Raw genomic sequence first — 144,179 nt, 5'->3', positions numbered from 1 at the left:
CAAGAGCACCATAAGCTCCACCAGAGCCGTACTTCAGCTCTCGCACGTGACTGCCGTTCTCAGGGGCCACGTTCTCCTTTCACAACAAAGGGAGGCTCTAGCTCCCTGAGCACCGCTCACTGGCCCAGCCTTCCCAGGCTCTCTTCCATGACCTGCCCTGCAGCTCACATACACCCGTCCATTTTACCTTCTCTCCCAGTTCACTGATGGTTCGCTCAATATCGGCATAATTCATTGTTTCCACATTCCTGATGACGGGAACAACCAGACCCTGATGAGAGTAAAAAGTTCTTTTCAGGTGTAAATTAACAGTACCCATTATAGTTACAACTCTCTTGATTCAAGCCAAAGGTCTCCCCGCCCCAGAGTATCTTACTCAATGTGATTAACGTAGTCTAAAATATTTAGACTTGCAAAAGATAGAAGAATGTGGTATGGTCAAAAACAGATTTATTCTTCAAACAACTCCCTTCTAGAAAAACGAAAGTACAGAAAAAAGTCTCTCAAGAGGTCTGCTTCTTCAAATGGGTAAGAGTCAAAGACCAGAGCTCCCCACTTCTTGCTCCAACATACCCGAGGGGTGGCCACCGCAACGCTGATGTCAATATAATCCCTATACACCACCTCTTTGGTTGCATCGTCAATCACTATGAGAGAGAAGACACACGTTACATACAACTCCCCAGGCCGAGGCTAGCGAGGCAACATTTGCATTAATAGAGTAAAAGTCCGAGAGGCTTCGTACGGTGTGGACTGACCAGCCAGCACAAAAACCGCCGCATTACAAGTAGCAGCCAGCACCCCTCTTACTCCCGCGCCAACCAAGCCTAACTTCTCCCAAGTGTCCTGACTAAGCACAGGAGCATCCGTCTCCTCGGCAGCCCTGAGAAGGATCGGTACACGGGCTAACACAGGGTAAGTATGTGCCCAAGTTCTCGTTCACCAGCTCTACTCCAGCCCTCCCTCAGCTAATGGCAGGTTTAAAAGTGCCCCCCAGAAAGAGCAAGTTAGTAAAGGAAGTGGAAGTGGGGGGATGTCACCCATTCTGCTGCTCAGTCGCAACAAGGAGCGAGGGAAGCCTCTTTCCAGAAGACTCAGTAGGAAGTGGTGTAGTCTGTCTTTAATATGCTAGCCTGAGAGAGCAAATCAATAGCTAAGAATTTAGGTCTGATGCTCATGAGAAAATACAGGCTTGAGAATCTTTTCCATAGGAATTCTATGTTGTTTTGTAGATAAGACATCCCGGAAAAGCAAATAAAGTGAGAAAGAGGCCAAGGGAACTCTAAGAAACGCCTACATGTATGGGCAGGCAGAAGAGATGGAGAGAGTCATCAGGACGCCTAAGAATGGAAGAAGTGCAGAGGTTTCACATTTGGATGAAACGAAGCCTTCCCCTACCTGAGGGTGCGCCACTTGGCGGAAGGGGTTAGGACTTCTATTTCTAGACCTTTCGGGACCCTGCACGCTGACGGCTGCAAAAGTACCCATGTCCTCTAATCTTCTAAGGACACAGAGAATTGTCTCAGTGGAGAAGAGAACTGCTTGTTAAGTCAACATTTCAACGATGTAGGTGAGGAAAAAGGAAGGAAAATGAGCATCAAGCCCACAAAAGAGGGGCCAAGCCCAAGGCCTTCCAATGAAGTCCACTGACCAGAAATCAAAGGTCACCCTGGAGCTATGCCAAATATAGAAGTCAGGTCCCATTGTGGGAGGGTGGGCACCAGCCACAACATGAAGTTTCCACACTGACATGAGAAACTTGGAGAAATGGACTGGCTCAGAACTGCCTGTCGCCAGAGCAGCTGCCAAGCTCTGCACTGGGAAGGGAACCTGTTCTGTCCAGCTGGTGGGGAGGAAGCACTCTTGATGCCCATTCAGGAAGGTCAGTCCAGAAATCCCTAAGAAAGGTACTCAAGTTCTCACACATCTGAAATAAGAAGCCTCAGTTGGAGGACCATCGTCTTTGTGTCTTGAGCGTGGGGGAGAATTTCTGTATTTATACACATACCTCCAGGACCTCTGTTGATTCTGGCCACCACAAACTCACCTGCATTTACCACAGGCTGCTCCTGCAAGGCAAAGGCTGAGGCCTTCACAAATGCTGACATGAAGCCTAGTTTGAGGTTATGTTTCTTCAGAAAAGCATCTTTGTGCCGAGCCCGCATCTCCTGGATATTACTGCAAGAACACATTACAAAACAAACTGACCACAAAAGACACCTCAATTCTGACTTTCACACTGGTTTCTAACTCCAGGCATACAACTGGGTAACGTTTTCCCTTATTCTGGACCATCTAAGTTCAAGTTTTGAAATAGTCCACTAGAGGTTAACACAATTACTTCATTCCTTTAAAAACCTAGATCCAAGGGAATCAGATCCACTCTATGTAAGGACATTTTAATGCTCCAGAAGTCAGAGATTATGTGACAGACAAAATGAATGAGTTCATACAGCACATCAACAGCTTCACCCTGGACAAGAAAGTGACTTCTAGCTACACTGAATTCATGAGCTATCTACTCTGAAAATAGTTTTGGTGTTTTTTTTCTTAAAAGCATAAAGTCCACAAAATAAGCACCATTCTTTTTATTAAACAGGCTTCCCTGGTGGTTCAGATGGTAAAGAATCCGCCTGCAATTCAGGATACCCAAGTTCAATCCTCTGGTTGAGAAGATCCCCTGGATAAGGGCATGGCAACCCACTTCAGTATTCTTGCCTGGAGAAGTCCATGGACTGAGGAGATTGGCAAGCTACAGTCCTTGGGGTCACAACGAGTTGGACATGACTGAGCGACGAACTTTTTCATTAAATATTTCTTGTTTATTTTCAAAATACCACCAAACCTAATTATGACTTCCTTGTGACATTCCTAACAAATGAAAACAAATAAAACCCCAAACCACACAGGTGCACAGGTTTCATGTGAGCAAAAGCAGTCTTGACTACCTATGGATGGATACAATCCAGTGTTGTGTTAAGCTCATGAGGAAGTCAGTATATTCATGGATCTCCCCAGAGTGAGCAGTTCCATCTGCTTGGTTCCTTCAAATGGGCACTAATACCCACCACACATGGTGGTCAATGCAAGACACCAAGACATAGCTAATACACAGTTCTTGCCCTTAAAATTAATTTAATGGACATAGTTTCCTTGGTAATTAGAAACATGTGTGGACCTAAGCTTTTTAAAGTATAAGCAGCAAGGCTACTGGGAAACCTCTGCAGTGTGACCAGTCTTTGTTCTTTTGGGGCTGGTTTTTCACGAACATACAACACATATACTGGAGTTAGTGGGAAATGGCTTTCCCATCATTTTGCTGCAGAAATCTCCGTATTTATGGGAAGACAGTTGCATGATGGAAATTGAATTTAACTTTATCTCAGGCCCAAATGCTCAGTTTTCTCTTTCTCCCTATAATGGCTTAATCTGACATTAGCACGAAAGATAAGATGGTATAACTTTAACTCCCCTCTTTAGACCTCTTGTTTTTTAAAACGGAAGTTTTCCTAGGGGGACTGATTGGGTTTAAAATGTTTGTTTTCCTGAGTCTAACTACATTTAGTGCTAGGATTACCACCCTAAAGACATTACTGGTTCCCAAGACACAAGAGCTGCAGAAGACGGAAAGAGAAGCGATAAACATCTCTGCTCTCAAAACTGCCCAAATGCTATTGTCTGGTCATTAAGTAGTTTCTATTTCAGAGTTCTGTCCTTGGAGGCAGAGGCTGGGACAACAGGGGAGAGGAGGAGGTCTCAGAAAGGCCCCTTATGGGTTAGCTGATCAGCACAAGACCCAAAGGGCACTCAATCTAAACCAGATTACTGACTGCAGAGGGACCCCAGGCCATCAGTAAGTGACACCTCGATTAGCTGCTGAAAGGAGATCCAACTACTGTACTTACTTTCCAATCAAAGCTGTTGGGCCAACTGCATCTTTCAAGGCCACAAATATTTACATGTTTTGTCTTAAGGAATTGGGTAGAATTTCAAAATCCAATTCAATTTGTGTACAATTTGGCCCTAATGCACTGAAACATAAGCTGCAGCCTTTGTGACTCATTAGTCAAGGTCCTTCCCTGCATCCTATGGATACAAGAGAAATCTTTGGCTTGGATGACATCTAGTCTTTTGGGGAAGCTTCACAATAGAATGGATGACATCCAGTGAAATGGACCACAGAACCCTGCTCTGTGAACAATGCTACAGCATGCTGTCACTAAACCATCTCCCTCTCTACATTTTTCAGACCCTTTCCAAAGGAAACCATTTACCCTAGTGAAATGCAGATTAGCAGACTAAGCACTTGGGATAAAAAGAAGCAAAGAGATGACCTAAAGACTTGATGACTTTACTTCCTGTATTAGATATGAACTCTTAACCTGGCCCTTAAAACATTCTGAAATATGGATGCAACTTTCTTTACCATTCTTTCCTACACATCTTCCTCACAGTGATTGTTTCTCAGATGTGTCCTGTACTTTCCTATCTGTGCCAGGTCCATACTGTTAACATCTTCTGGAATGACCTTCCTCCATTACATCAAAATGTGAATCGTTAAGGCCCCTTAAAGATCTTTTTCTCCAGGAATCCTTTTCTGACTCCTACCTCCACCTCAAAAACAAACAATCTCATTCTCTCCTCCACCTCACACTTTTTGTATTTTTCTGATACTTGTTTTTCTAGATTTTACTTTGCATTTATCGAACAAGATGGTAGCTCCAGGCTAAGCGTTCTTTATCACTCATCTTTGCATTCCACCAAAATATAGTGTAATATATTGTGCACAGTAAGCACTCAAAAACCGTCTGTTGACTTTAACTACAATCTCTTCCCTATACCTGTAAACAAAGTCTTGCAGAAGAAAAGTGAGTCAACAATTATCTTACTATAGAAATGGGCTTACTGAATCAGCACCTTTGGTTAATATTCTGAGGTTTCTGTCTTTAAAAGCAAAACTTGCTTCCCATTTCATTATCGAAGTTGGAAAAGGTGAAAGATATGAAAAGCCTGTGCCTTTCTACCCACTCAATCCTGAGTCGCTTAGGAACACACATAAGGAGCAGTCACAGTGAGAAGGAAGCAGGATATGGCCCCCTGACTCTGGGCATGCTGTCAAATGATTCTCCATCCTGAATGGGAGCCTTGTTGGCCTGACTCCCCTCTCTCTACTTGTTAACAGTGATCATTAGAGTTTAAGACTATTACCAGCCTCGTTTATCAGAAATCACAAGATTCAGGTATAAATCTACAAGGCTAAGTTTTTTAAGTCACAGAGGAGGCAGGCATAGTATTAGGAAAGTCAATCAGAGAATGAAACCAGTGGGTCACTCTGTGTAAGTCAAGAAACAGTGCAAAGAAGTACTTCTTTCCTGTTAAGTTAGTTTTGGGCAAGTTCAAGTATTTTACAAGAAAAAGAGCACAGGGAGGAGGAGGACTAGAGCTCTCACCTCATGTCAATCTCATTGAAAGTGGTGAGCATCGCGCAGGTGTTCTGAGCCTCCTTCAGACGCTGGGCGATGCGTTGCCGCATCCTGTTCATCTTCTCCTGAAAGGGAGAGTGCGACAAGTATTGCCAACCTGGTGTCTTTGGGCCTAGCCCTCCCACTTAGTCTGCAGGAGCACTGGGCTTGCTGGGAGGGGATAATTAAGGACTGTAGTATCTAAATACAGAAAGAGATCCAGGCTTCCTCTTTCCTGTGGTGGCTTGCTCCTCTGAGCAAAAACAAGGAAATACAGATTAAAAACTACTCACTCTGATGTGCCCTGAAGTCTGATGAAGAATAGAGGCCCAGGAAATGGTTTGGTTTATAAACCAAAACCAATTTATGGAAAGGAAGAGTGTGTGGTGTAGGGCTAGCCAGCCCAAGAGTCATTATAGACAAGGCAATTTCTGGTGATAAAGACTTGCATGAGAATAGCTACTTGTGGAATGGAAACTCAGAAGCAACACATTTTTCAGGCTATCGTATTTTTATGAGGTATTCTCAGGCAGAGGAACCCACACTCTTGACCATACTTCCTTGAGGTTTTATGTCTGCCCCTGACTGCCACTGGGCAGCCCTCAGCTAAGCATCCCGGAAGAACAGGAATAGAGCTCGCTAAACCACCTCTCTGAAGTGTGGGAGGGAGGAGACGCGTTACCAGGCTACCATCCCCTGTATGCACCTTTCTCACCCACAGCACTTCAGTGGTAGCACGAGAGAGGGAAAAAACCAGTGGACAAGTGTTCAGAAGACCTCCAGTTCCAGTCTTTTCATTTGACGGTCACGTGAATGAACAAGTCATTTCCTAAAATGAATTTCCTTGCCAGGCCAAGGGAATCAGCTGCCGGCCACTCAAAGGCAGGCAGAGCATACCCATATTTTATTAATCTCAACACTGCTCCTCGGCTTCTTTCTTGGAAGTGGTCCTTAGAGGCTTACCCGATGTTCTGAACGCAGACCTACACCAGCTCCTGCCTCAGCTCTTGGAGGGGCAGCGGTGGGTTTTACAGCAGACACTGTAAATGAGAGCAGGTGCACTGCATCAGACAATGAGAAACATTTACTCGAGTATATGCCCATGCTTTCACACTGCACTTGTCACTTACGTGTCAAGGTATGCTGAGATACATCAGTATCACTCCTACTTCACAAATAAACAATCTGGTCAGAGAAGTTAAATAACTAGTCTAAGGTCACACAGCTATACACAGAAAGCTGAGATGCAAACTCAGGTCTTCTGATACAAAGTCTAAAGTTTCTTTTACAATGCAGCCAATGAAACCTGTCCAGAGCCATAATTAGTCTGACTTTGCCCTCTGAGGGAATGTGGCATTAGATGAGATGGTCTCCCGTAGAAAGACACATGGGAGGCAGAGGCTTACCTGGTTTGCTAGTGAGCGGCTGTGAGGGCGAGGGCACAGGTGGCATCTGGGTGGGTATAGGTGCTGCAGGGGGAGGAGGAACAGCAGACACTGTGGGTTCTGCTTTTGGGGCTGCGGCAGCAGGGGCTGCAGCTGGCTTGGCCTTAGCAGGAGCAGCTGGAAAACAAGAAAAATAGATGCCATTGGCACTATGTGGAATGGAAAGCAACCAAACTGCAGATACTAAGTAGAATTTAGCAGCAAAAGCTCTCTTTCTCATCAGTTAACAAATGCTTCCTGAGTACCTTCTATACGCGTAAGGCTATGAGATACACAGAGTGACTTAAGGCACTGTTCTTTCCCCAGGACTCCTAAACATCCTACATAAGATAACTGGCTGAATTCAGCTGCCTTCCTGATTGCATAAATGTCTATTAGTCATCAAATTCAGCCAGTACTTTCAAAGCACCTAAGTCAATGGTAATAGACTTCAAAGCAAAAAAACCCCAGCAATTTAAGATGTTGAAACACACACATAAAAGTAACAACTTTCCAGGTACAGTAATACTGATTGTCTCCTATGTCTCCTATTTTAACATCACATGTGGAAAAACTCTTAACTATTAAAAAATAAACACTTAAATAATCAAGGACACATTTAGACTTAAGAGTTCAAAGCATTTTATCTAGAATAACTCTCAGAAACCAATGAGGTGGTCAAGCAATGAAATTCACAACTTTAAATATTTTTTTATTTTACCCATTTGAATATCACCATCTGGGTTTATATTTAAATCAGAAGAACACCCTCTTAAGGAATGGTCAGAAGATGAAATTCTCCAACTAGAAGAATCAATCTTATTCCCTAGTCTTCTACTTGTGTAGAAGTGTACACAAGTGTATGTTCTTTCCATTCTGGGCTTCTGATCTTAACCTGATCAAACTTAATGAGGCCATCTACAATCTTTCTGCTTAACTATCTTAACCATGAATAGACTTTAGTAGTTACAGCATTTAACTAAGAATCAAAAGTTTTCTTCCCTAATCTCTAATACACTGACTATAAGATCCAATATAAATTCATTTCCTTATTTCTTCCCAAGAAAAATTCAACCCTCCCTAAAAAACGTTGTGACAGAACAGATGTGAAAAAACTACTCCAAAATTCTCCCTAATAGACATGATGAAACACTGTTTCTTCTCACTTTAGAACAGTGGCTGCCAGCCCTGGCTGTGTATCAGAATCACTTGGAGAGTGTTAAAGACAATAACAAAAACTATGATAGATAACCAGGATCTGAAAACCCCAGATTTAATATATTAGAATCCCTTGGCCTCAGAATCTGGACATTCGTGTTATTTTTAAAGCCCCCATGTGACTCTGCTGCCAGGGTCAGGGAAGGGGACAGGAAAAAAAACACTCTCTCTAGAATCTTCTTCCTTCCTATTTAAGAAAAGGTCCAGCACCAAAAAGAACACTACTGTGAGGTTTCTTTTCTTAATACCCTTTTCTTCTAAAACTTGACATTTAAAGTTCACACTATACATATATCTCTCTCCTCTTACTGCCTCACTAAAGGCAGAGGGAATGCAAAATGGTATTTGATGTATCAAGAATTAGTATATTATGCTCAGCCCCAATTCCAAGGGGGAACACTGGAGACCTTGACAACCAGGAGAACTTCTTTACCGCCAGTTTTCCTGAGTGTGAAAAGAGGAGTGCCTCCTTCTACTTTTCCCCCATCAGGTACCAAAAGAGCTTCAATCACGCCATTTGCTGGTGACGGAACCTGCACAGAGGTCTTCACAAGGAAGACAGATGGAGAAAGAGTCCAAATGTTTACTCAGCATTAGAAAATTAATTGTACAGAATCGCAAATGAGTCACAAGAGTTGCAACACAGATACACAAGACCCTGCATAAACATCAAGGCCACACTTTCAGAGTAAGAGTAATCAATGCTACTGTGAAGATGCACCTTGTCTGTCCTTTCTCAGAAACATTAAAGCAAGATTCAGTTAGTGTGTTGCCAAGTGATACATAAAAAACAACTGGAAACAGTTCATGTATACACACACAAAAGCTACAAAACTAAAGCTACTAAAGTACATAGTACATACACCTAGAACAATCTAAAATTAAAGGTTAAATGCTTTTTTTTTTCTTTTTACTGAGCTATTCCAACAATTTTACTGAGGCAGCTAACAATTATCTTCAAACAACAACTAAGTCCCTGTTCCTTTCATTAGGTTAAAACACCAAGGGGAGACCATGAAAGATGGCACCAATAGGGCAAGCCTACCTTGTCAGTTTCAATCTCACAAACCACTTCATCTTCTGCAACTGTGTCTCCAACAGCTGAAAAGACAGTCAAAGGCTACCTGTTAGGGGTGAGCAGTGGGTAACAAGAAAACTAGCCACAAAATCCCCTTTGGCAGGTGTTACAGGACCCCTTTCCTACAAGCCAGGGGAAAGTACACTGCATGTAAAGAAGAGTGGAGCCATAGGTTCCACTGATTATCATGGAGGTAAGGGGAGTAAAGGGGACTTTTCAAAAGTATTTAAACTTAACAAGTGAGAAGGCAGTAAATCTTACCTTTCTCCCACCTGACATCCCCCTCTGTGACAGATTCTGCAAATGCTGGGGTTTTGACTGTAATCACATCATCCTCTAGGAAAAAAGGGGAGGGGGGGAAATCACGCAGTCCATATTTCTCCTTTTTTTTCTGCCATTAAATTCAGTCAATTGCTATTCTTCTCATTAAAATTCCATTCCCAAGAATGCAGGGTGCTGAAGGTACTTACTGCACACAGCTGTAGTTCTAAAGAAGCGAACGCTGAAGATATTACTGCTGTTAATGCTACAAAACAAACATAAAAGTAAACTCCTTTAACAGGTGAATCACTCACATTTTAGTCTAGATAAGGCATGAGAATCACCTTCCCTTTATTTTTAATTAATTTTTATTAGAGTACAGTTGATTTACAATGTTGTGTTAGTTTCTGCTGTATAGCAAAGTGAGTTAGTTATACAAATATCCACTCTTTTTTAGATTCTTTCACCTTCCCTTTAAACCAGTGATTCTTGACTAGGAGTGGCCATCACTGTTACCTGGGGAACTTTTTCAAAGCATACCTGTCTAGGCCCCATTCCCAGAGACCCTGACTCAGCAGGTCTAGAGTAAAGCCTGGATTACTTGGGTGCCTCAAGCAGTGAGGCCCTTGGGTGAGTGAAATGTGCTGCAGTGAAATGCCAGCTCTTCCAGAACAGACTTACATTTGCATCTTTGAAGAAAAAGACAGCGTCTTGGTCCTTTGCATAATCACAAAAGGACTCAGCTTCCTGATTAGGTTTTTTCTTAACTAAATCCATGTAAGATAAAACTGTGTGCCCTCAGGGTACTTGCCACTTGCCACTTTAAAACAGAATTTCTGTTTATGTGATTATAGATTTAGATAAGACAGCAAGATGAAAGTAAAACAAGGTGTTATATGCAAAATAAACAAAACAAAACAAACAAACAAACCCCACTGAAAACCTCATAATCTCCTGTTCTCCTGCCAGAAAGCAGCACATCAGTCCACTCTGGACTCATTCAAGAGGAACCGCAAAAGAGCAAGGTATTCTCTGATATGGCACTAACTTGAAATAATGTAACCTGGAGAATGATATGACTTTGTATGCATAAAGCCATGAACAGTGGTTACCACTGGAGATGGGAAAACGTTGATATATATGCTATCTGTGGTTATCTGTCACATACACACATTTTGGAAGAGTGATTTGGACTTCAGGACTGTCTGAATATTCTACAACTAGCACCTTTACAATAAAAAGTGAAACAGATTTAAGTTGCCTTTGGTATTTTTAAGTTCTGTGTAAAATCAAGGGAAAATGTGTTATTAAAAAAAATACAGAACACAAAGTGTCCTGCATAAAAGTTTCCAACCATGTATGGATACACGTTCATGGGCAAGAACTAACGGGTAATGTGTCAATGCAGAGACTGCTCTCTGAGGACACCCAGAACCTGGCACATCAGCTATCTCTGGGAATAGGAATGTAGTAGCACAGGAGAACAGGATAAAATCTTCTCATGCACACTCTTTTTACTTTTCAACCATGTAAATGTGTAACCTATTAAATAAAAGCATAAAACCAAACATAGTTTTACAATAAAAGATTTTTAGTAAAACAGGTACCTTATTCACAGAAAAAAGACAAAATACAATACAAAAACAGTTACTAGATTAGAGTAATACCCTAATCTGTGATCCTCATCATTCAAAGTTTAGGGGTTTTTAAAATAATTTACTTTCAAATAGTTATTTGTTTTATTTATTGCATAGGATTTGTGGTCGCTCTAATTTTCATTTAAACTATAGATGAGAAACACAGTTTGACACTCCCTAAATAATTTTTAATTTTCAAAAGTATTAGATGTTAACAATAGTAAACTTAGAAAGACCAAAAAGAACATTTACAATGGGACTATACCATACAATACAAAAGGAATAATTTTATAACCTGCTTTTTCCCACTTATAGAATGAACATATAACACAGCATAGCCTAACCAACCCATTGCTGTTTGACCATTCTGAGAAACACAGGTACACCAGGAGTTCAGTACAGATTCCTAGAAATGGGATTGCTAGATCAAAAGGTACACACAGTTCAAAGACTTATGAATGCCAAATTGACACTGTAATACACAGTGAAGAAGGAGCAATCTGCTGACCCTTCATTTTGAAGATTCCACCTATAGAGAAAAATAGCTTGATGGCTGCTCAACAGGAAACTAAAGAGCGTCCTCTTACAACCACCCTGAAAATATTTGGAAGCAAAGAAGCATTAAGCAACATTCATAAGCAGAAGTTAATCTGAAACACACATGGGTGGCCTCTCTCCAAAATTTGCATTATGTAACAGTAGCATTCATTCCCTCTACACTAGTCAAAGTCCCAGGACTTAAATGACTAGTCTCTTGCTTTTACTGTTTCTAAAATGCGTAACTATGCAACCAAAAGGATGCTCTTAACCTCCACAATAAACATAACCTCCAGTCCTTCAGCTTCACTTGTATCCAACCAGAATATTTAGGAGCACCCTTCTATCAATTTCCATAAAAAGAGGATTCCAGCTCCACTTTCACTATAATCTGAACACCTGGTCCTGACACACTCCTGGTCCAATACTTCACATGGGGCTGAAGCTCAGGCTCATATCATAAATTAACATCAAGGTCAGGTCGAGGGACTCAATATAACCAGCTTGATTACTAGGCTTGAAAGACAGGAAAGAAAGCAGATGGTCAAACTGGTGTCAATACCCCGGGTCCACATATCTGTGCTCCCCAGTGATACTTACACAGTCTTCCTGCTGTCAGGGTAACCTGGTCCCTGACATAAGGAGATCCCTGCAAGAAACAAAACAACTCTTAACCAACAACTCTTTATCTCATACAGGATACCTGCTGGGAATGGAGAAGAAGTTGTGCACCCCCTAACTCAGAGAGAGCAGGATCAACAGCAGGCAATAATATAATCTGTATCACACAGAGTCCTGTCTCTTAAACTTTTCCACCATAGTAATCGTAATGGCAGAGAATAACGGGTATGTGAGACTGCAGGGAATGGGTTTGAAGAAGAAAGGGGAGAATTCTATAATCTTATTTATCTCGAAATTCATAAACTTTCATTATCCCTGTATGTTTTCATGATAGAATGCCTCTACTTCCCAAGTTTTCAAATACAATTGAAGCCTGAAGGAGACACATGATAGCTTATCCTGTGACTCCACACAGCCTGGTGAAGCAGTGGAACGTTTGGCCAGAGTTTGTTTCCCTGGTTACTTAAAATGCACTGAGCTGGAAGTCTTGTTGCCTGAATCCCAACAGCAAAGACTAGGCTACTTCAGGCCCTAGGTCTTCAGCTTGCTCAAGCAAACTATTACACCTCCTTTCCGTTTATTGCCTTCCCACTCTTGCTGAGACCTTCCATTCTGGTCACACTTAACAAGGTGAGAGCCTCTTTCTGCTCTACCAATTGTCCTTATTACAAATAACCGCACTGCTGCAACAGACAACTAATTACTCTATCTGCTTCACCTGATTATATTCTTTCATGTGTCTTGTTTTTTCAGATCAAAAACAACTCTTGCTGAACCATGGGCACAGGAAATACCAACTGGAAGACAATTCTCTCTTGTCCCAGCTTCCCACAAACATCCTCAAGGTTTCAGTCACGTAAGTCACCTCTTTATGTCCAATAGCCAACAACTATAGTACAAATCCCAAACACAGCATGTATATGAGCTTGCAGCAAGCAAGCAGCCCATACTGATTTTTGGAACTCTAATTCCACTTTAGAGTTTATCCTACAGCAAGTTTCATTTATACAGTGCTTTAGAATTTATAAAAAGCTTTCACATAATGACCTCATTTTGATTTTCATCTAACACTCCCTGATGTGGAATGACCATTGCCATTATTCTCATTTCATATATAAGGAGGGCTTTTGGAGGTTAAGTGACTAGCCCAAGGAGAAGCCCTGAACCACAGCACAAAAAGCAAGAACAAGGCTCTTCTCATTGTCCTGCCAGTCTATAAAATGGAGAAAATGTTTACTGACATTTTTCAAAATTTCAAGGTAAAGAGTTTATTACTGAGAGTCCCCTATGAGCTAACACTGTGCTAGGTTCTTATGATCTCATGACTGTAAGGATAAAGTCCAAAAACTTTACACATTCCTGTCCAGCCCTTCCAGACAAGCTTCTTTTCCATTTCTATGACTGGTCATGTCTCTTCCTGTCTGAAAACTTTGCATAAGCCATTCCCTTTGCCTAGAATATCGTTCTCTTGGCCAACTCCTATATATTCTCCAAGACTTGGCATAAATGTCACTTCTCTGGGGAAGCCTTTACTGATGGTGCCACCTCACTCTCCACCCTCCCAAGCCTGGCTATATCATCCCACCCCCTACTTCTCTTTCACAGTAATCACAATGTAATTATGTACTTATGTAATTAAGGGTACTTATGTACCCTCCTGGAGGGTAGAGACCACCTCTATCCCTGCCACCTAGCATACTGTCTGGCTATGTAGTAAGAATTCAACAAATAATCTATTCATTATGAGTAAATGATTGGAGAAGGCAATGGCACCCTACTCCAGAACTCTTGCCTGGAAAATCCCATGGATGCAGGAGCCTGGTAGGCTGCAGTCCATGGGGTCACTAAGAGTTGGACACGACTGAAGCGAGTTGGCAGCAGCAGCAGCATGAGTAAATGATAATATGATGGGGTAGGAGTTCAGGCTGAGGAGCAGACCCGGCTTGACCAATAGTTGGCAGAGTGACCTTGGTCAAGGCACTTAACCTCTCTTAGCCTTGAGTCATACATTTGTAAAATAGAGAAAATATTTATTTTACTGTTTCTTGATGAGTAACTGAAAAAATGCACAGAAAGCACTCAAAACAATACTTGGCGCATAGAATGCCCATAAGAAAATCAACTCATTCAACGAATATTTATGCCAGGCATATAAAAAATTATTGGGATAAAAACCTGAATTCTTTCCATTCATCTCTCTACCATCTTCTATCTCATACCACTCTCTCCCTCAACCAAAATGCTCTGGCCAAATCACCTCTTATGCTAGTTCCAAAATACTGATGAGCGCTTTCCTTCCTCAAGGACTTTATACATGTCATTCCCTTTCCTTCTCCTGCTCTTCATCTGGATGGCCCCTGTCCTGTCACATCCTCTGGGTCACAGCTTCAGTGTCCAGCTTCATTTGTTTCCTTTTCAGCATTCATGATAGTCCATCTGTTGAGCAATTTACATATTGTCTTTCCCTAACTAGGTTGTAAGCTCCCGGAGGGTGAGAAACCCACCCCCACCCGCCCCCCCTTCACTGCTGTATCCCTTGTGAGTGCCTAGCAGCACAGGTGCCTGACACTGAGAAGATACTGAGTAACTATGTGCTAAATGAACAAACGACAGCTGTTACTAAATAGCATTTGGGGTGGCTTCCAGTGGCTAGGACTCGGCACTTCCAACCAATGCGGGGCGTGGAGGGTAGGTGGCGGGTGGCGAGGATGGGGGGGCGGCGATCCCCGTTCCATCCCTGGTCGGGGAACTAGATTCCCAAGTGCCTCAACTAAGACCTGGTGCAGCCAAATACACCAATAATTTAAAAAAAAAAAAAAAAAAAAGCGTCTTTTGTTTCGCTCCTCTCTCTCTCTCTCTGAACACGAGGCGGAGAAACACAGGCACCCGATTTCCTCACACGCGGCTCTGCCCAGGAGGAGGAGAGAGCATTTTTAGGGGACGGCAAAAGGGCAGAACTTACCAGGCAGGGAACGTCTCACTAGAGGGCAGTTCCCCTGTTGAGAAAGAAGACGTCGGTCACCCGAGACGAAAAGTGAGGGAGGAAACAGCTTTTCCAAGTACAGACTTAAAGCTGCCCCCGGGACTGGTGACAGGTAACCTCGGGCCTCCTTCCAAAGGCAAAGGCTACAGCAACAACGCGGGCGGGACGCCGGGCCTGCCAGACTATCTCAACCTTCCCCCACGGGAGTGATAACCCACTGGCTTTTTAACAGATTAGAAAAGAGGCCCCCGGATCCAGTCGGGGGCTTCCGCGGCGCCCCCCGCCCCCGAGCTCTAATAGAGTCTGGTGTCCGGGCGGGCGCGGTTCTGGGCGGCTCCTCGGCCGGCGCGGACTGAGGGTGGGGTCGGGCAGGGGCGCGGCGCCTGCGGCCGCGGGAAAGGCGCCCGGCCGCTAGGCTCCGCAAGACGCCCCGGAGGCGACAGCGGCTCCGGGCCGCCCAGCTCCGCGGCGGCGGCCTCCGCGTCCCGGTGCCCTTGGTGCCCGGCCTGGCCGGCGCGCCACGCCCCTTGTCGTCCCCACCCCACCCCTGTCTGCCCGCCGGCGACTTTCTCACCCGCCGGGGGTCCCGGCCCGGTCGGACCGTACCTTCTGGAAGGCGGACAGCGAGCGGCTGAACGCCCGGGACGCGCAGCGGGACCGGGACAGCATCACGGCGGCGGAGCCGAGGGCGGGCGGACACCGGATATCGGGCCCGGCAGCAACCGGAAGCGGGGCGGGCCGCGGCACCCGCTGCTCGGGGAGAGGGGCGGATGGCTGTCCGGACCGAACCACTGGCGGGCGGAACGGGGGGGCCTGCTGAGGCTCAGGCCGGGCCTCCCGAAGGCTCCTGAGACCGTCCGGCGACAGATCGCCCCCGCCCCGGGGTCCCATCCTCCCCGTATCTCTCCGCGGAGAGTTCGGATAAACTGGGCGCCCATCTCTCTTGGGACACCCCCCACCCAGGGCACCGCGCCATTCCTCCCCTGCATTCCCGGGGGTCAAAAAGCGGAAGGTAGCGTGGGCTTCTTCGGACTCGGACCTTGGCTGACGTGTCTGTGCGATCTTACACTTTGTGTGGACTTGGGCAGGTGACGTTGCTTCTCTAAGCCTCAGGTTCCTCCTCAAAGATAGAGCAGGGGGGGAAAAAAATCACTTCGCTCGCTCCCTAACCCCGGAACAAAGAAACGGAGCACCGAGGAACCGCTAAAGGGCTCCCATTGCCCGTTAACTGACCTGAAGATGTTCACCAAGCCTTCTTCTGCATCCTTGTCTCCTCATCGTCCCTTCTCAAACTCTCTCCAGCTAAGCTGGTTGTTCCTCATACCTCTTGCGCGTTTTGGAGGCTGTTCATTTGTCATTCTACCCCTAGAATATAAACTCCATGAGATTAGGAACCTGGGCTATCTTGTTCACTTCTTTTATCTCCGGCCATTTATTAAAATTACAGTTTTTGTTGAAATATTATTGACTTGTAGCACTGTATACGGAGAAGGCAATGGCAACCCACTCCAGTACGCTTGCCTGGAAAATCCCATGGACGGAGGAGCCTGGTAGGCTGCAGTCCATGGGGTCGCTAAGAGTCGGACACGACTGAGCGACTTCACTTTCACTTTTCATTGTCATGCATTGGAGAAGGAAATGGCAAGCCACTCCAGTGTTCCTGCGTGGAGAATCCCAGGGACGTCAGAACCTGGTGGGCTGCTGTCTATGGGGTCGCACAGAGTCGGACACGACTGAAGCGACACAGCAGCAGCACTGTATAAATTTAAGATAGCGTAACTTGATTTATGCATCTCATGAAGTGATTATCACAAAAAGTTTAGCGAGCATCATCTCAGCATTCAAAAAACTAAGATCTTGGCAATCCATTCCTATCACGTTATGGCAAATAGATGAGGAAAAAATGGAAACCGTGACAGACTTAATAAAGTCTCCAAAGTCACTGCAGACGGTGATTGCAGCCATGAAATTAAGAGACACTTGCTCCTTGGAAGAAAAGCAATGACAAACCTAGACAGCATATTGAAAAGCAGAGAGATGCTTTGCGGATAAAGGTCTATCTAGTTAATGCTATGGTTTTTCCAGGAGTCATGTACAGCTGTGGGAATTGAACCATAAAGAGGGCTGAGGCTCTCCAATTGTGGTGCTGGAGAAGACTGTTGAGAGTCCCTGGACTGCAAGGATATCAAACCAGTCAATCCTAAAGGAAATCAACCCCAAATATTCATTGGAATGACTGATGCTGAAGCTCTAATACTTTAGACACCTGGTGCAAGAGCCAACTCTTTGGGAAAGACCCTGATGCTGGACAGATTGAGGGCAGGAGGAGAAGAGCACAGCAGTGGATGAGATGGTTAGATAGCATCACTCACTGACTCAATGGACATGAGTTTGAGCAAACTCTGGGAAATAGTGAAGGGCAGGGAAGTCTGGAGTGCTGCAGTCCATGGTGTCTCAAGGAGTCGGACATGACTTAGCAACTAAACAACAAATCATCTCATATAGATACAAAATTAAAGAAAATTAAAAAAAATGTTTTTCTTGTGATGAGAACTCTTAGCAGTTGCGCTCTTTAAAACATTCATATATATTAATAACATGCAACATAATTTATCATATTGTACATTGCATCCCTAGTACTTACTTATAACTGGAAGTCCAATCCCCCTTCCTCTGGTAACCACAAGTCAGATTTCTCCATATGTTTGTTTGTTTTTGAAGTATAATGTATCCCTAGCACCTAGAACAGAGATTGTGATAGTTTAGATGTGCAGTAAAATTTTCTGGGCTGAATTGGACTGCCCTGCTTCAAAGTGAAAGCACATGGCACTCCCTCTATTCTTTAGCTTCCCCTCCCCTTGAAGCCCCAGGCTCCTGAGTATTCACTTTCATAGTTCACTTTTCTAATAGAAAAGGTGTTCTATAGGCTTCTGGTTGAATTAAGAATGAATGAATGTAAAAAAAAAAAAATGAATGAATGAGCCGCTTGATGCCTACTCATGTTGGTTTCTTTAGTTGAGTCCACTTGCCTGGTCCTTAGGAACTTTCTGGTGCCTTCAATGATGCAAACCCTGAAAGCACTTCCACTGGAATTCTGGAAGGGTGAGCAGAAGCCCTAACTTGAAATAGAGAAAACATCCTTGCCCTGCCGCTGCCCCGATCAAGTCCTCAGCATCCTTCACCTGCTGCTGCTGCTGCTAAGTCGCTTCAGTCGTGTCCGACTCTGTGCAACCCCATAGACAGCAGCCCACCAGGCTCCCCCGTCCATGGGATTCTCCAGGCAAGAACATTGGAGTGGGTTGCCATTTCCTTCTCCAATGCATGAAAGTGAGAAGTGAAAGTGAAGTCCCTCAGTCGTGTCCGACTCTTAGCGACCCCATGGACTGCAGCCTACCAGGCTCCTCCGTCCATGGGGTTTTCCAGGCAAGAGTACTGGAGTGGGGCGCCATTGCCTTCTCCGATCCTTCACCTGCATTATTTTAAAAGGCTTCCCCAAAGAACCCAGGAGGCCACTCCCAAATTCTCTTAACTTATTCTCCACACCTGTGTCAAAGATGTCTTTGAAATGCAAATCTAATCCTGTCATTTCCCTGCTTAAAGTCCATAGGTACATCTCCCTATCAGTGGGATAAAGTCCAAACTCTTCAGTTTGATCTGGCTTCTGGCTATATTGTAATCCTCTCTCAGTTCAGTTCAGTTCAGTCTCTCAGTCGTGTCCGACTCTTTGCGATCCCATGAATCGCAGCACGCCAGGACTCCCTGTCCATCACCAACTCCCGGAGTTCACTCAGACTCACGTCCATCGAGTCAGTGATGCCATCCAGCCATCCATCCTCTGTCCTCCCCTTCTCCTCCTGCCCCCAATTCCTCCCAGCATCACAGTCTTTTCCAATGAGTCAACTCTTTGCATGAGGTGGCCAAAGTACTGGAGTTTCAGCTTTAGCATCATTCCTTCCAAAGAAATCCCAGGGCTGATCTCCTTCAGAATGGACTGGTTGGATCTCCTTGCAGTCCAAGGGACTCTCGAGAGTTTTCTCCAACACCACAGTTCAAAAGCATCAATTCTTCGGCGCTCAGCCTTCTTCACAGTCCAACTCTCACAGCCATACATGACCACAGGAAAAACCATAGCCTTGACTAGACGGACCTTTGTTGGCAAAGTAATGTCTCTGCTTTTCAGTATGCTATCTAGGTTGGTCATAACTCTCCTTCCAAGGAGTAAGCGTCTTTTAATTTCATGGCTGCAGTCACCATCTGCAGTGATTTTGGAGCCCACAAAAATAAAATCTGACACTGTTTCCACTGTTTCCCCATCTATTTCCCATGAAGTGATGGGACCGGATGCCATGATTTTCGTTTTCTGAATGTTGAGCTTTAAGCCAACTTTTTCACTCTCCTCTTTCACTTTCATCAAGAGGCCTTTTAGTTCCTCTTCACTTTCTGCCATAACGGTGGTGTCATCTGCATATCTGAGGTTACTGATATTTCTCCTGGCAATCTTGATTCCAGCTTGTGTTTCTTCCAGCCCAGCGTTTCTCATGATGTACTCTGCATACAAGTTAAATAAGCAGAGTGACAATATACAGCCTTGACGTACTCCTTTTCCTATTTGGAACCAGTCTGTTGTTCCATGTCCAGTCCTAACTGTTGCTTCCTGACCTGCATACAGGTTTCTCAAGAGGCAGGTCAGGTGGTCTGGTATTCCCATCTCTTTCAGAATTTTCCACAGTTTACTGTGATCCACACAGTCAAAGGCTTTGGCATAGTCAATAAAGCAGACATAGATGTTTTTGTGGAGCTCTCTTGCTTTTTCCATGATCCAGAGGATGTTGGCAATTTGATCTCTGGTTCCTCTGCCTTTTCTAAAACCAGCTTGAGCATCGGGAAGTTCATGGTTCACGTATTGCTGAAGCCTGGCTTGGAGAATTTTGAGCATTACTTTACTAGCATGTGAGATGAGTGCAATTGTGTGGTAGTTTGAGCATTCTTTGGCATTGCCTTTCTTTGGGACTGGAATGAAAACTGACCTTTTCCAGTCCTGTGGCCACTGCTGAGTTTTCCAAATTTGCTGGAAATCCTCTGTACTCTAATCTGAACAGGAGATGGCAAGACATTCTAGGAATCAGCAAACTAAAATGGACTGGAATGGGTGAATTTAACTCAGATGCCCATCATATCTACTACTACGGGCAGGAATCCCTTAGAAGAAATGGAGTAGCCATCATGGTCAACAAAAGAGTCCGAAATGCAGTACTTGGATGCAGTCTCAAAAATGACAGAATGATCTCTGTTCGTTTCCAAGGCAAACCATTCAATATCACAGTAATCCAAGTCTATGCCCCAACCAGTAACGCTAAAGAAGCTGAAATTGAACAGTTCTATGAAGACCTACAAGACCTTTTAGAACTAACACTCAAAAAAATGTCCTTTTCATTATAGGGGACTGGAATGCAAAAGTAGGAAGTCAAGAAACACCTGGAGTAACAGGCAAATTTGGCCTTGGAGTATGGAATGAAGCAGGGCAAAGGCTAATAGAGTTTTGCTAAGAGAACCCACTGGTCATAGCAAACACCCTCTTCCAACAACACAAGAGAAGACTCTACACATGGACATTACCAGATGGTCAATACTGAAATCAGATTGATTATATTCTTTGCAGCCAGAGATGGAGAAGCTCTATACAGTCATCAAAAACAAGACCGAGAGCTGACTGTGGCTCAGATCATGAACTCCTTATTGCCAAATTCAGACTTAAATTGAAGAAAGTAGGGGAAACCACTAGACCATTCAGGTATGACCTAAATCAAATCCCTTATGATTATACAATGGAAGTGAGAAATAGATTTAAGGGACCAGATCTGATAGATAGAGTGCCTGATGAACTATGGACTGAGGTTTGTGACATTGTGTACAGGAGACAGGGATCAAGACTATCCCCATGGAAAAGAAATCCAAAAAAGAAAAATGGCTGTCTGGGGAGGCCTTACAAATAGCTGTGAAAAGAAGAGAAGTGAAAAGCAAAGGAGAAAAGGAAAGATAAAATCATCTGCATGCAGAGTTCCAAAGAATAACAAGAAGAGATAAGAAAGCCTTCCTCAGCGATCAATGCAAAGAAATAGAGGAAAACAACAGAATGGGAAAGACTAGAGATCTCTTCAAGAAAATTAGAGATATCAAGGGAACATTTCATGCGAAGATGGGCTCAATAAAGGACAGAAATGGTATGGACCTAACAGAAGCAGAAGATATTAAGAAGAGGTGGCAAGAATACACAGAAGAACTGTACAAAAAAGATCTTCACAACCCAGATAATCACGATGGTGTCATCACTGACCTAGAGCCAGACATCCTGGAATGTGAAGTTAAGTGGGCCTTAGAAAGCATCACTACGAACAAAGCTAGTGGTGGTGATGGAATTCCAGTTGAGCTATTTCAAATGCTGGAAGATGATGCTGTGAAAGTGCTGCACTCAATATGCCAGCAAATTTGGAAAACTCAGCAGTGGCCACAGGACTGGAAAAGGTCAGTTTTCATTCCAGTCCCAAAGAAAGGCAATGCCAAAGAATGCTCAAACTACCACACAATTGCACTCATCTCACATGCTAGTAAAGTAATGCTCAAAATTCTCCAAGCCAGGCTTCAGCAATACGTGAACCATGAACTTCCTGATGCTCAAGCTGGTTTTAGAAAAGGCAGAGGAACCAGAGATCAAATTGCCAACATCTGCTGGATCATGAAAAAGCAAGAGAGCTCCACAAAAACATCTATGTCTGCTTTATTGACTATGCCAAAGCCTTTGACTGTGTGGATCACAGTAAACTGTGGAAAATTCTGAAAGAGATGGGAATACCAGACCACCTGACCTGCCTCTTGAGAAACCTGTATGCAGGTCAGGAAGCAACAGTTAGGACTGGACATGGAACAACAGACTGGTTCCAAATAGGAAAAGGAGTACGTCAAGGCTGTATATTGTCACTCTGCTTATTTAACTTGTATGCAGAGTACATCATGAGAAACGCTGGGCTGGAAGAAACACAAGCTGGAATCAAGATTGCCAGGAGAAATATCAGTAACCTCAGATATGCAGATGACACCACCGTTATGGCAGAAAGTGAAGAGGAACTAAAAGGCCTCTTGATGAAAGTGAAAGAGGAGAGTGAAAAAGTTGGCTTAAAGCTCAACATTCAGAAAACGAAAATCATGGCATCCGGTCCCATCACTTCATGGGAAATAGATGGGGAAACAGTGGAAACAGTGTCAGATTTTATTTTTGTGGGCTCCAAAATCACTGCAGATGGTGACTGCAGCCATGAAATTAAAAGACGCTTACTCCTTGGAAGGAGAGTTATGACCAACCTAGATAGCATACTGAAAAGCAGAGACATTACTTTGCCAACAAAGGTCCGTCTAGTCAAGGCTATGGTTTTTCCTGTGGTCATGTATGGCTGTGAGAGTTGGACTGTGAAGAAGGCTGAGCGCCGAAGAATTGATGCTTTTGAACTGTGGTGTTGGAGAAAACTCTTGAGAGTTCCTTGGACTGCAAGGAGATCCAACCAGTCCATTCTAAAGGAGATCGGTCCTGGGTGTTCTTTGGAGGGAATGATGCTAAAGCTGAAACTCCAGTACTTTGGCCACCTCATGCAAAGAGTTGACTCATTGGAAAAGACTGTGATGCTGGGAGGAATTGGGGGCAGGAGGAGAAGGGGAGGACAGAGGATGGATGGCTGGATGGCATCACTGACTCGATGGACGTGAGTCTGAGTGAACTCCGGGAGTTGGTGATGGACAGGGAGTCCTGGCGTGCTGTGATTCAGGGGGTCGCAAGGAGTCAAACACGACTGAGCGACTGAACTGAACTGACTGGCTATACTGTAATGCTCTCCCTACTTGCACACCCCCATTCTCACGGCTTCTGAGCTTTAATAGCTTTATTGCACTCCTTCACACCTTTGCCTGGGCTGTTCCCAACTCCTGTTCCCCTGCTGTTGCTGTTGTTGCGTCGCTTCAGTTGTGTCCAACTCTGTGCAACCCCATAGACGGCAGCCCACCAGGCTCCCCCGTCCCTGGGATTGTCCAGGCAAGAACACTGGAGTGGGTTGCCATTTCCTTCTCCAATGCATGAAAGTGAAAAGGGAAAGCAAAGTCACTCAGTCATGGCCGACTCTTAGCAACCCCATGGACTGCAGCCTACCAAGCTCCTCCGTCCATGGGATTTTCCAGGCAAGAGTACTGGAGTGGGGTGCCATTGCCTTTTCCTAGGCACTCCTAATCATCCTCTAAATACCTTTTGAATCCCTTCTGAATCCCATGTAGCAGAATTAACATCTTTTCTGTTTTTCCAAAGCATGTGCCTGTGTCTCTACATTGCAATGTAATAACATTTTTACCTGTCTGTCTCCTCAACTGGGAAGAATAGCAGGAGGAAAGAGTTGACTGTGTTTTCCTGAATGCTCTGCACAGGATGCAGTCTCTGGTATTCCATAGGTACTCAATAAATACAAATGGAATGAATACATACTGCCATGCTGACAACACTGATGGATGCAGCTAAAGAATCCAAAAACAGTAATCAGGAGTCGTGGCAATCTTTGCAGTGGTAGCTGTTAATATTTCTTAATAGCTACTTAATTTTTGCAGTTTTCAATAATTAGTTTTTGAGATTCTCATTGACAGATTAGAAGCTCAGGCCTGGACAATGTGGCAAAGCATTTCTCCTGGAGTTTCAGTCATCACCCAAGTTAATTAGATGTTACAGTATCAGATACTGCACACATGTAGGAGTGTACATGTGTGTGTACACATGTATGTGGTAACATGTAAAGTTTATCTCACAGGATAAAGGTAGAAACTAATTTTCTTGAAATTCTCATATAAGCTCCCATGGAGCCCAAGGTCCACCCCAATCAGCTTACACCTTCTGTATTTAAAGCCTCCCAGGACACAGCATCATCTATTGGGACAGGAGTTGATGACTACAAGTTCATAAACTTGTGTTTATGGCAGGGGTCCTAAGAAAATTTTTAAATTTTTATGGTAAAATATATATTCAAAATGGCATATAAAATACATGTGTGTGATTTAAAGGAAAGGAATAAAAAAGAATACCCATGCTCACCATGCAACTTAAGAAATGACAAAGCCCTGTGTGACCCTCCTTGCTGGTCATCCCAGAGTTAACCCCTGCTATACTGGACTATATATTAACCATCTCGTTTTCATCGCAGTTTCAGTACATGTTTTTGGCTCTTTAAACTGAGGAAAACATGTGTCTACTTTCAAATTGTACAAGAAAAAAGTATGTATTTCTAGGAAGAATAAATGGCTCAGTTAATTAAAAAAAGAAAAAAAAACACCGCAGAGAGGACATGTGCATGCATGCTCAGTTGTGTTGGGTCTTTGCAATTGAACCTATGTCTTCCTGCATCAATAGGCAGATTCTTTACCACTGTGCCACTTGGGAAGCCCCACAAAGAGGGCAGCTCAGCCTAAATAATACACACAGTCTAATTTTTCTTTAACTGAAATCCTCCAGTATTCGTAAGTGTGGCCTGAACTTCACACTCGCATCCTTTCTTACATTTTTCCTAATATTTACCAGATGGTAGATGGGGCTAGAGCCTGGGGTCCATAGAGACTGTATCTATATTCTCTTAGTATTCTCATGATACCCAGATTCCATCCATCTATCTCTTCATTCATTTGTAATTAAAAATAATGGATAGATAAGTACTCAGCAATAATCTAGACATTTTGATCTATTTTTAAATGCAATATAAATGGAATCACAGTACCTGTATCATTCTGTGACTTAAGTCTTTCACTCAACATTATGTTTTGAGGACTTATCCATGGTGAATTGAGCTTTAAGCTCATCGATTTTCATTGCTGTGTTTCACAACATTCACTTTACTTCCCAAACTGAAGGAGAAGTTGCTAAAATTCAAGTGATGTTTGGGGGAAGTGATTTGGTCAGTGAGTTCTCCCCAGCTCTGCCAGAGAAGGGGGCTTTGGGCCCAGCAAATGACCTCCCCTGCGGTTTCCAGACCTCTGCTGGACGGAGAAGTCACATAGCTTTCCTGCAGAGCTGAGATGCCGTGTTTTTGGTGCTGAGCTGGTTTCCATATCCTCAAGAAACTTGAGGGACAGGGAGAAAAATGATCCCTTTGGTGCTGACTCCCTGGAGAACCTGGAAGCAGAGGTCGGGAGGGCTATGTAATGGGAGAAGCTGGATAATTCAGTCTCAAAATTTCAAGAGGCTCTGTGGATCCTTAGGCAACAGCAGAAGAGATGGCATTTCAAGAAGGTCCTCTCTGAACTGGCTCTTCTGCGCATCTGAGTTGGGGTGGGAATGGGAGATGGCAGGGGGCAGCCAACCAGCTCCGGCCTCTATCTGCATATTCATCAGCCCCTCCCACCCCCCCACACTGGTTGGCTGTGCTAGTCAGCCCCCACTGTCCCCAGTGCCTGCGGCTGCTTCGGCTGCTTTGGCTTCGGAGCTGGGTCTGTCAGATAGTGCCTTGCCCTGAGAAGAGGTGGGAGGCTTCCCTCACCCAGCCACAGGCACCTGGCCTGCCTGGGGAGGAAGCAGGGAAACCAAAATCACTTCCTGACCATGGCTCTGTGCCCAAGGCTGGTAAAGGGTGGGCTGCTGCAGCTCCTTGGATGGTGAACCCCACCTGGCTGAAGAGCCTAGGACTGGACCTCCCCGAGGGCATCTTCTCCGTGAGTAACACCCTCTCTTCTGTTTACCTTGCTCAAGTACTTTTTTGGATGACTATGGAATGCTTGCTATGAAAAATTTCAAGTATTCAGAAAAGTGTAGAGATAAGGGTAACTATACCCATCTATACACCCTTCACCTAGATTAATCATTGTTCACATGTTGCCGTATTTGCTTCATCTCCTTTTGTTGGCTGAAACACTTTTAAGCAAATCACAGACCCTGAAACTTTTCACTCCTAATACCTCATTCTCTAATACCCTGGAATGCATCTCCAAGCGGGTTTGTTTTTTCATTTTTTTAAGATTTGTTGATGTGGAAGTCTAGAGTTTGTTAAGACATTTCTTCTTCTTTATGGTTTGGTTTTTTGGCCCCAAGGCATGTGGGATCTCAGCTTCCCAACCATGGATCGAACCCACACACCCTGCATTAGAAAGTGAAGTCTTAACCACTGGACCACCAGGAAAGTCCCTTCAAGCAGGTTTGAAGCACTTCTTTCATTAGATTCTCAGACAGTCTTGAGTGAGGGAGTGATGGCCATCCCTATTTTAGAGAAGCAGACAAGGCAGAAAATGTGGCTTGAGGGCAAATGGCTGGGAGTGGAGCCCAGACCTACTGACCGTCAGCTCAGCGCACCCATCTCAGCCGCAAGAAAGGGACTCTCCCGCTGAGCTGTGTCGTTCTAGACAGCACTGACACATGGCAGCCACTGTGTAACCTTGGGCATGTCATGCCACCTCTCTGGGCTTCAGTGGCCTCATCCATAAAGCAAAGGCCTGGCTTGACGATCACGGATCGTCAGTGATGTTTTCACTGATTTTCAGAAAATACAATGTAAAGAGTTGTGTGTGTGTGTGTGTGTGTGTGTGTGTGTTTTAATGAAGCTGGATATTATGCCAGTCCTCTTTTTTTAAAACAGGGTGGTTAAGATTCTTTTTTTATGAAATAAAATGAGAGTAGATTTCAGTCTTTGTACACTTATTTTTTGTGCCCTTACCTGCAAATAAAGTGTCAGCAACTCTCAGGCTGATCCTTTTTTTAATGATTACTTTATTAATGATTGAAATCTAAAAGTCTGGAAACACTGTGCCAGGGCATCCCTAAGCCCATTCCAGTGCTAAAGTGCTAAGACTATGGGGCCTCCCAGACCTGCCCTAGGGGGAAAGGAAGCTTCAATTTAAGAAACACCTATTATCAGTGCTAGAGAGTGCAAGTTCAGGCACTGGGCATGTGTTAACATCTGCAAAACCCCTAGGAAATGGCATTGTTATCAACGCCATTTCACAGACAAAGAAACTAAGGAAAGAGGCAAAGTTAACTTGCATGAGAGCTGGTGAATCCAGCACCAGTAGATGACTCCATAATTCATGAGCACTAGTCACACGGACCACCAGGGCTTCTGAAGTGATTATATCTCAGTCTGTCAATGGTCAGGGCTGTGCCTACTGGGCCGTCAGTCTGACCTCCTCTCACCATTTCCACTATCGGCCAGTGCAGCAGGGAGAGCTACTCAGGGCTGGACCGGAGATGAACGGGCGCCTCTGCTCCTGCCCACAGCCACAGGAGACTAATGCAGGGGGCCCCAAGAAGATGAAGAGAGGTGAGGTCATGTGTGAAAACACCTTAGTAGAACATAAAAACGCTGTATGTCTTTGAGATATACCACCTAGCACAGGTCTTAGGTGGCAGCTAAAGCTTGCTGAGCCTGCTAAGGACTTGGATGGAAAGCTGTTCAGAAATACTATAGGTCAGGCAAAAATGCATTTGTATATAAACGTGTGATTAAGTGATCGTTACTATGAAGCACTGGTGGTGGGCCCTTAGATCTCATGATAATCTGCTCAGGAGAGGCTGTTTCAGGATAAGGCACTTCCTTCCATATTTCTCCAACCATCTTGGGGCAGTGATCTACTAGGCTGGTCCAGTCGAAATCCAACTGAGTCTAGGAAGTGAATGAACAAAATCCTGCAAAGACAAACACTACATTTTCCCAACCCAAACTTGGCAGGAACATTATCAAGGAAGTAACAATAAACCTCATCTAAACCTTGGGCTGAGCATCAGTCACAGGGATGAGAATGAGTCAGTGTCTCTTGGGCTTCACATGGTGCCTCTTATCTAAAGACTCCCCATGGCCAACCTTGTTTTATTGACTGGTTCTCAGTGGCCCTGCTGGAGTCTGGAAGAAGTGTTTGCTGTTCCGCCAAGTGTGGACACATCACAGAAGGAGAGACATAGCCTGTGAGCTGCTGGTCTCACCCTAGCCCACCTTGTGGGCAGCTCTTCCCCTTTGTCCTCTTGGGGAAGAGCTTTTGGGAGATCTCGAGAGCGATTCCACGGAAGGGCACAAACTCATAGGGAGAAAGGTTCTCAGGTCAGGAGGTGATCTGTGTAATTGAGAATACCCCAGACACTGACTTTTCAGCTGGTGCCCATGACCTCAAACACTTCAACTGAAAAGAAATGACACAGAGCTTCTTTCTTATGTCTGTTATTTACTTGAAATTCAACCTCGCCCGCATTTCACCCTTTCTAGTTATAAGATCCTATATAACTTTGCAGTGATCTTATGAGGCCTGAGTTCTGTGCTTGTGTTTGTGGCTGAATTTGCTTCTCCAGTGGGGCTTTTCCTGTCTGGTGCCCAGAAATGTATGTCTGGGAAAGAAAAATGCCTGTTTTGTTTGTTTGTTTTAATAGATCCTATTTTTTAGAGCAGTTTTAGGTTCCTGGCAAATTAACCAGAAAGTACGGAGATTTCCTATATATTCTCTGCCCCTAAATATTCACAGCATCCCCTATAAATGCAAGTTTTTAATTATTCAAGGCAAGGGATCCTTTTTTAAATTACGAGAGTGAGAACATACTCATTAAAAATATGGAAAATACAGAAAAGTTAAAAAAAAAAGAAATTGAGAAAAAAATTACCTAAGGTTCCATCACCCCCAAAGAAGTATTGCTAACAATTTAATATATTTCCTTCTCATGCTTTTTTTCTTTGTATTTTTAATGTGATTTTTCTCTCCCCCTATTTATTATAAAATAATATCCTACAAACTCTTCTCAAACATGATTTTTTAAATGACTGCATGACATAGCATCACATAGATGATACATACTTTATAATTTATTTAACCATTCTCTAGTCTTATAAATAATAATAAGGTAATCATTGTTACATAAATCTGTGGGTATCACATCAATTTTCTTTTTTTAATTTTTAAAAATATATTTTATATTTTTAATAATGTCTTGATTTTACTTCTTAGATGTAGAGTCATTGACCCAAATGGCATAAACATGTTTAAGTTTCATAATATATGCAACATAACTATTTCTCCCCAAATATATGAAAAATGAGCAAGAGATACAAATTATGAGATAACATTTTCACCTATCATGTTGGCGAAGATTTAAAAGGCTGACACCGACAAAGAACTGACCTGCTCAGTGTTGGTGAGGATGAGATCATATGTGTTCTTTTAAAGATATGTTGGTAAGAGAGCAAACTATTTAAAAGTATATGTACAAGTAATGCATGAGTACCTTCTGATGAAACTTCAATTAATACAGAAATATACAGTTAAAATTAAAAATTCTCCTTCAGACCCTCATCTTTACTTCCAATCAGTTGGTACATTTCTGGAGAGCAGGTGGATGACAAGTATGAAAGTTTAACATATACCTAGTTTTTGACCCAGAATTTCCACTTCCAGAAATGTAACATAAGAAAATAATATGTTTCCAAGGATATAGATAGGCGTGTTCATCTCAATACCATCTCAATAATAATAATAAAAATAGCTAACACATCAGCAACTGACTATGTACCAGGAACTGTTCTAAATCCACGACATACATTAACTCATTGGATCCTTACAACAGCCCTATGATAACAGTGCATACTATGGTTATTCCTGGTTTAGTGAGAGGAAGGCTGAGTACCAAGAGGTCCCAAAGCTAGTAAGTGGCTCTAGGGATTCAATCTGGGCAGGCAGCCCTATGTCTGGGTCACGGAGTGGCCACTCGTGGTCTCCTCCGCAAATGAGCTCCATCATCAAGTGCCCTCATCCCTGCCAGCTGTGACCATGGGTTTCTGTCGAGGTTCCCACCAGCCCACAAGCAAGAGCTAGGCAGCCAGCCGCTCCAGCAGCTCGGCTGGTGGCCACCCATGACCATAAGGGCTCCCTGGGTTTCACTTTCAGTAACAACTTTTGCAGAGGTGCCCAGTACCCTGGGGACACCAGCCCCTACCACCCCAGTCCCCTCAAGGTCAACTCGGGCACTGATGGGCCACATTCTTTTTCAAGAAGTCCACACCCCTATTCATGGCCACAGTGTTGAAGTCCTCAGTCCCCCAGCGTCCAACTGCATGGTCACCCGTGACCTGGCTTGGAAAACCATGAGGAAGCAGCAGCCTGTTGGCCAGCCCAACAAAACCAATGCCAGGCCCCCGTCCAGAGTGGCCACCTCCAGCCACCAGGCTTCCTTCCAAGGCTCTAGGCACTAAGAGCCCTGCCCCACCCCTCCCCTTCCCCCAGCTCCCCACCTCAAGACTTCACAGGCAGTAGCCAGCAGAAGCAGCTCCATTCTTTAATATCAAAACAGCAGAATGCCAAAAAGGAAGTTAAGAGGATCTCCTTCTTTACTATTCCAGCCACACAAGAACCTTCCCGACACCCCATAACTCTGTGCCTGGCACCAAGTGGAAAGTCAACCAGCAAAAAGTTAAAAAAAAAAAAAAATCCAAGCAGACTCCAGGGTCCATGCTTTCAACTCCTCTCTACAGCTATAACAATGAAAACAGAGGAAGGAACCTAACTGTCCCTAGAAAGGGGCAGAGAAGCCTGGTGGGCTACTGTCCATGGGATTGCAAAGAGTTGGACAGGACTGAGCAACTAAGCATATACACACACAAAGAGAATTTACCAAATAAGTTATGGTCCATCCATACAATGGACTACTATTGGCTTTTTCAATGTTGCTGTAGATTAATATTCTTTGACACAAAAAAGGAACAATGGAAAGCTACAGAACTATGTATTTATGATTCCATTTTATTTTTTAAATAAATAGAATTATGAAAATTATGGAGCTTTATACACAGAGAAAAATTTCAGAAAAAATGATGAACATCAATATGTTGGCTGTGATTTTTTTTTTTTCTGGGAGGCAGCATTATAAGTGTCTTCTCCTATTAACACATTTCTGTATTTGGGAAGTAAAATGATCCTGTATTACTTTCATGACTTTCACTTTTCAAGAAAAGCAGTAAACCTATTTTTAAAGGGCTGTGACAATGATCATTTCTATCGGTGAGTGTGAGAGTGCTGCTAGTTAATTTTCAAACAGACAGCATCGCTGCTTCAAGCCACACCCAGATCCGGGACTGGGGCAGCAGGCTGGGGCAGCAGGCTGGCCCAGCATTAGAGGTTTCCTGTTTCTTGGCTGCCCGGATGCAGAGTTTCCATGGCTGTCCTACGGAGATGGGCGTGGCCGTCTCTGGGCAACCGGCCACGGCAGTGTCTGGCTGGACTTCCAGTTTCTGACATCAAAACATTCTTGCTGATCTTTGCTTCATCAGATAGACTGAGTCCTGTCCTTTACTCTGGTGGTTGTGCCGTCCAGGGCACGTGGACTACACCGAACACCAGAAACAATACCTTCAGTAACCCACAAGGGAGATTTGGCAGTTGGTGGCTCTATGCTCTTCTGTCTGTCTGTTTCTGTCTCTCGGTCTGGCTGTGTTGGTTTTGTTTCATGCACAAGGCTCTGCGCTTGGCGTTGGAGGGATCTGAAATACCGCACCTCTAATGAGGAGACAAAAGTCAGTCCAAATAAAGTGCTGAGAGAATATGTGAGCACAAACCTGTTTGGTGACAACTGGTGAGCAGGCACGACTTGGAGAACTCAGAGCGTGAAGTGCGGGGGAGACACGCTGACTGCTTCAGAAAGGAGCAGGCGTTTCAGTTCGGTTTTAAAAGAGGAGTAGAGGCTCATCAGGTGAGAAAGCAGAAGGGCCTCCCAGGTGGAGGGAGCAGCAGGTGTGAAGATCTGGAGCATGAAGCAGTTCGGTGAGCTCAGGAAACACAGCCCAGGAGAGTACAACACAGGTAACGGTTGAGGGTAGGGGCTCCAGAGGAGTTAGAGTAAGACCGTGGTTACCAGGAGCCAAGACAGCTGCACCTTACCGTAAATAGGAAGCTAGCAAAGGCTTTGATTCCATGGAGGGGCATAAGCAGACCTACATTTTAGAAAATTAATGTCAATGACGATGTTGCTGAGAAAACTGAAACCGTCAAAAGGGACTTCCCCCACCGAGCTCCCATCACCACATCTACCCACCTGCCAGCACTGCCCACGTACCTGCCTTTCTCATGCTACCACCAATGAACTGAGGGTTCTCCTCCCTGAAGTCAGCCCTCCTCGTCTGCACCACATCACACCCCCTCCTTCCTACCCAAAGACAAAGCTCCAGAAATTCTCCCCCTCTTGCCTATATTAACAAACATTATCTGTCTACTACATCATTGCTATTAGCCTACAAACATCCTGTGATACCTCCTATCCCAAGAAAGTATCTTTTTTTTAATTTAATTTTTATTGGAGTATAATTAATTTACAATGTGGTCTTAGTTTCTGATGTACAGTTATACATATAGACTATTCCTTTTCAGCTTCTTTTGCATTATAGGTTATTACAAGATATTGAATACAGTTCCCTACGCTATGTAGTAAATCCTTGTTGTTTCTCACTTGCTTTGTATGTAGTAGTGTGTATATGTTACTCCCAAACTCCAAATTTATCCCTCCCTCCATCTCCCCTTTGGTAATCATAAATTTGCTTTCTATGTCTGTGAGTCTATTTCTGTTTCGTAAAAAAGTTCATTTGTATCGTTTTTTTAGATTTCACTTATAAGTGATACCATATATTTGTCTTTCTCTGACTTACTTCCCTTAGTATGATCATCTCCAGGCCCATCCATGTTGCTGAAAATGGCATTATTTCATTCTCTTGTATGGCTGAGTAGTATTCCATTGTATGTATGGACCACATACTCTTTATTCATTCATCTGTTGATAGACATTTAGGTTGCTTCCATATCTTGGCTACTGTAAGTAATACAGACGTGGAGGGAGGGGTGCATGTATCTTTTTTTCCACACAGCAAGCAGGATCTTAGTTCCCCATTCAAGGATGGGATCTGTGCCCCCTGCAGTGGAAGCTTGGAGCCCTAACCACTGGAGGGAATTCCCTGCATGTATCTTTTTGAGTTAGAGTTTTCTGCTGATATAGGCCCAGGAGTGGGATTGCTGGATCATATGGTAACTATTTTTAGGAACCTCCCTGCTGTTTTCCACAGTGGCTGTGCCAATTTCCATTCCCGCCAATGGCGTGGGAGGGTTCCTCTGAGAAACCCTCTCTGACCCCACTTCTCTTTCCAGCTACTTTCCCATTTCTCTCTTCCTTACAAAACACCTTGAAAAAGTTGTCACAGTCAACGTCACCAATTCCTCTTCTTGTCCTCTCCTTAAAATTCAGTCCAACCAGGCTTCCCCTGCCCTCCACTCCACCAAAACTGCTCTGATAAACACCCCAAGTGACTCTGAGTAACATCTAGAATTACTAACTTGAACGGTCAATTCACAATCCTTATGTGACTTGACCTCTCCGGTCTCCTAGAAACACTTCCTTCACTGGGCTCTCAGGACCTCACACACCCCTGGACCAGACTAGACTAAACTTCTTCCTGCTTCACTGATTGCTCTTTGTGTTTCCTGTTTGGGTCCCCTCTTGCCCCGCCTCTTCATGCTATTAAGTCCCAGGACTCAGACTTCAGCCCCCTGCTCCTCTCTGTCTACATTCACTTCTTGATGAGAACATCCATCTATTTACCAGCAACTCTCAATTGTATATTTCTAGCCCAGATCTCCCCATTGAGCCAAAGGCCTGGTTATCCAACTCCTTTCTCAGCATCCTCGTTGAGATGTCTGATCATTATTTCACATTTATCACTTTCAAAACTGGGCTCCTGATATTCCTCCCCAAGTCTGCTTCTTCTGTAGCCCTCCCCGTCTCAGTTCATGCAACTCCATCCTTCCAGGCCGAACACTTTGGAGCCATCATCAGTGATGCTTCTTTTTCTCTTGGGCCTCACATCCAATCTGTTATCAATAGTAAACCTCACTGGTTTCAACTTTGACATATATCCAGGATCTGACACCACTTCCCGCTTCTGTTGCTGTCACCCTGGTCCAAGCCATCTCATCTGAATTATTATCATCTAGATGATCACCAGAGCCTCCTAAGCCATCTCTCCTTTCAACCCTTGCTTGCCACCCCTAGTTTATTACTCACCCAGTAAAGAACAAGCCTTTTAAAACTAAGTCAGGTCACCTTTGCACATAGCCTTCCATTGGGTCCTCGTTTATTGGCCTTCAGAGTGAAGGCCAATATTTTCACAGTTATCAACAAGGCCCTGTATATTGGCCTTCCATTCCTTACTAAGTTATTACATCTGTCTCCATTTGCATGATTGTTTGCTCCACTTGGGCAGAGGATTTTCTTGGTTGTCACTACTCAGCCCATATTTCTTGAATGGATAAATGAATGAATGTAGAAAAAGGACCAGAGTGAGAAGAGGCTAGAGGATGGGGACCAGTCATGAGGTATTAGAATTGCCCAGGTGAAAAATTATGAGATGCGGAGTCAGGAAAACATAATGGGAACAATATGGCAGAATGCAGTTCAGAGTCACTTTTTTCCCAAAATTTACCAGCCATAGTGACCACATGTTGAGGATAAGAAGATGGGCAGGGGTCAAAGGGGCTCTCCAGCTTCTGGACTGAACAAGAAGATAGGTGGCAGAGAGGTAAGGCAGAGGGCAGCCATAGAGTCTGGGTTTGAAAATGTTGAGTTTAGGAAATGGTCACTAAGAATAACTATTAACCAAACCCTTCTTCTGTTTGGAAGCTGTGAGGGGCTTTGTCACTCAGTCATGTCCAACTCTGCGACCGTGTGGACTGTAGCCCACCAGGCTCCTCTGTCCATGGGGATTCTCTAGGCAAGAATACTGGAGTGGATTGCCATGCCCTCCTCCAGGGGATCTTCCCAACCCAGGGATTGAAGCCAGGTCTCTTGCATTGCGCACAGATTCTTTACCGTTTGAACCACCAGGGAAGCCCAAGAATACTGGAGTAGGTAGCCCATCCCTTCTCCAGGGGATCTTCCCAACCGAGAAATCAAACCAGGGTCTCCTGCATTGCAGGCAGATTCTTTACCAGCTGAGCTACCAGGAAATATACCATGTATATTTTAACTGAAAATATACATGGTTTGTACTATTGTTATTTAGTCCCTCTAAGTTAAAATATCAATTGTGCCAGTGTAGTGATCATTATTGGTTAGAAAGCAGCTAATGTATATGCAATGATCCAGTTATGCTTATTAGATGATATGATTTTAAAATAATTTTTTCATATTATACAAATAGTGTATATTCATTGCCATGATCACAGGAAGTTAAATGTTTCTCTCTCCAAGAGGCAGTAAACTATCCAAACTATTGGTAAAACTTGGTAATAGCAAATTCTTTCATTTATATTAATTTGGCAAGTCATTGATTTTTATTTTTAGTAATTTACAAATGTTTTACTTATTCAAAACCAGACTCTTCTAATTGATCTGAGATCCTAGCCTTCTTTCAGTGGCATTTCCCTCAAAATGGCATGCAGTTGCCATTTCCTCCTACCCTTCACTCTAGTGCTGGCATGAAGTTGCCCTCAGAGAGCTTGTGTTGTGTGTCTGCCAGCTGCCAGCCAGCTCCAGGTGGAAGCTGTGGTCAGGTCTCCAACTAGAATCCATTAGCTGCAGAAGATCTGGGATTTCCTGAAGCAGAGAATTCCAAGCAAGCTTCAAGAGGAAAATGGGAAGAAAGCAAAGTCTCTCCCACCAGCATTTGTACTAGAGAAGCAATCAAGAGTGGAAATCTGTAGAGAAAAAAGAAATTCATTTAAATTTTCTAAGAAAGGATGAATCTGCTTAACAGGCAGAGAAGTCAGTCTCTTATGCAGGTCTTCTTTGAGGAAGGACCTGAAGTGTGTTTGCATTAGAAGACTGGAATCTTAGTAACCGAGAGCCATTCTTAACCTTGATGAGCCTCAGTTTCCTCATCAACAAAATGGGAGAATTACACCAACTGTCAAGGTTGGTGCGAGACGTAATGACTACACATATGAATGTTTCATAAACTTGAAGTGCCTTATACCTGCTACCTGAATTACCTCCTGGTTCAAATGCAGTGTACTTTGATATTCATGGGAATAAAACAGCTTTATGCAGCCTTTTCTAACATTGCTCCCTCATTCTCCCATACGTTCATCCCAGTCCCTTATTGTCTTTTTTCTTCATAGAAGTTATCATGACCTGAAAATGTACTTATTTATTCTCTCTTCCCCTGCTATATGTCCTGCTCTATGAGAGCAAGACTATGCTGCTTTATTCACCACAGACTCTCCAAGCATCCAGAAGAAGTCTTGATGTACAGTAGATGCTTAAAAAGCAGCGGTGAGAACATTGAAAGATCATGATCCAACTCTTCCGGGAGCAGGACTGCATAGTGGTCAAACAGCACGTTCTCAGACTTCAGTTTGCTTGTTTCAAAGGCAGGTGCCCTAACACAGCACCAAGGACTTCTGGTTAAACAGGACTGGCCGACCTACTGGATCTGCTATTTTTAACAAGTGCCCAGGGTGATTCTATTGCAGAAAGTCATTCTAAATCAAGATAAATCTTATTCTGACTCCAGTCTGACACTAACTATATGACCTTAGGGAGGTAACTTCTTAATTCCTCTGAGCCTGTTTCCTTTATCTGTAAAATAGGACTGCCAGCATTCCCACGGAGCTGTTAAGAGAATTACATCAGGTAATGGGTGTAAAGTTATTGGCACAATGCTGGTTATGCAACTGGCTGCCACAATCATTATTATGGATTATTTTATTGTTATGTCATGGCAGGACAAGAACTTTCTCTTGGGAGGCCTGTTCTTGGGAATGTCTTCAAACTGTGGTCGGGACCAGCGGCATCACCTGGGAGCTGGCTGGGGATACAGATTCAATCGCTGTCCCACACCAGACCTGCTGACTGAGAATCTACATTTTAACAAGATTCAAGCTGATTCGTCTGCTGGTCAAGTTTGAAAGGAACCACTCAAAGTCACAGGTCCTGTTTTCTCTCATCTCTATTTTCAGAGTGCCCAGGTGGTGGGTGAGCGCCTGGAATCCCAGAGTCTGAATCCTTCCTCTAAGTGGAGAGGAGAAATCCCCAGCTCCCTGGAGGTGCATGTCCAGCTAAGAGCCTCCAGAGGAGGAACTGTCTTGCGGAACCCTGACTACGGCATCTGTGGAGCCAAGAGATGGATCCAAACTCCAGCTTGCTTTTGGGACCAGCCCAGTATCCGACAGAACCTTGTATGGAAGGTGGAAGAAGCCTGTCCCCCAGAGAGCAGAGCAGATGCTCCCCCTTTGCCTGGAGTCAGGTCCCCAGCTCCAGCTTCTCCGACCCTGACTGCTTTGGGGATGAGCACATCCAGGCAAAGAGGGCCAGAGTAGAGACCATCGTCCAAGGCATGTTCCTCTCCCCAACCTCTCTGGGGCCAGGCAGGGCCCCCACTGGGGACAGCCCTAGCCGCCCAGAGAAGGCCCAGGGGCGGAAGAGGAAGCAGAGCCTTCCAATGCAGCAAGACCCCCTGGAGGCAGGCCCCGCCGGGAACCGGGGCGGCGGCAGGAAGGGGGGCCCTCGGGTGAGAGGACAGCTCCACCTGCTGAGGCAGCAGATGAGACACCTGCAGCAGCGCATCCTGCGGGCCGTGGAGCCCAGGGCCGCAGCTCAGGGCCCTCCAACGGCAGACCAGAGGAATGGCTCTAGGTCTGGGCCCTGGGGGGCGGACAGCGACCACAGCCAAGGGTCCATCAGGGACCTCTCCAGGGTGGAGAAACACAGAGTGTCTGAAGTCCAGTACCTGTCTGAGGGGCCCAGGTTTCTTCCCGCTGGAGCACGGGCCTTGCTGGAGAGTCTGAAGAAAGAACTGACGGGGGCCATATCCCAGGCTGTGGACTCGGTGTTACAAAAGGTACTGGTGGATCCTTCGGGGCACCTGACTCAGCTGGGTGGGAGATTCCAGGGGCCAGAGCCAGACGGGAGAAGTGAGCCCTTGCCTCCCGAGGGCAGTGCCCGTAAAGATCCGCTTCCTCTGGCGGCCTTGCCCAGGCGGGCCCAGCCACCAGGGGAGGCTCCGCTGGGCAGCTTATCGCTGGCCAAGCCTCTAGATTCTCCCAGGTACCCCGTCTCTCCGAGAGTGATCCCCAAACCCTATCAGGCTCCCCCAGCAGACTGTCCCTTGGCGGTTGCACCTGCCCACATCCAGGAGGAGTGGATTCTCGGCCAGCTACTGGGCCACGGGCCCGGTGGCCGCTGGAGGGGCGATCTTCCTCAGGACCCATCTGCCCCGAGCCAGCCCTCCTCCAAGATGGCCCTGCGACCTTGGGGAGCTGCCAAACTGCGACCTCTGGCCTTGGGCCAGCAGCAGTGCCCCTGGCCCTTCACGTCCACCTGTTTGGAAAGACTGCCCCTCGTTTCCCCGGTGAAAATGGAGCCGGGGGGCCGGCAGGCCGGCATGGACGCGCTTCCTTTCTCTGCGGCCCACATATCCTTTTTGGGCAATCGGGGTTCTCGTTTGTCCCAGCCCAGAGAGACAGAAACTCTGGACGCTGAGGGGAGGTTAGGGGACAAATAACTGCTTGGCACAGGGAACCGCTCTGCCCTTCCAGAGGAGAGCGGGTCTTCTTAATGTTCGTTCTGGGGCTTCCTTCCCCTGTGGCTCATAGCTAGTAGGTTCCTGAGAAAGTGGTGACCACGTTCTGAGATCTAAGGGTCTGGGAGAGTTCCTTTACCTTCTTCTGTAACATAGATTCTATCACTACTGACTTAGTCCTTTGGGTCTGGAAGGGTTTTGTTTATTTTTAAACCCAAATGGGCTCCCAAAATATGACAAAAACAGCTTGTGGAAGGAAGAACCCCATCACTGAGACGTCAGCTGCTCAGACACCTCGGCAGAACAGGTCAAAGGAATGCCCTCACCTGAGGCGTGGCTCCCGGAACCTCTTGTCTCTTCAGGCAAAAAGAGACATCTGCTTCATTGAGACATCTCATTAAATTGCATCTCCTTGTGTCTGTGGAGTCACACTAGCAGGGGTGGATAGTCATGCCCCTCTACCTGCACACTAGATAACTCATGGGCAATACATGAGGGGCCAGAAACTTGTGGGGCCCATGGGAAAAGGGGAGATTTTCTTCAGGGACAAGACCTGAGGCCAGGTGAAAGGGGTAAGAAGACTTCAGTTTAAGGACTAGCTTCTAGGCTGCAGCTGAGGAGAGAGCTGGGTGCTGTGTGTGTGTGGAGCAGGGTGGGGGGCCCCCGCCGAGCAGGCTGTGGGGCCCAGGCTGGTCTGCAGGGGGTCTGAATCTTACTGCATCACCTCTGCAAGCCGTAGGGAGATCCCACTCAGAAACAGGCATTTCTCCAGAGTAACCCTCCCTCAGGAATGTAAAAGTTGTTGAAGCAAGAGAAGAAGTTGCTTGGGTAAACACTGGGTTAATTCCATTTCTGTGGGACTTCTCAGAGCCTTTTTAACATGAAGTCCGATGAAAAATGCTAAGAGGAGAATGTATGCGGTCCCACACGCATAAAACCAAAGAACCCTCTTTCAACCAGCATCTTATGAGATTAAAGCTCCTGAGAACATATTTTGGATGTGGCTTTTTTAGTGAGCCAAGCTCATGCTGCTGCTTCTCAGGAACAGCCTTAAATTGCATCTCCTGGGTTCTGTGGAGTCACACAAGCAGGGGTGAATAGTCATGCCCCTTCTACCTGGCAGGCTGTGGTGAAGGCGGCAGGATGGGGTGGAACCAGCTCACGGCCACACGAGGCTGGCTCTTGTGTCCTAAATGCTATGAGCGCCACCTGCTGGTCACAAGTGTTGGCAACACTGCCCAAGCTTGGACACCCCTGGGTTCTTTTCCTAGCAGGCAGGGAGCAACAGCCACAAACAAACCCAATGCTGAGAGCATCTCGACGGCCACCAGTACACCTTTCAGGCAGTAGACACGGAGATATCACCATAGACAGATTTTCTTGTCAGATGAAAGCCCTCTGTGAGAGAAGCTATCTGTCTGGGTCTTTGATAAGAGGCCACTGGTTAAGTCTCCCTGTCAGATTGTGGAAGAACCTCAAGAACTCAGTCCCCAAAGATTCTCCACTGATCTTCCCCTGGGAAGGGTATTCTGCTGTTTCAGAAAAGCACCTTCTGTATGCCTGGCCCTGCCTTGTGAAATGAGGCTTGGGCTGCGAGAACTTCAGGAGTTTTCAGGGGCCACCCACAGGGCCTGGCTGCCCTGGTCATGCAGTTGGCTACCTTTGGAACGATTTGGGGCCCCCAGGCAGCATCCTGGCCCCAATTATTCCCTCATTCTAGAATTATAAATTCGTTCTTCTGGGCCTTGAAAGCCCAGAAGAGCAAGATGCTTAAGTATAAATGAACTTTCCATTCACATGACACCCTGTGAACAGGTGGAGAGGGTACAATGACGAGACAATGATGGGTGACCGCACACCTCCTGGGCGGCGGGCATTGGGACTGACAGTGCCCCTGTGCACTGCCACCTAGACACAGTTCTGAAACTCAAAACGCTCTGAAAAGCTCTATGATTTCTTTCTCCTAAGGTCGATGGGAAATTCTCTTGGTTGCAAAACCTGACCTGTGCTGTGTGCTAAGTTGCTTCAGTCGTGTCCGACTCCTTGCAACCCCATGGACTATAGCCCACCAGGTTCCTGTGTCCATGGGGACTCTCCAGGCAAGAATACTGGAGTGAGTTGCAATGCCCTCCTCCAGGGGATCTTCCTGACCCAGGGATGGAACCCACATCTCCTGTGTCTCCTGCATTGGCAGGCAGGTTCTTTAACACCAGCAGCATCTGGGAAGCCCTCCCTGTGCTGATAGGAGGCCTCTTATAGACTATCTCACTTAGCACAATTAGTCATTGATTTTGCCGCTGCAACTTTATCTGATTGGACAGCTGCCACAGACCCTGCTGTGGGCAGTAACTAACACATCATACACGCACCATATTGCCTTGATAAAATAAATTCTGAAACCTGGTGTCCATTTGGCCCACTGTTTCAGATAAGGGGTTGTGAGCCCGAGTTACCTCACCACCCTCAAGTATCCACTCTAGATCAGTATCTGAGAGGGACAGAGAAGCAGACTAACTTGCTCAAAGACAAACACATGCAGAGCCAGGATTCAAAGCCAGCATCTGACTTCCAAGCACAAGTTTCAACCACTACACTCCACAATTTAGAAATGGGGCCCAGAGAAGGTAAGCGGCTTGCCCAGGGTCACACAGCGACTAGGTGGCAAAATCTATTATCTGAAGCTGGGTCTTTGAACTCCCAATCCAGGATTCTTTCCACAGCACTTATGAAGGATAAGAAGTAGGGCTAATGAGGCAAGGGGCAGGGGCCTCCTGGACAGTGGCCTGGGTGCCTGGGCCAGCTATAGTTGTAATCAGTTGTCTGGTTTCCTTCGGGTAAACTGACCTGTCCTACTAAGAAGTCTTCATTGTCCTAAAGCTACAGCTCTCAGCCTCAGCTCCAAGGTTACCCTGCACGTTTCCCACTCAGCCCTAGGATTGTTCCTGGGAATGCTAAGTGTTCTAGCGTAAGACTCTTTATTTCCCTACCACCCTGGTGCTAGGTTTTCAGGCCACAACCCCCTGCTCTTATTAAAGGGGAAGGGATCTGTTCCCAGAGTGAGAGGCATGGGTTGGAATAGAATCGCCATAGTTAATCGTGGATTAAAGTTGACAATTCATTCATTCTTTCATTCACCAAACATTTATTGAGCACCTACTCTGCTCCTAGCACCGGGCTAGGCACGTGGAATACAAAGATGAAAGGGTAAGGCCCTTGCTCTCAAGGAGCTCACAGTCTAAATGGGGAGACAAACGTGCACTAAAGATCCCAATCACGTCATTCTTACAAAAACAGCTTATACAAAGAACGCTGGTAGCCAGGGTAAGGAGGGCCTACCTTGGCAAGGAAGCGTTTCACAGCAGAGGGGGCATCTGAGTTGAGATGGGGAGGGTGAGGGGGAACTTCTGCCAGGCAAACAGAGAGAAGTGCAGCCTGGCAATTCAAGCTTCTTGAGCCAAAGCCATATCACTGAGTACCATGATCTGGTACTCAGTCAGGTTAGGTGCTTGCTGGCATCAACACCACAAACTCAACGATGAGGGCCAGAAAGGGGACCACCTAGTTGACTCCTCTCATTTTACAGACGAGGAAACTGAGACAGAGAGAAGCAAGTCTCTACTTGGGGATTTAACATAGTTTATCTGGGGGACAGCTGCCATCTCTTCCCACCCTATTGTGAAAGCGCGCACACTCACACTGAGTACAACAAATTGTATTTGCTATCACATATGCAATAGATCTTTAACACATCAAAATGTTTTTTAAACTCTGCAACTTGACTGTACATAGATGGTATTCAGCATCTGGAAAGAAAGAAGTTTATCTGATCATACTTGCTAGAGACAGAAAAATGAAGCAAACACATCATTCAACCGGAAAAAAATTAAATAGAAACCATAAGGAACAGGGCAATTTAGCATTTGGATAATTTGACAAAATCATTTGATAAACTGGTTTTAGTTTTCCTTGACCCTGGGCCAAATCCAGGAGGGCCTCAATCCTGGTCACTTGAAGAAGGCCAAACTAATGTTTTTCTTCACACGCTACCCCAGCTCCAGCCTCCTGAAGGCTTATTTCCCTGATGTTCAGGTAAAGTCCTTCAACTGAGTTTCAGTCTCTGCAAAACTCCCCAGGGGCCCTAGGTATTTCCCACGTCGAGTCAAACCCTAGGTCATCATTTGTGCACTTTAGCTCCTCTTCTTGTTGTGGGATTTTTGTCCTGGGCTGAGAGACTGAACAAACAGGGGTAACTTTGGGAGAAGGAAGGTCGGGTCTCTGAACGTAAGCTTCTGAGCTATAGCTAAGACCCAGAAACACTTGGGGAAGGAGGCGGGCTTATAGAACCAAGAGTAAACAGCACCTTTAACCTAGTGTTCTGTCTTTGCTGGGGACACTATAAAAAAGAAAAAATATATCAAGAGTTGGACACTGTGGCTGTTAAATTTACCTTTGAACGTTTTTGTTTCAAAACTGAGTGAAGGACCATACAAATCAGTGTGACAATGAGAAAAATCAAGCTCTAATGGTTGGAACCAGGCCTTGGAAGTTTCCATGGTTTCAGAGGGCCTCCTTTACCCTGGGTGTTGGGTTAGGGGCTGTTAATACTTTGTATCCTTTGTATCTCAATCATCCTTTGTTGTTTTTTTTTTTTTTTTTTTTTGAGCTATTTTCCTCATACCCAGTCCCTTGCTTCTTCCCTGATCCAAGTTCTCATTTTTGATTCATTCTGCAACTCTGAGTTGCCAATACATAGTTCTCTGATCTATACCATTACCCCTTCCCTTGGCTCTACCTGGCAGAGGGCACTGGGGCTGTGATGTAATCTACCTGGGTGCTGTAGACACTGGAACCACACTGATCTTGACCTTGGGCCCTCCCAAAGTCACACTTAAGGAGTGAAAAACCTTTATAAGTCTAGGCTATAAAATACATTTGTTTTCTACTGGGCATTACAGCTAATTCAGATTTTTCCATGAACTGTATAGGCTTAGAAAATAGCTGTGACTTCTTTTTTAAAGAAAGCCCTGTTTAGTGTGAATTGAAGCCACTCTCGCTAACCCCTGTGTTGAATTGGAAGCTGGCAGTTCTGACTCTGAGCACCTCGAGGCAAACGTCTGACTTCATGGATCCTGTTGTTTGCACAGTTCAACCGCTGCATCACCTCCCAGATGATCAAGTGGTTCAGCAACTTCCGTGAGTTTTATTACATACAGATGGAGAAATTTGCCCGGCAAGCGATTTCAGATGGTGTCACAAATCCCAAAATGCTGGTGATTCTCCGTGACTCAGAACTTTTTCGAGCTCTCAATATGCACTATAACAAGGGAAACGACTTTGAGGTAAGACCATGCACTCGGGTCCCAGGAGGTCTGATGAGCGCCTTCCCTTTGTGATTGCAGTTTTAGAAAAGATCCCCTTCCATGTCTGTCCTTATGTCACTGAGAGCAGGGCAGCCTGGGACCCATCTCTGTACCATCCACAAAGATGACGGCCTCCACATCTTCTCGTAGGCAACAGGTAGATACCAAACTGAGTCTCCAGCCAGTCTTTATTCAGAAACACGGGCAGAGGTCAGGTGTTAGGCCATTTTAGACAATACTCTGTAATGACTGGGTTGTACACCCTGAAAACCTTCTCGCCTTTGCACCAGGAGGCCCAGGATAAACGCCAGGCTCTAGCTGCAGCACTAGTTCTTGGCCAAGGTTTTCTTTACACCAGTTGCTGTTCATCATTTGGTTCTTACCTTTATTCTCCCTTGAACAGTTTTATCTGTGGGCCTTCCATGGCAAGTCATCTTAAACCCTTTCTGGAAGTAATACACGATACTTAAGCTGCTCAGTCCTTGGGGATCCCTGTGAACGCACACTGGTGGCGCCTTAGAGGTCAACCATCGGTGAGGGGTGGGCACGTGGCCCAAGTGTCAGCGCTGAGAGCTTGCGATCTTCCTTGTGTGTGGCCAACAGCTCTGTTCAGCTGGCATCTTGTTCTGCAGGTATCCTGTGTGTCTGGTCACGAGCTCTTCTCACATTTCTCACTTGACTGTGCGGTCACGAAGAGCAGTGTATGGACACCTCCAAGGAAGCAAAGAACTGCTGGCATCCACTGTTCAGATGCCCCATTGGAATATGTTTAGAAACCTAAGCCTACCTGTGGGGAAAATGGACCATGCCTCCTTTGAGAGGCTCGTGGGGGTCCAGGCATGTGGGTGGGGGGCAGCACTGCGTCTTTCCATGTGGAGGTGGTCATCTGGCAGGCAGTGGGGGCAAGCCCCCAGCCAGGCTGGATCTGGAGGCCCTGCGGGATGTCTCATCATTAATGTTGCCAGTCTGGGTGAGGTCCTGGAACATAGTCTTGAGCCCTCTCCACCCCCAAGCCAAATGGTTGGCTTTGGAAGCAGGAGTGATTCCAAGTCCTTTGAATCTAGTCCCCAAAAAAGGTGGAATGAGGTACGACAGTCATAAGCTTGGGGGTGGTTCTTTCCACGTGAGGCACTAAGGAAAAGAATACCAAAAACCTCTTTTGAACCACAGATTTCATTTCAACCAGTCAGAATTTCCCACTTGCTGAAAATGTCACCCATTAACGGAATCAACTACTCCTACAGAGGAAGTGTCCCTAATCCGTTTTTTCCCAGGGCTGTCTCATCAGGATCATCATTTTAAGGTCCGTATTTGATGAGGGAGCAAGGGATTCCTGGGGCTTCAAAAGTCAGGGGCCAGTAGAGTGGGGGTGCTCCGATCAGCCTGCAACGCAAGGAAATGGCAGCATCAGACAATGAGGTCTGGATGGCGCCAGGCTTCACGGCCTCACGTTTTTTCTTTCTCGTGGGTCTCTTTGGGAATGCAGGTTCCAGACTGCTTCTTGGAAATCGCCAGCTTGACTTTACAGGAGTTCTTCAAGGCTGTCTCCTCAGGCAAAGACGCAGATCCTTCCTGGAAGAAACCCATTTATAAAATTATTTCAAAACTGGACAGTGACATCCCAGAGATATTCAAATCTTCCAGCTATCCCCAGGAACTGTTTCGGAATTAAGATCCCACAAAGTGAGGAGTGACTGGTCTGGCTTTCCTGGGTTTGGTTCTCAAATGGCAGTCAGTACAGCTGTAGTCATATAATGAGGGCATAAGGAGAAATCCCTCAAATAGGTACAATGACCACTTTTTGATCATTTATTTCCTTTTCCAGAATTACCAGAGGTTTAACATTAACTATAAAATACTGTAAAAGGAACACAACGGTTTGGAACCAGAAGAATCTCCACTCCACTGTTTTCAGGTATCATGACCCTGGGAACCTGCAGGTATCCCTGCATCTGTAAAACGAGGTTGTAAGGATAAAGAGATACGTCTGAGAGTACTCTGTGAAATGTTTATTACTCACTACACAAATGTTCTTTTTTCCCCCCCCTTCAGCTTTCAGATAAAGTTATGTTATTTGGAGTCTTTTTTACAAATTGCTGTTTTTAGTTATCTATTTATCAAATTTTACTGATTTGCAAGACACTTTCAAATACATTACCTTTAAGCTATTTATCCTGAAAAGTAGATATTATCTTCATTTTAAAAATAACCAAACAGAATCTTAGAACTGTGAGGTAAGTCGCCAAAGGCTACGAAGCCAGGGCATTTGGGTTGGGAGGGGTGGTCAGGAGCATGGAGGCACCCACGATGCCAGGCTGCACGGGGACCACCTTGTGTTGCCACCCATGCTCTCAAACAGGCCACTGTCCCCGGTGAGCATCAGCACTGATGGGCACTGTCTTCTGACAACCCCTGCCTGGCACTTAGGAGTGCTTTGTTACCCGGATGTCCACCGATCCTTTCAGCAAAGCCAACACAAGCTTTCTGCAGGATTTGAGTGTTGTTATACATTCACAGTTAATCTGCTGGAAGTTTATCAGCAGTTAAATAACCCAAACTGTCTCTAGTCGACCAATGTAATGAATGTCCCAAGCTCCTACGTGATGAAGAAACTGAACTTCAGGCCATGAAAGCTAGAAAGGGCCTGAGGGGCTCATCTGGCCCAGCTTGCTTAAATGAGGAAGGAGGAAACTGCAACTCAGACGGGAGGTTTGTACACAGCCTCTCAGATGATGAATGGCATAACTGAGACAAATACGGCATCACACAGAAATGGAAACTCCCCTGCTCCATAAGGACCTTACCGCCCATGGTCAATCTTTCACAGATAAAGGAATTCAGGAAATCAACTTTTTTTTCTTTTCCCCCTGCTGGTCCAACACAAACAGTGACTTGCTCTGAGCATATAAGCGAGACCTCTGGAATGCTGGGTAATTGCAGCAGCCCAGCTAGTCAGAAAATCAAGTCTTTGAAAGCATGCCAAAAGTGCACAGGCCAGGGCGGGCATCACTCAGAGCTCATTCTGACTAAGGGGTGTCTGTGATTTCAGTAGCTTACTGCTTTCTCCTCTACAGAAATTACTATACCAACTAGCCTACTTCCTTGACATTTCACGTCAGCTGGATCAGATAGGATGAAGTTCCTAAATTATTGATAGATGTATCAACACAAAAAGGTAGGAAAGGTGACCTTCTTTTGAATTTTCTCTTACTCCAAACAGCCAAGAGGAAACACAAAATTAAAAAAAAAAGAGAGAGAGAGAGAGAAAGAAAAAGAAAAATATTCAGCCCGAACCAGTCTTTTGGGGTTGTTTCAAGGTTATTTGTAAGTGTCCTTCAGAACATCCAACTGCACTCAGATGATCTTTGCCCTATTTTCTCCCACAACGTTCCCTTTACAAAAATGAAAGACTCTGCCAAATCTAAGTTTTAAAAGTAAGCAAGCACTGAGTATCCTGAGCAAAGGCAATCAGTTATCTGTTTGGAGACAGGAGAAGAACCTGCTGTCCAGAGTGACATTACACAGTTATTTAAGACATTCATGGAAAGCAATTCCAAGTTCACATGATTGTCCAATGTGGAACAGCCACTTTCTGTCCCAAACCTGAAATTCATTAGTGTGTTTTAAACACTGAGCCAAGCCACCTCCAGGGCAGTGAACCTTGAAATGTACAAGTTCAAATTGAAAACACTTGTGTACTGCAATCTTTCCAGGAAGTGTTCTCTAACCACTGAGCTAAACACACAAGAATGTATAAATACATATTCTCTGCCAACAGAAGAATTTTCTGTTTTATTATATTTTTCTGTTTCTACCAAGAATGGAGGGAACACATTCGGACTGTAAGCTGAGCTGGTTATTGTGTTCTTTTAGCAGTCATAATATTGCCAAAGGTCAATTGTTTATTCATCTTTTTCTTCCCATTAAGGTACACATGGGTACTATTCTCTCCCAAAGTAAACATGCCCAGTGTCTAGTCAAATACTGCATAACTGTCCAATCCTTCATTGATGGACAGTAGGGGCTGGACTAAGGTTTAAGATGATGGCACTACTTACGGATTAATGTCCAATTATCAATTAAAAGCAGGCAGTTAATTGGCATTTCATGCAGAAAGAGGTTCATTAGGACCCTTTATTTCAAACATGGTTGCATTTAGTATACACAGCTCCAAACCAGATTCATACAGTAAAGAGGCCAAAGGCATCTCCTAGGTATATAAGGGGGACCTGAACCATTTTCTTTCCATCAGAGAAAGTGCACACTGGCAGATATAGCACACCACTCTTTAATAAAGTTGCATACCCTAGACCCACGGAGGTACATAGGTCTACTTTTTAAAACGTGTCTTTGTTTTCAATGATGTAGAATCTTAAGAGAAATTAATAATTTAAAATAAGGCTTCCATAATTTTACATGTACCTTTAAGAAAATACATCTTTTTTAAGTCAAATCCTTAAAAAATTGGGTTTCCCGGATGAGGTGTATTCTAAATTGTTCATAATCTCTTTTTAAAAGTGAAATATAGTTGATGTTTGTTAGTTTCTGGTGTACAGCAAATTACTCCTGGTCAGATTTAAGTATATACAACACACACTGTAAGGAATGAGCTCTGGTTACCTATTTGAGATTGATTATTGATAACGTGTGCCGTATCTCTGAGGTCGATCATGGTACCTATACTTAAAAAGATGTACTAAGTGCTCAGTTGTAGAATAAGATAATTCATGAAAAAGGCATTTCTAAAGGGCAGACAATTCCTACAGACCAGAAGGAGCTCTTTCAGATTATATAAACTTAAATAGTACAACCAAGTACCCAGGAGTTGATGCTCAATCATGTTGTTTTAGAAAATCAGATGTGAGGCCCCAGAGAAGGAAGGGAATGTCTGATGAAATGCTGAGGACAGGTATAGATAATGAAAACAGTACAGGAACACCCACCCACCCACCTCCAAACTCCACCAGTTTCACATGTTCATACATTCCCTGAGGAATCTGCCTTCGCTTTCACCAAGTCCCCTGGGGTTGTTTCCCACAATCTTATCCTTCATACTCATAAACTCTTGCTTTGCCTCTTTGGAATTCTCCAGACTCACCCCTTAAATGTCAGATCCTAGTCTTTCCTTCAGTTCAGTCACTCAGTCATGTCCAACTCTTTGCGACCCCATGAACTGCAGCACGCCAGGCCTACCTATCACCAACTCCTGGAGCTTACTCAAACTCATGTCCATCAAGTTGATGATGCCATCCAACCATCTCATCCTCTCTTGTCCCCTTCTCCTCCTGCCTTCAATCTTTCCCAGCATCAGGGTCTTTTCAAATGAGTCACTTCTTCGCATCAGGTGGCCAAACTATTGGAGTTTCAGCTTCAACATCAGTCCTTCCAATGACTATTCAGGATTGATTTCCTTTAAGATGGACTGGTTGGATCTCCTTGCTGTCCAAGGGACTCTCAAGAGTCTTCTCCAACACCACAGTTCCAAAGCATCAATTCTTCAGGCTCAGCTTTCTTTATAGTCCAACTCTTACATCCTTACATGACTACTGGAAAAACCATAGCTTTAACTAGATGAACCTCTGTTGGCAAAGTAGTGTCTCTGCTTTTTAATATGCTGTCTAGGTTGGTCATAGTTTTTCTTCCAAGGAACAAGCGTCTTTTAATTTCATGGCTGCAGTCACAATCTGCAGTGATTTTGGAGCCCCCCAAAAATAAAGTCTGACACTGTTTCCACTGTTCCCCATCTATTTGCCATCAAGTGATGGGACCAGATGCCATGATCTTAGTTTTCTGAATGTTGAGCTTTAAGCCAACATTTTTACTCTCCTCTTTCACTTTCATCAAGAGGCTCTTTAGTTCTTCTTTGCTTTCTGCCATAAGGGTGGTGTTATCTGCATATCTGAGGTTATTGATATTTCTCCTGGTAATTTTGATTCCAGCTTGTGCTTCATCCAGCCCAGCATTTCTCATGATGTACTCTGCATAGAAGTTAAATAAGCAGGGTGACAATATACAGCCTTGACTGATTTGGAATCAGTCTGTTGTTCCATGTTCAGTTCTAACTGTTGCTTTTTGACCTGCATACAGATTTCTCAGGTGGCAGGTCAAGTGGTCTGGTATTCCCATCTCTCTAAGAATTTTCCAGTTTGTTGTGATCCACACAGTCAAAGGCTTTGGCATAGTCAGTAAAGCAGAAATAGCTGTTTTTCTGGTATTCTCTTGCTTTTTTGATGATCCAATGGATGTTGGCACTTTGATCTCTGGTTCCTCGCTTTTCTAAAACCAGCTTGACCATCTGGAAGTTCATGGTTTACGTACTGTTGAAACCTGGCTTGGAGAACTTTGAGCTTTACTTCGCTATCATGTGAGATGAGTGCAACTGTGAGGTAGTTTGAGCATTCTTTGGCATTGCCTTTCTTTGGGATTGGAATGAAAACTGACCTTTTCCAGTCCTGTGGCCACTGCTGAGTTTTCCAAATTTGCTGGCATATTGAGTGCAGCATCATCTTTAAGGATTTGAAACAGCTCAACTGGAATTCCATCACCTCCACCAGCTTTGTTCGTAGGGATGCTTCCTAAGGTCCACTTGACTTTGCATTCCAGGATGTCTGGCTCTAGAGGAGTGATCACACCATCTTGGTTATCCGGGTCATGAAAAAGATCTTTTTTGTACAGTTCTTCTGTGTATTCCTGCTACCTCTTCTTAGTATCTTCTGCTTCTGTTAGGTCTATACCATTTCTGTCCTTTACTGTGCCCTCATATTGTTCTCGTATTTTTTCCACCCAGACTCCTATCTCCTTGATCACTGCTTCTCCTTAACTAAGTTTGAAAAGTAAGCAAGCACTGGGTACCTTAGGCTAGAAAAGCAGTCTAAGGTCAGAATGTCTCATTTTTCTCCACTTTATTCCCAGTGATCTGATCTGCAGTTTCCCTACCTTCACTTTCCCCCTCAACCAACACCTTTCTGAAGAAGAGTACTGTGGTTAGGGGCATGAGTTCTAGAGTGTCTTTCCTTTCTGGCTCAAGCACCTACCAGCTATGATCTCTGCAAACTGTTTATTCCCTTGGCTTCAGCTTTCCCATTTGTAGAACAGAGATAATAAAAAAGTAACTACCTCAGTAAAACTGTTCTGAGTTTTAGGTAAAGTCATACACATGAAATTCTCGGCACACTCCGAGTATTCAGTAGGTGCTCAGTAGCTACATTCTTACTCAGCAGTCATAAACTGTTGGCAAAATCATGAATCTGTACTCCTACCAGTGAAAAATAATTATTTCTTAAGAATGGCCCTGATGTGTGACATTAGTGATACAAAACATATTCTAAATTTTCTTTTCACTACAACCATGCAGTAACACGCACTGATTTAGGGGACGACAGCATAAAACATAGCTTTAAAGCGGGTATCTCCTGAGAGGTAAACAAAACCCAGCTTTAAAAAAAGCCTTGTGCTATGAACTTTATATGCATCCTCATTTACTCTTTGTAAAAATTGCATGTTGACGTGCTGCTTTCTAGACATATGACACAATCATTGCCATTTGCTAGTTGGTTGCTAATACACCAACCAGCTTTTCTTTTTTATAGGCCAATACATTGTTTTTTTGACATCCTTTTAACCATAAACTTTGTGACTGATGTACTGATAGCATTTCTAAAATTATCCTACTTGCTGTCTTTAGCAACTGCTTTTAAAAGCTGTATCAGTGTCCACTGGACAGTTCTTGGCTTGATATTTTATGAATTAACTTCTGTGCAGTTATTCAAAACATCTTTGAATTGTTCCACTTGTTAAAGAGGCTGTCTCACTGCTTTCTTGATTGGGTGGGTGGGTTCAGGGAGCATTTACTGACATAACCCTAGCTTTCCTCTCAGTATTTGAGAGGAAATTAATATTTCTTTAATATTTCCTCTCTTAATATTTAAAATCTACATTTCCACAAAGATAAGCTTGCTTTATTAAAAATAATCTGACGTCTCATTTTAGTCATTAAATTTGATTATTTTCTTCCTCTGTTCTTTTATGAATGTGGGTTGGTGCTTACTTTTTTCAGAATATTTAAGACTCTAGATGTTTTTTGCCTACTGTTTCTAAATAAACTGACTTTCAAATCAAGCTTTATGAGAGAATTTATTGTCGTTCAGTCGCTAAGTCATGTTTGACTCTTTGCGACCCCATGGACTGTAGCACACCAGGCTTCTCTGTCCTTCACTATCTCCTGGAGTTCGCTCAAGTTCACGTCCATTGAGTCGGTGATGCTATCTAACCATCTCATCCTCTGTTGCCCTCTCCTCCTTTTGCTGTCACTCTTTCCCAGAATCAGGGTCTTTTCCAGTCAGCCTTTTGCATCCAGTGGCAAAGTATTGGAACTTCAGCTTCAGCATCAGTCCTTCCAATGATTATTCAGGGTTGATTTCCTTTAGGATTGACTGCTTTGATCGCCTTACAGTCCAACAGACTCTCGAGTCTTCTCCAGCACCAGGATTCAAAAGCATCAATTCTTCAGTGCTCAGCCATTTTTATGGTCCAACTCGCCCATCTGTGACTAGAAAAACCACACCTTTGACTGTATGGACCTTGTCTGCAAAGTGATGTCTTTGCTTTCTAATACACTGTCTAGGTTTGTCATAGTTTTCCTTCAAGAAGCAGGTGTCTTTTAATTTCATGACTGCAGTCACTGTCCACAGTGATTTTGGAGCCCTCCTTTCCCCCCAAAGATCGGCCATTGCTTCCCCCTCTCCCTATCTACTGGCCATGAAGTGCTGGGACTGGATGCCATGATCTTAGTTTCTTGAATGTTGAGTTTCTAGCCAAGCTTTTTCACTCTCCTCTTTTACCGTCTTCAAGAAGTCCCTTAGTTCCTCTTCACTTTCTGCCATCAGAGTGATATCATCTGCATATCTGAGTTTGTTGGTATGTCTCCTAGCAATCAATTCCGGCTTCGGACTCATCCAGCCCAGCATTTCACATGATGTGCTCTGCATTTAAGTTAAATAAGCAGGGTGACAATATACAGGCTTGCTGCACTCCTTTCCCAATTTTGAACCAGTTATTCCATGTAAGGTTCTAACTGTTGCTTCTTGACCTACATACAGGTTTCTCAGGAGACAGGTAAGGGAGTCTCATATTCCCATCTCTTTTAAGAATTTTCCAGTTTATTGTGATCCACACAGTCAAAGGCTTTAGCATAGTCAATGAACCAAAAGTAGGTATTTTTCTGGAATTCTCTTGCTTTCTCTATGACAATAGGATTATCAACTTGATGCTTTGCTGAACTCACAGTCTATCAAACCCCTAACAAATATCCCACAATTTTATAGGGCAGAATATATTCTTTATAAATACCCCAAAGCTGCTTTTATTCAAGATGACTATCTTGGTGTTTAGATACTTCATCCCTCATCATACATCCCATTACTTCATCAGGGCTGAGCTTACTGACTGAAACAACTAGAACAAACTCCAGAATTATTCTCTCCTATGGAACTCTTGCCAAAGAGAGTCAGAAATAAGAGTTTCTATGGAAGACAATGTGGTGCAGAGCACACATGTAAACAGTTTTTGCTAGATTGTAGATTTATCTGCAAATCCTGGGAACAGAAAGCTTAACACTGGACTTAAATTCCTAAACACCTTAGTTTTGCCATACTGGATGCAAAGATAATTAAAATTCCCATACCATGTAAATGGTAAATATGATCATGTATCATTCAGCTCTGGAGACAGTAATTACCTAAACAATGTGAGGCAGAGTTTAATATGTTTGACAATGCTGAGAATATGCTGTTAAGTGACAGTTTTCACGTGTTATAGAATCATGCCTATTCACTTCAAATATATCCCGGCATTTCTCTGGGAGGTGGACAGTCTTCTGTTTTAAGAATTAGAAAGACACTATTTATTGAGCAAATCTCACATGTTCTAAAAATTGGCAGGAAAAGAACTTCCAAACATTCAGTCATTTGTTGTGCCAGAATTGTTGAATTTGCCTCCAAAATGAAGATCATTAGCAGATTTTTATGCTTTGGGGTATACTTATCAGTTCACTCTCTTTAAATAAAAGTGATCACAATTTACCTCCTCAAAGCACAGTAACTGAGACACACATCTGTACTGATGATCCCATGGGGAAAAAAAAAAAGACCAAAAGCCATCTGAGGTTTCAAAAGCTATGTAGCAGCCCCCAGCAATACAAAGTTCTGAACTCAAGTTGGGGATGGGACTACAAGCAAAGTGACTCGTTCCATAGCCCTTAGCAGTTCTTCAGAATCCCTTGTGAAGTATTATATCATGATTATGGTAGTGTTACACAAAGCTACACCTGAAAAACTGCAGAGTTACGTACACCTACGCACTTGAGTGCTTACAAAACTGGTGAAGTCTGAACAACCCCCATGGAGTATATCAACGCTGATTTCTTGGTTCTGACACATAAACTCTGCTTATGTAAGATGTTATCATAGTGGAGACTGGGTAAAGGATGCATGAGGGCTTTGCTGTGCGTTTTTTTAACTTCCTACGAATCTATATAATTCTTAAAAAAAAAAAAAAAACTACATAGAATCAGAATCTTTAAGAAAGGGTTCTATTGAAGAAGTAATATACTCTAAAGAAGACACATATAAAAGTTCATACCCAGTACAGATTGGAGTGCTTCTAAAAGGACACAATTTTCATTTTGTTAGGGTTTATTTGGTTTTGTTCTGTTCTGAGTACACAGGTAATTAGAACTATCAGCTAGTTCTGTTCTCTTTGGGATCAGAAAGAAGTCACAAAATAACAACCTGTCCTGCGTGCCCACCTCACTCCTCTACTCGGGTCTCCTGCCTTGTAGGCAGATTCTTTACCATCTGAGCCACCTGGGAAGCCCCTGTCTACAACACCCCTCCACAGATCAGATTTCCCCTCTAAACTTTCAAGTTTAAGTAACACTGTACAGCAACTCATTTCTATCTGTTGTTAGGAACCTTCACCACAACTGTGAAAGTCTTGGCTTGTTTTCAGGCCCAGGGGCACATATGTGTTTTAGATTAAAACACGTTTTAAACACTGGCTTTATTTACTCCCAGTATAAGCCAGATTCTTCCTGTGCCTAAGCTGTTCCTTGGCTGTATCAAGCACTTTTGGAAACTACATTAACTCTTTCAGGCTAGGTGGGTTTTATTTTTCGCTTTAGGAGTTTGTTATTAACAAATGGCATTCCTACACCTCCAAATCCTTCCACACTTGCAAAGTTATGACAAGGGCCTTTCGGAATTGTGATTAATAAAACTATCTTCAGACAGAGATAAAGTTTAAAATCTCCTGTGGCCCACCAGTTCTCAAACTTGGCTACCCACTGGAACTACCTGGTGAACTTTAGCCTGAACTTCGAGAGTTTTAACAGATCCCTAGGGTAATTCTTACATGCAGTTTGGTAACTACTGCTTTTAGCACACAACTCTTCACACAGAACACTTCTCATATTTCATCATTCTTCCAAATATGCATAAGGAAAAGAGTAATCATATGCTTCAGTGGTCATGGAATATAAGCAATTATCAATTATTCAACTTGAACCATACCAATTCTTGGGTTAGGGCCTCCATTGTCAATACCCTTCCTTGACAATAAACTTTGGGACTGCCTTTCGGATCTTGTTAGAGGCCCTCCTGACCACACTCAGATCCATATCTAATGAGCAGAAGGCTCATATGAAAATTAGGAAATCCCTCACTCTATATATGTACATACTTTATTTTTTCAAGCCATTTTGAGCTCACAGAAAAATAGAGCAGAAGGTACAGAGATTTCCCATATATACTCCCTACCTCCATGTAAGTACAGGCTTCAATATCCATTATCAACATTCCCACCAGGGTGGTGCATTTGTTACAAATGATGAATCTACACTGATGGATCTGCATTATAGTCTAATAAGCCTTCTCTTGGTGTTGTACATCTCATGGGTTTGGACAAGCATATAATGACATGTATCCACCATTATTGTATCATACAAAATAGTCTTGCTGCCCTAAAAATCCCTCCCTTCCCATTAACCCCTAGCAATCACATTTATCTTTAGTACCTCCATAATTTTACCTTTTTAAGAATGTCATATAGTTGGACTAATACAGTGTGTGGCATTTTAGACCAGCTTGTTTCAATTAGCAATATGCATTTAAGTTTCCTCCATGTCTTTTGATGGGTTGATAAATTCTTTTTACTGCTAAACAACATTCCATTGTCCGTATGTACCACAGTTTATTTATCCCTTCACCTACAGAAAGTTTATCTGGTTGCTCCCAAATTCTGACAATTATAGAACAGAACTGCTATAAACAACCATGTGAAGATTATTGTGTGGTCACAGTTTTCAACTCCTTTGGGTAAATACCAAGGAGTGTGATTGCTAGACTACATGGTTAAGAACATGCTGACTTTTGTAAGAGACTGCCAAACGGTCTTCCTAAGTGGCTATACCATTTTGCATTGCTACCAGCAATGAGAGTTCCTGTTGCTCCACGTCTTTGCCAGCACTCGATACTGTCAATGTTCTCGATTTTGGCCATTCTAATAGATGTGTAGTTGTGCTGTTGAATGTTCTTCAGTCACTAAGACGTGTCTGTTTGCGACCCCAGGGATTATAGCACACCAGGTTCCTCTGTTCCCCACTATCTCCTGGAGCTTGCTCAAATTCATGTCCATTGCATCAGCGATGCTTTCTAATCATCTCATCCTCTGGCACCCAGTCTCCTTTTGCCTTCGATCTTTCCCAGGGTCTGTCCCAGGGAGTTGGCTCTTAGCATCAGGTGGCCAAAGTATTGGAGCTTCAGCTTCAGCAACGGTCCTTCAAATGAGTATTCAGGGTTTGATTTCTTTAGAATTGACTGGTTTGATCTTGCAGTCAAGGGACTCTCCAGCACCAGGACTTGAAAGCATCAGTTCTTTGGTGCTCACCCTTCTTTATGGTTCAACTCTCACATCTGTATAGCACTATGGAAAAACCAGAGCTTTGACTATATGGACCTATGTTGGCAAAGCAAAATCTCTGCTTTTTATTAATAATACTCTTTCTAGGTTTGCCATAGCTTTCCTTTCAAGGAGCAGGCACCTTTTAATTTCATGGCTGCAGTCACTGTCTGCAGTGATTCTGGAGCCGAAAAAAATAAAATCTGTCACTGCTCCACTTTTTCCCCTCCTATTTGCCATGAAGTGATGGGACCAGATACTATCATCTTCAAGCCAGTTTTTTAATCTCCTCTTTCACCCTCATCAAGAGGCTCTTTAGTTCTTCACTTTCTGTCATTAGAGTGGTATCATCTGTGTATCTGAGATTGTTGATATTTCTCCTGGCAATCCTGATTTCAGCTTGTGATTCATTCATTCTGGCTTTTCCTATGATGTACTCTGCATGTAAGTTAAATAAGCAGGGTGACAATATACAGCCTTGTACTCCTTTCCCAATTTGGAACCATGTCTGGTTCTAATTGTTGTTTCTTGACCCACATACCTCATTGTTGTAACCTGCATTCCCTAGACACAAGATGTAAAACATCTTTTCATATGCTTATCATGTTTATCTTCTTTGGTGAGGTGCCAAGGTTTTTGGTCCATTTTTAAATTGGGTTGTTTTCTTATTGTTGAGTTTTAAGTTCTTTCTGATTTTGGATAATAGTTCTTTATCAGATATATGCAGTTTGCAAGTATTTTCTACTAGTCTATGGCCTTTTTATTCCCTTGACCATGTCTTTCACAGAAATTTTAATTTGAATGAAGTCTAATTTATTGATTCTTTCTTTTGTGGGTTATGCCTTTCATCTAAAATGTCATCACCAAAGCCAAGACCATCTACCTTTTCTCCTATGTTCGCTTCTAGAAGAATTATGGTTTTGTGTTTTACAACTAGGTCTGTGATCCACTTGGAGTTAATTTTTGTGAAGGGCGTAAGTCTGTATCTATTTACTTATTTGCATGTCAACGCTGTTTCAGCACTGTCTGCTGAAAATACCATCTTTGCTCTGTTACATTGTCTTTGCTCCTTTGTCAAAGATCAGCTGATTATATATTCATGTGGGTCTACTTAGGGCTCTCAATTCTGTTCCATGTATTTATTTTTGTCTGTTCCTTCATAAATACCACACTGTCTTGAAGTTCAGCTTCAAGTAAGTAGGACTAGTCCTTGAGTTTTTGTTCAATACTGTTAGCTATTCTAGATCTTTTGCCTCTCCATATAAACTTTAGAATCAGTTTGTTGACATCCACAAAAAAATTTGCTGAATTCTGATTGGGATTGCATTGAATCTATAGATCAATTTGGAAAGAACTGACATCCATTAAAATTTTTTTTCTTCATTTTTGGCTATACTAGGTCTTCACTGCTGTGAGCAGGCTTTTTTCTCTAGTTGCAGGCAGCAGGGGCTACTCTCTAGGTGTGGTATACAAGCTTCTCAGTGCAGAGGCTTCTCTTCTTGCAGAGCACTGGCTCAAGAGTACACGGGCTTCTCAGTGCAGAGGCTTCTCTTCTCGCGGAGCACTGGCTCGAGGGTACACAGGCTCAGCAGTTGTGGCTCACGGGCTCCGGAGCACCAGCTCAGTATTGGAGACACACATGCTTAGTTGCCCCACAACATGTGGAATCTTCCTAGATCAGGGATCGAATCTGTGTCCCCAGGATTGACAGGCAGATTCTTAACCACTGGACAACAGGGAAGCCCAAGAATTGACATCTTGACAATATTGACTCTTTCTATCCATGAACATGGAATATCAGCATTTATTTATCAGAGTTCATTTTCTTCATATAGATCTTGTACATGTCATATCAGATTTATACCATGTACTTCATTGGGGGGGGGTGCTAATGTAAATGGTATTGTTTTAAATTTCAAATTCTACTTGTTTATTGCTGGTACACAGGAAAGCAACTGACTTTTATGTATCAATCTTGTGTACCCTGCAACCTTGCTATAATTGCTTCTTAGTTCCAGGAGTTTGTTGATTCAGATTTTCTACAGAAATAACCACATCTTCTATACACAAAGTTTTCTGTCTTCCTTCCCAATGTATATACATTTTGTTTCCTTGCCTTACTGCATTAACTAGGACATCAGATACAACATTGAAAAGTGCTGGTATGAGGGGACATCCTTGTCTTGCTCATGATCTTAGTGGGAAAGCCTCAAGTCTCTCATCATTAAGTATGATGAAACATGTTAGTTTGTAGGGTTTTCACATTCTTTATAAAGTTAAGGAAGTTCCCTCTATCCCTTGTTAACTGAGGGTTTTATCTTAAATGGGTGTTGGATTCTGTTAGATGCTTCTACTACATCTATTCATATGTGTTGAACCAGCCTTGCATAGCTGCTATATTTCCCACTTGGTCATAGTATATAATTATTTTCCTACATTGTTGGATCCTCAATGTTTTGTTGAGGATTTCTGTATTTCATGTGAGAGGGCTGTAGTCTGCAGTTTTCTTGTAATGTTTTTTGTTTTGATATTAGAATAACTGGCCTCATAATGTTAAGCATTCCCTCTGTTTCTACCATCTGGAAGAGATCATAAGGAATTGATGTAATTTCTTTCTTAAGTGTTTGACAAAATTTCCAGTGAATTCATCTGAACCCAGTGCTTTCTGGCTTGGAAGGCTAATACTTATTGATTTTTAGAATACTGCTTGGCCAAAAAGTTCTTTTGGGTTTTTCTGCACAATCATGTGGAAAAACCCAAACAAACTTTTTGGACAAACCAATAGATACTGCACAGGTCTATTCAAATTTATACCTTCTTGTGTGAGTTTTAGCTGATTGTGCCTTTCAAGTGATTGATCTGTTTCATCTAGATGTCAAACCTGTGGGCAAAGGGTTGTTCACAGTATTCCTTTGTCATCCTTTTAATGTCCATTGAATCTCTTTCATTTCTGGTATTAGTAATTTGTATTAAGGAACATTCTTTTAAAAAGATTTGTAAGGGCACAGTATAAAAACCTACACTTTCCAGGATTATTCAAACTAGTATTTTTAAAAATGTGTGATGTGAAAAAATATTTTCACACCTCCTATGGATCCAGTTGTTGTAATTCCCAAGGGAGCAGAAAAAGATTTGGAAAAAAGAACTTCATGATTAAGGGAGATTATTTTCTCAATTGAAAATTTCATTTCCCCACCATTGAAACACGTCACTCAAAAGCTTACTAATTTTGAACATGGCTACTTCCTAGAGCCTATTTTGCTTACCTGTATCAATTTCAAATTGATTCAGAAGTCAGACATCAAATGAGAGTAGTAATATAAAACTAGAATTCTAAAATACCCCTCAAAAGCATTTCTTTTGAAACCCTGGACATTAAATTAGGACTTTCTCTAAAACACACACATATATATAATTATTAGGAGGACATTAAAAAAGAGATTGTTTCCTTGTAGCCCAGTAATTCAATTACTTTTTTATCTGGAAAATAGGAAATTATACCCCCAAAATGGGCATTTACAAGGATGTTCAATGCAACATTGTTATGACAGTAAAAACTGTCACAAATAAGGGAAAATACAATAATCTGTTATATACATGTAATAGGATATACACATACATAAAGTGTGTACATGTATATGACAAGGTGGGTCTGCAAAACAATGTGTAAAGAATATCACTCACTGAAAAAATAAAAATATATCCTTATAGATACACGTATATTTGTTGTTGTTCAGTCAATAATTCATGTCCGATTGTTTGCAACCCCATGGACTGCAGCAAGGCAGGCTCCTCTGTCCTCCACTATCTCCTGGAGTTTGCTCAGATTCATGTCCATTGAGTTGGTTATGCTATCTAACCATCTCATCCTCTGCCGCCTCTTCTCCTTTTGCCATCAATCTTTCCCAGCATCAGGGTCTTTTGCGATGGGTTGGCTCTTCACATCAGGTGGCCAAATATTGGAATTTCAGCTTCAGCATCAGTCCTTCCGATGAATATTCAGGGTCTGCCGCCTCTTCTCCTTTTGCCTTCAATCTTTCCCAGCATCAGGGTCTTTTGCGATGAATTGGCTCTTCACATCAGGTGGCCAAATATTGGAGTTTCAGCTTCAGCATCAGTCCTTCTGATGAATATTCAGGGTTTGACTTCATTTAGGATTGACTGGTTTGATCTCCTTGCATGTCAAGGGACTCTCAAGAGTCTTCTCCAGCACTACAATTTGAAAGCATCAATTCTTTGGTGCTCAGCCTTCTTTATGGCCCAACTCTCACATCTGTACTGGACTACTGGAAAAACTGTAGCTTTGATGATATGGGCCTTTGTCAGTAAAGTGATGTCTTTGCCTTTTAATATGCTGTCTAGATTTGTCATAGCTTTCCTTCCAGGAAGCAGGCGTCTTTTAACTTCATGGCTGCAATCACTGTCCACAGTGATTTCGGAACCCAAGAAAATAAAATCTGTCACTGCTTCTACTTTTGCCCCTTTTATCTGCCATGAAGTGATGGGGCTGGATGCCATGATCTTAGTTTTTTGAATGTTGAATTTCAAGCCAGCCTTTTCACTCTCCTTTCACCCTCATCAAGAAGCTCTTCAGTTCCTCTTCACTTTCTGTCATTAGAGTGGAATCATCTGCATATCTGAGGTTTTTGATATTTCTTCCAGCAGTCTTGATTCCAGCTTGTGATTCATCCAGCCCAGCATTTCACAATGTACTGTGCATGTAAGTTAAATAAGCAGGGTGACCATATATAGCCTTGTTGTACACCTTTCCCAATTTGGAACCAATCCGTTGTTCCATGTCTGGTTCTTACTCTTGCTTCTTGACCCATACAGGTTCTTCAGGAGACAAGGAAGGATCTGGTATTCCCATCTCTTTAAAGAATTTTCCAGTTTGTTGTGACCCACACCGTCAAATACTAGGATAGTCAATGATGCAGAAGTAGACTTTTTTTTTTTTTGGAATTATCTTGCTTTTTCTATGATTCAACAGGTGTTGGCAATTTGATCTCTGGTTCCTCTGCCTTTTCTAAATCCAGCTTGTACATCTGGAAGGTCTCAGTTCACATACTGTTGAAGCCTAGTTTGAAGGATTTTGAGCATTAGCTTGCTAGCATGTGAAATGAGCGCAATTGTACAGTGGTTTGAACATTCTTTGGCACTGCTCTTCTTTGGGACTGGAATGAAAACTGACCTTTTCCAGTCCTATGGCCACTGCTGAGTTTTCCAAATTTGTTGACAAACTGAGGGCAGCACTTTAACACCATCATCTTTAGGACTTGAAATAGCTCAGCTAGAATTCCATCACCTCCACTAGTTTTTTGTTTACAGTATTGCTTCCTAAGGCCCAGTTGACTTCACATTCCAGGGTGTCTGGCTCTAGGTGAGTGACCACACCATCGTGGTTATCTGGGTCATTAAGATGCACAGAAAATGGTTTGGAAAGCCACATTCCAAAATGATAACAGTAACTACTTCTAAGACTTTAAGGTGTTTGTTGCTCAATGGAGGGTTTTAGTATTATCTCTGATACACTTTTAAAGTAATGAGCTTATATTTTATGGCTGAAGAGAATTTGGAAAAGATAATGCCCCAAAACATACTGAAGAAATCAAATATATCAAAAGTATACCCACCTTGACATGGATAGGTGCCAAAGAAGCTGTAATGACATGCATCCTCTTTCCTCAGTGGAAATAACAGAACACAATGGAGAATTAAGAAAACATTCTGGTTCAAATTTGCATCCAAATATGGCTGCTTAGCAGTTTCACTTAACCAAAGGGAATTCTTGCTATCTTCTTTCTCTGGGACAGGAGTGTGTGCCCACTATTTAACTGTGCACACATAAGGTGCTTACCTGCATCTTGATAAATGGAGTCATTGGAAGGACGTTAGCCAAGGAGAGGGGCAATTCACATGCTTCCACGTCAAAGCAAGAAATGGATAAAAATCAACCCACTGCAAATTCAGCATCAGTACATTATGTATGTGTTACCATCTGGCTCAAGGAAAACAGAACTGCTCACTCCAAAATATCAGTCAAAAGGTGTTTGTCAAAATATTTTTATGCCATCTATGTGATATAACTTGATGTTTCCTTTCCTATAGATATCTTCTTTAGTGCCAGGATTCACCATCCCTTATGGTATATGTCCCAAAATGATGGCTGAAGTATGTCACTTCCAGATGTGATTTGTTTTACATCTACTGTATTGTCCTCATGGTACTTTGCAAAGACTACTTCACACAAAGATCCAGATTTCCACTTCCCCTTCATCTGGCAACACTGGGTCTACCTTACTTCATGGCAACCATGGCTGGGGAAGAACTATCGCAGTGAGACAGGGAAAGCACTCTGCAACATCCTAGGCCCCACCATGCCCTACTGCCTCTTCAATACTAAGGCTGAGAGTCAGCTGCCCACATTACTCTGCTTCCATTGCTGTTTTTGTCATAATAGGGTTAGGAAGAAAATACTTGTACTTACATTCCTACCAAATGTGGGAAAGCTAATGATACAGAATGTCCGATGTTTCAAGAAAAATGGGAAAGAGGATATTTTTCTATAAGAATATTTTGACAGGTCCAATAACAAAACAGTGTGTTTCGGATGAAAGAATAGAACTTAGCATGCCATTATGAAACTATCGGCCAATTCTCTCACTTATGGTATCTTCCTGTCCACAGTAGGCATTTGAATATCTGATGTCTGATTTATATAATACTTATGCATATGTCATCAACCAAAAGATAGAGAAGCAGTGAAGAAGCAAACAAAAATTGGAGTTTTGTGAATTACATAAATTTTTACTGAATTAACTTCATATTTAAAATATACCATGCTATCAATTCTAAATATGCTAACTGAAAAAATAAATAAATATGCTTGCTGAGTACCAACTATACCTGACAGGTACTGCATATTCAGTGTTATAAGGATGAAGATGAATAAAACAGCTCTTACCCTCAAGGAGCTTGCATTTGGGAGTGGGAACGGATGGGGGAAATGGAATAGAGAGGTATGTAAGTTACTCTCCTAGAAAGGCAAAGTAAGAGAAGATCACAGAACAAATATCAACAGAAGCAAAGCCCTATGAGAGCTGGAGGGAGCAAGACAGGAAAGCTTCAGGAAGAAGGCGACATGTGTGCTGGGCCTTAAGACAGGTACAATTTCTAAAAGATAAGATAAAAAGGAGGCAGTAAACCAAGAATTTTTACGGAGTGTTGAGGGTAAGCCACACAATGCACCTGCCGTTATTGCGCATGTGGCAAGAGAAGTGGAAAAGGAAGCCGAAGAGGTAGTTTGGACGATGTTGTTGACAGACTTCATTGCAAGCTGAATGCATCTGTCTGTAATAAGGCAGGTAATAGGGAACTTCTCAGTGAAGGAATAACACTTGTCATTGGAGCCAAAGCAAACAGGCTAGTTGCCTTACGTAAGCAATTATAAAGTACAGAAAACATACTTACTCCTATAAGAAACAGACCAGGAAAACTAAGATTTAGCCTTCTTTTGCCATCAAGTAACTGAGCAAGTCACTTCTCTTCTTTCAGCCTCAGAAACCTCATCTGTAAAATGAAGGAACTTGACAAGAATGAACTTTTAAGGCCTCTTCAACCTCTTATCTAAATATCAACAATTTCAACTTGGCAGCCTTCAAGTATGAAATGACAGGTAGGCAGTGTGGGCTGAAGCACTTACCAAAAAACCAAACAAGAAACAAAATTTTCTGGTGCTAATATATTGAAGATCTCACAAAAAATCCAGTTTTCTCACTTCTCTGGAAATCCTAGAAAAATCTGGCAACACAAGACCCAAATCCCCAGATGGCCAGTCTGTGGCCGAGCAGGTACTGTGTACCCTGTAACAGGACCTACCTTGTTCTCCAGTTTGCCACAATCTCCACCCTCTGCCTCACACATCTGTTACCTGTCCGACTCTGAATGAGTGACCACTGCCATACAGATAGGAGATATCCCCTCTATTTATTCACTCTACAGATAAATGAGCCATGTACTGAGCTAGATGCTGTAAAAGAAAAAAAAAAAAAAAAATTAGACATGCCAAGAAGTAGGAACTCAGTCAGAAACAATAGACCTGCGAGTGGGATTTCAAGTCATAGTGGAAGAAATTATTTTAATTCTTCAGATATCATAGGAAAGGGAGCTATAATCTACATCAGTACTGTCAAACCTAAGAATGTGAATCTCTGGTAGAAAATTCAAACTTGGGTATAGGAGTCAAAGTCAAGTCTCGTCAACTACAAAGTAAACCATTAAGTCTATGGATTTTCCTAGTATCACAAGTGCAAATTCCTGCTGGCAGACCGAGGGCTGTCCATAACTCAGTCCTGAGGATGCTCCCTGACTACAGTCTGATGTGAAGGCACTAGAGCCGAGAACTGAGTTCAGATCAGCCATGGAGATGCAGAAGCATAAATAACTAGGTAAAAAGAGAGTGAACTAAGGTCTAAACTCTGTTATGTGTGGACCAGGAACCCATCAGTCTCTGGCCACTCTAAGCCCTCAAAGACCCACTGGGGTTCTTTACTCTGTCAGAATTCTATACTGTAGGATTTTCCAGGAAACAGGATTTGCCTTTTTCATTTCGTTACTGTCAGTTCCCTTGACAGTTCATCGCTGTGATGTGCTGTGCTGGCTCTTAAGCACCTGTCACCCTCAAGGATGCCTATGTAAATGATGCTGTAACTAGTGCTCCTTCATTGCTAGAAATCAGGCAAGTACAGGAGTGGTGTAATGATAACAGTATATAAAAGTCACAATTTGTAACAGCAAAAGACAGCTTAAATCCATCAACAGAGACCTGGTGAGCTACATTACGATAAAGACATAAAACATTCTACAGCTAGAAAAGAGAATGGGATGGAATGCTATTGATTCCACCCATTAACAGCATTTATGAATGCTAGCAATAAACAGAACAAACTACTGATAACACACATAACAACCTGGATAAACGTCAAGGGAATTACAGCAAGTGAAAAAGGCCAAAAAAACCAATCCCCAAAGGTTACCTACTATATGATTTCATTTATAGAACATTCTTTAAATGATAAAATTACAGAAATGGAGAACAGATTAGTGGTTGCCTAGGGTCAGAGGTGGCGGCAGGAGTCAGAGAAAGACAGGGGTCGATATAAAAACCTACATGTGATAAAAATGTATACAGACAGATCCATACAATAATTACATATTCTGTGCCATTTACCTGTAGAGAACAGAAATACAGGTAAATTTCTAAAAATTGTCAGTGAAGCTCCTTATAATTAGAAGGTACCTTTGGAAGATTGAGGAGGAGAAAGGGAAGAGAGGGAGAAGGGGGAGAGGAGAGTAGGAGCCGAATGAGAATGGGACTGTTCCCGTGTGACCAGAAGCCCTCCTGGACACTGTAACAGAAACGGCACAGCAGCGTGGGCAGCACCCTGCCATTTGGGTAAAGCGAAATTAACTGCTTATCCACAGAACTTTTCTGAAAGGACACAAAAGAAAGTCAACATTGGTTGTCTCTGTAGACAGGATAGTGGGAGGCTGAGGACGGGGATGGAAAGATGTTAAACCTTCTGAATTTTGTATCATATGACTGTATTACTTATTCATAAAAATCACTATTTGCTTTCTGAGTATGTGACAAGGCAAATCAACGCTTCAGTGCCTTCACCTTTGTTCACACGTGTGGTCTGGCAACAGCTTTCCATTAGTGCTCATCCCTTTCTGGGTTGGAACGATCCCCTGGAGAAGGAAAAGGCTACCCACTCCAGTACTCTGGCCTGGAGAATTCCATGGACTGTACGGTCCATGGGGTTGTGGAGAGTTGGACACAACTGAGTGACTTACACTTTCACTTTCCTCCTGGGTACTTACTAATTAGCCTTTGCACCTCAGTGATTCCTTTAAACAAATCTCCATACTGATTCTGAAGATCAGTTTCAGTGGCTACCTGAAAATGCTTCTAAATTATTACTCTTCCAACCTACACTCACCACACTATTTCATATGGCCTAGCTCAGTTATGGTAGCTAACTATAAAAGGTGACAATTACCTTCAAGCCAAGTGAAAAGTTTTAATTTTAAAAGCACACATGAAAGAACAAGTCAAAAAAATAATGATTGATGGCCAGTTACCAATTTTTGAGCCTGGTGCTGTGCCAAGCAGTTTTATAAGCATTATCTAGTTTGCTCCTCACAGAGACCTTTGATAAGTGAGTTTCGTTGATTTTTACTTTCTAACTTGATTAATAACTTAAGATCATACAGCTTTCAAGAAAGGAACCTGAATGTGTATTAGGACCGGTCAAGGCTAGAAATGAGGAATCATTTTTCTTTAGCCTAGTAAAATTCATCTCAGTTTTGGTTACTCTGAATTCTAAAATCCAGTCTGAAACATCTGAATGGTCTCTTTATAGCTGACAACCTGCTGCTTTTACAGTCCTAGTAGTAAGCTGACTCCAGATGTCTATTATTACCAAAATATCTGCACCTTGCGTAGCTAGAAGATAAAATACTTTACAAAAGAAGTGGAGGTGCCTTCAAAGAAATAAATTTTTAGTCACTCCAATTCAGAATGTAATACTTAGTCTCCAAATGAAACGGAGCTTACTTTGATGTGGTCAATCAATAATCAGAATTTTCACAAGGGACATGAACCCAGTCAGTAAATTTAAGATCCAGCCAGTAAATTTAAGATTTTATCTTTATCCAAAAGAAAAAAACCTTCTGAATTAACCATTGACATCTTAACCAAATACAAACTTCTAGAAAATTATGTGAATCAATTACGTGTCAACAAGCAGACTACCCAACAGCTTTCAGTTTCTGTAATCAGTCACAACATATTTTGAACATGCCAGCTTAACCCTAAATAAACAATTCCCCAATAGAAAGATTTCTGCATCTTATGCATGTTACTTGCACAGGGAGTTTACAGGTAGAATTCAACTACTGCAGAAAGAGGTTATACATTTAGTTTAAAAGATCTGAAACATTAAAAGATAACTGGAACTTTTCCAACATCAGACTATTTTGTATAAGGCAAGTACCAATTTTAAATAAACTTAATATGCTTAAAATAAAAAATACCAAGCAGCTTTCTGAACATGTTTGTAAAATGCTAGCAAATAAATGCAACCAAAGTTCAGTTCTTTGTATTCCAAGGGCATCTCTTAATAAACTTAGAATATTTGTGTTCTAAGGTAATTTGTGCTCACACCAAATTTCTCCAACATAGTCCTGATCTTTCTCTTCTATTCTGCTTCAAGTGATAAAGTAAATTTAAGAATTTCTTACCAGTTCTGTATCAGACTAGCAACCTCAAATGTCAACAGACTAATACTTGCTTTATGGTGCCTGATCTTTCTCTTATTAATCCCACTCACTGGGTTATATTATACCAATTTCCTAAAGCAGGAAACATTCTATGTTCAACACCTAACAGCAATATTAATCAGTATCTTTTGAAAATCAGCAGAAGCTATTTCTGACCCCATTCACTTTTCCCTACCACCTCTTGGAGTAAGACCGCAGACACAAAGCCATGGCTGCAAGGCAAAAACATGACAGATTGAAAGTGATTCGTGAGTGATGACCACTTCTCATTTCACTGGCATTCTGAATGCTGTTAGAACATAAAAAGGTTAAGAAATGGAAGGAAAGCATCTTCTATAAGAATATGTATATACCTACCTCCTGAACTAAAGAGCACATTCTAGAAATTTTTTGTTAAAAACATACATTTGGTAGATTCAATAATTAGTAGGTTGGTCTTTGTATAAACAATAGTTCTGTTGACCATCTTGTGACGTACCTTCACTCAACATAATAAAGGTGACTGAGAAAGATCACTACATAGAAACGTACCGTCGGCCAGCAAGCAACCAAAGTAGTTTCTCAAATACTACAAACACCAGAAGTTACTTAATGTAGCGAATTATACATTCAATATTGACTTGTTAATAACATAAAGCCTCTTACATTAAACATTCAGAATTGTAGGAAACATTAAAAAGTATAGAAATTCATCAGAATTTCCCACTAGTCTTCAGTGCTTTGAAGTTCTTGAACCCAAAATAATACTATTAATATGTGAATGGCAACATTATCTCTATTCACACAACATTTAATGTAGGAAATAAAACGAAAATGTTTTTTGGTTTTTTAGACAAAGGTAAACATTTCAAAATATTCAAGCCTTCTGTAAACAAATTTGCAGCTTACTGAGTTAGATTACATAGTGGAAATGATGCTTGAGAAAGAAGTCTCTTCTCAGTCTTCTCTCATGCTGGAAACAACTTTTTTTTTTCCTTTGCAGAATGAAAAAGGGAAAGGAGCTCCTTTTCTCTTTTTAAACAGGAACGATACTTGGGTTTTAGCTCTATGCAATTTCTAGGCTCCACCTGGTACCATTCACAAGAGATAAAATTTTAAGCAGAAGGCCATGCTTTCCAATAATGAACAATCTGGCAAGAACCTGAAAACTTGACAGACTTAAAGGCTGCCTGCCAGAGCGCTCTGCATTGCCATATTCCTGCCCTGCAATCTTGGCTTAAAAAACCAACAATTCACGTTCAGCAGTCAGGCAACAAGCTCCAAAGCTTCATAGAGTACATCAGTTTTGTCCACCCAGGAGTCAAAGTCAGATTAGAGAAAAATCAAAACATTAGAGAACATGAAGGAGAAAGTAAAAAGAGGAAGGAAAAGAAAATAGGGAAGAGCAAAAAAGGATCAAAACGACAACAACGACAATAAAACATCATGATACAGAACAGATGTGCTCCAGGGAACAGATAAATATTTGAAATTGTCTCTATTAGTCTTCAAGACACAAAGACAGAAAAAGAAATCAGCTATAAAACAAAGATAAGTGTTGTGAACATTGCTGAGCCTTGTGTTTACAACATGCGTTACGGAATCATAGATGCGAACGAGGTTTTTAAGATGTTCAACTAGCATGTAATCAGAACACACCATATTAAAAAAGCAATAAAAATAAAATTAAGAAAACAAGAGAAAGGGGCTCATGCTATATAGCCCATGAATCTCATGGCTTTATCATGAAAGTTTATTTTTTTTAATCCTAGTACAATCAGCTACCAGTTACATACAGTAAAAAACAAAAACAGCCACAAAGCAATGATGATAGAGATAGTCTGTGACAACTGTACAGTGGAGGAAACACTGTCTGTTGGAGTCCTCCAGCACATCTCCACCTGGCTTCAGCAGTTACGCTATCACTCCCTCCCTCCCCAAAGCAGTTAAAAAGAAAGATTAATGTCTTGTTCAAGTCGAGCAAGACTCTAATACCTCTTGGGGACACTGGAGAACTTTAAAAAACTAAAGCAGTAGAAACAAAACAAAAACTGAAACGTGGAAGCAAGGGGACACACAACGAAGCTCCAGAAGGCCGTGGCTTCAGATCACCTCAAAGCGAACCACCTGCAAAGAAAAGAAAAGGCTGTCACGGCGGGAAGGACAGAGAGAAAACTCAGCAGACCTCAGTCTCTCATCACGTCACTCCTTCCCAGATCTACAGAATTCAAGCTTCTCTTAAGTCTTAGATTTTTATAAGTAAGCCAGGTTGCAGAAAATTGCTTCCTTTTCTAATACCCTGTACTATAAATGCTGGCAACTGGCACATACTTACTCTTAGAACCAGAAAATAATATAGGAAGAGAAGCATTTTTAGCAAAGCATGCTGTCTTCTTTATCTCAGACTCTTCAAAACAACACACAGTAGGCTATTTACATGACCGTGTACCCTTACCTTAGAGGAGTAATGACTCCATTCAAAAACTAAGTTTCATATATATTTGGTTCGATTGAGGGCTTTTTCAGCCAGGTGACCACTTTCATCTGTGATCTTCTCCCAATCAGTCTGTCCGACCACAAAACCTATGGCCCTTTTCCTATCTGCATCCTTCTTTTCTTCCAGGTCTGCCCATCTCACCTAAAAAGAACACAGTGTTAGGCTGGGCTTTAGAAAAAAATAAATACGCAAAGAGTCTCTTAGCTTTCTGAATAGTTTAACGGGTAGGATAACTAATTTGAGGCCAGGGGTTTAAAAAATTAGAAGTTAACTGGAGAACTGAAGACAGTCATACATCTTAAGTTACAGAAAGAAAACTTTAGTCAATCACAAGTCCTAGCCATACCAGCTCCTGAAAAAGTCAGCCCTGTCCCCTCCACCTCCCATCCCCTTTTCCATTCACCAGCCTCATTTTTTACCTTAAGTAAAAAATAAAGCACTAACTTCTGCCTAGTCTTCCTACTTTCATTCTCACTTCCTCTGGTCCACTCTGCCACAGCTTTAAATCCTCGCCCAACCTACAGAATAAAATCCAAGTGCACAGGTCCCTCTGGATCTGGCCCTGTCCTCCTGCAGCATCTCTGGGCAGTACCTATGACACTTAACAGATGTGTGTTCAGTCGCTATCTGTGTCTGACTCTTTGCAACCCCATGGACTGTAGCTCACCAGTTACAAAAGTACTTTCAGCTCTCAGAGCATACTGGGTCATTCCCACCTCTGTAACCCTACACAAACTAGACTCTCTTCCTGAAAATGTCTTTGCTCTAACCTGATCCGCCTCGCATGAACTCTGCTTTATCCCTCTTGTCCTTTGCCAATCAAATAATCATTGCTTCCCTGGAGTTACTTCCAGATGTGACATGCCTAGTTTTGAACTTTCACATTATATTGCAATTATCCACTGACAGATCTCCCTTCCCCAACAGACCATAAACATCCTAGATCAAAGACTGAGTCTCATCTCCACATAATAAAAGTCTTTGAAATTTATTCTTAGAAAACAGGGACCTGGTATCATTACTTTTACTGATGAGATAAAGAGACCAAGAGACAAACTCAGTTGATATCATTTATGGCAAGATTATCCCTACAAATATATGAATCGGGGACATTTTCTATTGGTATTCTGATATTTTAAAAATACGGATTTGTATGTATTACAGTAATAATTTTAAAAATATAAGCAGATTTAACCTGTAAAAGATAAAATACTTATAACTGTGCTTTGCAGCTGCCTAGTACCAAAGTCTTCAGAGACTGTATTTTAAATATGGCTTGTGATTTGTTGTGATTGTGATCTATAACAAGGAGAGGGAACCAGAGCACGTTCATCCACGCTGTACCTGGAAATGTGTAACTGCTCTGAGAAGTAAAATGACCCTTCCTATTACTGTCTATAGGAATGGTAATCAGAGGACTGGCTTCTTATTTCTTCCCCTGATAATTGTTTTTATCAACCACTTGGCTAAAGATAATACACACAAGTAACAGCTGTGGGGGAACACTGATAACACTTGACACTTTTTAAGGTAGATTTATTTGTGGGCAGAAAACCTATGGCTCAATTTCCTTCATGAGGCTTAATAAAAAGCCTAATAAATAATGTGGGTTTCTGAATACCAAGATCTTTGGGCTTTCTGCCCATTAATGCTGATGTATTTATTCTGACAAATTTATGGACCCTCTCTTCAGTTCTCCTTGGGATCAAGGGTACGTATTTTAGCAAAAGATGACTATGGTTAAGGGGGATGAAGAATGGATGGATGCACAGACAGATGAATTGTGGCCATCGAACAAAGAAACAGACTGAAAACAGTCCATAGTACATCCTTAAAACAGATTTAAATACACTAATCAATCTTGCCCTGTGTAAACTAAGTTACTTTAAATCTGAAGTTTAAATTCTAAGTCTTTAAAACTCAGATAAAATAAAGAATATGGAATTAGGAAGAAAAGTAGTTATTTTTTAAAAAAGCAATATGTTTCAGCACAAATGCCCCAAATTTTAAAGCTGAAATGAAAATATAAGAGGCTGCAGTTGCACAGACTGACATACAGACATACAATTCTGTAAAAGGAATGAAATGATTACAAAAAAATGTAAGGAGCAGAATAATGACTTGCAACTAGAAATGGCTTTGGAAATGTCAAGTGTCCCTCCTAACCTTCCTAGAGAGGTACTTTTATTGACATTTACAATCTCAATTTTCTGCCATTTACCTTAGCTGTTAAGGGAAAAAAAAGGTATAGTAAAGAAAACTCTTGACCAATACTCAGAAGTTTGTGTGTGTACATTTTAGCTACTGTCACCAAAAATATCTCTAAAACGTTTGAGTTCTCAAACAAAACTAGGGAAATATTCACTTTTCTACAGTTATCAAAGAAACATAAATTAAAGTCATTTTATACAAAACTAAGCAAGTGGAAAAAAATTTTTTTAATTATATTTTAAATCCTAGCCACGTTGGTAAAACTCTAGTATGATCAATTCTACAGAACTACCTTTGTGTTTCGGTGTAAATTAATCCCAGGAATCTACCCAATATTTATAAAATCTGGATTATAGAAATCAAGCAACTCCAGGAAAGGAATGAGTAATGAGTCCTGCATTCCATGCTACCTGCAGGATTTCCTTGTGCTCAAGAAGTTGATTTTGGAAAATGGTTTGAATGTTAAAAACAATTTGAAATGAGGAAGGAAGGCAGGGAGAGGAGTGGAAAGAGGAGCCACTTAATGAACTAGGATGTGTACAGCTCACGCTTTTGTCCACTCAGCTTACAGAGTAAACTATATGAGATTACACATTCCCTACTGAGGAGAGTAATAGTTACCTAACTAAAAATGAACTAGAGAAAAATATTTCTTACTTGAGATTATTCACTGTTATACCAAATTATTATTCCCAAGAAAGAGCTATTTCTGCTTCTGTTGCCCCAACCTTAAAACAGGAATAAGAGGTATTAAGACACGTAGTCCCTGGGTAGAGCTGGGCCACCCAGACATAGAAGGCCACTAATCAGGTCTCAAGACACACAAACAAGGGCAGGCCCAGGGACCGTCTGCACTATTTGAAAGCTTGAGTCCCCTGTAATGGTATCCACAGTAATGAAGTGGCATTTTTCATTCTCTTACAATAAACATCTTTTACTATTAAAGTACTGAGGGAATTTATAAAAAAAGAAATGATGTGTAAAGATAAAGAAATGATAAACAATTTCATTCTTACTTGGCGAAATGAAAAATGAGATACCATTTTTCACCTATCAGATTGTCAAAAGTTAAAAAGTTCAGTAATAACACTGCTTGTGCAAGTGTGAAAAAAACAGGGATTTACTTACATGTGGGTGTATAAATAGGCGCAACCTTTTTGGAAAACAATCTCATAATAGCTGTCAGAATGATACATCATATTCTATGAGTTTGCAGCTTTAAGGCTAAAAATACACCCTAGAGATACACTGCCAAAAGGTTGCCAAGACAAACGCATACAACTTACACTATAGTATTACATTAGCAATGAAACAAAAACAGCATAAGCATCCACTGATAAGGAAATGGATAAAGAACTGATTATTCAACCAAATGATGGTACACTAGGAAGCCATTTAAAAAGAAGGGTAGGGAATTCCTGGCAGTCCAGTAGTTAGGACTTGGCGCTTTCACTGCCAAGGGCCCAGGTTTCAATCCCTGGGCAGGAAACTGCTGTGTGGTACAGCCAAAAATAAAATAAATTAAAAAGAATGGTAGGTCTGTATATACTTAAAAGAAAGATCAAGACAGACTAGCTGGAAAAGCTTTATGTGGACCATGTACAGTGTTATACCTCTTACTTTATTGTGTTTTAAAGGATGCATACAAATATCACTTTTATTTAATTTGCCATCTGTGTGGAAGACCTATTCAACATCTTGGCTTCATTATTTTGCTCCGTATCATAGCTAAGCTTCTTCAGAAACTTATCTACATTTGCTGTTCTGCACTTCCTCATTTCCTATTCTTCAAATCTGCTCGAAAGTGGCTTCTCCCCTCAACTCTCTAAGAAAGCTTGACTTTTTTTTTTTGACCAGACATCAACAATCACCATGTTGCCAAATTCAACGGTGAGTTCTCTTTTCTCAGTTTATCTGTCTTCTCTGTATCATTTAACAATGGACTATTCTTTCCTTCTTAAAACAGTTACTTCTATCTGAACTTCTAAATTTTGGAGTCCCGAGTCCTATTACCACTTCTAACTTCACTGGTACTTCGCTGAACTTCTGAGTTTTTCACTCTCAAACTTATATGTCTCCCCTACTTTACGCTAATTCAGTAAATGGCACCACATGCATGGAATGCTTATGGCCAGAATCCTGAAACGTCACCATTGAGCCCATCCATCCTGGACCCTCTACATCTGATCCATTAAGAAGCTCCACAGATTCTCTTCAGTACTCTACTTCACACCTGACTCTTTTGCTCCATGACAAAATGGCACAAGCAGCCATTCCAGACTCCTTTAAGGTTGATAACGTGCTAACCACGTGAGGCTCTGTTCTCCATTATTTAAGTTATTTTTACATTTTGATCGAATAATTTGTAAGGTCTCTTTTGCAAATGTGTAATATGGTGCTGCTGCTGCTAAGTCACTTCAGTTGTGTCCAACTCTGGTGCAGTATAAACCAAACCTCTCTAAAAAAATAGCATTCGTGTTTATCTGACTTTAACTTTCTAAAACCAGATGTCTACACAGGCCTTTAACTGTTGGTAATCACTCGTGGTCTCTTACCCTCTTCTTCCCAGGCTCAGAAGCACGAGTGTCGTAATCATCAGGGAGCTGAAGATAGTCCTCCATTCTGCTGGCAATAGCCTCCCAGTCACGTTTCCTTTTTGTGCCAGTTCTCAAGCCATCCAGCTTGTCTGAGGGACAAACACAGAGCCGCAGCATTAAGGAAGAGTGTGAGCTTGCACACGACACACAAACAAGGGGAAAGAAGGCTGGAACACCGTCGGAGGGCACATCCGCAATTCCGAGAGCAGCACCACTTGCAGATCCAAACTCTCTTCTTAGCTGAGATAATATCAAGTTCTGTGCAATTTCCACTCTTTATCTGGTGTTCATACCGGCAGCCTTTACATTACTATGCTGGTTTAAGTAGCAAATATGGGCAGAGCAAGAGAAGACACTTGTTTACTGGGCTCCTTATCCTCCCCACCCACCTAAAATCACACTTCAGCTCTCATGTTCTGATGAAAAGCAACGCTGAGTTTTTCCAAAAGCAACTTCTTCCATTCTTTTTTGTTTTTGTTTCTTTAACACAACATTAACACCACCCATTCGATCTGCAATCATGTGTGATACTGTGTTACATGAAAAACAGGTAGTATAAGAACTTAATGCGCCAAGCTAATGCTTGGGAAAGTTTTAGATGAACCGTTTCTTGGGATTTTGACCACTGGTGACAGGATCTGCTGTAAGTTAACGTTTACAGGTAAGTTGATCATACAAATCCCCACTGTCTTTGGTTGTACTTTAAAGTGCTGCTGACTATTCTGAGGCTGAGGGCTAGTCAGCCAAAGTAGCTGGATCTGAATTTTCTTTCTGAATCCTCAATCTGAGAGGCTTTCCAAAGGCCCCAGACTTTAATCAATTAAATTAACAGGGAGTGCTGATTCAGAAATTATGAGATATGAGTTTAGGTGTCTTCAAGAACACACGATGGAAATGTGTATAGTCTGTTTTATTGGTTGTTAGTTGTGATCTTGAATTCTACATGTGAAATATTATGAGTTATATATATATATATATATATATACACACACACACATATATATGTACATATATATATAAAAGCTACACTGAAGCACTAAACTTTTGGATCATCTACAGTTATAAAAACATACTATTATTAAGTAGGTCAATAAAGGAAAACCTACACACTTCAGAAACATACAATAACCACACTCCATTTAACTCCATAAATGGTGAAGAGTATATATAATAGAAACCTTTTAGGCATCAAGGCAGACAGAACGTGAAAGAAAAGTACAATGGAAGCAGGAGGCAAGATGAGTTTATGCTTCAAATGTAAAAGTTACACACACAACTAATTGTGCATACCATACAGATCTCAAAAACCAGTAAGATTTTGCATACTTGTCAAAGCTTTTATTTCCTAAGCCCCACCCCCATAAAAGCAATATTATTGAAAAATCAGCAAGGCAAACTACAACACTTTACAAAACTCAAGAAATTTTTATCATATCACTTTGGCAAATTTTTAACATGGATGAGTGCAACAGAAACAGTCTTCTAACCTCCTCTGTAAATCACATGCCATACCAAGGGGCTCTAACCTACATGTACAGGACAGGCCGTATTACACAAGATCTTACAGGTGACACCTTGATTGCACAGGGACATAGAATATGGTATTAGAAAAACCAGTGAAGCCCACAAACAGTAAAACTGTTCTCAGTTGAATAGTGTAAAGTATCAGCCGCTCCAACACACTTATTGAATAAACGTCAAAGGATTTCCAAACTTAGTAAGATCAACTTCGACATTTACATACTTCAAAGGAAAATTTCATATTTCAATTCCAAGAATAGAACATGGTCAGGCAGCAATTACAGAAGGACAGTGTGAAAACTACAAGAACTCTTCCTCATACACTGGGTGTATGACAGGAGTTACACACCAGGAGTTTCACATTTGTAACACGGAAGTTCAGAAGAGTATGTATTTCTAGTCTGAACACCCTTGCTTGTAATATTTAATTTGAAATTTTATTGTACACAAGTTTAAAGTTTCCTTCTTGGAGCTGAAGAAAGGTTCATACCTCCTCCACATGGCATCCTGGAAACTCAAACACACAGATGTATGGCATAAGGTAAGGGAAGAGGAATCTGGGGTATTTGTTAGTTACAGAAGACGACTGGTATCCAATACACTCATACTAATGATTTTCAGAGGTTTGAATTTAAAAGATGAAGTTTGAAGATGAAGATGAAAGTTTAAATATCCAACTCTGCATGTCATAGGATTTTACCATATCTTCAAAACAGTATATTATATATAGCACAACAGAAAAAAATTTTTAGATACATCTATATGTTTTCTAAACATAAATGATATTTCTGAAAATTTGCTCATGGTGAACACACAAGGGTTACATGCCTATACAAAATAATTACATTCCAACTGGGAAGAGATGAAACTGCCTGACATGTAGAAGGCCAGTACACAGTAACTCATAAACGGAGACAAATGACGCTGAGATGAGAAAAGCAAAAGTAAGCTATATGAAGAAACCTAAATTAGGATGACAACAGTCTCAAGTATACTTTTGGTTTTTTACTGTTTGAGAAACTAAAATCATGTCAGTGGAATTTAAGCAGCTTGAATGCTGAATCCTAGCATTTGATGTGGCTTGTAACAACCACCCTTGCCTTAGGGCGCTTGTGTCCCAGCTGGAAAAGAAGCAAAGTGCTCCGGAGAGTGGGTCACAGACAGTCCTCAACAATTCCATGACAGCCAAGCCAGATGCAACTCAGGCTAGTTCTGAATTTTCCTAAAATCACACTGCTTCTACTTTCACACACACACACACACAGGCTGAACTGAATACTATACTTAATGAACACAGATCAAGACTCAACAATAAGATTTAACAGTTGCTTGAAAGATTACAAGTAAGTGAATACTTTCTCATTGGCCAATTCATCTGTAAGTCAAAATTTCTCAGTTACAGATTCAGCTTGTCTAGCTCAATACATGCCACCACATGTCCACCCAGCATAATCATGTTACCGAGAGATATTTAAGAAATGTTGGTAAAATAGAGTTGTACCTGGTAGTCAAATCTATTGAATTTGTTATGATAAGGAAGGTGACAAAAAGGAACAGAGCCTCGTGCTTTAGGCTCTTCTTCTCAACTGGCTCCATGGACCCATATCAAAGGAGTACTCCCAGGAAGGCTCACACTCCTTCCTCGACAGATGATTTAGCTCTCAAGACAACAAGGTGGTGCAAGAGGCGAGTCATTAGATGGAACATCACTGTCACAAACGAAAACCCAGCTGCAAACATTTAAGAACTTCTTTCCTAGACTCATTACTGGATCTTCAGTGCCTTTAACTGAAACGGTTTATTTAACATCTCTATTTCTGGCATTGTCTTTAAAATGGACTGCATCTGTGGGACTTCTCTGGCAGTCCAGTGGTTGAGACTTGGCCTCCCAATACAGGCAGTGCAGATTTGATCCCTGGTCAGGAGGCTAAGATCCCACAAGCCTCACAGCCAAAAAAAAAAAAACCTAAAATGGACTGAATTTGTATTAAATGTATTTTCTGAGAAGCAAATAGCAGACCAGCCAGAATTTTTTCTGGAAAGTGATATCAAGATTAATGTCATATTATCTTGGATAATCATCGTAACTAAATTACATTTTCCTTTCTCTTTAGATATTAGAAAGGAAAGTAAGAGTGTGGATCGGCTCAAGTTAAAAAAAGCATTATCCTAGATAATATATTACAAAGGCCTCTTAAAGATTATATGCTTAGCTAAAATATTGTATAATTCCCATATCTCTTTAATTACCATTTCTCTTTGCCCCAAAAGATAATCACTATTTAGAAAAGCAGGAAAGAGGAAAATGATTTTACAGTCTTATAGGTTATTCTATAAGTACAGAACTTCAGATTTAAACTAATGTTAAAATAAACATATTTATAGCATTATTATTTAAAACTAATTTGTTGTTATTATTTTCCTACACACTTAATTGCATTTAAGCACTTTCGAATGCTTTAAAAGTTCAGGAAGGAGACAGTTGGTTATTATTAAAATGGATTTCCCACAGAGGAAGGACGAATGGAAGAATATGTCAGTAACCACCACATAAAATTTTCACATGCCGTACACTAGAAAATTCTAGACTTTGCAACAAAGCATCTATCCCAACAATATGGTAATACTACTGTTTACCGAATTATCTTTTAACATTAGATCTGGTCAATATCAATGGCTCACATGACCAACTGGGCACAATGAAAGGCACAGTCTATGCAACTGTGTGTAAAATGCACCCCTCTGATGTCAGAAACACAGATAGTATATCCCAAACAGTGAAGCAGCTAAATTATTCAAATTTGTTCTATAAATTTAAGGTATGTTTCTATGGTTACTTCAGCTCTGGGGGTTACAGCATAATTACAGAAGAGAAATGCAGAGACCAACAGTCATACTTCATACAGTAGCATGGTCCAGCTTTTAAAAAAATCTTATAAAAAAATAAAAAATAAATAAATAAAAAAATCTTATATCACCAGCTTAAATTATTTACTAATACATCTTAATCAACATATTAAATGGTTCTCTTTAGGCGAGATTTAAAAAAAAGTTATGTAATATTACCATAAAATACTGGTGGAAAATCCATTGGATATATGTGATTTTCTACTTGACAAAGAACCTCACATTAAGCAACTCCAAGTTTTTATTTAGACAATAATTTTCATCAGTTTACCTTGTAACCTGCACTAAAGACCAGCTGGAGGAAAATTTTAATGGAAACTTAGAAACCAGGCTCCTCAAAAACCTAAATTATATATCTACCTCCCCCACTTACAAACTTTTATTATACAAAGAAAATAACTGCTTTTTAATTAATTTTTAAACTTCAATATTTATTATTTTTACTATCACTATTATCCAAAATATTCATAATCCACTTCAATTTTGAACTACAGTTAAATATTTTTTTATAAAGGTAGAAATCTCATCTATACCAACATTTCTGATTAATATAAATGAATGGATTTTAGAAGTGACAATATTTTATTACTAAATTTATCACATATTTGCATTTACTCTGTCACAATATATAAAATGAAAGTCAGCAAAACAGACTGAGGATGTAGTAAGGTAGGCCTAAAATCTTTGTTTAAGCAGAGATTTGGGGGAACTTGTTCTTCTTACAGCAGAAAGATCTATGACCATTACCATCAGGTATCACATATAAAAACAGGAAAAAGGAAATACCCACCTAGCTTTGCCTCAGATGTGTCCATCTCCCATTTGCTTTTCGGAATGTAACCCTAAATCGTACACAGAGAGAAGCTCGAAGGGTTAGAAAGAGACACATACATGCATATCACTTTTGAATTGGAAAAGCATTACAACTGGGAATGGATTCAGTTTCCACTCACTATTTATAAATATATCCTTAGGGAAAACAGTCTCATTATCTCTGAAGAAACTGAATTACCAAATTCACGAACTTCACTACCCAGATTTGAGGACAGGCACTTTAGAATAGTATCATGAAGGCGCTTTGAGGCAACTACAGCTCAGGACACAACTGTAGTCTGAAAAACAGCTGTACAGCAAACACAGTAAGAATGTCTGGTAGTCACTACGCTGCTACTATGGTGGTTACTACGCTAAATACTATCCTTCAGAGCAGCAGAGAGCTTATCATCCTGGCCAGGTCATTTCTAAATACAACTGCTATTATTAAGTGATAATAGCATGAGGTCCAAGGAGTATTCTTCAAGACAATTACTTTGTATTCCAGTGTAATTTTAGATACACAATTATTAAGTTCAACCTCATTTTAAAATGATTCAATCCATTTACCAGTTAGATCTTACAAAGACTAATTTTACTGAATCTATTTCAGAGTATTACTTTTTCGTCAATTGGAAGCTAGATTATTTCTGATGTTTTTTAAAAATTACACTTTTTCTATTATATGAAAAACCAGAAATCTCCACAGGCAATTTATGTCTTATTTAGTAAAATAACTGAGTGGTTTATTTCAAAGTCCTATAAAGATTTGCAAATTTCCCAATGTACCTATTTAACTATGCAGTAAAGCCTTTCAGTTTATTTGCCTAGCAAATGTATGCCTTTTCCATATAATTCACTGATTTATAATTAATTTCCATATAATTCACTGAAGTAAAACAGGTTTCACTTCATTTGGACTGTGTTCTTCTCTATTAGATCTTTACATACAGAACTTTAATATTAGGACTTATTATATAGGACAGATTCATCAAAGGTGTCAGCATCTTCTTTTAAGAATCTTTCTACTATTGGTAATGCTGAAGTTCACAGAATAGACTGACACACAGGTAAAGCTGGAAAGCATGTTGAACAGTTCATGACAATAGCTTCTGTGTAAGAGTTTACTAGAGCATTATCAATCTTACAGGAAATCAACAGGTTTTATACATTTGTAGTCTTTAAGCCAGACTAATAATTCAACTTCAACTAATTAGGTAGTATTTCAGATTATAAATTATATTATCTTTTCCAAATACATTTTCAATAACAAACAAAGACAAAGGTTGAAGTGATGGTGCTAAAAGTTTGGTACTGATGGAATCTGTACTGTTATATCTCAAAAATCATCTAAAAACCTTAAGTGTCACTAGAATAATATATTTTAAAATTCTGAGTCATATCTACAAGGTCCACTGAGGCATTAAAGAAGACAAAATATCATACCAATGATCCCCCCAAAGGAGTCTCTTGACCAAGAAAAGTATGGATTTCACACAGCTGTAGTAATCAGTACAGAGTAGAAAACAAAGTTGAGTGAAAATTCCATTAAAATGGTCTGAATGACAAGAGACTTGCTCTTAACCCTTTTATTAAAATTTTCCAAGAATCTTTTACTCCTGGAATAGAACCCAACAATAGGAGATCTGGATTCTGCATTTTGAAAAAAGGTTAAGAGAAGTTTTATAACATAAAGGTTAAGTAAAATGAGTATGTTAAGCTCTCCCTGCTGGAACTACTCTTTTCTTCCTTAAAACTTAAAATCATCTTCTCACTCTATGAAACATTAGGTTACTTGGAAATAAAAGAGAGAGTTCAGCAGGGTAGAGCTCTAAAGTTTCAATGCCATGTTTCTGGTGAAAAAATATTGTATTACAGTGTGTTTCACTTTGAAAAATAATAGTACATTCAATTAAAAGTTCCAAGTTTTGACCTACACCTAAGCAAGTCAGATGTTATGAACCATATCCTGAACTGAAATCTCTACAAAGGAAGACAGAGTTTCAGAGAGCTGACATTATAGGCTTCTCATATGATGGCTTTCTAGTATGCACGCTGCAAGTAACTAAACTTGTCATTAGCCATATTCCAGGACAGCGTGGACCTTTAAGTGAATTTCCTACCTACACCTTAGATCATGTATGTTAAAATACAATCTAATTAAATAAAAAGACTTCGTTTAAAGGAAAAAAAAAAACATACTGAGACTCAAATGCCATTAACTTTAAAGCTTATTTTTTAATCCACATACGAAATCTAGGAATGTAGAGGTTGACACCATCTCTATGCAAACACACAGTTTCTATCCAGAGTCCTCTATAACACACATGGGGTGATGAAACCACTTCTTAGCATGTATTCTCTAGGGGGAGGAATCGGGGTTCTCACTTTGTACATTTTCAGAAGAATATGAAAAGCAACTTTAGCGAGGGCTGAAGTATTAAATAAAACAAATAATATTTTGAATTAAAAAAGCAACACTATTTCAAGGCATTGCTAATCTCTGTACCGCATTAGCAAACACTGAAAATAACATAAGTCTGGAAGTCACATACTCTTGAATGACAGGGTAAGGCAGACATCACAACAGAGGTGTGATCAAAAGCATTTACAGTAGGTACACGGGAACTCTGAATTCACACTTACGTAAGCCTTTAATTAGCCTAAGCAAAATGCATTGCCTACACAGTCAAATCATTTTCCCCATCACTTAATAGGATAAAATGCGGAAGAACAAATCCGGGAGTCAGTGGCAACCCTCTGCCTCCTCATTCAATAAGTTCTTCTGCCTCAGTTTATAGAAACTCAGTTATGAGCTCTTAGAGCAAAGAAGAGACAATTATGCATAAGTTGGATAGGCTGTACCATGTATTTGCTGGAATGTAAAAATGCTCTTTCATATGTAATTGATTTTCTTAAAAAGTATATTCCCCTAGAGCCACCCACAAATAGCTGAGTGAATACAAGGGTACGTTTCTTAGCATTCTTAAAATTTTCTTGTTAACAACACAGTAGAGGGTTCTTTTCCTTTGGTCAGGGTAAAAATAAAAAGTATCCAAAAGTCTCCGTGAAGATGATTCTGGAAACTTTTACCATTAAGGTGCATATCAACAATAGTAATCTGACCACAGAGATGAATTTAAACCCTTAAGAATTTTAATAAAGAGACACTTTGTTCAAAGTGGTTGTTCTGTCTCCTACCAGTTCGCTTTCCTCTTCCTCTGCATCTTTCTTTTCATCCTTCTGTTCTTCAATATTTGCATCAAAATCTTCCATCTCCACCTACACCACCACAATAATCACACATAAAATAGGCTGAGTTAACATTCAGGAAAATGTTGAGTCCCTCACTGAGATCTGAAATGAGCACAGTTGCCCAGAGCAAGATGCACACTCACTGTTACATACTAGGAAATTTCAAAGTTTCTAAACTTTGAAACAGAACTGACAGACAAGATGATATTCCCGCCTTTCATTTTCCTGGGATATCTATCTTTATAACTTCCTGTGAAGTTGAATATAATGATCTAAGTTGATGGTTATCTGTTTTGAATGGCTATAGATTACTAGGATTTCTTTTGAAAATCTTTAGTAAGTATTTTTTCAATCACGTAAAACACGGTATAATTCAAATCTCAAAATGTAAGAAAGGGTATAGTAAGAAGTCGGAGGAGAGCTTGGCCCAGAAGAGCAGCAATGCAAATAGAGAGTAGATAGACTACAGAAGTATTTATAAGATAAAACTGACAAAATTTATAGACTGACTACATGGAGGGATAGAGTCAAACAGCGGTATAAAGGGAGTCAAAAATAATGGACAGTAAAAGAGTCAGGGTTTCAGAAACTTAGTCATTGATGGGTCTCGTTACTAAATAAGAGATTATTAGAAGAGGAACAGGTTTGGATGAATTATACATTGAATAGGTTGGGTTTGAGGTATTTTAAGGTAATAGCAATACATATCTTTTGGTACAAAATTTGGAAAATAATAGTAGAATTGTAAAAATCACCCATAACCTCTCCACTCAGATATAATTACTGTTAAGATATTGATAAAATTCATTCCAAGCTTTACAATTTAATATTAAGGGCATATAAGAGGGATTCAAGGTACCAGAAAGACTATCTACACAGAATGTGCAGACTGAAAGCAGAGCCTGGGATATAGCCCTAAAGAATTCCAACATTTAAGGACTGGATAGCAAGAGAAGCCAGGAAAGGAGACTTGCATCATGACCTGAGATGCAAGAAGAAAATCAGGAGAGGGCAGACTCACAGAAGCCGAGAAAAAATGTTTTCAAGAAGGTGGACACAGTCACATGTGGCAGCAAAATTATGCAACAAAAGTGAGAATTGTTCACTGTCATGAAACTCTCTGGTGAGAGAGTCTCTAGAGAATGGCTGGGACAGAAGCCAGAAGGAAATGGGTTGACAAGTGGCATGGGAGGCAAAAACACATAAAAATACAGTGGAAACATTGAGTATCGACAACTCTCATTCACAGGAAGAAGTCAAAAAAGCAGAGGTATATAACTGATTAAAAGAGAAAGAGCTCTCCTTTTCCATGATAAAGATTTATTTCTACCAAACAAATAATTGATTTAGATAAGAATTATCAATCTATGAAAATCTGTCAGGGAACAGGATATTAACAGTTTCAAAGTATCTCCCTACAGATCACTTATTACAAAGAGAAAAGTGTAGAAAACTTTGAAGATATCACCAAAACCAAGGGATCAACATTTTAATCAACAATAATAAAATAAGTTGACATCATATGACTCCTGATATGATGCACTAAGAACACGTCACTGCTAACGTTTAACCTAAAGCTAATCATGACAAACCCACAATGATGGGAGCTAACAGAACAGTTAACTGACCAATATGCTGCAAGATTTCTTTGTCTTTCATGACAGTGACATAGATGAGAAACCATTTTTTCTATTAAAAGGATTGGATCCTGGATTTTAAGAAACTGCTATAAAGCACATTACAGAAACAACTGGTGAAATATGACTATGGACTGTACATGAAAGAATTCAAGAAATTTATATCACCTAATGTGGGATCTTTGGAGAAGGCAATGGCACCCCACTCCAGTACTCTTGCCTGGAGAATCCCATGGACGGAGGAGCCTGGTAGGCTGCAGTCCATGGGGTCGCTAAGAGTCAGACATGACTGAGCGACTTCACTTTCACTTTTCACTTTCATACATTGGAGAAGGAAATGGCAACCCACTTCAGTGTTCTTGCCTGGAGAATCCCAGGGATGGCAGAGCCTGGTGGGCTGCCATCTATGGGGTCGCACAGAGTCGGACACGACTGAAGCGACTTAGCAGCAGCAGCACCAATATGGGATCTTATCAAATGTTAAATTTTTTGAATTTGATAACTGAGATTTCTACTTCTGTAAGAGAATGCCCTTGCTTTTGGGAGGTATCTTCTGAAATACTTAGGGGATAAAGGGTTTATGAGGTCTGCATTTTTACGCTCAAATGGTTTCACAGTAATAGGAATAGTAGTAACAGTAACAACAAGAAAAAACAGAAGAAATCTAATAGAGAAAAATGTGACAAAATGTTAACAATCAGTGAATCTCAATGAAAGTCATGCAGGTATTCTTATACTAATCATGCAGCTTTTCTGTAATTAAAAATTTTTTCAAAGTAAAAATGGTGGAGAAAAAGGTGGCTTCTGCAGTGCTTTCGAGCCAAAGGACACTCACCTCTTCAATAGCGGCATCCTGCAACAAAGAACGAATGTCCAGACGCATCATATGACGAGGTGCAGCTTCCCAGTGATCAGCCATCTAATTGAGAGATTCAGGAGCTCAAGTTATCTCTGGAAGCTACTCAAAGAAAGACCAAGAGACCATGCATGCCCTCTATGTTTTCTTAAAAAATAATAATAATAATAATGATCACCTTATTTATTTCTTTAAGCTTTCGTCCATGAATATTCCTCTTGCCACAAGTCTGGTTATCTGCACTCATTTCAGCCAAATACACCTAAGAAGAAATGAACAATGATTAAGCAAACAAATGCAAGACTTACATGATAACACAAAATACTCTAAAGTTCTTTAAATCTATACCTCAAATCCCTTGGTTTTTGCTGCACTCCAAAACTGGTCGAAATGTCTAACTCTGTCATTGATGGCGTCCAGGATGATGAAAGGGAAAAAGCCATCATCCAGAGTCTTTTTGAAAGTTTTGAACATGCTGGTACGGTAGGTTTCCTCCATCTCAGCTTCATATTCATATTCCATTACCTAAGATTCCCCACAAAAGAGATACAGAGTTAGCAAAAGCAGGAGTCACCTTGCATCTCTTCCCTAGTTAGCATTTGGATAAAGACAACTTTCCTTCTTTCTCAGGTGTAGTCTTTTCCTTCACACCTGAGCACTGAAGTTTGTGTTCAACAAAGTCAATAATTTCTCTCTGAACATGCTTTCAATACTATTTATGAATTAGGATGTAATCTGAGAGGAATATAGTGTACCTTCTTTTTCACTTTCTTTCCAGAATCTGGATCTTTTTCTTCTTTTTCTACTTCAGTGATGAAGTAATCATCCAGGCTTAGAACTCTGGGTGCAGGTCCTCCGAATTCTACCTCCTTATCCTAAGTATCAGATATTCAAGAAAGTTAAAAAGAATTTATGGAATAAATTAATAAATGTGCACAAAGTTTTTTCTTATGGTTAAATACCACACAATCTTCTTGTGGTTTCAAATCAAGCTGGGGCAAAAGTATCTGTCTAAGCAGATCAAAATGAGACAGCATCCACCTGGGCCAACTAGAGCGGATCAAACAGGAAATACCTGTGTCAACATCACATTGCTTGTTAAGAAGGCAAATGGCTAACAAAAGCAAGTAATGCTTTCACTTTTCCATACTCACTCGAATAAGTTTTGCAACATGTGTCTTTCCACTGCCTGGCAATCCTCTCATTATAACAACAATCTGAAACACAAATAAAAAAAAAATTACTTAGTTGTTTTTTTTCCACAATGAATTGATCTTAGAGTTAACAATGACCTAATATTCTCCAGGAGAGACCATACCATAGGCCATGAAATAAACCTTAACACATTTGAGAGGACAGGAATAATACAAAGCATATCCCTGGCCACAATGGAAAGAAATTTAAAAGTTTGGGAAAATGTAAAAATGAAACACCATACTCTTAAATAACCAATAAATCAAAGAAGAAATCAAAACAAAAATCAGAAAACACTTTGAGATTAACAAAAATGAAGACACAACATAAGAAAATGGAAGAACAAACTAAACTAACTAACAAACGTTTAGTACTAACAAACTAAACAAACTAAACTAAACGTAAAGCAAGAAGGAAGGAAATAATATTAGAGCAGAGGTTATTAAAATAGAGAACAGAAAATTAAAGAAAAATCAATGGAACCAAAAGGTAGTTCTCTGAAAAGAGCAACAAAATTGACAAACCTTTAGCTAAACTAAGAAAAAAGAGATAGGATTCAAATTACTAGAATCAGAAAAAAAGAGAGGACATGAGTGCCATCCTTACAAAAATTTTAAAAGGGTTATAAAGGACTACTATGAAACCGCATACCAACAAACTAGATAACTCAGACAAAATGGACAAATTCTTAAGAGAGACACAAGCTACTAAAATGGTCTCAAGAAGAATAGATAACCTGGACAAACTTAGGACAAGTGAAGAGACCTAATTAGTAGTCAAAAAACTGCCAACAAGAAACACCCAGGCCCAGATGGCTTCCTCACTGAATTCCAACAAACATTTAAAAAAAAATACCAACTCTTCACACTTTCAGGAAAAAAAAAAAAAAAGAATAAGAAAGAACAATTCCCAACTTATTTTATGAGGCCACTATTTCAAACCAGCATATAATCTGATACCAAAACCAGACAAAGACGTCACAAGAAAATTTGGTATCTCTTATGAATATGGATATAAAACTTCACAACAAAATATTACCAAATTGAATCCAGCAACACATAAAAAGAATTAAACAAGATAACCAAGTAGGATTTATCCCAGAGATACCAATTAATATCTAAAATCTGTTAATGTAATAATATATCAATACAATAAAAACCAAAAATTCCCAATGCAGAGAAAGTGTTTAACAAAATCCAACATCCTTTCATGATAAGAACATTTACCAAATTAGAAATGGAAGGGAACCTCCTCGACTCGATAAAGGACATCAAACGAAAATGCACAGCTAGCACAGTACTTAATGGTGAAAGACTGAAAGTTTTCTTTCTAAGTTCAGGAATAAAACAAGGATGCCCACTCTCACCACATCGATTCAACACTGAACAACTATGCAAGAAAAGAGGCATCCAGACTGAAAAGTAAGAAATAAAACCATCTCCATCTGCAAGATTATATCATCTCACATACAGGAAAACTTCCAAGGAATCCACTAAAAATCTATTAGAACCAATAAATGAGTTCAGCAATGTGGAGCAATATACAATCAATACACAAAAACCAACTGTATTTCAATACAGCTGAGCAAGCCAGGAATGGAATTAAGCAATCCGTATCTCTTTTTCTTTGATGGCCCTGCTGTGTGGCTTGCAGGACCTCAGTTCCCCAACCAGGGACTGAACCTGGGCCACAGCAGTCAAAAGTGCTGCATCCTAACCACCGGGCACCTGAGCCATCTACATCAGTAACAACATGACACATGAATGGATTTAAGCAGTCCAATTAAGAAGCAAAAAACATGATCTAAACTACATGCTGTTTAGAAGGAACACATCTCAGACTGAAAGACACAAACAGATTGAAATTAAAAGGATGGAAAAAGGTATCAGCAACCACAGGAAAGCTGGAGTAACTATACCAATAATAGATGAAATAGACTTTAAAACAGTGACATACATACATACATGGTTCAAACCTCTGACAGAAATCCCAGTATCAGTTTATTTAAATGGAATCTATTTATTTTGCAATACAGGGTAAATGTAAGAATGTGTGTGTATATATATAGATATACAGATAGACAGATAGATAGATATCTATGTATCTCTCTCTATATATAAATGGAGGTCACCAGGAAAGTAAGTCTAAACTAATCAAGTTCTTCTAATTCTTCCTTTTAAATTCCACACACCATAAGACCAAATCCTCTTTCCCCTTCTTCAAAGTGCAATTAATTTCTTCTTAATTATTTTCTATAATTTAACACCTTAAAAAAAATTTTTAATTAGAGAATAATCAACACTTTCTTTTTGCCAAGCAATTAAGCTCTAATTTCTTAGATTCTAAAGGATAGGCAGTTTATGAGAAATGATGATTTGGAGATGGCAAGATGCCATGAATCTGATATTAATACTATGTCACACATGGAGACAACCTAAATGTTCACTGATGGATGAATGGATAAAGAAGATACACACACACAACAGAACACTACTCAGCTATAAAAAAGCATGAAATAATGCCATGGATGGACCTAGAGATTATTACTAAGTGAAGTAAGTCAGAAAGATAAAGACACAAATACCATCATTATATGACTTATATATGTGGACTTATATATATGACTTATGTGTGGAATCGAAAATATGACACAAATGAATTTATCTACAGTACAGAAACAGACACACATACATCGAGAATAGACCTGTGGTTGCCAAGGTGGGGAATGGGGGAGGACAGACTGAAGTTTGGGATTAGTAGATGCAAACTATTATATACAGACTAGGAGAAGGCAATGGCACCCCACTCCAGTACTCCTGCCTGGAAAATCCCATGGACGGAGGAGCCTGGAAGGTTGCAGTCCATGGGGTCACTGAGGGTCAGACATGACTGAGCGACTTCACTTTCACGCACTGGAGAAGGGAATGGCAACCCACTCCAGTGTTCTTGCCTGGAGAATCCCAGGGATGGGGGAGCCTGGTGGGCTGCTGTCTATGGGGTCGCATGGAGTCGGACACGACTGAAGCGACTTAGCAGCAGCAGCAGCAGACAACAATAAGGTCCTATTGTATAGCACAGAGGACTATGTTCAATATCCTGTGATTAAACTATGGAAAAGCATATGAAAATATGTATCTATACATGTAATTGAATCACTTTGCTATACAGAAGAAATTAACACAACCTTGCATATCAACTATACTACAATAAAATAGGTTTTTAAAAATTAAAATAAAATACCATGTCACAGAAAAGTACAGAAGTTCTGTTCAGGATACTAAAAAGATCTCTTATCAGCTTCTGATTTGCAATAAAACTAGTCAACCCCACAGGACTCACTCTCTCAGGTCTGCTCTCTCGGCCAGGTGGTTTCAAAATATCATCCACATTCTTAGATTCAGGTTTCTTCTCAACCCGTGGAGCTGGAGGTGGCTGGTGGCTTATTGAAGGAGCTGGCAGGGGCATTCGCTCCTCTGGGTAACTTCTTCGTTCTCCTAGGATGCCAGCGGTTGAACAAGATTACTATTTATATAGTAATTATTTAAAATTTTAATGCTCTCCACTCCTCCTAATATATATATATATATATATGTTAATATATATGAGAACGAGTCACCAGCTTAGGAAAACTTATTCACATAAATAGGTATGAATTGCTAGTTTATTTAAGTCTAATTTATAACAGTGAAAAACTAAAAGCAATCTAAGTGTTCAAAAATAAGAGTCTTACATCTTATTCAGTTGATGAACTATCATAGAGCCATTAATATAATAGATTTACATACAGAAAATTATATACAGTATAGTATCAATGAGAACAAGCACAATAAACTGTATGCAGACTTTGTTTACAACTTCATTAATATGTATGTGAAGAGAGAATGAGAGGAAATATACAAAATTACAATGGCTGTGGTACGGTAGGTAGGTGGTAGGATTATAAGTGATTTTGTTTCTGTCTTCCAAAATTTCTTTAATAATGTAAAAAAGGAGATTTACATTTTATTTCATATGACTCTTTTTGGTGATAATGTTGCCATCTCTGAGAAATCTGTGAGTGTATTTCACTCTGAAAGTTTAAACCCAGAGCTACAATCAAAAGCATCTCCTGTAGTTTTCAATTCTCAGCATCTTTATAGTTAGTAAGGCACTAATCTACCTCCAAACATGGACGGTCCTTCATAGGCTGGTCGGTCAGACTTGCGATCATAGGAAGGCCTATCAAACCCTCCTCTTCTGGATGAGGAATGCTCTTTTTTGTCTCGATATGACTGAGTCCTAGAAAGTTTGACAGGAAGTGCTTTGGTAAATAAAAAACATATGGCGGTCTCTTATAATGCAACACCATTATATGCCCAATTTTCTCTATGGGTAGTTACCATTCATAGTCAATATTTATATTTTTATTTTGCTTTTCCATTTAGATCTGCCTTGCATGCACACATCCAGAGCTCACAAACAGCAAAAATTAATTGTCTGCCTATTAACTAAGCAATGATTACAACTCTGTTGACAATACTCTTTCCTTTCTCCATCTCCCATTTAACTCTCTGAAAGTCAAGCTTGCAAAACTCAAGAATCGAGTCTCCTGAAAATTGGTACTCTTCCCTCTCCAAATTATACACACACATGCATGAGAAAAATACATCATTTACTAAATTTCCCTTAACTACACTGACTTTGGCTGAACTTAAGTATATGGTAATTTGCACACCCAGCAAAGATAGTTTTCACGGCATACCTATCATCTCTAGGTCTGCGTTCTCTGTCAAATCGATCCCGGTCATAGTCAATAACACCACGATCTCGGTCTCGATCTCTATGTGTCTCCCGATCCCTTTTGAAATCTCGATGATCTGCCATGACATTGCTTTGACGATCAAAATAAGGCTCACGATCTCTGTCTCTGTCGTAACGATCTCGTTGGCCTGCATGCTCTGCAAAAACAATTAAAGTTAAGAACTACATCCCTTTTTTCCTGAAATAAAAGCAGAAAAATACAAATCTAAATTTAGAACTAGTATAAACTGCTGCCCTAAATTCAACGTATGAATCCTTTAGCTATATTAAAGGGAGGCCCAGATAATCTTACCAAAAGGAAAATCATATGATAAATAGGTCCAAAAAGGTTTAAAAATACTGATCTCCCTGGGACCTCTACCTGTTTCAAAAGTTGATCTTTCAGGTAGTGGATCTGGACGCAGAGTTATTCTTTCTCCATAGGGTATCTGTTCAACTTTATTAGTGGATATGTCTGGTAAACAAAAATAAGGATAAAAACACAGTAAGAGTGAAGCTTAAGGAAGCCAAAGTTGAAGCTGACAATTCCTCTAGAATCCTAAGTACAAGTCTGCCATTTTTACCTACCTCGGCCATGGCCATAATCAACAGTCTGCTGCACTGGTGGTGGTTTGGACATGGGTGGCATACCCATAGGCATTGGGCCAGGAGGAGGGATGGAAGGGTGAACAGGTGGGGGTGGTAACACTGGAGCAGATGGAATTGCTGCAGGTTCAGATTTAAATTCCGAATTCAGTCCCTGCTCATCATTTGTATCCCAGAGGCCATAGAAAGAATCTTCATCCCAGCGTTCTTGTTCCACAGCTGAAGTTTGTGGCTTTATCACTGGAGGAGGCGGTGGTGGAGGAGGAGGAGGGGGTGGTGGTGGCGGTATTGGGATAGGTGGCCTGGTCACAGGAACAGATGATCTTGCTGGTGGGGCAGGCGGTCTTACAATTGATCCTGGTGGCTTACCCATAGGAGGCGGTGGTCTGTAGGACCCTGGAGGCTGGAGAAGAGGGTAAATGGCTTAATGAATGAGCATACCATCATATGTTCACGTATCAGTAGAAACCTGGTTCTCACTACACTGAACTTATTCAAACTTCAAAACTTTCTGTACTTTAAAATACACCATCAGGGAGACAATATATGCAAATCACATATCTGATAAAGGACTTATATTGAGAATATAAAAATCTTTTAAAAGACAATCAAAAAATATGGCCATAAGATTTGCATATATTCTTCCAAAGAAGATGTATGAATGGCCAATACCCCATGAAAATACGCTTAACATCATTAGTCATTAGAGAAATGCAAATTAAAACCACAATAAAGTACCATTTCATACCCAATAGAATGGCTATAATTGATAAAACCGGCAATAACAAATGATGGCGAGGATATAAAGAAACACGAAGACACTTAGGACTTACAGTTAGAAAGTAAAATGGTGTAGCCACTTTGGAAAATGTAGATTAGCTGTCGCCTGGGACCTGGGGTAGGAATGAGGATTAACTGCAAACTAGCACAAGGGACCTTACTGGGGTGATGAAAATGTTACACAACTGAATTACAGTGATGGCTGCACAACTTAGTAAATTTACTAAATATCACTGAATTACACACTTAAAAATGGACAAATTAGATGTATGTAAATTATACCTCAATTAGGTTGGTTTAAAAAAGGGACAAAAAAACCTGCCCTCAAAACTATCACCTCCTCCCTCCCTCTGTCCCGGCTGCCTTCTCCTCTGCTCATCTTCTCTCCTACCCATCATTTTATCACGAAAGTCTTCTTGCTTGACCAACCCTGGGCCGTGGCTCATTGCCTGGCCTCGATCTCACGTTCACCACTTCGTTTAAGAATCTCTGCTATAAACTCTCTCTCCACTCTAGTGACCTATCTCCTCCACAAAAATAGTGAACTTCCAGTGAGAGAAACAAATTCTAGCTAGCTCCCTCACTTCCATCCAGTTCATCTGGTTGACAATAGCTGTCTGTGGCAACACATGACATCAGTGACGGGAAATGACAAAACAAAGAAATCAAACGGACATTGAGTATTCTCTCTGACAAGCACCGGATGTCAACTGAAATGTGTATTACGGAAATAGTAGAATCTCTGGGAAGATAGGTCCTATCTACTTAATACTGAAATCCAATTGTCAAATTTTATTTTAATCTTTGCAAGTAATGTCTGATTTGAATACTCTTTATCCATTTATTTCTGTGTTTCTGCCTTGTTTGTTCTATTGACAAACACACTGACGGTTACTTCAGGCCTTGGAAAGTCAATAATGCACATTACTTACATATTTACTCATACACAAGCTAGGCTTTAAAAACAAACTTTTTGAGTAGCAAAATTACATTTTGGCTAATATGTTAGGAATATCATTTATCAAGAGGCCAATACAGGCTAAAGACAAATGACTACTACCTAAAGATAAATTTTAGATTACGGCACTTTAAACTGTGTTAGAAAATGCCTTTGTATGGCAAAGCTACTGTATCTGGAGCACAGCTGTCCAGACATGTTGTGCATATCTTAGGAACTCTTTGGACTATAAGTAAAAAGTGTTTTCTTCCTAGTACCCAGTGATAGCAACACATACATTTATGAAAAGCAAAACACCCCTACAGTATTTACATTAGAAAGGATTAATATCTATACCATAAATTCATAAGAAAAACCTGACGAGTCAAATAGATAACAATAATCATGTTCACTAATTATCAAAACTACCAAATATATTGTAACATTTTATTAAACTATTCAATCTACCAAAAATATTAAGTAGCTGATGCTACTAAGGCTACAACACAGCTTTAGAGAGCTGTTGACTACATTACAGGAATCATTAAAAATGTCCTTGTTCTTTAGTCATTAAAAGGATTCCTAAAGGATCTTTAGGAATTTAAAAGTACTTTTAAGAAGATACCTAAAATAAGAATTTGAAGCATAATGCATTGTGGTTTGTAGAAAAAAAGAATGCAGATGCGAGCTTATATACAGAATGGGCAAACAACAAGGCACTACTGCACACTCAGAGGATACTAGCCAATATCCTGAGACAAACCGCAGCATGAAGAACATCTTAAAATGCACGTATATATGTGTACACATATATATACACACACAGACATACATAGATATATGAATCACTTTGCTATACAGCAGAAATTAACACAACACTATAAACCAACTATACTTCAATAAAAAAATACTAAAACTATTATGAATTTGATATAAAGACATTCATTAACATTACATTAATAAGAGTAAAAGATTAGAAACAAAGGTCTAACAGAAACAGAATAGTTTTAATAAACTATTATGCATCAAAAATATAAAGCATGTAGCAAAACATTAAAATGTTTATGATTTATCAAGTAAATAAAGCAGAAATGTAGATTTATAATCTAAAGCTTCTACTGTTTGCTAAGAAATACAAAGATAAAAGACATAGTTCCTATCCTTATGAAGAATAGGCAAAATAAGACAGAAGGCAAGACAGACAAGAAAACAGACAATCGAAATACAGGAACATAAGGGTTCTGGCAGAGAACTTAATCACGTGACTCTTTAACATAACTTCACTGCCTGAATTGGGGCATGATGTTCTATCCCTTTCCTTAGCTAAGGACTAGGAGTTTGAACAGGTAGGGAGGCTAGGAAGCTCATATGAGCAGGGCTCACAGGGAATCCTTGCATAGTCCAGATGAAAAATAGGACTATCTGAACAAAAAGGATTACCAAGAAAATTTTACAGTTTTCTGAACACAGAGCCATATACATAGTTCTGATGTGCTTGGTGTACTTAAACTGTAAGGGGAAAGCATTTCTGTCACACTTCCGACCATACTCCTAAGATTCTCAAAGGTTCATTACCATTAGCGTTTTTCACTTTTCCAAAATTTTCATTTTTTACAGAGGAAAATTATACTTATTGTAAAACAACAACAACAACAACAAAAAATCAAACGACATACAAACATACAAAGTGAGAACCATTTCATTTTTCTGAGTACATTATTTTCCCGTACCGGATACAATCCAGGTCTTGAAGGTGTACTCTGTAATCTTGAATCCTGGGGTGGCAGATGGTCAGGCATTTGAGGCTCAGACCCATAGTCTTTCATCTTTTGAAGCTGTTCTTTCTGTTCTCTGTAAACAAATAAAATTGCCATTGTATTTAAGGCATGTGTTCTCTGTTCCTAAGTAACTATAATTAATATCGAAAAACAAAAAAGGAAACTAAACACCTTGTTTCAAACTCTCTATAGAGTACTCATAAAACATCTCCAGGGTAATACTTTTTTGTCTTTACGAGCTAACTTATCAGACATCTACAACCTATAAATAATGATAAGTTATTGAAGATCTAGAAAGGATCAATTCTAGAACCTGCCTCTTTAGTCTGTTTTAGTATCTCACCTACTTGTCATGTTTTTCATTCATCCAACCAAAATCTCTTGCTGATTTTTTTTTCATTCAGTAGTCTTTAGATAAGTGGTTGAAAAATGGTGGCACGTGGGCCAAATGTATTTGGATATATATGAACACACAAAAAGGCTTTTTACAATTTGGCTTTCATTATCAATTTAAAAAATCTGTGCTAGTTGACACTATTTACAAAGCAAAAAAATACATACTTTTCAATATAAATTCAAACTTGCAATTTGGAAACACTGGGCCTACACTCCCACATGCCAGCAATCACTCAGTGGAGCAGCGGCTGCCAGCCTTAGATGAAGCGCTTTGCTACAATCCTCACACTCAGTAGAGTTATACTGGCCCACTTTCACTCATTTTAGTTACCTGTCTGGTTCTGGTGGGCATTTTAGTTTAAGGCCCCTCTTGTATATGGTGAGAACAATGGGTAGCCTAAACCTTTAAAAACAACACTTCATGTTCCTAAAGAGTAATTATGTAACTCTTCAAGATTCTCTTTAAATGGCTGGTCAAATTCCTTTCACTTTGTCTTACATCCACAATCAACACGTAACAACATGTACCACAACCTCTTCAGACCTTTTACAATTTTCTTCCTACCATTCTGCAAAGTGTAATGACCCAAGTGAACACAAAGGGTCAAGTGTAAGAAAAAGATTACTTTCTGCCTCATGTAACTCATATTGTGACTTTCCTGACACAATATGGCTGACTTGTATTCAACTGTGACCATTATTACCCATCATTTCACATATTTTGTTTAATTATGTGGCCCAGAAAGAGCTTTTTAAAAGGAATGATGAAGTAACTCTTATCCAGCATTTCTATACAAAGCAATAATGGATGAAAAGGAAATTTCAAAAAGGGAAGAAACCTTGGTAGCTGAGTAACATCAATCAGCTTAGTGTTCTCCTTAAAGAAAAAAGACTTTAGAGTTGGACAGACTTCAAATTCTAGGTTTACCAATTCTAGTAGCCAAGTGGTACTCTCTTGAGTCTTAGTGAAGCGAGAATACTACTACTTATCTTTGCAGTCCTTTAAGATAAGGATTTGAAATACGAAGATTGAGACGATAACACAGTAAATTATCAGCACAGTGCCAGCACAGAGTAGGTGTTAAAGATATCCATAATTTAAAAGTGAAAATAGTAGTAGCTAAGTGTTCCATAACATGCTTTCTACATCTTCATGAGCAATCTGGAAAAGTTAAATCCCTTACAGTGTATCTTCTGTAGACCACAGAAATTTGTTGTGTTGCCTGAGGCATCTGATCTTTCATTTTATATGTATTTTTCCTCATCATACTTTCCCAGTTATAAAGCTTCAGCTATAATTTAATTGTCATAATCTACAAATATAGACCAGAATTGAAAAAATGAAAGAAACAATATACTGGAATATATAAAAAACTAACCATTAATTTATTTTTGCAAAAAATTTGCTAATTCATAAGAAATTATTCAAAAAGTAATTTCTCATTGTAATCTGTCAGTGACTCCTAAGGATTACATAAATCAATACATACAAAGCACTTAGTACAGTCCCTGGTATATAGCAAATGTGCAATAAATGTTAACCTTTATTATTACGGCTACTAATGGGAAGTGTTATGTAGATACCTATATACATAGGTGATTGTAAGTCAAGAAATCTAAATTCTATTCTCCATTTCACAAAGAAAATATTTGCTTATATAGAAACAAGTAACAACCTCAAGCAGAGATAGCTGCTTCTGGTTATAATGAAAGATCAAACATTCCCAAAAGGAAGAATCAATAGTTAGACAAATCTGAGGCTGCTTCCGGGTAAACCATTCTTAGCTTCAAAAGAGAAAAATATAAATCCTTCCACCACTTTCCAAAGTTATACCAAAGATTAGTAAATATGAAGTCTATCAGATCTAGTAACAAAGAGGGGGGAATAAAGGATTTTACATACGAGCTCTGTGAAACCCAGAGTACCGGAAAGTTGAAGTCTGAACTTGACATAATCACAGGTATGACATGTCAGCAACATATCTATAAAAGTCAAGAATGGCTACCAAATTTTCATTTTTCAGGACATAAGTTTATAATTAACACAGTTCCTAAACAGCCATCCTACCCTAAAACAGCAATGACTAGAAATTAAAATTAAAATTATGTGGTAAAAACTTAAAATGATTCCATTCAAATATATCACATCATCGTTTTAAAAAGAGAAGTATGCATGTGGCTTGTTCTAGAAGAAATGATCTTAAGTAGTCAACTTACCGAAGCATTTTCAGTTCTTGTGCAGCTTTCAGAATGATTTCATGCTGCCTCTGACTGAGAACCATTACCCCTCCAAGGCCTTGGTCAGAGTCTAAGTTTGCATCCGACCCCATCATTTCAGAAGAATGATGTGAAGGCATATGTTCCGCCATGGGGGAATGTCTATCCACATCAGATGGGTACCATCTGTCTGACAATCGTTCTCTTTCCCAGTCCATTCTGTCAGGAATATAATCTCGCTTTTCCCGCCAGATATCTCGTCTTTCTGGATACTCTCGGATCCTCAACTCACCCCTATCACGGAAATCTTGATCATACCCATGGTCTCGGTTTCTTTCTTCTCTCCATCTATCATCCCGGTATCTATCCATAGGTGGGAGAGGTGGGAGGGGTGGTAAAGGTGGAAGAGACGGAATATCTCGTTCACGAAACTGCGATTCTTGTTCATCCAGTGGTCTCCCATAATCTCTGTCCCACTCATTATCCAAATTTCTATCATACATATCCACGGGTCTTCCGATGCGGTCCACATCCCTGTCCATGTCCCTGTCCATTTCCCTGTTGTAGTCCTCGTCCATATCCTGATCTCTCTCCCAGTCATCCCACCATGGGCCTCGTCTATCCCCATCATGAGATCGAGATGGGGCTGAAAACCTGTCCTCTCTGTTATACGGATCTAGAGTATCATCTTGATAGTCATGTTCACATTCTCTCCAGTATCTCTCTCTATCCCAATCATCAAGTCTTTCTCGTTCCATTGGAGCATTTCTACCATCTAATGGGAACTCTTCGTGCCCTCTCTCTTCTCCATGGTTCCAAGGAGCCCTAGGAGGCTCATCTCGGTGATATGGATACATTTTTTCCCCACCGTCTCCTGGTTCTGGTCTAAATGGACCTCTGTCACGACCAAATTCTGGTCTTCCCAGTCCCCTCTCCCGACCACCAGGCCCTCGAGGCAGTCCCCTCTCCCTGCTCCCAGCTCTCCGGGGTGGCACTCTCTCTCTACTCCCAGGTCTTCGAGGGGGTCCTCTCTCCTGACTGCCAGCCCTCCGGGGTGGTCCCCTTTCTCGGCTGCCAGCTCTACCTCTGTCCTGGCTGCCTTGCAGACCACCTGGCACTTTCTCCCGAGTGCTTCCCGGCCTCACCAGCCCTCTGTCCCGGCTGCCTTCTCCTCTGCTCATCTTCTCTCGACTGTCTTCTCTTCTACCCATCATTTTATCACGAAAGTCTTCTTGCTTGATCAACCCTGGGCCGTGGCTGATTGCCTGGCCTCGATCTCTACTGACTAGTCCTTTATCCCGTGTGTCTTCCATTCTGCTTTGCCCAGGACCTCTGTAAGATGAGCTGCTGCCTTGATTGCCTTCTAACCTATTGTCTCTGTTATCTGGCCGAGGTAGCCCTTTATCTTGGTTGTTTTCTGAATGGGGCAGACCAATACCCAAAGGTTTAAAATCATTATCTGCAGTTAGTGATGATGATGTTGCTACTGCTGTTCCTCCCTCCATCCCCCCGGTTTTTGAGGGAAAAGTAGATTGAGAAGGTACAGCTTTATTTGCAAGGGGCACAGGGTGAGTAACAGCTTGGGATTTGTCCATTTGAGTCTCCATACTGTGAGAATCCTGGTCCCAATCAGAAGGCTCTATGGGCCCTTCCGAGACTTCGCTTTTAGGTGGCTCTTGCTGAGAGTCGCTTAGATTCTCATTTGACTGAGCCGCCTTGCCATCCTTTACATCTGCAGCAATGGGAAATGTAGCTGATTGCATTTTAAAATTCTTCTGCTGGTTACTACTGGTGTCTGCTAATGGTTCTTTGTTTCCTGGTTCTGCTTGTGACTTAGGTTGCTGCTGATGTTGCTGTCCAAAAGTTGGTTTGGGGCCTTTCCACTGTGGTCCACTCTGTCGAGGGCTGAGGGATGTATTGGGGGTAATATAGAACTGAGATGCTGGCCCCCGGGGAATCATTCCCCATTTGCTTTTAGTGCCCTCTGCTGGGTGACCTTCATATCTGGGTCTTGGCCCATCGGGGCGATTTCCTTCAAAACGAGGCCCTTTGGGTCTCGGTCCTTCACACCTTGACCCTAAATCCTCAAATCTTCGAGGACCATCAAATCTACAAGTAAAACAAAAGATATTACTCAAGACAGTAAAGCAGAAAAAAAATTTTTTTCCATGTAAAAATATTTAAGGCAATCTTGCCTTAGAATTTTTTTTACAAAAATGACTGCTAGTCATTAAACAAATCCTGAGATACCAATATCTTAGAACCATTATGTTAAGGTGGCAGAGCTCAGAAGGTCTTAGGACAAATCTCCTGCAGCAAGTCACTGAATTGTTAAAAAGCAATGATTAATATTGTGCCTTAATAAAGACAGAAAAGTCCATTCTTGTCAAACAGGGGGAAAAAAAAGTCCCATAGCTAATTCTAAGAGTACTTTTAGAGTTAAATTATAACTAAAACCTAAAAATGAAACAATTAGCAATGTTAACATAGGATGAGTATAAATATTGTTGGAGCTAACATTATCATCCTAACTGACAAAAGTTTAAAAAACAGCAGCCAGCTGTGTCTTAAGAGCACGCCCCAACATTTAAAAATCTGGACCAAGATATTCTGCTATGGACCCACTTGCACATTTGATAAATATTTAGCGTATATCCTCTGTCGAGTACTACGCTAAATCCAAGAGATACAAGAATAAAATGTTCTTTGCCCTCAAAGAACAATTCTTTGTCCTCAAAGGGCTTACAACAGAAGAGAAAGAATCTAAGTGTAAATAATTGCCAAAAGATGCAATGACTAACATCTATCTGCATATAATAAGGACAACAGAGGAGAGAATGGTCAACCCTATGAGAGTGAAGGTGGTGTTGTCCCATAAAGGCTTTCTATAACAGAAAATGCTTTAGTTAACTCAAGAAACAAATTCTCAGAGACCAGGTTAACAGAGAATACTGGAGCTGATGCAAGTGGGTGGCAAGGATTTCTCAGGTTAAGGAAGTATTATGAGGAAAAGCAGAAAAACACATACCAGCATAGCATGTTTGGAAGTGCAGTTTGGCATGGCTGAAGGAAAGAGGAGACAAAGTCTGGGACGGCCGGGAAAGAAGGAGTGGAACAGCAGCACACCGAGAGGTAAGGTAAAGGGACAGGCAAGGTCAACTCCCAGAAGACCCTGTGTACCTCGGCGCCACAGACTACTGGTACTCCTCCAATACACATTTCCATTTTCTTACTGTAATTGAACCTCTCCATTTTTAGCAAGACATAAGGATAGCCAGACTAAAGACTCTCTTTCCCAAACTCTCTTGCAGGGAGAACTTGCAGCCCCCAATGAGCTGACAGTGAAAATGATTTTTCCAGTGGTCATGTATGGATGTGAGAGTTGGACTGTGAAGAAGGCTGAGCGCCGAAGAATTGATGCTTTTGAACTGTGGTGTTGGAGAAGGCTCTTGAGAGTCCCTTGGACTACAAGGAGATTAAACCAGTCCATTCTGAAGGAGATCAGCCCTGGGATTTCTTTGGAAGGACTGATGCTAAAGCTGAAACTCCAGTACTTTGGCCACCTCATGCGAAGAGTTGACTCACTGGAAAAGACTCTGATGCTGGGAGGGATTGGGGGCAGGAGGAGAAGGGGACAACAAAGGATGAGATGGCTGGGTGGTATCACTGACTCGATAGACGTGAGTCTGAGTGAACTCCGGGAGTTGGTGATGGACAGGGAGGCCTGGTGTGCTGCAATTCATGGGGTCGCAAAGAGTCGGACACAACTGAGTGACTGAACTGAACTGAGTGGTCAACTTAAAGGGAAGAACACATTCTTCTCTTCATATTCTCTTTTTCATGCTGGCTCTGATATGGTGGTGGGGCATCCTGAACCATGTAGATATGGACCACATAATAAGAGATGGTAAAGTAACAAATGAGAAGGAATCTGGATTCTTGACACTGTAGAGTCACCACATAAGTCCTAAAAGAGAACAAACCTCCAACTTGTTAAAACCGTGGACTTTGGATCTCTGTTATAACAGATGAATTAATTCAGCTGGGTAAGGAGTTAGAGGGCTTCCCAGGTGGCGTGGGTGCTAAAGAAGCTGCCTGCCAATGCAGGGGACATAAGAGCCACGCGGGAAGATCCCCTGGAGGAGAGCATGGCAATCCACTCCAGTATTCTTGCCATGAGAGAATTCCCATGGACTGTAGTGTCCATGGGGTCGCAGAGGCAGACATGATTGAAGTGACTGAGCTTGCACAAAGAGTTAGAAATTACCTTAAGCACTCAGAGACGCTAAGTATCTTATTTTTAAAAGATTGCTCCAGCAGAAAAGTAGCAGATGGATAAGTGGGAAAAGTTGATGGTACACTGTCTCTACAGTCTAAGTAAGTGAAAGTGAAGTCTGTTCTAAGACGGTGACTGAATGAGGAAAAGGAGGAGATAAAAGTGAGAGATGTGAAGGAAGGTAAAGCTGATAAATTTTCTAACAGGTGCGATTTAAAATACTGGAAAAGGAAGAACTAGGATGGTTCCAAGGTTTCTGGCTGAGGTGATAGTGATGCCTTTCATGCCTCTAAAGAGAAACAGAAGGGTTTTTCTTTCATTAGTTAGGGAAATAAATGAGAGTAATAAATTCAGTTTCAGCAAAATATTTACTTCCTATCCCTGTGACGTTAGGCTTTGCTGATCTGGAAGTCTCAGTTTCAAAGGGAGGAATGCTTCCATCGGGCAACACAAGGACTCTATTAAAACTTCAGTTCAGACTGCCACCTGGCCACTTTGGGTTCTGAATCGACAGGCAAAGAAGGGAGTTATTACTGTACTGGCTGGGGTGAGTAATACTGTCTTTCAAGGGGAAATTGGGTACTTTTTATACAATGAGGGTGAGGGTATGTCTGGAATGGAAGAGATCCTCCAGGACACTCCTTACTACCTTTCATGTCCTATGACTAAAGTCAAGACAAAACTACAATTACTCAATCCAGGCAGGGCTGAGAATACCTTAGACCTTTCAAGAATGAAAGTTTGGGACACTTCATCAGGCAAGGAACCTGGACAAGCTGAGGTACTCGCTGAGAGCAAAGAGAATATGGATTAAGTAGAGAAAGAAGGTAGTTATAAACACCAACTGAAATTACATGACCAGTTGCAGAAATAATGGGTGTGTAGAGTAGTTCTTCCTCAACATTTGCTATGAAATGTTTAAATATATACATATTTATTAGTCAGATATTTCTGACTGATTCTTCTTCCTTATCATCTAACATAAGATGTATTAGTACTAGCTAACTTTATATCTCAGAATTTCAGTCACAGACTATCAAAGAGGGGACGTGAGCCAGCTAGGGAGAACAAAGTTGATTTCCCCCAAAACAAAAAAAAACAGAGACTTTATAATCTTTTCTGGGAAAATGGTTAGAAGATTTTTGGTTGTCCAGGGATAAATATTTCCTGTTAGATACAAAATCCCCCCCACCCTGTGACCCACCCTAACCAGAAACACAGAAGCAAGAGAACTCTGGGAAATGTACTTCAGCCCAGTCAAGCTGACACAGAATCATCACAAGGAATTTAAAAATGCATAAACTCACCATAAACAGAGAGAAGGGGCAGCCAGCAGATGAGAATTTTGTTTTTAAACTCTAGATGACAAAGAACAAACATGAGTGGTGACACATGGAGCAAGAAGAAGCTGCAGTTTAGACTGCCGGGAGCAGAGGAGGGTACAATCAAAATGGGTCTGGCTTGCCCACAGAAACCCAGAGAAGGTCAGGATTCTCAGATGCCAGGGATGCTGGGGAAAAGACTAGGTAAGACCTGCGGCTAAAACGATGTAAATTAAAATCCATATTCTAAATCATCGATCAGCCATTCCCTGGGCTTGAATTGTCTCTAAATGCCTGAATTTGAGGGTCCCCTAGCATTAGCAGACAATCCTCTGGCCTCCTACAGCAAAGTCTTGACAATTGATGAGCCCCCCTCCACATGCATAAACAGTGCCCCATCAGTTTCACTGTCTTCCTCTCAAGTATAAATGGACAACTAAAGATCACAATATATTTGAGGAATGCCTCCAAAATGAAAGGAAGAGAATATGGATCTGGAAGAAAGAGCAATAATGCAAAAAAGCAGAAGAGAACTTAAAAATAAACAACTCTCAAGTTAGTATCCTCAGAGAGAATTCTTAAGATATAGTATCAGTAAATCAAGAACAATTTGCTATATATAAAAAAGGATCAGAAGCAGAACTATAGAAATTATTTAATTCTCAAAATAAAAAAGGCAATAAAAGGACCAGAAGTATCTCAGAAAGTTTAACAAAATGAGAGAGAACAGAAAGAAATATAGTCGGTTCAAAATCCTACAAATCAGGGGTTCCAGAAAAAGAAAAACAGAAAACAAGAGAAAAAATTAAGAAATAAATGAAGAAATAGGACAAAGAAATTTCCCAGAGTTAGACTCTAATTTCCAGATGGAAAGGGCCCAGTTCACTAAGTATTCAGTACAGTTAATAATACTGAACAAATACAAACCACTATAAAATATTAAAATAATGAAGATTAAATAAAAATTTTCTAGTAGTAGGGAGAAATCATCTAAAAAGGAAATGAATCAGAACAGCACAACAGTTATACTAGGTAACAGAAGAAAAGAGAATGCTTGCTGACCCTAAACACTGATCCTAAATTATGTTCAACTTCAATGGACAAGAGTTTAAGTAAACTCTACGAGTTGGTGATGCCAGGGAGGCCTGGTGTGCTGCAGTCCATGGGGTCACAAAGAGTTGGACACAACTGAGCGACTGAACTGAACTGGAAACTATTAAATACTATGGCACTGGTACAAAAACAAACATACATATCAATGGAACAGAAGAGAGCACCCAAAAACAAACCCAGGAGCATGCAGTCACCTAATTCATGACAAAGGAGCCAAGAATATACAATGGAGATAGGATAGTCTCTTAAATGAATGTTACTGAGAACAGACAGCCACATGCAAAAGAATGAAACTGAACTACTACTGTATATCATACACAAAAATTAACTCAAAATGGATGAAAGTGTAAGACCTGAAATCATGAAACTTCTAGAAGAAACAAAAGGCAGTAGGCTCCTTGACATAGGTCTTGGCAATGATTTTTTGATTCTAAACATCAAAAGCAAAGAAACGAAAGCAGGCCTACATCAACAAGTAGGACCGCATCAAACTGAAAAGCTTCTGCTCAGTGAAGCAAACCATCACTAAAATGAAATGGCAGCCTACTGAATGGTAAAAAATATTTGCAAATCATGTATCTGATGGGCTTCCCTGGTGGCTCAGCTGGTAAAGAGTCGGCTTGCAAAGTGGGAGATTTGGGTTCGATCCCCTGGTCTGGAAGATCCCCTAGAGAAGGAAATGGCAACCCACTCCAGTATTCTTGCCTGGGAAATTCCATGGATAGAGGAGCCTGACAGACTACAGTTCATGGAATCACGAAGAATCAGACATGACTGAGCGAGTTCATGTATCTGATAAAGGGCTAATTCCAAAATACAGAAAGAACTCATACAACTCAATAGCAAAATATGAAACAACCTGATTTTAAAATGAGCAGAAGATCTAAACAGACATTTTTCCAAAGCAGACATACAGATGGCCAAGAGATACGTGAAAAGATGCCCTACACCAATAACGGAAATGCAAATCAAAACCACAATGAGATGCTACTTCACACTTGTTAGAAAGGCTATTGTCAAAAAGACTAGAAATAACATGCATTGGTAAGGATACAGAGAAAATGGAACCCTTGTGCACTGTTGGTGGGAATGTAAATTGGTGTAGCTACTATGGTAAACAGTATGGAGGCTCTTTGAAAAACTAAAAATAGAAATATCATATGACCCAGCAATTCCATTTCTGGGTATTTACTGGAGAAGAAAACGAAAAAACTAATTCAAAAAGACACATGCCCCTCAGCGCCCCGCCATGTTCACTGCGGCACTACTTAAAATAGCCAAGATACGGGAACAACTGATGTGTCCACTGATGAATGAATGGACAAAGAAGATGTAGCATATACATTAGATGGAATGTTACAAGAATGAAATCTTGCCATTTGTGACAATATAAATGGACCACCAGGGAATTATGCTAACTAAGTTAAATAAGTCAGAGAAAGGCATACCATATGACCTCTCTTAGACGTGGAATCTTAGAAAAAAATTTAATTAATTAAAAAACCAAGCTCTTAGATACAGAGAACACATTGATAGTTGCCAGAGGTGGGGTGTGGGAGGTGGGAGAAATGGGTAAACTTTTTATTTTCTTTTGCTTTTTAGTTTAAATAAATTATAATAAAATATATTCAACCTCAAATTATATATTCAAATTATTAATCAAGTGTGAGGTTAGATTAAAACATTTTCAGGCATACAAGAATTCAGGGAACTTACTTCCAACCCACAATTTTTTAGTTAATTGAACAAGCACTCCAGGAAAAAGAGGCACTACACCACAAACAGAAAGCCATGAGACTCAACAAACCGTGAATCCAATCTAGAATAAGAGTCAAAGGAAATGACAGAATAATAGCCATATGACAGATCTTCAGAGCAGCCAACCAACCCAGGTAAAAGCAAGAGGATGCATGAATTTGGGAGAGAGAGCTCAAGAGAAAAAGATGTCGCTTTGGGGACCGGAGTTAAGAGGATTATTTAAAGATGTTGCAAGAAGAACAGCAACTGGAAATTCTAAAAAAAAAAGGTTACTACACTAAAGAAAAGGTAATCACAGTATACTGCTTACCTCTATGAACAACATTACTTACTGATTTATTTTAGAATAATGATATAAATATCATTGGGCAAATGGGGTTACAGAATAGTAGAAGAACTAAATTTTACCTATCAGAACAGGAAGTAAATAAGTAGTATCTAAAATGTATAAATGACAAAAGGAACAGCACATTCTTTAGTACTATAAGGTAATTACCAAAAGAAACAGCTGAAGAATTAGAAGCTGTCCTTAGGAAACACATTGACAGTGGTTTGGAGCAGTGGGCAGTTGTTTCTCTTGATTTTTAAAAAAATTATATGTATGTATCATTTTTATTAACAATGGATTTAACAGACACACAAAGAGTGTTAGCTTTAACCAGGAAAAGGGCTTCTTCTGAGACCACAAGAACTATGAGGATGGCAACTGAAGTAGTGGTAAGGCAGAGAAGTAAATTTCACTGGGCCTGAAAGCCTTGATTCTCGGGCAAGGAGAAAAATTAAGGATACAAAGAGAAATAATGTTTGCTGAGACAGAGAAGGCAGCAATAGCACAGAATGTCTATGCAAAATAATGAAGGCTTGACACAGCTATTGCTGGACAAAGGGGAAAGGAGCTGACCAACTGCTGGTCAAAGGTACACCACAGGAAGTCCAGGTTAGGATGCCATGCTTCCACTTTGTTCCCTGGTTGGGGAACTAATACCCCTCAAGCTGCATGACCCAGCCAAAAAAACAGTATGTCTCAATGCTAAGGATAGAGACCATATATTTATGAAGGAAAAAAGTATGCCATTTCAGGCTTTGTGATGATTTGGTTCCTTTTCTTGAAGTTACATTCATCAATTTATTAAAATGCCTAGAATAACACGTTAGGCCATTAAAGATGTGTAAAATCATCTGTTCTGTATTCAATTCAGGAATTATTAGCTCCTATCAGCTGTAAGAGAAGACTATACACAATACACAAATCAGTATAAGAACATTCTTTAATATGTTAGGTAGTATTATAATCAACTTCAGAATGAATAAACTATTTTCTAACTAAACTGTGAATGCCCTGAGAATTTTACCCATAACTGAGATATTTGGCATATGCAACATTTATTGAACCCCTACTAATTGTCAAGTATTGTGTTACTGCTGTAAATAACTTGATACCTAACCGCAAGGAGTTCATAGTCTGTAAGAAGAATGAGACAAGTAAATCAGCAATCAGAACAGAATTTGATAAATGTGGGGCATGCTGGTCTTGCTCACTGAAGTATTCCCAATGTCTGACTCACTGAAGGTTCTCAACACATTAACTGTAGAAGTCCCATCCCCAGGGCAGGAAAAACAGGAATCGATAAAGCAAAAGATGACATAAAAGGGATTAAGAACAGAGAGCAGAGCACGTGCAAAGGCCAGAGGAAAGGATAAAGGAAGCAGGAAGCACTAAAAGGTGTGAAAATAAAGAAATGAACAAGGCAGAAAAGCTGTAAAAGGTAATGAAATCACTTGTGTAAACCTCACGCCTGCATATATAATACAGTGTCCATGAAAGGGGAGGGTGTTTTGCTTTCACATTAAATTGCTGACCAGCAGCCAAGCAACATCATTTTATTTTTATTTTGGTGGTCAGAAATATGTTAAACCAACTGAAATATACTTTCAACACTACATACAAATGGCAACCAATTTTTCAAAGTTCAAGGATGTTACAAAATGTCAAACTATCAAAACCTTTTTGATTTATAAAAGTAAAGAACTTTTCGGCCCTTGGAACAAATATATTAAAAGTTACTCATATTAAACATATGTACAAAAATAAGCCATCTTCACATGAACACAATGAAATATTATGACCTTTTTGACATATAAAAATGTATTGAAAATAAAGTACAAACAGCACACATCTGCTCAATCACACAAAGCACATGCAATGCACACTGGCTAGACGAAATGAAAAAGAGGCAAATATCTGGGGTTTAAATATTTTGAAAAGTTTTGCTTGTATAGTTAGGTATTTCAGAAACTTCTAAAAGATAAATTTAATCCTGTTTTTTTTTTCCTCTTAGCTTCATTTGTAAGTATCTATGTCATTAAATATTTACTGTAAACATTAAAGAAAATCCTAAAACTAGGCATGAGACCATTAGAACTAGGAACAAAAATTTCAAAATGCGATACAAAAAATATAATCCAAATTGGGTACAAAAACTTAAGAGGGATATAGAAATATAAATACCCTTAAACAAGATAATAATGTCTGATTATCACAATATTTATATAAACACACTCACATCAGCAGATCATGGTAATCACAAGATGCTAAATTCTGGAATCAAATGCCTGCCCTTTTGGTTTTCACGTCAAATGCCATTTTCTAATATGTATAACTAAGATCTTAAAATCAAAATTCCAAAGAGAAGTAATCATAAACAGAAACAGCCATGAAAATGGAAGAATTAAGAAAAAGTATGGTATTAATAGCCCCTTGCTAACAGTTACAGAATGGAAGAGGTCATATTTCCAATCCTAAAACTAACAACAAGTGGGTAAAACTGATCTGAAACCTTGATATTATAAAAATGTCAGTTCTTCCTCAATATCATCAATAGAATCTATACGATGTTCATCAAAATTCCAACAGTTTTTTTTTTTTTAAACTGACAAGCTGCTTACATTATAGGGGAAATAGAAAGGACCAAGAATAGTTAAGATAATCTAGATCAGGGGTCAGCAAGCTACGGCCCATGGGTCAAACCCAGTTAACAGTAATTTTAAAAACATTTTATAGGCTAAAGAAAGGAACAAAGAAAAATGTTTGAAAGAGACTAAATGTGGCCCACAAAACCGAAAAACATTTACCACCCGGCCCTTTCCAGAAACAGTTTGGTCACCCCTGATCTAGAAACACAGACCTGGAGGACGCACACTAAGAGATGGCAGGATTCACTCTGAAGCTACAGAAATTGAAACTATATGACACTGGTGGAAGGACAAACAGACCAAAGAGAGAGTCCACAGACAAATCCACACATGTATTCACTTATGATGAAGGAGACACTGCCAAGCAGTAAGAAAAGGATGCTTTTTTTCAGTAGATGGTACTGGAGTCAACTTGACAGCCACATGGAAAACAATGAACTTTATACCCTGTCTCTTACCATACGTTAACCAAAAAAAAAAACCAAAAACCAATTCTATATGGATTGTTGATTTTAAAATAAAAGGTAAAACAATAAAAGACAAAATACAATAACATATTTATGACCTTAGAGTAAGCAAAGATTTCTTAAACAGGACATGAAAAAGCACAAATCATAAAGAAAAGATCAGTAAATTAGACTACTAAATTAAAAAACCAAGAATATCTATTAATCAAAAGATATCATTAACTCTTAGGGTTCATTTCAGCTCACTGGATCCAATTTTAGTTTTTAAATTTTTTTTAAACAGTTGTTTTTAAGGACTGATAGTTCATGACTTTATCTCTTACAGGCCTTCCTAAGAACAGAGAGAAAATTCACCTTTTGAAAAACAGAACTATCTTGCAATTACAATATAGGTTCATTGAATTCTTTCATAAATCTAAGACATATTACGGGATCTTCAGTGACTTTTTTTCTATATAATGAAACATTTTGTGATTTGCTTATCCTAGAATTCATTATTATTCATCATTACTTATCACTTATCCCCAACTACGCTAAAGGTTAGAATATAAAGACAGCAAAGGAACGACAAAACTGTGAAATGAGTCGTCGCCCCTCCTGGATCGCCCAAATATTGCAGTTTGCTTTTAGGCTTCATTGAGCACAATTGAGAACTGAGAAATTTTCATATCCTGACAAAGAAAAGTGTAAGAGAAAGTTGTGTCAAAATTATTAGATGAAGTAAAGATAAATGCAGACAGCTATACTCCAGGTTCTAATAAAAACGTGAAATTAATCATACAAGCGAATCTCTAGAGAGTCCTTGGATGACAATATTCTAGATAAATATTCTCAAACTCGAGAGAGGATGTGAACAATATATTTCTAAGGACAGAAAGGAAATATGGCATTGTCATCCAGCTATTAAACAGAAAGACTTCCTCATGTATCTTTGGCAAGAACCTAGACCATTTTGCTTTGCTCAAAGAATACATGACACAATTATTTCATCTTCTATAATGTTTCTGTGCCAAAATTTACTTGATGCAAGGATTTTTATTCTTTTAAAGTTTTATTAAAACTTCTGGTAAGTTGTTTTCCTTATCCCTTTATTCGTACTTCTGTACGTTATTTATAAAGTTACTTTTAAATTAAAAAAAATAAAAAGGTTCCACTGGACCATCTAGATGGAATAGTGAAGACTAATAGTTTTCTAGTATCCTGAAGGATAAGAATGCAAAAAGTGCTGCTGAGTGAGAAACGGTCAAGACAATTTAGACGTAGGATATGCAAAGAACTGGTATCTAGTCTATATAAAGAACTCCCACAAGCCAGTAAGAAAAAAAACATAACCCAACAGAAAAACAGGAAAAAGACTTGAACCAGCATTTCACAAAAGAGGAAATCCAACTGAATGATAATCAAATAGAAGTCAATTTCATTCGTCATCAGGGAAATATAAATTAAATCCATATTACAGTATGACTAAACACCCACCAAGATTACTAAAATTTAAAAGTTCATTAATACCAAGTGTTGATGAGGGGATAAAAAAATTGCAGTACAGAAACACTGATGATGAGAGTATAAACTGACACAACCACTTTGGAAAACTGACCATATTTATCAAAGTACAATATTATTCATACTCCTATGACAAAGCAATTCTAATCCTTGGTGTATACATCTAAACAAAATTAAGTACAAACACACATGCACACATACACACGTGCATATCTAAAGGGACATATATAGCACCAAAGAAACAATGCAGTGTTATGCCAAAAACTTAAATGACCATCAAATTAGAATGGATAAACAGACTGTGGTATATTCATACAATAAAATACTGTATAGGAATGAGAATGAACAACACTAATGAATCTCACAATAATAAAATGTCACGTAAAAGATGCCAGACTTAAAAGAGTACACATAGCATGAGTCCATTTACCAAAATACAAATTTCAGAAATAGGCAAAAGTAACCTATCACGTAAAAGTTGGTATAGTGGTTACCTTGGGATAAGGAAAAATGGGAAGGGGCATGAGCAAGACTTCTCAGTTCAGTTCAGATGCTCAGTCGTGTCCAACTTTTTGCAACCCCATGGACGCAGCCCGCCAGGCTTCCCTGTCCATCAACAACTCCTGGGAGTTTACTTTAACTCAAGTCCATTGAGTCAGAGATGCCATCCAACCATCTCATCCTCTGTCGTCCCCTTCTCCTCCTGCCTTCAATCTTTCCCTGCATCAGGGTCTTTTCAAATGAGTCACTTCACATCATGTGGCCAAACTACTGGAGTTTCAGCTTCAGCATCAGTCCTTCCAATAAATATTCAGGATTGATTTCCTTTAGGATGGACTGGTATGACCTCCTTGCAGTCCAAGGGACTCTCAAGAGTCTTCTCCAACACCACAGTTCAAAAGCATTAATTCTTCGGTGCTCAGCTTTCTTTACAGTCCAACTCTCACATCCATACATGACAACTGGAAAAACAATAGCCTTGACTAGACGGACCTTTGTTGGCAAAGTAATGTCTCTGCTTTTCAATATGCTATCTAGGTTGGTCATAACTTTTCTTCCAAGGAGTGAGCATCTTTTAATTTCATGGCTGAAGTCACCATCTGCAGTGACTTTGGAGCTCCAAAAAATCAAGTCTGTCACTGTTTCCACCGTTTCCCCATCTATCTGCCATGAAGTGATGGGACCGGATGCCATGATCTTAGTTTCTGAATGTTGAGCTTTATGCCAACTTTTTCACTCTCCTCTTTCATTTTCATCAAGAGGCTCTTTAGTTCTTCTTTGCTTTCTGCCATAAGGGTGGTGTCATCTGCATATCTGAGGTTATTGATATTTCTCCTGGCAATCTTGATTCCAGCTTACGCTTCATCCAGCCCAGCGTTTCTCATGATGTACTCTGCATATAAGTTAAATAAGCAGGGTGGCAATATACAGCCTTGACGTACTCCTTTTCCTATTTGGAACCAGTCTGTTGTTCCATGTCCAGTTCTAACTGTTGCTTCCTGACCTGCATACAGGTTTCTCAAGAGGCAGGTCAGGTGGTCTGGTATTCCCATCTCTTTCAGAATTTTCCACAGTTTGTGGTAATCCACACAGTCAAAGGCTTTAGCATAGTCAATAAAGCAGAAATAGATGTTTTTCTGGAACTCTCTTGCTTTTTCAATAGTCCAACAAATGTTGGCAATTTGATCTCTGGTTCGTCTGCCTTTTCTAAAACCAGCTTGAACATCTGGAAGTTCACAGTTCACATACTGTTAAAGCCTGGCTTGGGGAATTTTCAGCTTTACTAGCGTGTGAGATGACTGCAATTGTGCGGTCGTTTGAGCATTCTTTGGCATTGCCTTTATTTGGGATTGGAATGAAAACTGACCTTTTCCAGTTCTGTGGCCACTGCTGAGTTTACTAAATTTGCTGGCATATTGAGTGCAGCACTTTCACAGCATCATTTGTAAGGATTTGAAATAGCTCACCTGGAATTCCATCATCTCCACTAGCTTTGTTTGTAGTGATGCTTCCTAAGACCCACTTGACTTTGCATTCCAGGATGTCTGGCTCTAGGTGAGTGATCATACCATTGTGATTATCTGGGTTGTGAAGATCTTTTTTGTATAGTTCTGAATATTCTTGCCACCTCTTCTTAATATCTTCTGCTTTTGTTAGGTCCATACCATTTCTGTCTTCTATTGAGCCCATCTTTGCATGAAAAGTTCCCTTCAGTTCAGTTGAGTCACTCAGTCGTGTTCGATTCTTTGCAACCCCATAAATTGCAGCACTCCAGGCCTCCCTGTCCATCACCAACTCCCGGAGTTCACCCAGACTCACGTCATCGAGTCAGTGATGCCATCCAGCCATCTCATCCTCTGTCGTCCCCTTCTCCTCCTGTTCCCAATCCCTCCCAGTATCAGAGTCTTTTCCAATGAGTCAACTCTTCGCATGAGGTAGCCAAAGTACTGGAGTTTCAGCTTTAGCATCAGTCCTTCCAAAGAAATCCCAGGGCTGATCTCCTTGAGAATGGACTGGTTGGATCTCCTTGCAGTCCAAGGGACTCTCAAGAGTCTTCTCCAACACCACAGTTCAAAAGCATCAATTCTTCGGCGCTCTGCTTTCTTCACAGTCCAACTCTCACATCCATACACGACCACTGGAAAAACCATAGCCTTTACTAGATGGACCTTTGTTGGTAAAGTAATGTCTCTGCTTTTGAATATGCTACCTAGGTTGGTCATAACTTTTCCTCCAAGGAATAAGCGTCTTTTAATTTCATGGCTGCAGTCACCATCTGCAGTGATTTTGGAGCCCAGAAAAATAAAGTCTGACACTGTTTCCACTGTTTCTCCATCTATTTCCCATGAGGTGATGGGACCAGATGCCATGATCTTTGTCTTCTGAATTTTCTTGAAGAGATCTCTAGTCTTTCCCATTCTATTGTTTTCCTTTATTTCTCTGCACTGATCACTGAGGAAGGCTTTCTTATCTCTCCTTGCTATTCTTTGGAACTTGCATTCAAAGGTGTATAGCTTTCCTTTTCTCCTTTGCTTTTTCTCTTCTCTTCACAGCTATTTGTAAGGCCTCCTCAGACAGCCATTTTGCTTTTGGGCATTTCTTTTTCTTGGGGATGGTCTTGATCCCTGTCTTCTGTACAATGTCACAGACCTCTATCCATAGTCCTTCAGACACTCTATCAGATCTAATCCCTTGAATCTCTTTCTCACTCCACTGTATAATCGTAAGGGATTTGATTTAGGTCATACCTGAATGATCTGGTGGTTTTCCCTACTTTCTTCAATTTCAGTCTGAATTTGGCAATAAGGAGTTCATGGTCTGAGCCACAGTCAGCTCTTGTTTTTGCTGACTGTATACAGCTTCTCCATCTTTGGCTGCAAACAATACAATCAATCTGATTTCAGTATTGACCATCTGGTGATGTCCAGGTGTAGAGTCTTCTCTTGTGTTGTTGGAAGAAGTGTTTGCTATGACCAGTGCATTCTCTTGGCAAAACTCTATTAGCCTTTGCCCTGCTTCATTCTTTACTCCAAGGCCAAACTTGCCTGTTACTCCAGGTGTTTCTTGACTTCCTACTTTTGCATTCCAGTCCCCTATAATGAAAAGGACATCTTTTTTGGGTGTTAGTTCTAGAAGGTCTTGTAGGTCTTCATAGAACTATTCAACTTCAGCTTCTTCAGCATTACTGGTTGAGGCATAGACTTGGATTACTGTGATATTGAATGATTTGCCTTGGAAACAAACAGAGATCATTCTGTCGTTTTTGAGACTGCATCAGACACTATTAATTTCTATTTCTTGATTTGAGTAGTGATAACATGGGCCTCGGAGAAGGCAATGGCACCCTACTCCAATACTCTTGCCTGGAAAATCCCATGGATGGAGGAGCCTAGTGGGCTGCCGTCTATGGGGTCGCACAGAGCCGGACACGACTGAGCGACTTCACTTTCACTTTTCACTTTCATGCATTGGAGAAGGAAATGGCAACCTGCTCCAGTGTTCTTGCCTGGAGAATCCCAGGGACGGGGGAGCCTGGTGGGCTGCCATCTATGGGGTCGCACAGAGTCGGACACGACTGAAGCAACTTAGCAGCAGCAGCAGCAACATAGGCCTAGCTATTCATGAAAATTTACTAAGGTATACACTTATGATTGTGTATATCTCTGTATGTTACTCTTCAATAAAAAAGCTTTATTACTGAAACTAAAAGACTCTTGGAAACCAACATCCACTAACATGACAATTTACTAGAGCAGGGGTAGTCTTCTACAAGACTTGGTGAATTCAATGATACATACACACATATACAGTTTCAAAAAGTTGCCTCAGAATCTCAACAATGTGGTATGCTATTTACATATAATGCAGTTATGTTACTTGAGTTCTTGTAAACCTTCAGTTTTTTGAAAGCAGTCTAAATCCAGATTTTTCATAAAACTGTTAGCAGGATTAAGGTAAAAAATGCGAGCAGCATCTAATTCAGGGACAAAAAATGCCATTCTTATCAAAGCTGCAGGTGGAAAAAAGCTGGGAAAGGGTATCTCATACCTAAAAGCAATGTAACCTCCATTCACCAAGATTTCAGCAGACTGGAATGCAGGCCCAAACCTAACTAGATAAAATATAAAGTCTTAGAAAAAGAAAAGTAAAAAGACCAAAAACTGTACAAGTTCAGGGTGAGAGAGAACAGTAAGATGAAACAGTAAGATGTTTAATAACAGAAAGATGAAATAGTAAGAATAACAGTAAGATGAAAAAGACCTAGGAGGCCAAACTGACGTTACGCTCAACACGAGTCAACACCATGTTGACTGAAGCCACCCACCCCCCCCATAAAAAGCAGTATGTTCAGCTATAAAAGTACATTCTTTGTGTCAAAGTTAGTAACAGTCCTATGGTCTGCTCCATCTAAGTGTTCATTCTGAAGCAGACTGACAAACCAAAAGCTCTTCAAAGGACCATCAACAATAAAGCAGGAGAAAGCTAGGCACCATGAACATTATAGCAGGAGAAGGCTAGAACCCATGTTAGTGTGAAAAGAACAGAACTTCAGCTTATGTGATGGCAGGGCAGAATGGTTAAGGCCGGTGGACGGAGACAAGAGGATGGTCTTTAAACAATGGTAGGTACACACTGAAGAACGGGATAATTCATTATGTACTGCACCACACAGGCAGATCTAGAATCAACGTGTAGAAGTCAAGGCAACATATTGATACTCAATGTAACAAATAAAGTTTCTAGAAAACTGTATAGGGCAGTGCTGCTTACTGCAGTGGCAACGCTGAACATCATCAACTGCTTGTCACAGGAAGAGCAAAGGACTTAAGAGTGGATCAGAAAGCCTTGGATTCTAACCCCACCTCAACCATTTATTTGCTATGACATCCAGGGCAATTTATCTGTAACCTCTCCGAATCTCAGCTCCCTTTACCCATTTACTTCATAAGATGATGGAGAAGAACAAATTAGGTAACATGTGCAAGACCCAGGATGACAAACTAAAACGCAACACCAAGGTGAGTTGCTAAAGAGGGAAAACTGCACTGTTTAATTGCTAAGATACTCCTAGCGCTGAAATTATTAACTGTACCTTAAGGCAAGAAAAAACTTAAAATAGGTCCTAAATTTACAAAATCAAGATTTTGGTAGGCAGAAGAGAGAAAACATTATTATGCCAGAAAGAAAGGGAGCAGGAAACCTATGCTGTATAGGAACAACATAGGTTACAAGAATGTCACACAGCACGTCAGTTACCAGATCTAAAAGGTAATGCTCTCAATCCAGGAGTTAAACAGGAATTCAAATCAAGATGAAACACGTGCCAAATAAGCCAAGACTACAAATGCACTTCTAATCACTGACAGGATGAACATCATTGAGTCACAGCATTAAACACAGTGCTTAACTAGCGCTCTTGCTCTTGGGACCCTCTAATCTCAGCCCCTACTGTTGCATGCAGGTTCACCTCCCCCACTTTATGATCCTGAGCAAGATACCCAATCCTCTCCACCCCTAGTTTATAAAGCGTAAATGTAGGGATAAACCTGTCAAGTTCACAATCTATCAAGAAGACTCCATGGGATAATATATGTAACGCTTCTGAGAAGAGTTCTGGTACTCAGAGGAATTCATGTCAATTGCCTCTAACTAGCTTTCATTTTTGTATGGAGTTTTGTTTTCTGAATATAAACTTGCGGAATAAATAAAAGACATATTTTGTTTTCAAATATTTAATTTAGGTAATGTAGATCCATCAACAGAGATGGGAAAACTAATCAATACTGATAAGTGAAAAATCAAGTTACGAAATATTACTTAGTACGACTCAATTTTTTATAACATATGTTTTAAAAATTATCTCCAGATGGTAGAATTAGGTGACATTTACTTTTTTCAATACTTTCCTATTCTGTCTACATTTTGTGTAAGGAGTATATATTTCCAGTACAATTTCCAACTGGAAAAAATTCTGACTGAAAATGTTTTTCTATAAGAAAATTATCATTTAGGCCAACTTTAGGGAAAAATATTTCTACAAATTTGGAAAAATAAATTTAAGCCCTCTTAAAAGGTAAAAGAAAAAATTTAGAATCTATTGGTAAATATTTTTTGTGCTTTTCTAAATAAAAATGTGGTTCAGACAAGAGAAAAATATCTCCTAAAGAGAGGAAAATATAAAGGATAAAAGTTCCATGGGGGCAGGGATTTTATCTGTTATGTTATATTCACTGCTAGAAGCACAGAGCAGAAACTTAATAAATATTTGCTGAACAAATGGATAAAAGTCCTGTTTACCCTTAAATTTCACTGCCTATTTCACTAGATACTTATTCATTTTTATCTCTAACAGCTAGCATATCATCTCACAAAAAGAAGTTACCAATCCAGTTATTTGTCAAATCAACAAAGAGTAAAAAAGATCAATAAATAAACAATGATTTTGAAGCTGAAAGTCAAAGTCACTAAGGAATTGGTAAGCATTATTTTAAAACCACTACATTCATCCTGGAATAAAATCTCTACATGTAGGATAAAAGCAGTGACATCAAGGAAAGGGGGTATGTTGCCATTTCTAGATTTCATTACGCCATGTCTAATGAGTGAATAATACTAACATTATGCATTGTAAATCAAGAATATATATAAAAGTATAAAAAGAATGTAAACGCCTACTCAACCTACAGCAGCAAAACAGCCACCATCCACCCCCCACTCCTTCCCACCCCCTCCCCAAATAAAAAGGCAGACCTACCTTGGGCCTCTTGGACCTTCCAAGTAACTGCTTCTAGGAGGATCTGGAAGCAGTCCACCTGACCTCCCTGGCATATCCTTGACTGTGGCGAGTGGCTGAGATGGAGCAGCTGAGGACTCCCCAAGTCCTTGCTCAGATGAGAACGAACTGTATGGCAGAGCAGACTTGCTCAGAGGAGCTTTGGAATTCACTTGGTCTGATGGGCCAAGGGCTGACTGCAGTGGAGGGTGGTAAACCGAGGGTGGGGCTGAACCAAAAGACACAGGGGTGGGCAGCAGCGCTGGTCGAGGTTTCTCGGGAACTTGTGAGTTCTGGGAGCTGGAGGCGGGTGGAACTGGGGCCGCTGTCAAGGGAGGAGGCATCCCCTGGGGAACTCCGGGGGGAGGGATGCCTGGAGGAGGTGTGGCCGAAGAGAGTGGGGCGAGGGGCATGACAGGGGGCGGTGCGGTCGAAGCCAGAGAAGGTGGTGGAAGCACCGGCGGCGGCCCTGCTGAGGACAGGGACGGTGGGGGGAGGACGGGCGGCGGCCCCGTGGAAGAGAGAGACGGAGGCATCACTGGCGGGGGCACAGAGCTCGGCAGAGACGGTGGCATCACAGGTGGGGGCATGCCAGGTGGTGGGACTGACGGCAGGGCTGGGGGCATCACTGGCGGCGGCAGCGACGGTGGCAATACCGGCGGGGGCATTGTTGGCGGGGGCGGAGGCATCTGAGAATAGGGGACAAACGGGGGCGGCATGGACATGTTCCCCATGTACTGGTTCTTCACGTTCTGAAGTGCGCTGACTTTGTCCTGGAGATAGGTCTGAGTGGCTTTCATGTGTCCCTGCCACGTCTTCCACTGCTTCTCATACTCCTGGAGCTGATCTTTGTGAGGGTAGGAGTGGAGCTGCTCCTCCCACAGCTGAAACTCCCGCTCCCATTCTTGGTAGAGGTGTTGGAACTGCTGCTGCTGCATCTCGTAGTGCCGCAGCTGCACGTCTACGGACATGGTCTACAAACAGAGGGATGCAAATGACTGTTAAGACATTCACAGAAGGGAAGTAATTTTAAGCTGAAATATCAAGGAGTCAAGGGTGTTTAAAGCCTTAGGAACTCGGACCACAAGACTAAGGAAGGCTAAGGATATGCTTGTTAAATCCCTTCAACAATGATCATTCGCCTTTCTCCTTTTAACTTAATTATGTAAGTTATCACAGAGTCAAAAAAAAAAATATCAACTGGACATCCTTTGTGGCGCAGTGGGTAAGAAATCTGCCTGCCAATGCAGGGGACCCGAGCTTGATCCCTGGTTGGGGAAGATCCCACATGCCCACAACAAAGCCCATGTGCCACAGCTACTGAAACCCATGCGCCTAAAGCCTGTGCTCGGCAACAAGAGAAGCCACCGCAATGAGAAGCCCATGCATTGCAGCTAGAGTAGCCCCCATCCTCTGCAACTAGAGAAAACCTATGCAGCAACAAAGACCAGGCACAGCCAAAAATAAATCAATTAAAAAAATAAATAAAAGGATATGCTTAAAAAAACCCAACTAATCACTAAAGCAAACACATATCTCAGCAGTTTTTAATATTATATATGGATCATTTTAATATTATTACTGAAAATGATCTGTTATAGACGTAAGTTTACACCTCAAAGATACAAGACATACAAGGATCTAAGTCACTTCATCTTTTGTGGTGTATTTGCACAGGCTTTCTGGGGTGGTTGCTTTGATCTTGTCAGTAGATTTTTGCTTGTCATACTTTTTAGGCAAAACACAGGTTAACTTGAAGCAACATAGGACGTTCTGGTTCTTTTCTCTTTTTTTTTTTTTTTTGGGGGGGGGCAGTCTGCACAGCTTGCAGGACCTAGTTACCTGACCAGAATTGAATCTACACTCTCAGCAGTGAAAGCTCAGAGTCCTAACCACTGGACCGCCAGGGAATTCCCTGTATTTTTTTAAACTGAAATATAGTTAATTAACGATATTGTGTATCAGGTGCACGGTATACACACACGCACACACACACACACACACACACACACACTCTCTCTTTTTCAAAATCTTTTCCATTATAGGTTACTATGAGCTAGTGAATATAATTTCCCGTGCTCTGCACTAAGTCCTTAGTGTTTACCTATTTCACAGACAGTAGTGTGTTATCTTTTAAAATCCACAGGTGACAAATGTGACAAATAACTACTTGGGCACTCCAGGGGGAACATCTGATACTTTTCCTTCATCACACTTAAATCTCTTTCATGAGAAACAAATCCCTTAAGCATCTGGGACAACTTTCCACATGTCCGTGAGGGAAGCTCTCACCTGGATGTGCGGCGGATGTTGTATAACCTGCTGGTACTGCTGCAGGATCTGCTGGAGCTGAGTGTGCTTCTGCATTATTCCCTGGTACTGGAAGCCAACTCGATGCTGCTGATGCTGCTGCCAGTGTGCGGCTGCAGCCTGCAACTGCTTCAACCTGGCATCTTCTTCCGGGTCCTCAGACTGAAGGTGAAAGAGGGGGTATGCTTTATTCTAACCATAAACAGCTTTATTCTAAGTCATAAACAAGAAACATGAATATGTAATAAAGTATTATGCTATAATAGTATGGTATCAGGAGAAGGCAATGGCAACCCACTCCAGTACTCTTGCCTGGAAAATCCCATGGACGGAGGAGCCTGGTAGGCTGCAGTCCATGGGGTCTTGAAGAGTCAGACACGACTGAGCGACTTCACTTTCACTTTTCACTTTCATGCACTAGAGAAGGAAATGGCAACCCACTCTGGTGTTCTTGCCTGGAGAATCCCAGGGATGGGGGGGCCTGGTGGGCTGCAGTCTATGGGGTCGCACAGAGTCGGACACGACTGAAGCAATTTAGCAGCAGCAGCAGTATGGTATCATAAAGTCCAGAATCCCTGCAACTCTGGCTGAGAAAAGCTATTCTATCTTCAGATAAAATACTTAGTTCTGTTAAAATCTTAGTGTCTTACCCTGTGATCATGAATACTAACACAAAGGAATTTACAAATCCCACAGTCTTTGCTGTAATAATCACCTCACTGTTCCTCAATAGGATAACCATTTCCCCAGCAGAAAGTAATCCACAGTTAGTGTCCTTTCCACTATATGAGAAACCTCTTTTTCACCGTTAAGTCACTTTTCACCAGCTGACTACAGTGTAATCATTATGTTTCATTAATGTTTCTACATAAGGCTCTTGGGAGAACAATGACCTTTGGACCAATCTGAGGACTTTCCATGTGCCAGCCAGTAGGTTAAGCTTCAAGGATTATCACATTTAATGCTTCAATGGCTCTATAAGAAAGCTACAATTTAAATATGCCCATTTTTTAGATGAGGATATTGAAGTATAGAATGGTGAACTAACTTGCTCAGAGTCACCACCAGTAAGTAGCAGTGCCTGGACTACAGCACAGGCAGTTTGACAATAAAGCTGAATCTCTTAAATTATTGCCCTGTGCCATCAACATGAAAACATCCACCCTGGCATCCCTTTAGTGCTTAGAGATACTCAATTCAGAAGAGTGTCTAATTCTTCAATTTCACTTAAACCATGAAAAAAATGTTCTTTTCTAAATCCCTTGAGGCGTACATCTGATTATTCCACAAAAGAAATTTTACATGCACTTAAAAATGAAAAAAATATATCCATTTAAAACAAAGGTATATATATACATACACATTTATATATATGAATCAGAAAAAAAGCTGAATAACTTAAAAATACCAAGTAATTAATTTCATGGTTACCTGGGGCTCCTCAGGTGGGAGAGGAGGTGCTGCGTCTTCATTAGTGGGTGGTAATGGAGGCTCCTCAGATGCAGAGGGTTCTGGTACTTGGCTGGTGGCAGGTACAGTAACTTCTTCTTTCACTGGCTCAGCTGCATCCTTTGCTACAACAGGACCCTTTTTGTGTCCCGGCAAATGCACTTTTGTCCTCTGCTGCAAACTAAGCAGGTGCTGTCGATACCAATACTGCTGCTGTTCCTAGAACAGAAACCATTTTTTTTTTAAGAATTTTAGTTGACAATCTTACATATCTGCAATTTGGCTTTGACAGAGAGCTACATCTGTGTCTGTGTTCACGTACTTATACATAATAAAAGGCAAAGCTGAACTGAAAATGGCAAATAAACAAGATCTTTCCATTCCCCCCCCGCCACATGTATATAATTAAGTTAAACCAGAAGGGGACGACAGAGGATGAGATGGTTAGATGGCATCACCGACTCAATGGACGTGAGTGTGGGTAAACTCCAGGAGTTGGTGATAGACAGGGAGGCCTGGCGTGCTGTGGTTCAGGGGGTCACAGAGAGTCAGACACGACTGAGCGACTGAACTGAAGTTAACTCATACATATTAATTCAATATACTTCTCTGTCATTAAAAAACAAACAAACAAACAAACATGCTTTTGGAGGTGAAAGCAGTCTTTCTCAAAAACGACCAGAGTAAATCCTTCTAGTATTCACAGCTACTTGTTTTTAACTTGCCTTTTAGTTTGTTCAGTTTTATCCATAGTGGTCTCATGATTAATGAATATAACCAAATAGTCCTACCTCCTTTCTTGGTCTTCTCTTTTGCATTGTCCTTCCCTCTTTTAAACCCCTGCTGTATCATTAATCTTTTCATTTTATTTATTTATTTTTGGCTATGCTGGGTCTGTGTTGCTAAGCAGGCTTTTCTCTAGTTGCAGTGCATGGGCCTCTCTCTGTGATGACTTCTCTGGTTGTGGAGCACAGGCCCTGTAGTTGAAGCACACAGGCTCAGTAATTACAGCTCCTGGGCTCTAGAGCACTGTCTCAACAGCTGTGGCACACGGGCTTAGCTGTTCCATGACATATGGGATCTACCTAGACCAGGGATTGAAGTTGTGTCCCCGCCACTGGCAGCCAGATTCTTTACCACTGAGCGACCAGGGAAGCCCTGTTATCATTAATCTTGCCATACCAAGGGATATATGCATAAATGAAAATACACTGTTTCAGAATGCTTTCTATATATTTTTAAAGTTTCACTCTGTCTTCCAAATATTACTGTAATTTAATTTTCTGTATGCTTATTTTGTGCTTCCACTTTCTAAAAACTACAATAATAAGTTTAATGTGGAAAAAAATTAGAAGATACAGTCTATCTTCATTATTCATGGATTCTGTATTTGTGAATTTGCCTATTTGCTAAAATTTATCTCTAACTCCAAAATCAACACTCAGGGAACTTTCACAGTCACTTGTGGACACTCAGAGATGGGCAAAAAATTTGAGTTACCTGAACTGCATGTTCCCAGCTGAAGCAGAAAATGGCCATGCTTGGCCTTTTTGTTTAGCTCTTATACTATAAATGAGTGTTCTTTTCAAGGTCTCTTTAAAGCCACATTTTTCATATTCCTGTACTTTTTGTTGAGGATTTTTCTGTTTAAAAAGCACACCCCTTATTGAATAGTTGATTCAATGTTCATGAATCAACAGTATACATTAAACAAGGTGTCTAAACAGAAACACATATGAAACAAAGTTATGTACTGACTGGTTGATGCAATCAACCAAAGTGACCAAAGGCCCACAGACACCTAACCCCAACAAGCACAGTGCTGAACTGTTATCTACTGTCCTAAGTGCAAGAAGACTGTGATGTGCCTTATGGAGAAAATATATTTGCATTGGATAAGCTTCCTTCAGGCATGTATTATAGTGCTGTTGGCTGTTGAGTTCAATGTTCATGAGTATCCATTAAACAAGGTGTCTAAACAGAAACACATATGAAACAAAGTTATGTATTGACTGGTTGATACAATCAACCAATGTGACCAAAGGCCCACAGACACCTAACCCCATATTTCCCAACTAGGAGCAAAGGTTCGGATTTCACTAATTCAGTATTATTGAAAACTTAATAAAACATAAAATACCTCATATAAAGAGACTCAACTACAAATAAGTAAACAAACAATAATTAAAATCAACTTTAAAAACTCACCACTCAGAAATAACTATAGGATCTTCATTTTCCCAGTGTTATATAAGTCCCCATGGTTACAAGGTTGTATAAGGGGGAAAAAAAGCCGTCGTAACACTAAAATATTCACTAATGAACTGCCCTATATACTTCTATAATTAACAACAGCATATATTTCTATTATAATTATAAAGATGCAGGATTTTATGAAAGTGATATTGGAGAACTTCAGAACTCATTAACGACAGGGGAGGATGGAGCAGAAGCATTACCAGTTAACAACCAAAAAGAATTCTTATAACATGAACTGCAAAAGAGGATGACATGAATATCCAAGGCTGAAAAACAGTCCCTGGAAAAATGCATGAATCCCTAAAATATTTTTTCAACATAGCCAAAAACAAAATAAATGATGACAGTATAGTGTTGTCATACAATTTTGTCACAAAAATTATAGTACAGAAATCTGATCTAAACTTTGTTCTTTATAAACTCTAAGACTCGGCTATTCTTTACAATTTTTGAGCTTTATTTTTCAAGACTGTGTCCCAAATCAAGGCTTTTTTTCCCTTTTTACAATAAACTTTTGGTTCTGTGTTAAACAGATTCATTTTACTTGAATTCACTGGGATTCATTATCTTTGGATAACCAGAATGTCCTATATTGTTACTATTTTATTGTATATCCTCTCTAATTTTCCACATGCAAACATACCTTATATTCTTTTCTCACTAAACACACTGTTTTGTTATCTGTTTTTTCATTCACAGAGTGTAATTTTCTTCAGAGAGATACGTCTCATGCTTTTCTCATATCCTACCTGGTGCTTAAGCACACTGCTGGAGCACACAGTAGAACGTCAGTAAGTGACTGCTGATCAGCTAAAGACTTCTCTTCTAGGCTACTAATTTCTATGACCTGAAATTTGCTGCAATCCATTAGGAAGACTAAATGCCATCTCACTAACTCCATCTTGAAGTCTGGGTCACAACTAGATTTTTTTCTTTTTCATTATCATACACATAATCATCAGCTCCTGGAATGTAATTACTTTTACTATCCAACATCAAAAAAAACAAAAACAAAACACTGCCATGGCAGTCAACAATAACATGGTATTAAAACATGTTCAACTCTCTTCCATTATTCTATGAAAATACTGAAAAACAGGCTTGCCTTTTAGCTTTAAAAAACTGATAAACTCTTTCAAGTAGAAGTTAAAAGTTTCCCTTTTCAAAGTTGTTTTGAAAGTATTATCAAAAGATACAAAGATGCAAACCATCTTTCATAAAACTAGAAGCCAGTGGCTATAGATAAGAAGATTCTTCAGATCTAGATTCTTTATCAGTCTGCACCAACCTTATTTTCATGCTTTCTATCTTTGTCTTAGACCTAGTCTAAGGTTAAGAACCTTGTTAGGAGCTCAAGTACTTGTTGGTTTACGGACAGCATGCACTGCAGGTCTATTTCCATTTAATATGAACCCAATAAACAGAACCCAGTTCTAATTCAATCCTAGGATGAGGTTCTGGCACATCTTTAAAGCTCTACAAATGAATGATGATGAAATCATTCAGAAATGTCCTCAGTGATCTCAGAGAAGGCTGCTTTATCTCTATTTTAGAAATGAATAAAAACGTGCCTGGACTTGATAGAAGCTGAAATAGTAGCCAGTTCTTCTAAGTATCTCATTGTATCAGACAATTCCATTTCATATAGGATGTTAGGTCATTTGTAGAGGACAAACACAGTACATGTCACATTGAAAAAGAGACTGAATGGAGTTAAAAAGTAAGGATGTATTCACCACAAATACCATTACCAAAAAGATGCTAATTAATCCAGCAAATACTTACTGACTACTTGCTACCAGTACAGTAAGGAACTAGGTACTGAGTGATTCTCCAAGTAGGGAAATATAAAGAAGGAGGAACAGAGAGACAGAGAATGAATGAACGAATATATGTGTATATGTATGTGATGCTTTAAAGATTAATTCTGAAAGGTTGCCTTTCCTATCCAGGTTGATTAGGATAAATGCCTGTAACACTAAATATTCAATGCCAACTCCTAAAGCAAGTGGTTTAGGGAAAGGAGACGATAAAATGATGAAATGGATTTCCACTTAAAAAATTTACTTAAAATATTTATTTTCAGTATTTTTAAAGTTCACAGTCCATTCCAGGAATTAAGGTCACCAGATAATCTTCATCCCATTTTAGGGAAAAAACCAAAAACTCCTTTATTTTCCTCTTCCTCCAGCCCCTGCCTACATTCTCTCTCTCCTTCAGTCAAACTTCTTGAAAGAGTTGTCTATACTCACCATCCCCATTTCCTCACCTTCCATCATTCCTCAAATCAATGCAATATGGCTTCAGTCACTATGAAACTGCTCCTGCCAAGGTTAACAATAATCTACATGTCAGTAAATGCAAAAGATAACACACGGTCTTCATCTTGCTTGACCTCTCAGCAGTGACACAGCTGACCACTCTCTCCTAGAAACAGTCTTCCTCGCACTTCTGTGGCACTTCGCTGTCCTGATTTTCCATCTACTTATTTGGCCTCTCTTCCTAGTCATTCCCTTAGATACTGTGGTTCTGCAGGGCTAGGCTCAATGTCCTTTAAACTTAATTCTTACTCTATACACACTCCTCAGGAGACCTCATCCATTTCTGTGCCTTCAAATATCATTTTTATGCTGATGACTCACAAGTCCATCATATCTCTCAGATCTGGCTTCTAGAATCCAAACCCATACCTTACTTCCAACTGGACATCTCCATTTGGAATCTTTTATCTCAAGGATCTTAAACTCAGTAAATCTAAAACTTAAACTCATCATTTTCCTTTCATCCCCAGACCTGCTGTTCCCTCTCCTGTAGGCTGTTAGTATATAGAACCACCATCCACCCAGTTTCCTATCTCAGAAACCCAGGAAGCATCCCCGATGCCACCCTCTCCACTACTACTCAATCTCCAATTGGATTCTAGCACCTAAATATTTCTCCAGTCTTTCCACTTCTTTTCATCTTCTCCATCACCATCCAAGTCCAAGCCACTGTTAACTCCTGCCTGGATCACTCTCTAGATCACTCTTGCTTTTCTCGACTCCACTCTCCCCAAAGCAGAATGAACATTCAACAGGCCAATCTGGCACAACGGCCTATATAAAACCCTTCAATGGCTTCCTACTACCCTTAAGATGAAGTCTCACCTTAACCTTCAGTCAACCTTACTGAACTTTATTCTTTGAACTCCTATCTGGTCATTTCCTACCCCTTCTTCAGATTTCATTTAAATACTACTTGCAAAGGGAGATCACTTCAATGAGGTTAGCGCTCCCGGCTATATTCAATCATTTGAAAAATATTTATTATTCATCTACTATGTGTTAGATCCTGAGCAAGGTACTGTGACTATAATGGTGAACTTAAAAAAGCTCACCTTTTCCTATTCCTATGGCATAGTCTAGTGATATTTTCTATATTATTTTTCCTCAGCGCTTTACACTTCTCTTAATTACTTTTTAAATGTCTTTTCCTCCCATTGGAACAAATCCAATGAGAGCAGGTACCTTGCCTATTTTGATCACCATCTCATCGCTCCAGTACTAAGCGCAGTTCCTGGTACACAGTTGTTAACAAATATTTGAATATTAAATAATGACTAAAAACACTAATCAAAGTCAACAACTTTACTTAAGTTTTGAGCATAAAAAAATAAATTACAATTCATGAAAAAATAAAAGACCAGTATGCATTTTAGTTAGCCAGTCCTTTAAACTCAGAGAAAAGTTAATTCTTCAAAAATCATATTCCATTAAATCAACAACACTTTACGATGAAAACTAGAAATTAAATGGAAGACTATCAAGCATTTATCCTTTATATGCTAACTGCATTTCCAATCAAATAGCCCTAGTTTATGAGTGATAAAGTTTTTCTTTATGACATGCCTGATGGTAAATGTAGAAGAAATGGCAGAAAAAAAATCACCACATTGTGACCTCTAACTAAGAAATGATTTACTCAAAGACCATCAATCGATGAACCACTAAATGAAACATTAGATATGGTATTTATGGGAAGCTTTATAGGGGAGGAATCGGACTGTCACCCCCTGAGCAATCTTGGCACCACTACGGGATAATCGGGTACTCAGTGCCTCCTGATGGGATGCCAAAGAGGTACACCGCGCTCCCTAGGTTACAAAGTCCCCTTGCCAAAAGGTGAACTTAAACCTAAGAGGGTTTCATGGTTAACGTCTAGTTTATGAAACACATGGGAGAGAGGAACAAACCAAACACCACCATCAGGCAACAGGCAAATTCACAACGTGGGACGTTCTCTAGGACAACCAACACAGATTTTTCATCAAGATCAATGGCAGGAGCAGAAAGAGAATCATAGAGACTGACCTAAATCAGGTGTTCTTAAGGGAGAGTGATTTTGCCCCAGGACATTTGGCAAGGTCTAGAACTATTTTTGGTTTTCACAACCAGGTGCTGTTAAGGCATCTAGCAGGGAGAGGCTGCTAAACATCCCGCAACACACAGTACAGCGCTGCAACAAAATTACCCTGCCCAAAATTGCCTCAGCTGAAGCCCGATCTCAACAAGCCCTCAAAACACTATTGAGTCCAGCTGGGAATTTTAACACGGAAAACAACAAGGAATTATTTTGATTAGTACGATGAGACAATAGGGGAAATGTAAATAGGTCAAGTATTAGATGATACATAGAAACCTGTTAATTTTGTCAGGTGTTATAATGTATGTTTACCTTAGAAGAAAGTCTTTAAAAAAAAAAGACATCAATTAATTAAGAGTCCAGGAATGAAATGACGTGAGATCTAAGGGTCATGTGAAAATATTTCAGCAAGAACTACAATAAAGGCCTAGGTAAAGCATACATGGCAAAATCTTGATACTTGTTGAATCTGAGTGATGGGTAATGGGGGGGAGGATCATACTATTTTCTCTACTTTTGTGCATATTTAAAATCTTTCACCATAAAAAAAATTTTAATGACATACTCCAAAAACAAAATATGAATCAACTAAGAAGGGTTAATTGTCACGGATTGGCACTGTCATGAAGAAAATGTGTAGTATCTAATAAACCAAAGTATCCTAAGTCTAGAACACGACAACTCTTTTATCTTATTCAACACATCTTTGTGGAAAGCCGCCAGTTTGCAAGGCACTGTCCTAGGTGCTACAGGGGATAAAAAGGTGAACATAGAGAAGAGACTTTTGGACACAGAGGGGGAAGGAGAGGGTGGGACGAATTGAAAGAGTAGCACTTACATTATCATATGTAAAACAGATAGCTAGTGGTGAGTTACCGTATTACACAGGAAGCTCAACCCAGTGTTCTGTAACAACCTAGAGGGGTGGGTTGGGGTGCTGGGTGGGAGGGAATTTCAGGAGGGAGGGGACATATGTATCCGTATGGCTGATTCACATTACTGTATGGCAGAAACCAACACAACATTATAAAGCAATTATACTTCAATCAAAAATAAAAATTAAAAAAAAAAATGGTGAAACAGTCTCTTTCTGCAAGGGACTTATAATCTGAACAGAACAGAACCAAACCACATGGGTAAGCTGAGGCATGGCTTCATGGACAGCCTGATATCAGAGGGTTGAGGAAGTTGGGACAAATTCTAGACAGAGGTTTAAGAAGGAAAAAAAAAAAAAAAACACCTTAAGAGGCTTAGCACCGGCCTTCTTGTTCTGACCCATTCACACCTCTCAAATCTCATCTTCCACCACTTTCTTTCTGGCTGTCATCAAAGAATTTGAGGCACTGAATAGTCAAAGCACTGAAGATGTTCACCATAGACAAGGGTACAAAAGCAGAAAAGCAGAGTTCATGTTTATATTAAGGACTGGCTTGATTTGCCCCCACCACTACCAAAAAAACCCCCAATTCATTGGTTTCTCTAAAAGGCCAGAAAAAGTCTAGTAGAGATGAGAATATAAATGTCATATTTTGGCTTGGACTAACTCTGAGAATGTTTGGCAACAACAATAACAAGAAAAAAACCTAGCAATTTCAGAGAGGGGTGGTAAACGGGGAGAAATTCTGTCTATAATAGAGGAATCTGAGCAAATAACATGCTGCTGCTGCTGCTAAGTTGATTCAGTCGTGTCCGACTCTGTGTGACCCCATAGACGGCAGCCCACCAGGCTGCCCTGTTGGTACTAATTTGGTGTAAGCTAACAGAATCTCTCACTCTACTGTTTTACCCCAGCATCTCAGCTGTTTTCTCCTCATGCTTTTCTTAATTTCTAATGCCAAACCACTGTAAACCCAAACCATCCTCAAACCCATCTTTTGGAAATCTTTTATATGCAAATCTGAGCTTGTAAATTAAAAGATTCTCTTTTCATTAGAGAAGCTAGGTAGATTAGGAATTGCTAAAAGTGTCTATTTTAAGAAATCAAAACAAATGATTTCTTCTCCTTCATCTTCTTTCCTAAGAAATGAATTCATTTATTACTGCTACTCTATCAATCTTTGACATGGAAGCATCACTTCAAACAGAAGTTGAGAAGGGCTCTCTCATGAATGGAGAGATGGCATGAACTTTTTTTTTTTTTTTTTTTTTACAGCTTGGCCAAATTCCAAGGCTGTTACTCTGGAGTAAATGGTAACAATAATGCAATGCAGCAAATTGGTCATGTCTTAAAACTACCTTTAAGTGATGTGAGAAAAGGGCTGTATGGGGTCAATTCCTGAAAATGACCAACAGACTCCCAAAAAGGTCATATATGTAGACTTCCCTAGGTATGGCATATATATATCTATAAACAGGACGTTCCTGATTAGAACAAGATTTCCATCCTTCATTTGCTGAGATTAACTCAGCAAATTGACAGCTATTAGTGGCCCTTAACTTTCTTTTAAAGGAGCTAACTGGTCATAAGATTTATATTCATTTCAAGTGTCAGCCCTTTGAGAAGCTTCTTTTTTTTTTTTTACGCTGCCTCTCAAATACAATTTTAAGTTACAACTGTGGGCGCGGGGGCGGGGGTGGGGGGCGGTGGTGGTGCAGGGGGTGGTGGTGCGGGGGGAGGGGGAAGAAAGGCCCTTTGCAACAGCAACAAAACCTAAAAGGCTGGTTAAAGGAAATCAAAGAATGTATCTGGGAACTAACTCTTGATCCACCCAACTACTCTGGTGTCTAGAAACATCCTCAAACACTGTTCTTCTAATAATCCACGTTTAGCGGATTATAAAGCTGGTGTGTCAGATCCCTGACTTTTGTGAAATCCTTTGGAGTGTAAATTTGCTCGTTATTGTTGGGGGAGGGGGAGGGAATCAGGCCAAGCACTAGGTATAGCCTCCAGGGCCAGCTCATTTAGGGCCCTCTCGGTAAGAGACTCAGCTCTGGGCAGGAGCTTTCTTACCTGTGGAGTCATCGTAGAAGGGTCTGGCTCAGGGGCAGCTTGCTGCTGTTCAGCGCTCTTGTTCTTGGCCCCACTCTCCAAAGGTTCTTGCTGGACAGTTGTCTTATTCCCAGGAGGGGCGGACGGCGGTGGCGGAGCCAGCAGCTGGGGTTTAGAATGGCCTTGGGAAGGGCGGGAAGGAGATGCCTGAGAAGAGGGCAGATAGGACTGCGAATGGCTCATATAGGACTGCGAGGAGGATGAAGAGGAGGAGTAGGACGGGGTGGGCGCCAGGTAGGACTGGGACGGTGGGGACTGGGAAGGGGACGGCTGGGCGGGGGGCAGGTAGGGCTGAGATGAGGCCGGAGGGTAGTACGAGGGCGGCGGCTGAGGCGGGGGCAGGTAGGACTGAGACGGAGGCAGGTAGGACCCGGGCGGCACCGGGGGCGACTCCGGGGGGGAATCCAGCTCCATGGGAACCAAACCAGGAGGCCCGTCTCGTTGGTGGTGGAGCATCTGATGTTTGTACTGCTGCTGCTTCTGATAGCTGAGGGCCGGCCCTGGCGGCGGGGGCATCGGCGGCGGCGGCGGCTGCCAGTCCCCGTAGCCGCCCCCCGGCATCCCCGGTGGGGGCGGCAGCGGGGGCGGCGGGAGGTGATGGGGCTGCAGCACGCACTGCATCTGCTTCTGATGCATCTGCTGCAACTGCTGGAGCTGAGCCAAGTGCTGCTCGCGGAAGCTCATGAAGCCGGAGGAGGAGGGGGCGGCGGGAGTCGTCGAGCTCGAGTACCCGGGCCCCGGCGAGGCCTCAGGAAGCGCCACCGGAGGCGGCGGCGGGACCGGCGGCGGCGGCGGGTAGTGGCTGCTCCCGCCATAGCGGCCCCAATTCGGGTACATATCGGGAGAAGAAGGGTGCGGCGCTCGTCCCGGCGCCGTTACTCGTCGCAACCGACCCTCCAGGAGCTGCGGCGGCGGCGGCGGCGACAGCCGGAACTCGCGGCGCCTACAGGCCCCGGAGCGTGTAAACGGAGCGCGCCAGTGCGCCGGCGCTACCGAGCTGGGCCCGCGACCGGGAAGGTTGGGGGACCGTACGAGCGCGACTACGCCTGCGCAGTGGCCACAGATCGGAGAACAAAGGCGAGATAGAGCGGCCCAGTCCTCAGCGACTCTCGGTTGCCATCTTTCTTCCGGTTAGGATAATGTCGGGGCGAGTAGAAGGTTCCCGTAGAACCATAGAGTCTCATCGCTGAAAACGGTGGTAGAGATCCTATCGCTTTGCGGGTTCATTTTTGAATGGAGAAAAAAAAAAAATAGGTTCCATTCACAATAGCAACGATCGCAACAACAACAATTAAAAAAAAACACCTGTGAAGCAGGTAGGACTAACACTAAAAAGAAATATGTACAATCTGTGTGAAGGAAACTACCGAACCGTAGCGAATCATATCCGAGTGGAATAAAATTAGTCTTGAAATAATGGAGATGTTTACCATGGTTCTGAATGAAAAGAAGAAAAAGTATAAAGATGTCAGTTCTCAAATTAAGTGAATAGGCTTCAGTCAGTTCTAACAAAAAAATCCAATTGGGAACAAATCTGTGATGATGTATTCTGAAGACGGAATGTAAATCTTCACCAATTCCTGCAGGTATTGTAAAAGCGGAGAAAGGAAATTCTTTAGAATAAATCAATGCAGAAAAATTTACGTTGGACAATATCAGCCAAGGGGAAGAGAGTAAATGCCAGATAACAAGATTGTCCAGAGAGGACTAGATTGGATTTAGAAAATAATCCAGTCTCATGTAAGACTAAACAGGAACTCCTTTGGCTTGAATGAATCGCTGAAAAACAAAACTGATACACCCTGAATTCTGAAAAACAAAACAAAAAACTATGAGACTGTTAACTGTGTCAACGTGTCAGTTCTGCATCACTCAAAGATTTGACATTGCTTCTATCCTAACAACCCAGATCTTCACCTCTCTTAGGAGGGGAATGTGAGTAGAAAGTGGGGCAACTAAGTATCCTTCAGAAGAGCTTTTCATTCTCAAATAGAAATTTAGTTGTGTGCCTTTTAATTTTTATTGAAATATAAAGTGCATACCTATAATTGCAAATCATACATACAGCTAAGTGAATTTTCACAAACCAGTCACTCTTGTGTTCAGATCAAGAGACAGAACATTACCCAACTCAGAAACCCACTTACTTGTAATTTTAATATTTTCAATTGAAATTCTTGAAAACTATAGAAATAAATGTAATTTCCTATAGAACGGGCTTAAGGAGAAAGATTTTTATGATTAATGAGAAAATAATCTCATTAGATGCAGAAAAAGAATGTGATAAATTTCAGTATCCATTTTTTTTTGGTGGGGGGGGCTGCCTTGGGGCCCACTGTGTGCAGGCTTTCTCTAGTTGCAAGCAGGGGCTACTCTAGTTGCCGTGCACAGGCTTCTCCTTGTAATGTCTTCTCTTGTTGTGGAGCCGGAACTCTAGGCATGCAGACGCACAGTTGTGTCACACAGGTTTAGTTGCCGCACTGCGTGTGGGATCTTCCCTGACCAGGGGCCAAATCAGTGTCCCCTGTATTGGCAGGCAGATTCTTAACCACTGAACCACCAGGGAAGTTCTCCATTTATGATTTTTTTAAAACTATTTACTTTCTTAATTAATAAATTTGGCTGCGTCAGGTCATAGGTGCGGCATGCAGGATCTTTAGTTGTGGCATGTGGGATCTAATTCCCTGATCAGAGATGGAACGCAGGCCCCCTGCGTGGGGAGCACGGTATCTTAGCCACTGAACCACCAGGGAAGTCCCATCCACTTTTAATTTTTAAAAAGATTTGCAAGTCAGAAATAAAAGGAAACTTCCTTGATCTTATACACAGAGTACTTACTAAGAAAACTACAGCAGACATCACAATGCTGAAAAGTTGAAAGTTTTCCCACTGAGATCAAGAACAGATGTTCACTACTATCACATCTGTTAAGCGTTGAATTTTGTTCCTCCCCCACCCCTAAAAGATTTTTAGGTCCTCACCCCCAGCACCTCAGAATGTGACCTCATTTGGACATAGGGTGGTCCCAGGTGTTGTTTGTTAAGATGAGGTCATACAGGAGTAGGATGGGCCCCTATCCAATGTGACTAGGCTCCTTATAAGATGACCATTTGAAGACAGCACACAGAGAGAATGCCATGTGATGCTGAAGGCAGAAATGGAGTCATGCAGCTGCAAGCCAAGGGATGGAACAGGTGGAACAAACACTGCCAGTGGGAGTGTAAATTGGAATGACCACTCTGAAATACTGTGGCACTATCTAGTAAAGCTGAGCAGCCCCAGAGCCTATGACCTGGGAATCCCACTCCAACAAAGCATATAACCAACAGAAATGCATACATATATATATATATATATGTTCACCAAAAGACATGTATAAGAATATTCATAGCAAATACTACTTGTAATGACTGAAAACTGGAGAGCAACACAAATGTCCACCTGCACTAGAATAGATAACCAAATTTGTATACTTTACAAGGAAATACAAAACACCAAAGAAAGAATGATCCAAAACTACATGAAACAAACTCAGATGAATCGCACAATGTTGAGCAAAAGCAGCTAGACAGAAAAGAATATATACTATACGTTTGCACATATATACATTCAAAAATAGGTAAAATTGATATATAGTGTTGGAATTTAGGACAGTGGAGGGACAGTGACTGAAGGGGGCAGAAAGGGACTTGCTGATGCTGATTCCTCATCTGGGTGCTGGTTGCATATCTAGGCTGGGTTTATGAGCAATTCATCATCTATACTATTTTTTATTTGAACACTTCACTGTTTGTATAATTCAATAATGTACCTCCAGGAAGACTGTGAAAGACAGAAGTTCCAAAGAATATTTACTGTAAAATTGACTTTACAGATTGTTCAAAAATAGGCAAAATGAAATCATAATGTTGAAGTGAAGATAGTGCCTTTGGTGAGAAGGAAAATGTTAGTGACTGGGATGGGTCACAAGTAGGGTTTTTTGTTTTGTATTTAATATTTACTTATTTATTTGGCTGTATCTGGTTTTAGGGTCAGCAGGTGGGATCTTCCTTGCTGCATGCAGAATCTTTTTGTTGCTGTATGTGGGCTTCTCCAGTTGCAGGGTGACTTATGGGATCTTGTTCCCCAACCAGGGATCAAACCCACGTCCCCTGCATTGGAAGCATTGGAAGGTAACCACTGGACTGCCAGGGAAGTCCCATAGGTAGGGCTTTAAAGGGCTAACGATGTTCTAATTCTTGAACCAAGTGGTAATTATGCAAATATTTCCTTGTTAAAACTTACTGAGCTGTAAATTTATCCTTTGCCGCTTTCTGATTGTGTGTTTTATACCTCACAAGTTTTAAGTTTTTAAAAGAGTGGGAAGGAGAAGAAAAGTGATGATAGTGGTAAACTGAGAAAGATGAGATTAGATGGCCAAAGGTGGAAACCTTTCTCTTGGCCTTTTCCTTTCCTACCTGGCATGGTAGGTTCTTGCTGTCAGGCCATCTATCCAGAACCCCTCCCGCAACAGGGGTCTTTCATCTCTTCCACAAGGGGAAACAGCACTGATGTTTAAAACAGGTCCTTCCACATTTCCCTCATTGTTTTGAGATAAATTTCAGCATTGTTCTAGATGCTAAAGGAAATCTTATCCCCTACATTCTTACTCTGGGGGAACTAACATACAGTTGGCCATTCCAGTCTTGTAGCTTGCACAATTAATTTTCAGAAGTCACAGCAATCTTCATTATACAGAACCCCTGTCTCCAGAAAATTCTTTAAAGGAAGCCTCATTGTTTGTGTGATACTCTTCTCATGATGTTTTAATAACATTGAATTCACATTATATGACCTACCTCAAGCCCATTTTTTAGAGACTAGTTTTACTAATCTAGAATGCAAAGAGTAAAGAACAATAAAAATGTGGTGGTGGTGATTTAGTTGCTAGGTCGTGTCCAACTCTTATGACCCCATGGGCTGTAGCCCGCCAGGCTCCTCTGTCCATGGGATTTTTCAGGCAAGAATGTTGGAGTGGATTGCTATTTCCTTCTCCAGGGGATCTTCCTGACCCAGAGATTGACCCCTAGCCTCCTGCAATCCAACCCCAAGCCCGTTTTTTAGAGACTCATTTTTCTAATCTAGAATACAAAACCTAAAGATCCATATTGCCAACATCTGCTGGATCATGGAAAAAGCAAGAGAGTTCCAGAAAAACATCTCTTTCTGTTTTATTGACTATGCCAAAGCCTTTGACTGTGTGGATCAAAATAAATTGTGGAAAATTATGAAAGAGATGGGAATACCAGACCACCTGACCTGCCTCTTGAGAAACCTATATGCAGATCAGGAAGCAACAGTTAGAACCGGACATGGAACAACAGACTGGTTCCAAATAGGAAAAGGAGTACATCAAGGCTGTATATTGTCACCCTGCTTATTTAGCTTATATGCAGAGTACATCATGAGAAACGCTGGGCTGGAGGAAGCACAAGCTGGAATCAAGATTGCTGGGAGAAATATCAGTAACCTCAGATATGCAGGTGACACCACCCTTATGGCAGAAAGTGAAGGGGAACTAAAAAGCCTCTTGATGAAAGTGAAAGAGGAGAGTAAAAAAGTTGGCTTAAAGCTCAACATTCAGAAAACTAAGATCATGGCATCTGGTCCCATCACTTCATGGCAAATAGGTGGGGAAACAGTGGCTGACTTTATTTTTCTGGGCTCCAAAATCACTGCAGATGGTGATTGCAGCCATGAAATTAAAAGACGCTTACTCCTTGGAAGGAAAGCATATTAAAAAGCAGAGACATTACTTTGCCAACAAAGGTCCGTCTAGTCAAGGCTACGGTTTTTCAGTGGTCATGTATGGATGTGAGAGTTGGACTATAAAGGAAGCTGAGCACCGAAGAATTGATGCTTTTGAACTGTGGTGTTGGAGAAGACTCTTGAGAGTCCCTTGGACTGCAAGGAGATCCAACCAGTCCATCCTAAAGGAGATCAGTCCTGGATGTTCATTAGAAGGACTGATGTTGAAGCTGAAACTCCAATACTTTGGCCACCTGATGCGAAGAGTTGACTCATTGGAAAAGACCCTGATGCTGGGAAAGATTGAGGGCAGGAGGAGAAGGGGATGACAGAGGATGAGATGGTTGAATGGCACAGAGGATGAGATGGTTGAATGGCATCACCGACTCGATGGACATGGGTTTGGGTGGACTCCGGGAGTTGGTGATGAACAGGGAGGCCTGGTGTGCAGCAGTTCATGAGGTCACAAAGAGTCAGACACGACTGAGTGACTGATCAGAGCCATAAAATCATAATCTTATTCAAAATTAAGTAAAGGATGAGTTAAAGCACAAATCACATGGGAGGTTCTGTGTGGGAGACTCTAGAGGAAGTCAGCTGTTAATTGCCAAGGCTGTCAAAATCAACACATGAGTCTTCTCTGGCTTAGGTTTATAATCCAGCTGCACTTCTCTCCTTATGTTTCATTCTTGCTGTTACTAGGGTGAGGGCTGGGATGAGGAGACAACATTTGATTGGTTAGTGGTTTGAAGCTGTATTCTGATTGGCTAGTGACTTGCATATTATTTTGTGGACTAGAAATCCCTGCTACCCTCTTTGCAGTTTGTACCATTCTAAACAGGATCTAAAAGCAAATTATCTGCTATTGGATCTATGCACCCCTAAGATTTCGGAAGGATAGTGTGTATACTCAGGTTAACCTGGTCATACATAAACTTGACAATATGAGTACTTCTTCCCCTTCTTATAACCATGATATTATGCTTTCACTTTATTCTAAAAAAAAAAAAACCCATAGGTGTTCATGTGTGCGTGCTTCAGTCATGTCTGACTCTTTGCCTGCCAGGGTCCTCTGTCCTTGGGATTCTCCAGGCAAGAATACTGGAGTGGCTGCCAGGCCCTCCTCCAGGGGATCTTCCCAACCCAGGGATCGAACCCCTGTCTCTTATGTCTCCTACCTTGACAGGCAGGTTCTTTACCACTAGTGCCACCTGGCAAGCCCCATAAGTGTTCATAAATAGTCTCAATTGCATGTGGTCAGTCCTCCGTTTCCAATAGATCTGCACAGTTTAGGAGAGCCTGTAACCTGTATCTGTTACAGTTCTTTGGATGTTGTCCATAACAGCAGCTAAAACTTTAAAAGAAATGTGTTTGGAAAGATATTGTAGAAGGCACAGAATAGACAAGAAGGCCATTGCAACTAGGCCTAGGAGCAAAAAGCCAAGCCAGGAGCTATCCAAGTATTAAAGTGCTGGATATTGTACAGAACAAGGTTAAACTCTATTATTTTCCCCCTTCAGCTACTCAATGCCTTCTCAGATCTGTGAGGGTGGTGAAAAGAAGGATCTGGAAGAAGGAGCCTCCAGTTCTCTCTTCAGCCTCTACGGTGAAAAGATTGGGCTTTCTGATATAAATCCTAATACAACTGCACACAATTTGGGAAAGTGTTAATACCCCAAGAAAAAAAGTCTAGGTACAGTTAGGAGGAATGGATATGAGCAAACAAAAGCAAGAAATACCCGCTCCCCTGGGGGAAGGGCCTCCATTTTCAGGCAAATGGACTCAAAGTCCAGGCAAAAAAAAAAGATATTAGCATTATCAATCAAATGCAAAAAGAACACCACCAAAAAGATCTTCAGAGAGAATAAACTCAGGCTTTCTGAGCAAGGATAAACCAGGAATGATTTTTAAATATGTATAATATTAATATATTAATTAAGAAGTAGTCTAAACTCCTGTAGCAATGAGAAACTGAAGTACCGTAGGTTAAACCAAAGTTCATTTTCACTCACAGAACAATTCAGAGGTAAGCAGTCCATAGTTGTCATCTTCAGCATAAAGCTTCCATCTCTGAGTTCAAAGTGGCTGCTCTGGCTCCTGCCAGCAAATCTGCCTCTAGTCCATGGGGAGGTAGAATGGGTTAGGGGTGCATACCTTTAAGGAGCTTGCCTTTTAAGGTCATAATCCAGAAGAGATACTTAGACCTAGCTGTCACTCCCTCAGCATTAGTAAGTTCTTGATCACTTCTTATCCCAGGACTTTGCCATCTTGCTACTCTTGTGGCAAGTGTATCCCTGCTTGTGTTTATGTACGATTTCTAATCTTGCCGTAGCTGTTCAACTCTCCATGTTTTGAGATCTAAGTTCCCCAAAGACAGTCTCTGTTTCCTTAACCACCAATTTCTATGTTAGATGTATGTGGGTATGATGCCCTACCCTTGGCTCAATTAATAGTAGTTGAGTTTGCTGATTATTGCCGTGGTCCATGTGTGGGTTGGAAGAGAATTTCCAGACACCAGGCAGAGTGAGAGGAGAATAAAGTTTATTAGATGGGGAGAGCCAAACCCTCTTGCAGGCTAGCAGCCAACTTTTATAGCCTCAAGACAGAGAAAATTCCTACTGGAATGGTGGCATTAGGTGATTAGTTAGGATGCTATAAGGTGGATAATAGGGTGGGTATTTTACATAGTATGGGATCAGGAAATGGGCTAGTTTAGATCCAAAGGATCATGGCAATAGTTGCTATGGGGCTTGGTCTGTTCCAGAGATTTTTATTGTGTGACCTTGGTACAGGGCTCCACACCTGTGACCTTGGTGTAGAACTCCACCATCATGAAGTACCAGTTTGGCAGTTAATATTGAAGGTGATTGCTCTGTAGGTGTATTATTCATGCTAGCTTTCTGTTCAATACACAGATGGATAACCCACTGAACAATTTAGGCTCAAAGTTCTTTTACCATGTCAGTCTCAAATTCTTTATCACAATTGGTACCCATAATACAGGATTAGTCCTTATCTCTGCTGGAATAGTTCCACTTCTACTATCTTATATTCTAATTACCTATCTCAATCTTTTGTTTATATAGCCCGCTCATTTCCTAATTTTTAATATATCTGTTCACCAACCGTCTTTAGCCTCCTGTCCCTTGGCTGATTCCCCTTTTCCCAATCAACACTCTTCTCACAGTTTCACTTTCCTATTAATTCTTTTTTTAAAATAATTTTAAAATTTATTTAGCTTTGACTGTGCTGGGTCTTGGCTGCTGTGCACGGGCCTTCCCTAGTTGCAGTGAGCGAGGGCTACTTCTCTGGTGGCGATGCTCAGGCCTCTCGTTACAGTGGCTTCTCCTGTTGCCAAGCACAGGCTCTAGGATGTGTAGGCTTCAGTAGCTGCAGCATGTGGGCTCAGTAGCTGTGATTCCTGGGCTCTGGAGCACAGGCTCAACAGTTGTGGTGCACTGGCTTAGATGCTCAGCCGCATGTGGGATCCTCCCTGACCAGAGATTGAACCCATGTCTCCCTCACTGGCAGGCAGACTCTTTACCACTGAGCCCCCAGGGAAGCCCCCTGTCAATTCTGGAACCTGTGTTATATCCATTCAACCTCTCTTGCATGCATCCTCAACTCTTTTTTTCTACTGTCATGCTTGCCCTGTAAACTCTCAAGTGTAGTTCATTCCACCCATCCAGAAGGATTTTGTTAAATACATCTGTGGAAACTACATAACACACAATTGGCGCCACTACTAATCCAGGTTCTGCAGTTCTGCCTGCCTATTCAACATTACTTTGCTATTTATGCGTCATTGGCATCTCTCATTTACCGCATGGCTATTTCAATCCTTCACCACTACCCCAAGCTTCGTCCCTCAATAAGTGGCCTTGTTTTCAACATCACAGAGTTGAGATCAACATGATCAACATGTGATGTTTTCAACATCACATAGTGGAGAAAGTTGGGATCAGTAGGCACAAACTCCTACTTCTCACACACACTAATTTTTCCTGCCTCCTAGCCTCTAGTTTCAGAGTGGCTCTTCTGTCCCAAGTTAATCCTGGCCTTTATGCTCTAGATTCCATCTCTTGACCCTACTTTGTCAATTATCTTTTTCTCTCTACTATATTTTTCACTAATTTTTTTCACCAAATTTTATATTTTCAAAAATGCCAACCCTGTGGAAAAGTTGTCAGAATAAGTAAATACGGTAACTCTCTGGTGATCCAGTGGTTAGGACTCCACACTTCCACTACAAGGTCACAAGTTCAATACATGGCCAGGGAACTAAGAGCCTGCAAGCTGCGAGGTACAGCCAAAAAAAAAAAAAAGCACCCTATACCCTTCATCTAGGCATAACATTTGTTGATGTTTCACTGCATTCTGTCTCTCCCTCCCTCTTTCATCTATCTATCTGCTTTTCCCCAAACCATTAAACAGTTACTTGAAGATATTGTGACCCTTCACAGCTAAACGTTCAGCGTATTTCCTAGGATGGAGGCTATCCTCACATGCAATTACCACAGGGCTTCCCTGGTGGCTCAGACAGGAAAGAATCCACCTGCAATGCAGGGACCTGTGTTCGATCCTTGGATTGGGAGGATCACATGGAGAAGGGATAGGCTACCCAATCCAGTATTCTTGCATGGAGAATTCCATGGACAGAGGAACTTGGCAGGCCACAGTTCATGGCGTTGCAAAGAGTCACGACTTAGTGACTAAGCACTCACGAAATTCTACAGGCAAGAATACTGGAGAGGGTTGCCATTCCCTTCTCCAGGGTATCTTCCTGACCCAGGGAGCAAACCCACAGCTCTTGCATCTCCTGCACTGGCAGGCGGGTTCTTTACCACTAGTGCCACCTGGGAAGCCCCAACATAATATTCATGCTAAAGAAATTTAACACAAATGCAATTACATTATCTAACAATCAGCC

The 144,179-nt window shown here is 41.0% G+C and overlaps 3 protein-coding genes across 4 annotated transcripts in view; 1 reads left to right on the top strand and 2 right to left on the bottom strand.

Moving 5' to 3' along the window:
• Positions 1–15,981, bottom strand: part of DLST (dihydrolipoamide S-succinyltransferase) — an 18,930-nt gene extending 2,949 nt beyond the window's left edge. Inside the window, exons 1-13 of the mRNA XM_070797881.1 lie at positions 15,828–15,981; positions 15,201–15,234; positions 12,218–12,266; positions 9,653–9,708; positions 9,444–9,518; positions 9,150–9,205; positions 8,538–8,649; positions 6,869–7,024; positions 6,426–6,502; positions 5,451–5,548; positions 2,048–2,178; positions 574–647; positions 188–271 (exon numbers count right to left, since the gene is read on the bottom strand). Of these exons, the coding sequence (XP_070653982.1) occupies positions 188–271; positions 574–647; positions 2,048–2,178; positions 5,451–5,548; positions 6,426–6,502; positions 6,869–7,024; positions 8,538–8,649; positions 9,150–9,205; positions 9,444–9,518; positions 9,653–9,708; positions 12,218–12,266; positions 15,201–15,234; positions 15,828–15,890 (1,065 nt within the window). The 5' untranslated portion in view covers positions 15,891–15,981. The remainder of the gene's footprint in view (positions 1–187; positions 272–573; positions 648–2,047; positions 2,179–5,450; positions 5,549–6,425; positions 6,503–6,868; positions 7,025–8,537; positions 8,650–9,149; positions 9,206–9,443; positions 9,519–9,652; positions 9,709–12,217; positions 12,267–15,200; positions 15,235–15,827) is intronic.
• A 25-nt stretch (positions 15,982–16,006) lies between these two features.
• Positions 16,007–46,191, top strand: PROX2 (prospero homeobox 2). Its single transcript, XM_019969242.2, has 5 exons — positions 16,007–32,051; positions 37,191–38,644; positions 42,734–42,841; positions 43,897–44,091; positions 45,599–46,191. Exons 2-5 carry the CDS (start codon positions 37,355–37,357, stop codon positions 45,782–45,784), a joined length of 1,779 nt encoding a protein of 592 aa, XP_019824801.2. The 5' UTR covers positions 16,007–32,051; positions 37,191–37,354; the 3' UTR covers positions 45,785–46,191.
• Positions 46,192–70,097: 23,906 nt separating this feature from the next.
• YLPM1 (YLP motif containing 1) lies at positions 70,098–134,498 on the bottom strand. Of its 2 annotated transcripts, XM_070797874.1 has the most exons (21): positions 133,424–134,492; positions 123,796–124,032; positions 122,347–122,526; positions 120,037–121,028; positions 99,370–101,478; positions 96,709–96,829; positions 93,244–93,664; positions 93,038–93,130; positions 92,618–92,813; positions 92,036–92,154; positions 91,216–91,370; positions 87,837–87,899; positions 87,438–87,557; positions 87,031–87,207; positions 86,861–86,944; positions 86,662–86,745; positions 84,136–84,216; positions 80,912–80,963; positions 75,652–75,782; positions 70,844–71,026; positions 70,098–70,515 (listed from the first exon to the last, which is right to left on the bottom strand). In XM_070797874.1, exons 1-20 carry the CDS (start codon positions 134,297–134,299, stop codon positions 70,880–70,882), a joined length of 6,438 nt encoding a protein of 2,145 aa, XP_070653975.1. In that variant the 5' UTR covers positions 134,300–134,492; the 3' UTR covers positions 70,098–70,515; positions 70,844–70,879. The 2 variants fall into 2 exon arrangements, 1 of the variants encoding a protein (XP_070653975.1); XR_011569005.1 differs by lacking the exons at positions 70,098–70,515; positions 80,912–80,963 and having other exon boundaries at positions 70,869–71,026; positions 133,424–134,498.
• Positions 134,499–144,179: the final 9,681 nt, after the last annotated feature.

Source organism: Bos indicus, chromosome 10 (genome assembly GCF_029378745.1).
Source record: "Bos indicus isolate NIAB-ARS_2022 breed Sahiwal x Tharparkar chromosome 10, NIAB-ARS_B.indTharparkar_mat_pri_1.0, whole genome shotgun sequence".
In the NCBI taxonomy this organism is placed as follows: domain Eukaryota; kingdom Metazoa; phylum Chordata; class Mammalia; order Artiodactyla; family Bovidae; genus Bos; species Bos indicus.
Note: the sequence above shows the minus strand (reverse complement) of the source record. Positions and strands in the feature narration are given on the sequence as shown.

Bases quoted from the DNA above. Each gene is read 5' to 3' on its own strand.
- PROX2 (XM_019969242.2), top strand. From the start codon at position 37,355: ATGGATCCAAACTCCAGCTTGCTTTTGGGACCAGCCCAGTATCCGACA. The intron at 42,842-43,896 runs GTAAAGTCCTTC...TTGTTTGCACAG, and splicing joins CTTATTTCCCTGATGTTCAG to TTCAACCGCTGCATCACCTC. The intron at 44,092-45,598 runs GTAAGACCATGC...TTGGGAATGCAG, and splicing joins ACAAGGGAAACGACTTTGAG to GTTCCAGACTGCTTCTTGGA.
- YLPM1 (XM_070797874.1), bottom strand. From the start codon at position 134,299: ATGTACCCGAATTGGGGCCGCTATGGCGGGAGCAGCCACTACCCGCCG. The intron at 93,665-96,708 runs GTACGGGAAAAT...CCTCTTCTCCAG, and splicing joins CAAGACCTGGATTGTATCCG to CCTCCAGGGTCCTACAGACC. The intron at 92,155-92,617 runs GTATGCCGTGAA...CAAACTTTCTAG, and splicing joins CGCAGACCTAGAGATGATAG to GACTCAGTCATATCGAGACA.